At 38.2% G+C, this 144,179-nt stretch overlaps 4 protein-coding genes and 1 long non-coding RNA gene across 7 annotated transcripts; 1 reads left to right on the top strand and 4 right to left on the bottom strand.

Annotated features, from left to right (window-relative positions):
- Positions 1-14,141: 14,141 nt before the first annotated feature.
- Positions 14,142-40,112, bottom strand: slc6a2 (solute carrier family 6 member 2). 2 transcript variants are annotated; one of them, XM_063478869.1, is made up of 15 exons: positions 40,008-40,112; positions 39,104-39,581; positions 37,913-38,044; positions 35,520-35,748; positions 28,767-28,905; positions 28,445-28,579; positions 27,724-27,827; positions 24,850-24,974; positions 24,554-24,666; positions 22,086-22,214; positions 21,331-21,430; positions 19,893-19,993; positions 17,219-17,383; positions 16,235-16,306; positions 14,142-15,976 (listed from the first exon to the last, which is right to left on the bottom strand). In XM_063478869.1, exons 2-15 carry the CDS (start codon positions 39,399-39,401, stop codon positions 15,953-15,955), a joined length of 1,866 nt encoding a protein of 621 aa, XP_063334939.1. In that variant the 5' UTR covers positions 39,402-39,581; positions 40,008-40,112; the 3' UTR covers positions 14,142-15,952. The 2 variants fall into 2 exon arrangements, with proteins under 2 accessions (XP_063334939.1, XP_063334931.1); XM_063478861.1 differs by lacking the exon at positions 40,008-40,112 and adding an exon at positions 39,719-39,823.
- Positions 40,113-44,997: 4,885 nt separating this feature from the next.
- Positions 44,998-54,715, bottom strand: lpcat2 (lysophosphatidylcholine acyltransferase 2). The gene is made up of 14 exons (XM_063478882.1): positions 54,422-54,715; positions 53,904-54,046; positions 51,925-52,142; positions 51,306-51,418; positions 51,076-51,136; positions 50,605-50,663; positions 50,090-50,124; positions 49,807-49,861; positions 49,514-49,596; positions 48,990-49,115; positions 48,707-48,860; positions 47,603-47,701; positions 46,714-46,855; positions 44,998-46,538 (listed from the first exon to the last, which is right to left on the bottom strand). Exons 1-14 carry the CDS (start codon positions 54,530-54,532, stop codon positions 46,360-46,362), a joined length of 1,578 nt encoding a protein of 525 aa, XP_063334952.1. The 5' UTR covers positions 54,533-54,715; the 3' UTR covers positions 44,998-46,359.
- Positions 54,716-55,413: 698 nt separating this feature from the next.
- mmp2 (matrix metallopeptidase 2) lies at positions 55,414-69,338 on the bottom strand. The gene is made up of 13 exons (XM_063478893.1): positions 68,997-69,338; positions 68,578-68,804; positions 67,638-67,786; positions 66,852-66,980; positions 65,856-66,029; positions 64,935-65,108; positions 63,975-64,148; positions 63,672-63,827; positions 63,425-63,551; positions 59,765-59,898; positions 59,001-59,160; positions 57,938-58,047; positions 55,414-56,490 (listed from the first exon to the last, which is right to left on the bottom strand). The coding sequence occupies exons 1-13, from the start codon at positions 69,147-69,149 to the stop codon at positions 56,387-56,389; spliced, it is 1,971 nt and encodes a 656-aa protein (XP_063334963.1). The 5' UTR covers positions 69,150-69,338; the 3' UTR covers positions 55,414-56,386.
- LOC134631011 (uncharacterized) lies at positions 69,073-78,227 on the top strand. Its single transcript, XR_010094346.1, has 2 exons — positions 69,073-69,178; positions 71,852-78,227. It is a non-coding gene; the product is annotated as an uncharacterized LOC134631011 (long non-coding RNA).
- Positions 78,228-114,764: 36,537 nt separating this feature from the next.
- irx6a (iroquois homeobox 6a) lies at positions 114,765-119,983 on the bottom strand. Of its 2 annotated transcripts, none has more exons than XM_063478924.1 (7): positions 119,605-119,983; positions 118,235-118,460; positions 117,388-117,497; positions 116,859-117,154; positions 116,048-116,725; positions 115,702-115,813; positions 114,765-115,330 (listed from the first exon to the last, which is right to left on the bottom strand). In XM_063478924.1, the coding sequence occupies exons 1-6, from the start codon at positions 119,616-119,618 to the stop codon at positions 115,707-115,709; spliced, it is 1,431 nt and encodes a 476-aa protein (XP_063334994.1). In that variant the 5' UTR covers positions 119,619-119,983; the 3' UTR covers positions 114,765-115,330; positions 115,702-115,706. The 2 variants fall into 2 exon arrangements, with proteins under 2 accessions (XP_063334994.1, XP_063334984.1); XM_063478914.1 differs by having other exon boundaries at positions 118,235-118,510.
- Between the last annotated feature and the right edge of the window lie 24,196 nt (positions 119,984-144,179).

The raw sequence follows: 144,179 nt of genomic DNA on the forward strand, positions 1-144,179 counted from the left end.
TTTGGCTGCCATGATTAGCTTGACGTGGCTGCAGGGTCCTTCCACTTTGTCTCCAGCACTGAAAATCTGGATCTCCGGACAATGAATGTCATGAGGCCTGGCTGGGATTGTGACTAAATACTGGCATAATCTTCAAAGCACATATGCCTGTCTCCTAATTGACAGCAATTTGTGATGATTTCAGTCAGTTTGGCTCTGCAGAAGATCCTGCTCCTATGTGGAAATAAGATTGTAACAAAAAAAAACAAAATAACAAAAGTAAAGCATTTGGTTCAAAACTCACTGGGTTTAGAGGAGGAGAAGCCACCCATCGAATCACAGCTTGTTTTCTTTTCATATATTTATGAAAGGGGAAATGCCTACAACAACAACAACAACAATAATTATAGTGATAATAATAATATTGATAAGTACACGTAACTTTGTCAGGAACATCATGCATTTAGCTGCCTGCTGACCTGAGATCAATTACATACAATACAATATATTTAAAAATAGACTCAAAGCCTTTTGTACTCAAGCCTACACTAGGTGTTAGGTTTTTTATTGTTTTATTTTGCTGTTTTGTAATATTTTCATATAATATGATGCCATTAATTTAATATTATAATTGATTACATTGCCATTGCCTTAAGGCATTTTGTACAAACATGTGTTGTTATATTTTTATGTTTTGTGTTAAGCACATTGAGTTTTTTGTAATGAAATATGTAAAAGAAAATTGCCATTGTAATTGTCATATTAGACTTGCAACATGTATTATTCTTTTAAATTGTTAATATTCATTCTTGTTTAATACAACATTCTATTTTTTATGAATGACGAGGCCATATGGAGTCAAAAAGAGCATAACAATTGGTATGTTTTACAATGTGACTGCTTTTGATTGGTTACTACTGTATGAGTATGATGTGGGCTTTTTTTGTTGTTGTTGCTTTTTTTGTCTGTTCAGTGAAGTGAAAAATTCCCAACAGCACAATTCTGGGGGATTATTACTAAAAGAGCAAGTTTGTCTGTTATAAAAACAAAAATATAAAAAACAATCAACTATTTTTGTTGTTTTGGCTACAGCCACATTCATACATATACATATCTGTACAGCACTTTTATTCTGTTTGCCAGCAATCACAAGTTCAGCATTTTGCTTAATGACACTTTGACATACAGAGTGGAGGAGCAGGGGTCTAGATGTTCTAAATGAACATAACATTCTTGATAAATTTCAATCTGGCTTTCGTAAGGCTCATTCTACCGAAACTGCACTTCTCAGAGTGTCTAATGATATTTTGATGAATTATGATGCTGGAGAGTGCACTGTTTTGATGTTGCTGGACCTGACCTCTGCTTTTGACACTGTTGATCATCTTATTTTGTTAGATAGATTAAACCACTGGGTGGGTGTATCAGGTACCGCATTGGAATGGTTTAAATCCTATTTGTATAATCTTTCTCTGTGGCTACCTCTAAGTTCAGATCCTCCATCTGCTCTCTTGCCTATGGGGTGCCACAGGTCTCTGTCTTGGGACTGTTATTGTTTTTGTTGTATTTACTCCCTCATCTGCAACTTCTTAGCTCTTTCTCTGATATTTCATATCATTGTTATGCAGATGATATTCAGCTATATATCTCTTTTAGGCCACCTGATGTTTCTAAGCACCAAATCTTGCAGTCCTGCTTAGATTCCACTAGAGATTGGATGGCTGGTAATTATCTTCAACTAAATGCAGATAAAACGGAAGTCATTGTCTTTGCTCCTGAGAAATTTCTTCCCCTCGTGGTTAAAAATCTAGGCCCTCTTGCTTCTTATATTAGATCCTCCATTAGGAACCTTGGTGTTACATTTGATCCAGCTCTGATGCTGGACACACACGTTAAATCTTTGGTTCACTCTTGTTTTTACCATTTAAGAAATATTGCTAAGCTGAGTCCCATTGTGTCACGTTCCGAATTGGAAATGATTATTCATGCTTTTGTTTCATCTCGCTTAGATTATTGCAATTCCTTGTTTACTTGCTTAAGTAATGCCTCCATTGAACGACTGCAGGGTGTTCAAAATGCTGCTGCTAGGCTTCTGACAAAGCATCCCAAATACTCCCATGCCACTCCCCTGCTGATTCAACTGCATTGGCTCCCTGTCAAGCAGTGTTGGTCAAGTTACTTGAAAAAAGTAATCAGTAACTAATTACTGATTACCTCCCCAAAAAAGTAATCCCGTTACTTTACTGATTACTTATTTTCAAAAGTAATTAATTACTTAGTTACTTAATTACTTAGTTACTTTTTAAAAACACGATTTACAACCTGAATAGGTGATAAAGCAATAGATCTTTCAGCCCAATTCTACTTTTTCTGCATAATCCATCATACAAAATGTAATCAAATGGAAACGTCTCTTTTTAAAACTTGTTTTATTAGTTTTAATCTTTTAACTTTATGCATCAAGCAAAAACTTAATTTAAATGCAACATTCTCTGACTGGAAGAAATTTGTTTAACATTTAAACCTATTTTCTGCACATTCCAGCACATAAAATAAAATATTTTTTTGTGTTTACACTCACTCTTTCAAATAGATGCAAGTAAAACACAGCAGAAAATAAATAAAATCAAAGACTAGCGGTCCTGTTGCTCTATTTTCACCTGTATAGCAGGAGTGGGGTAGGCGGAGGTTTGCCCTGGTGCAGGTGTGCCGCAGCGGTCAGTGGAAGAATCCGCGAGTTTCTCTGTGAATTTCCCATTACGTGGTAGCGGACTCGGTGCTTGCTTGGAAGTTTAGGGATTTTTTTCGCTGTAAAAAGAAGTTTTCTTCCCACGCACAACGGACGCTAATGTTTTTGTCACTTTTTATGGAATCATAAGACCAGGGGTTGCTGGTTGTCCAGCATACAAGGTTAAAAACAAAAGGTGACAGAGCGTTTGTATCAGTGGCTCCCAGACTCTGGAACTCGCTCCCTTTGAGTTTGAGATCTGTGGACTCAGTCATGTCTTTTAAAAAGCAGTTAAAAATGTATCTGTTTAAACTTGCTTTTGGTTGATTTTGTTTTGTTTGAGATTTTATGTCTGTTTCTGCTTCTGTAAAGCACTTTGTGATTTTATCTTGAAAGGTGCTATATAAATAAAATTTTACTTACTTTACTATAAATGTAAATACACAGATTATATAACAAGGTGCAAACTACTGGTTACAAAACTGATCTGGCAGTGCTCCCCAGTGCCGGTGTATAATGATTCAAAGCATATTGCAAAAGCAAACCAGGAGTTTCTCAAGACAAAGAAACTGAATGTTCTTCATTTTCACCTGATCTCAACACAACAGAACATGCTTTCAGTTGTTAAATGCAAAACAGCTTGCAGAAAAACCCTCAAACAAGCATGGGAATCAATGACTGAAAATAATTTTCAAATGGAGTTTCAAATATTATAATCCTTTTATTTAAATTTATATTCGTTTGTACCTTTTGAGCCTCTGAAATGAGGCAGTATATATATAAATGTCTTTCATTCCAGAACAGTTATTGCAATGCTTTTTTGTACCACTTGAAGTAAAGTCTACACTTCAGTCACATCTTATTGTTTCATTTACAATTCATTATGGGGTGATACAACAAAAATTTGGAAAAACTGTGTCTCAATTACATGACACTAGTTCTATCTGAATATTGGTTTCAAGATTGCTGGAGTACCTGGAAAAGAGCTTCAGCCACATTCCTGATAGAGTGAGGACACAAAGCAAATAGGGGAAAGACCCAGTGTTCCCTTCCCCTGAGTCATGTACACATTTCAAACACATTTATATGTTCCAGGATATTTGTATTTCCCTTTATGTGCCACCTTGTTTCTTTGTAACTTCTGTGGATTGCATCTTCCACATGCCCTGGGTGAGACTATGAATGTGTCTGATGAGAAAACATCTCAGATAATTTAGCCTAATGTCTCATCTCACGTACACCTAATGCACATGCTTAGTCTTATCGCAAGGAAAGGGTGGCAAAGCAGGATACCACACACTGATATATTATAGACAGTGCCCAATCAAATTTGTAAAGGAGATTTTAGTGCCAGATAAAAGTTACTGCAAAAGTTTCATATAAGTAGAAATAAATGTACTTTTCACCTTTGTTTTAATAGCTTATTATTTTTGTTTAGCATACATTGCAAGGCATTTACATGATAATTCTGTTTAGTTTATATAGTTTATGTATCTTACGAAAGATTGGGGCTTAACGCTTAAATTTTTGTCCAGGACAGATACACACCCACACATACACCATAACACACACCATCCTCCCAGGAAATGTATTGCTGATGGGTATGATAACATGAGGACTATATTCCTTCTTTGATAGATTGCAGACTAGGAATCAACTAAAACAACATTTCAAATGACAGAATAAAGGAGACACAGTGAGGAGGAGAGATAAAATGGAGAACATAAAGAAGCAGAAAACAGAATGTAGAAGAGAGAGAAAGAAAACTGAAAAAGAGCCATGGACTGGAGATCTGGAGTGATAGAGACATTAAGCCAGGGTTAGGTAAAAACAAACATTCTGGTCTCAATCACGACAGGACGTTTTTGTTTGTCCTCTTCTTTTCTGCTTTGTCATTGTACACATCCTTTGCACGTCATCCAGTTTCTGAACTGCTTAACACTGTGTAATGATAAAGAACATTGGCCAGCAAAGGCTGCCAGAGCTTCTCAAGCTCCTTGTAGGTTTGGAATTCTTCTCCTTCTTCTTCTTCTTCTTTTTTCATGCACTTATTTTTACCAAATTACCCTTCCATCTATTTACACAGCATTCCTTTCCACGAATACACACTGTTACACTTTGTTCTGCTTCGAAAAGTTTAACTCTTGGCAAATTACATAACAATTTGCCACTCCATTAGATGCAACCTTCTCTAGGTAACTTACCCTGACTTTGCAACATTTAATTTTCCAGTAAGCATTAAGCCAGATATCAGTTTTTTGATAGCAACTGAGCTATTTTTGACTACTTAAGTAAAGTAAGACTTTTGGATAACCAAATCTACACCAGCTGGCTTAACAAGGTCCATTTCAAGTGTTAGGGAACCAGGATATACAAATGAGAAATAATCTAATGGAACAAGCTATACATAGACAAGGACTAAAAATTGATGGAATAGTACTGTGCTGACCAACCCAAACCAAGGAGAGAATTATGGAACACATGTGGGAATTATGAATGAGCAGAAAGCCAACATCTACCCTGACCAAGAAGCACCTGGTAGCATATTGCAATAACTTTAATAGAAGACAGCTACTATCGAAGCTGGAGATCCAGAGGCTACAGCATCGTGGGAACAATACTGAAAAGTATGGACATAATGACCCAACCCTGGTAGAAAAGAGCAATGTAACTGAACTAGATAATGCTCAGCCACCTCCAATCACAGATGCATCTACACTGAAAAAAAGGCCATGTTGGATTTATTTGATTCAATAGTGGACATTGGTTGCACACAAATGTTTTGCTTTGGCAGAAATTGAAACAACTGAGATAAATCAACACATCTTATTCATATTCAATAAACCTGTGCATTTTGTGCTGATAAAACGTGATTGAAACATGTTTAGATGAAGAAAGTTGAGCTCTTGGAATATTTTAATCCTTCACAATTTTGTTATTTTATTTCAACACTATTCAATAGCTTTTACCCCAGTACTACTTGGTCACTTAAATAATACATGTTGTCTTCATATTACATAATGTTCAACAAAGTCTAGAGTCTGGTTACCATAAAAATTGAATGGCTCTACAACAACTACCATCCTCCTATCTTTATCCTGGTTGCAGGGGGGACTGGGGTATAAACCTGAAGTGATAGGGTTACGAGGCAGGGTACACCCTGGACAGCTCACCAGTGTATCACATAGAGACAAACAACCATTTGCACCCACATTCACTGGGAATTTGGAATCACCAATTAACCTAAGCTAACTCTAATAACTATATGAATTTTAACTGTGGGAGGACACCAGAATACCCAGAGAGAAACCACTGCAAACTAGCCAGATTGTAGATTTGAACCCAGGACCTGCTTACTGGGAGGCAACAGCACAAACCGCCATGCCACCAATCCGGGCTCCAATGATGTTCCTGCAGTTTGAAATCTCATGTGATCATGTTAATTTCATGAGTCCAGCAACTAACCACTACATTGTATCATGTCATCTCAGCAAGAAAAACTTTTTTAATGTAACGATCACCCAATTTACTTCTTTCGGTATACCAAAAAAAGTAAAGGTGGCTGCTGACTTGACTGAGATGGATGCCTTCCTCAAACCACGATCCAAAGCGCACGAGACTGAAATCCTGTGCGCTGTCGTGGGATTTAACATTGCTATATTATTGACTTACTTCACTTGAACATGATATGAACAATTTAATCCACCCGCTCTGCATATTATGTCGTTTCTACACTATAGAGTTACACTTAACTTTAAAGCATGAGGCACTTGTGTTAAATACACGCAAGATGCTTACATAAATCCAAGAGCTGGCCAATCCCTTTTTTTCAGTGTACTGAGCTGATGATGGAGATTCTAGCCAAACTCCCTCAGCTCACTGACAAAGTCCCATCAGCGAAGATGCTTGCAAATGTGAACACTGCTCTGTGCACAATCCCCACAACACGTATCACTGAATTCAGTGAGTGCATATACAACACTACCACAGTAATACTAGAATCACTTGGGTATAATTTCAAGGATGCATGCAGAAGAAGGCCACCGCAGAGAAGAAGCCTAAACAACAAAATCAGGGAATCCTGGAAGGATGTTAGCTGGTTAATTAAGATACAGAAGAGCATGGCACTCATGTGTTACAAAGAACACCAGTCCATCAGTTACTTAAGTATTACTTAAGTTGCTTAAATACTTTCTTAAGTACTTTCTATCTCTATCTTACAGAGTGTTTTGTGGATTTACTAAGGTGCTGAAATATTAAGTATTGCAGAAATTTGCTGAAAACGTTAAGTTTTCAGTGTAGAGGTCATAGACCAATTCACATGCAGTTACTTACGTAACATACAAAATGTTGCAAAGATAAGTAAATGTAACTTTACCCGAAATGTGTCTGTTTAAGTTTATCACTTGCTTTAAGTGTTAATTTGGTTCCTTTAAAAAAAAAAAAAACATCTGGGGCTAGTCGAGTTTAGATTGGCATAAAATGCCAGTCACTGGTGTAAAAGTCCTTAGCAAATGTAAACTATATTGTACAAACATATTTACACACTCACATGCCTGAATGAATCCATTTGTGTACACTCCTGCCACATTTACATCCAACGTAAATATGCACACAAACAGAGCTGCACTGTTACCCCTTGAGGAGAACCTCATATTATGTTAAGTCACATGCGAAGGGTATATTGGAATCACTCTTTTTATTATTATTTACACCAGTTAATCTTTTCAAAGGCAAAATCATGAAAAACTCAAGTGGGAGAAACATTTTATGGGTCTTGCCCCACTTCTATGTTTCTGGCTCATATGTGAAATTAGATACGCCCAATTAAATTTCAAGACAAGACAAAAGAGCCTCTTGAAGCCATGTCCTAAACCCAGTCCAACCTAAGTCGAAGAATTTCATCTTGAGACATCATTTGGTTCAGTTTTAGATTTAAATCAATGTCATATGTGAGGAGTCTTTGCCAAAGATCTTGTTGATGTTAAATTGCAAAGCTTAGGTTTTCCATGTTTCCATGTTTTCTTTATTTAGCCATGATATTTTAGGCTTGAATGTGTTGATATACATTCATATCTGAACACATCTCAATCCCAATATTATTAACTGATGAGCATGTTTTTTATTCCTAGATGTACTTTTTCTGGCTGATTGACCATAGCCATCTAAAATTTGTTAAGGACAGTCTTAATTGATTTTGATGCTGCTTTATTGTGAAAATCATGAATTTACATCAAGTCGTGCTTCCAAATCACTGAATTCAGTGAAGCTGAAATATGAGATTTTTGCAACCACATTCCACATATCAGGACACAGGAGGTGATGTAACTTGTTTGTGCCAAATAGATGTGCCAGATGTCAAATAAGGTCCAGGCCTTAAGACCACCACATGGTTGCAGGAAATGCCTTGGCCTAATCTTTGCTGTTTGGATCATTAATAATTTTTGAGTTACTTCATCAATCTTGTAAAACGCCTTCTCTCTGGTCTTTTGTTCCTTGTTTGATTCACTTATATTTCTTTGTAAAGCGAATGCAGATACTTTGTGAAATACTCATAGCATCAGTGTGAAAGTAGTAAGAATATAAGCTGACATTTGAGCTCAGTATTACTGAGCTCAGACTTCAAACTCACTTTGCAGGTCTGAAAGATCTCATGTAAAATAAACTTGCTCAAATTGTTATTTCTAAGTGATAATATGTTTTCTGTATGTCTATAACATTAACGGGAATTTAGGAACAGTGATAGGAGTGCACATTGGTGAAAATTTAAGAACAAACAAAGAACAAATAATGGCTAAATTGCATGTAAATGTCATAAAATACAGACATAGAAATATACCGAATGGAAAGAATTGTTTCCTGTCCCATAGGTGCAGACCAGTGTACCTCAGTTTAAGTGATTTTCCAGCTTATGTTCAAAAGTTACTTCATGTGTAGACCAACGCTGTGCCTATTTTTAAACATGATCTCCCAGAAGGATTTATATCAGATTTTTATGGTCTGCATGTCTGGAAGTATGTGCACATGCTTGTCTGCTTGTGTACAGTATGTGTATGTTTCTTTGCTCTTGAGATTTTTTTTAATTAAAACAAGACATATACTTGGAAGAAAATTAATTTGTTGTTCTCAAGGTATACAGAAAGTATGGATGATTTTAAGAGCTACTTACCCCAAGGCAAAACAACCCAAAAACCAAATTTTAAGCTGAAAGCTATTTGTCTTCTATTTGATAACTGGTTTCTCACACAGCCGGAAGGCCACAGATCGGTATGAATTAACATTCTATTAGATAGAATATATATTCTATTGAACATGTACTCTTTTGTTGGTTTTAAATCTGGACTATCAGAAATGCTTACTGTACCAGGAGTTTTGAAAAGTAACTATATGTAACCATATCTTAAGTGGGAATCAGATTTTGATGTTTATTAGATTTATGTCTCCTTTTTCTTGGAAGACAGGAAACAGGCTCTACTCATTTTAATGGAAAATTTTGCTTCTAAGAATAATAAAAATGGATGGGCTTAAACTACAAAAGTGGAGGAGAGGGTCACATAAATTTTAGAGTTATCTCATTCTTTGGAAAGCAATTTCGATATAGTCCAGGGTTTTTTTTTTGTTTTTTTTTTTGGGTACAAAGCTGATGGGGGGGGGGGGGGGGGGGGGGGGGGGGGCAAGAAATAAACAGGAAATACATCATCCAGAGAAGTGTGCCCTTGGGAGGAGAGGAGTTTCCTGAGGTATGCTGTCCATTGTGCTATGCCCATGCTTGCTCTGTGATTTCTGAATCTCCAAGTCAGCTGTGTGGTTAAAGACTTCCAAGCACTTAAGTGACTATTATTGTCTGTCATTTTTGTTACAGACACAATATTACAAGTGTTGGACAGAACTAAAAAAAAAACAAAAAAGGTTTAAATTAATGTAATAATCAAATTTGGCACCCAGTAATGGAAAATACCTAATGGGGCATTCTTTTCATTAAAAAAAATAAACAAAACAAAATGAAAAAAAAAATGCCACATGCTAAAGAACCGGCAAAAGTCAAACAGTAAAAGATTATTTTTCTCACAGTTGGAGGTCATGATGGAAAAGTTCATTGCTCGGTGAGTTTCCTTTATATTTCCAAGAAAAACAAGGCATTTTTGCTGCACTAAGGAGAGGAACTGATGTCTGGCATTCTGTTTAACCTTCAACGTCCACAGTAACTGTTAACCTAAGACTTTATCCATCAACACAAATGAGGTTTTCTTCAAACTGTATGCATCAAATGTGTGTGAACAAAGAAGAACTCTTAACTTTAAATAAGTTTGTGTGTGATTGCCAAGCTAATGCAACACAAACAAGGGTTGACATTATTAACAATATCTGAAATCTGACATATTACTGTTTCTGTATTATTATTAATTTAATATTAGCACAGTGAAGCACACTTCTTAGCTGTAGAAAACAAAGGTTTTATAATCTGAACCGATGATCTTATAGTGTTTTTGTAGCAGCACAGTCAATGCTCTACTTGTGTCTCCTTTTTTGAGCTGTCTCCAGGAAACAGAACACTTTCCCTCCAACCAAAAAAGGATTTTACTGCTCAGTCATATGGATTATTTCAAGACAATTGGATTGTGAACATAGAACAAGTCCTCTGTTTAAAGAGCTGGATTAAAAAATGACCCTCCTTTGCTCAAATCCTATTAGTGCTGTACACAGCTGACAATTAAGAAGCAGTCTATGTTGGTCTGGCCTGACTTTTATTAGCTTAACAAATTTGATGAAAGTTTGTGGTTTTGACCTTTTTGCTGCATTAGGGTAGAACTAAAACTATTCAAGCCCAAAAAATGATCAACTATAAAATGTTAATCATTAAATTGTGTTATTCTGAAGCGGAAAACAGTATTTTCTTAGTCAGTGAAATTATGTAATTTCCATTTTGCAAGTATGTGTTCCATTAATCACTACAGTCAAACAAATCCAAAAATTGTATGCACAATATTTCTCAATACAGAAATGGAGAAATATTGTGCATTTTACAGTTTAAATTTATTTACCGCTGGACTGCTCAAAGAAAGCAATAATCCTTTTCTGTTTATTTAATCTTATCAAAAGCATGATCATTTAGGGCTATGTAATATTTCACCTTCTCAATGTGTTTGTGAAGTAATTTTTGTTAACAAAAACATTGCCATACTGTGGATGCCATTTATTGAATTATCACTGTTAGCCTAAGTATGCAAAAGTAAGCCTTTTGTTGTTGTTCTTGTTGGAGGAGGGAAAGGGGGTTGTTGTTTTTTTACTACACTACAACCCCAAATTCATTCATCTATTAAAAAAATCCTTTCCATTTTTTTCATATCATTGAAATAATAATAAGAAAACAAAACAGTGATCTTTTCTAGGTGACCCAGCCGAAGCAGCTTTTGCATAGTTTTGTTACTGAAAAGGCCTTTATAACATATAATCAGACAGCATGTCAAAGAAAAGCATTTTGACTTTAAAGATCCTTTAAATGAAATAAAATATTTTGCAACTCCATTTTAACCTTTTGATGGTCCTTTAATCTTTTTATTCTAGATGTTTAATGTCTCGTCTGGTTATGGAAATATAGAAATGTATCCCAGGGCATGTCAGTACGCTGTGCAGGCAACAGATGGGTTGCATTCAGACTTCATGCTAATGTAAGGTAAAACAGACTCTTGCAGTTCTTAGCCAGAGAGATCAGTGAAAGACTGCTTTTCAGCCTGATGTTAATGGTTATGAGTTCTAGCTTACGCACAGTGCTGTGTCGCTTGTTTAAAATAATACTAAAAGAAAAAAAACTTTCCAATTTTTACTTTTCTATGAGCACTTTTTACACAACTCATTTACACAATGAAGTTAAGCCTTTTAAAATCTCCATGTAGCTGATGATCTCCTGAAGAGCAATATATTCAAGCTAGTGAAAAGATGAATCACTGTTTGATGAATAACAGTCACTTCAAAATGGAGAGTGAGGTTAGTATCATCTTTTCTCTTGGTACCACACAAATCAAACCAAACAATATAAACAAACAAACAAACAAAAAAAAACTCACCATGGATATTATGTAATGGATATTAATTTGGGATCATAAATTGCCCTTTGAAGGGCAATTTAGCGCCAAATCACCGCAACAGTTGCTTCAAGGCAATTTATAGGTAAAGGTAAGGTAAAGACCCTGCAACAATACAAAGAAAACAGAGAAAATCTAATCCAGATGCCATCACTGTACCTGCTATAAACACAGCTAAGAACTATCCGTGGTGGTTATTTTGTCATATATTGAACTTAACACACTTAGCACTGTTTCTATTTGTTCTGCATTCACTTATCAATGTTGTTAATAGTTTGTAACAAGTTTTGTGTTTGTAAAATTTGCAATCGTTTGTTTGTTATACTTTGGTTCTTTGTGATTGGACTTGCACATGTAAGTAGTAGTTTCTTTATGTAATGAACTGCAATTACCTTTAGCTTTGCTGCAATATGTGAACCTTGCACCTCGAGACTAGGTCAGACTCTAGATTACCGCCTCTTGGCACATTGCTTACATTCTTTAAGAAAACGTGTTTTTATTCATTTTGTCTGCTTCATTTACATATAATGTTATGAAATGACTGATAGCATTCCTGTCAAGTCAGAGCTGATGTTGGATATTCATAAATGAATAACAAAAGTAACCACTCCATTTATTTAACCATTTATTTTATTTAATATTTATTTATTGTCTATATAATAATAACATTAGTTTTTCTTGGCATATTTCATGTTAGGAGATGTAAAACATTTTCCTTAAAGATTTATAAGCCTGAATGGATTCACATGAAAATATATACAATTCATCCATCCATCTGGCTATGAATCACTGTGACTGACTAAATCATGTAGACTCTCCTTACATCACCCTAACCTATCTCCCAGGTCCTTTTGGTTGATTCTAAATTGTTTGGAGACCTCATGTGATTTTAAAATAGTACTCCTTATAAGAAGACAAAAAAAAGGCGACTATTACCGTATCTGCCAATACATGCTGCCCCCCAAGCTCTATACAGCAATTAAGAGCTAAACAATATTAGAACCTTCTGTTTCACAGTGATTCTCATTATGTGCTACTGAGCCTATGAATTATCTTAGTGGTCTGCAAGATAATAGGGTAAGGGTGCTGGATGTCCTCCAGCCATGCTTTTACCTATGAATTGAAACTGGTCAAGTTAAGGAGTTCCTTAAAAGTAGGGTATCTTTATGTCTGTCTCCATTTCAACTTTGGAACAAGTGGGTGCCAGTCACAGGGTTAATGTATAGACAGAACCAATTATAGCTATGGACTCTATGGCGTTGCAGTCCAAACACACGAGTAAAGGTAAAGGTAACTGTGCCTTATTCATGTCTACAAATAAAAAAAATCAGCCCATGTATTTCTGGTAATTATGTTGTGCAGCTGATTGAAAGGGTATGTACTATTCAGTCCAGTTATGTGTGTGACACAATGGCCAAAGAGGTTTTTTTTTTACACCTTTAGTCCTATAACCTATTTTTTATGAATGTACCTCTGTGTACTATGTACTATTATTTATTTAGGTATTTTTAGTGACCTGAAAAAGATTACTGGCCTGATACCTCCTGTGCAGACACAATTAGACCAGTATCAGACTCATTAGAGCATCCTTATTCATACATGGTGTATGTTTGGTGGGCAATGAAATACTGAAAATAGTAGTTATGGAGGTGATGGCTTGCTTACTTTCCGGAATCTTTCTTAAGTTTTGGAAAATTTAGCATCAACTTTCCATTAAATTAAATAAGGTTAAATGTAGACCTTGTCATTTGCAGTATGATTGTGCTAGTATTGCAAACCCAAACCTCTAGAGTACTGTCGTACTGCTGGATGCACTATTATCCTTACACAGCTTTAAATACTGTGGTTGATTTTACTTAAACCACTCATAATCATCCTGGGCAGTGCTCAGGAAGCCTAGAAAGCGATGCCTGATCCATTCTAAAATAGTATTTAGAGGTATCTTTTTTCAATGAAACCACAGAGATAGCAGAAGGAAGTGTTCTTTTTAAACTCATCATGTGAAAAAAAAAAACTGGTGTGTATTGCAGATTATCACTGTAATTTACTAACTTTGCAGTATAGTTTCAGAGTTTCTTTTAGAGTAACTGATGAACATGAAAATGATACCACTTAAGGACACTGAACTTTAGTAAGCATTAACTAAAAAACAGTATTAGTAGCATGAGTATAAAGGCATAGTGAACCAGTATTAGAAGTCCTTATCCAACAGTAAAACTAACTGTGTTCATAATGTCTGTGACACACAGATGAAGTTAGCAATAGCTGAATGCTTAAAAACTAAAACAAAAGGAAATAAAGAAAGAAAAAGCAATGTTAAACTGTATAGAAGAAATTCTTTATTATCATTGTGTTGATACTTCAGAATTCTTCATAGACATTTGTCACTCACGATCAATAGGACATTGGTGTTGTACATAGCATTACCTTAAACGTAGTCCAGTAAAGCCAGGGTGGGTTTTTTTCACATTCATATGTGACAAAGTAGCCCAAGGTTACATGGAATATAATTTTTTTTCTTAGCTATACATCAAACACTATATTATGACTATGGACAGTTACGTTTAAAATACTTTACATTCACGGTTTGCTATAAACAAGTTGATAAATACAATATTAGATATAACAAAAGAATATATTCATATATTTCTATATCTTCTTATATATTCCACATATATTTGTTTTTTTCTTTGTGGCTTTATTCCTTTTAATAAGGGTTTTCTGTTATGATTCAAGGTTAGACTCCTTCAACTTCATCCCAATAAAAAAAACAAAACAAAAAAAAACAAAAAACAGGAGAAGATAAAAAATATCACTAAAATAAATTGTTGGCACTTCTATGATGATGAAAACAGGAACACTACAAGTCGTGTTTCAAATGAAAATATAAGTGTTGTAATCAAATCACATAATCATTAATATACAGCACAAGAAAGCAAGGCATTTGATTGTTGTATTCTGTGTAATGTGCGCTAACAGCATATGGCATCGTTTGCAACATAATCCCAACACAACTCTCACACACACACACTCTCTCTCTCACACACACACACACACACACACACATGCTCTCACTGTCCTTTCTCTCATTGTCTCCTTGAAGGAAAAGCCACAGAGATTCTTTAGAAGCACTAAACAGACAAAAAATGGAAGATAAAAGTCACAACACAAATACAAAGCTGTTTGTAACAGTTACGCCATTTGTTTTGGTGAATTTTTTCCCCTGCACCTTAAGTGAGCAGCCAGAGACTAACCAGGTTATAAATTAGCCATTCTTTGAGGCTAAGATTTAATTATAAGTTTTTCTTATGCTTCTCAAAGCGTAAGAGCTGAACGAAGCCTGCCACTGTTCTTTGAAGCTTTGGAGTAATACATGCATTATTCCCTTTACTATAACACAGTGTGACACAAAAGGATTGTTTCTTCTTGGTTTTTCATTTGATAAAGAGCTTGACCTTGATGCACTGTTGACTCCCAGCTCTTTGAAATTTGTGTCAAAGGATTAGGAGATTGCCATCCACAAAGCGGTTGGATTTTAGTGGGTTCCTGAGTCGACACAGTGTATTTTATTTCTTTGTCTGTGAACTGTAAGAAACATAGAGTGTCTTGCTTGATAAGGCACTGACATAGATAAGTCAATGTGCACACAGAATGGTAAGAATAAAGACTTTCTTCCAATAACAACGCAATAATAAAGAATCTTTAAAACAAGTTTAAAAGTTATAACATAAGTTATAACATTTTAGTCCACTGTTTAGTAGTATACAGGGAAATGGGATTGCTTCTGTTTTAGGTTTTATACCTTCCAAGAGATAACGCAAAGTGTACAAAATGAAAACTAAGGTTATAATTAATTAATTAAAATGGTGTATAAAAATCATGAGCAAATAACTGTAAATTTTTCCCACAGTGTGATCCTCCCTTGGTAGTGGAAGCTGTAAAATGATTTCCAAATGTTAGCAGGCATACTCTTGAATCAAAATGCTTGAAGCCACTGTTGACAACAAAGGCCTTGGGTGGTAAATGCAGAGAGAAGAGGGAGGCTGCTGAGAGAGGTTGGAGCCTACTGTTCTTCTTGTCTGTCTGACCACAGGTGGCACACAGGAACTTCAGACACCAGATGTGAGGATGGATGATAGTATTCTGGGTACTGTATTTGTCATCAGATGGCCAACCAGTGCCTGAGCTGTAACACAATAGATATACTCATCCATACTTTATTGCTTACTCACAAGTTTTATCAACATGCTGTTATATTTTGATATTGTTCAGTAAAATTACGTTACATTACATTTGTAAGTCCACCATACATTTTGTGTGCCTCTCATGCACACTTTGAGACACAGGCAACAGTCAATAGTTAATAGACACACCTGTGTTCAAATCCCAATTAATTACAGCCATTTAGCCAGTTCATATTTAAACAAAAAAATGTGAGCCTTACTCTGAACTGCCGGACTTTTCCTTCAGCAACCATGTGATGTTCATGTTCTGGAGTGATGCAGTAAGCTATCCTCTGCAAAACAAGTAATTACGATTAAAAGTATATTAAAGTATTATTTTATTATTATATTTCATTTCTGCATATCCCTATTGTGGTCAAATAGCCCAGTTAATATTTGAGCTCCACAAGGGAATGCATTCTCTTCTAGCATGAGAAATTAAGAAGTGTTTGAATGACTTCTTCTACAGAACTTGCAAAATACTTTATCATGAGGAAACTTCAGCCAAAAAAATGAATAGGCATTATAATAGTTTTCAGCACATGCCCTGAGAAACCTGAGAATAATATTTATCACTGAGGATCAATGGGAATTGCCAGAAGAATGAAGGAATTGTTACAATAGAGTGGAGTTAAGAAGAGTTTCTACTTTTTTACTTTTTTCACTTTAACCAACTTTTTTCACTTTATACTTCTAGTCACTCTTTGCACTAAAGGAAAAAAATAATTCTGAACGATGATCCTTCAAATCAAAAACAGGTTAATCTTAAGCACAAAATGATGTTTGCTTTGTGTGCGAGATTGAGGTCCATGGTGAAATATTGGACTAGCAAATGATCAGAAACAATGTTTTTTTTTCCAGTGACAGATGAGACCCATGAGAAAATATCCATCAAAGAATATAGATAAATTTGATTTTTGTTTTAAAATTTTTCTAACAAAGTGCTTCCTACAGTGAAAACGTCTTTTATATTTGCTTCTTTTCAATGATCAGCCTGCTGAAAACCTGAGTCAATATATGACTATTGAGATATGTCTTGATACACGCTTAATCATCCAGGTAAGGAAATTCAAGAAAGTTGAATCTGTTTATCTGGAAATTGTGTTTTCAGTGGGAGAGACAAACTGAAGAAGTCACTTGGATGAGACATGAAACTAATACAGTTACTTTTAAACCTTGTGTGCTGAACATATCTTGATACAAACCTCTCGGAATGTTCCTGATAGACTGAAGAACTTATACATCGCATAAGAAGGAACCATCAGCATGGAGGACAGTGCCACACCCCAGCCGATTTGATTGGCCCATTCAGGGAAGATGTAGTTATCATAGCTCAGGTCTGATGATGTCAGACTGGCTATTACCACAAACTGTTGAAAATAGAACAGAAAAGAGACAAAAAAGAGAATAATAGACACAATATAAAGGTAAGATCTATTTGGAGTGATAATGGTCTTAATGTCTGAAATAAAACATGCATAGAATTGTAAAATAGGCAACAAAGGCAAAAAAAAAAGAATAAAAGGAAGGAATGTAAACAGAAGAGTGAAATAAAAGCTCAGCCACCAATAGGGATGGGAATTGAGAATTGATCTGATCAGTTCTTCAAAATTGTTAAACTGCTTGCCTGTTGATTCCCCTTTTCATTTCCATTAGCACTTGCACTGCTACAATCAGCTGATTTCATTTCTTGTGCAGTGTAGAGTGTGGATATGATCATTACTTTTAAAAGGATGAGAGCACGATGGTAAAGTGAAAACTGCATCCAGGACAGAAACAACTGCATTATGTTGTTAACCTCAGCTTTTTGCAAACATCTGCACAGACACTTAGCTAATGCTAAGCTAGCCAAAAACCCAGACTGATGTTAAAGCTGAGTGCTCAATGCTGGCAGCCCAGCAGCCAGACCCAATATTTCAAAAGGTAACAAACAGATGAGCAATCAGGCTGCAGCCTCCACTTATACCTGTCCATGTTTCTAAAGTAGAATCACTGCAGCGATCACTTTAAAGTCTCTTTGTGACCATCTTTGCTTTGTGTTGTTGGGTTTGTGGTCATATCTCAATACTAAGATAAAGATCATATACTGTATGTGTCATTAGGATAGAGATTTGTGTTGGTGTATGGGACTATAGCCCATAGATTTATATTGTTAAATGGTAATTTAAGACAATGTGTTTCAGGTCATTTTACAGAGAAATGCAAAAGTAATGTAACAAGTAATATAGTGAATTACTTTCTCCTCAAATTAATTATGTAAAATACTCCATTACTTTTAAGAAATGTGTAATTTGTGTAATATGTGTAATAAATAACTTTTCTGAGTAACAACCCCAATACTGATTACAGTAAAAACAGTAAAGTTCTCCCACATGCACAAACATTTGACGACACAATAGGCAGTTAATTTGCATTAATGGAATGCCTTTGATATGTTGCCTAGCGATGGTGGTGACACCAACAGAGCCAATAAGAACCCAGTGAAAAACAAAAAGAAAATCAATAAGGAATTAAAGCAATAAGACATTGGTAATAGAATTGGAATCACTAAATCCTTATCAATTCTTATCCCTAACAATCAACACTCTTCTATGAAACCACATACCACAAAATATGTGCAGAATATGATTGAAAAATGATATTTATGAAACTAATTTAATCTGTTTAACTGCTTATGCTTCAATAAACTGTTCTCCCTCTCTATAAACTCTATCTCTCGTGTACTAATATATGAGAGGAAGGCATATGATTGATCCCAAATTCTTTCAGCATTCAGTGAGACAGTATTTTCCTAAGTCTTGTGAATGAATGAATGCATTCAGATTCTTTAATGAAGTTGGTTAATGCTTCTAATGGCCACAAGAGTTTGTTACCTTGTAAGACATTTTTGCCTGTAAATCTAAGTTATAGTCCAGAACAAATTATTACTTCACACAGAGAAACACATGGACACTTGTCAGTGTATTCACTGACTTAAAAAGTAAACACTGAATTCACTGCCATATCTCTGCCATATTACTTATTTCCTACCTTACTAACAAATTAAACTTTTTAGTTTTCAGGAAGGATATGTATTCTGTTGGTGTACAAAAGCATGTAACCGGGGCAATTCCCTGTATACGAAAAATGTATACATAAACAATGGTAACTTGTTATTTTCATTGCAATATGTAATTTTACTAATTCCTGCAAACCACCAGGAATATATATTAAAGGAAGCACATGGCTGTCTACACCCACTTTTGCATAACAGTGACTCGAGCAATGCGCTTCCTTTAATGCACGTGGAATAGCACACTGCTAAATCCACCTGCCAGTGAGGAACTCGCCAGGAGGCACGCTAAGGTTCAAACAATTCTCCCTTATCCCACCCTCCTTCTGTGCTTATGTGCATATGTGCTCTCTCTGGTGTAGTAAATGTTTTTGGGGTTTTTTAAGTTCTCTATTCTTTCTCTATTTTTTATTATTTCTCATGTTACATCTTGCATGAGCTAACCAGTACTGTATCACTCAGAAGGAAACTTAATATTGGAATGAACTGGACCTGCTGGATTATCGTAGGGTCTTTACCTAGCAATATAAAGCACCTTGAGGCAGCTATTGTTGTGCTTTGGTGCTATATAAATACAACTGAATTTAATTAAATTGAATTGAACTGGACCTCTATGAAGCTTTCAAACATTAAGAATGCAAGATATTCAAATAAATTAAATAAATAAATACATAAAGTAAATAATAATTCCAAGATATCCAGTCGCTGATTCTTGAAACATTTTAGTTATATCTGGCCTTGCTGAGTTTGTGTTTTGGTCTGAGCTCAGATACTATGCCTGTCCCAGAGTATCGGACTAAAATCTTTCTTGTTGTTGCCGCTCTCACCAACAGAAAAGCAGGGCTGACATATTTCCAGCACAGCCTCCAGTAGAGTCCTGGCTTGAAGCCCATCATTCGCTCAATATCTTCACTGAAGCGATCCACACCTGGGGCGAGCATAAAAAGTTAAACAGCAAAGGTTACTAATCAGTGTAGGCTTCAGCCAGCTCTTTGTGCCAAGCATGCAGTCTCACTGGACACAAGGAGAAAATGCAACATGGTTTACACCCTCATAGTCCACTATTATTTTTCATGAGTGACCTGAGATAATCTAAACCTGACATAACCCATCAAGCATCTTATTAATATCATTATTTCAAAGAAATGACCATGTTGTTATCAACATTTTTTCTGCCTCCTAAGAGATTTTTCTTATTTTAATCTATCTATTAGGGGTGCAACGATACTCGTATCGATATTGAACCGTTCGATACAGTGCTTTCGGTTCAGTACGCATATGTTTCGAACAATACAAAATTTTTATTTTATCAACTTTTCTTCTGACGATGCTGTCTGTGTTGAGAGCTCAGTGGATCTGCGTTCGACTTATCCGCCTAGGCTGCACTGTCGAGCGCAGATCCACTGAGCGCAGCGCAAGCTAGCGAGACAGAAGTTAAGCTCGTTGCAACATGGCAAATTGAACCTCCCCCACCCTAATTCAGATCTGGCCTTTGGAACTATTTTGGTCTTCATGTGAAGTATGACCCTGAAGGTAAGCGCGTCATGGACAAAAGTAAAACAGTATGTCGGATGTGCCACGCAATGCTCAATTACATTGGTGGGAACTAGTGCGTTAGCGCAGTTTGCTCGTTAACGTGTTGACGCCGTCCAGCCCCATGCACGGGGCGAACGTCATTTCAATGAGATTAAAGCTGACAGCTCTAGTGGGAACACAACGAATATGACTGCACATTTACTCCGACATCATCCTAGTGCAAAGACAAGTGGAAGCAGACAAAAACAACAAGCACGCATGCTACAAACTTTACCCGAGTCATTTAGACAGCCGTTAGCACATGATTCTCCTTATGGGGACCTGATATGTTTAATATGCTGCTGAGAATATACCCCAGAAGAAGCGTATAGTATAGCTTTTATTTTGGAAAGAGCCATTTCTCTGTAATAAACTCTCTTTTCCAAAGATGAGTTATTCCTCGATCAGATAGATTTATTTTTTTATTACTTTGTTGTTTCAGCAACATTAAATTTAAAAACTGTACTTTTGAGTTAAAATATATATTTATAATTTTAATAAATGACAAATTAAAAAGGCATGAACATTTTTTTGTATCAAAAAAATATCGAACCGTGACAACAAAGTATCGAACCGAACCGAACCGTGAATTTTGTGTATCGTTGCACCCCTAATAGATACATATACAGATATACAGATAAATAATTTAACAGAATATTAAATAATAAAGAATGCCATGGGCATACCTACCATAAAACCACGACACTCCAATGGCCTCGATCAACACACCAAAGAGTATTGAAGTCCCTGCTGCATGCCTATCTAACAAGGTCAGGACATACATTCCACCCTACAAAGCAGGAAAGAACCATCATTTAGTGTGTGTGCCATATATAACTGTTTTACTTTGAAGATAATGCAGCTGGTGAAATCAACCAACAAGTCTCTCTCAACGTAAATGAACTAATAGACGGCATACGCTAATTTTGTTCTAAAAGATTATTTAAAGTTGAGTTTGTGGAGTTAGCATCTCAAAGGATGATATTCACATTATGCACATTTGACGTAAGTAAATCTTTGATTTGGTCTGTTTTCTTTCTCAAGGATATGCCAAAAGAAAGGCATCATTCACTTTACTATTAATTTTACTGATCTGATAAAGGAAATAAACCATGTGATTCACTAACACAATTTCATCCTGTCTCCAAAGTTTATATTTCCACAGTCAGCATGAATTTTACCTTGCTGGTGATACCATGTGAATGAAAACTGAATATTGGCTTTAATTAAATTATGATTTGTTATCAGAGCTGGTCTTTTTCTTTGAAAGAGTTTGTTTCATGATGGCATAAAGTCATGAGACTGAGTCCTGAGTTTAAATGTCAGCTGTGTTTTACACAGCAAAAGTCGAAGCATATTACAAAAGTAAAATATTTAAAACAATATTTACTATTTAGATATTCATGAATAAGTAAATAAGCAGATAAACATCCAGTTTTACTTACGTTGGTTACGCAGAGCAGAGCAAACAGGAAGGTTCCAAAAGCTGTAGCGAAGGTGAAAAGCTTTCGGTTTCTTTTGAGAATCTTAAAGTCATCTGACAGGCCTGTGATGACTGCCTCCATGCCACCCATCTGGAAGGGGACACACAAAGAGACACAAGACACTCAGAACTGAATCTGAACCGTAAGTGAACTCCAATGGCAATCATACAACTGCAAATTTGCAATTTCAGTCAATACTGTGATGGCAGTGTTTTAGCTAAAAGAGGTGGCTTCAGAGGAGAAAAACCTTAGTGAAATGTCTACATACCACACAAAAGCATGGTGATGCATATGATATATTATAAAATAATTGGAAATCCTCAATCTGTACAATATTTTGTGAAATAATAATAACTGTGAAATAGTTATTACTCTGTCCTAAGATTAGAGTGGGATACAGGAATACAGATCATCTTTAAATATGTTAATAATATCCAAAATACAAACTTTAGGTATTTGGCATGACTGTCAGTCTAGATGACTTATGATATAAGAGCTTTTTCATGCAAAAATTCATTTGGTTATAGTGTAACAATATTTCTATTAATATTTATGTTTGTAGTTGTTAATTATCTGCTTATTTTATTCATTCATTTTATTATTATTATGTTTCTGTTCTTTTACTGGCATGTTGTTCGCTAATCATTTGATGACACCTGAAGCCACACATACACTATGCTAGTTTCCTTTTGTTTAAATGTACCAACATTTTTCATGTTTTGTGCCAATAATGAGTCTAATAAAATAAATAAGATTACCATTATACTGTTTAATATTTTTATTACACACCCCAATCTGTTCTACGTAATAAGTGATTGGATCGATTAGTTAATTTTTTATCTATCTATCTTATCTATCCTGCTGTTGTAGTTTAACTTGACAATGTTAACTGTCAAGTCGACAATACTGCCAAGCAACATACGACATGTCACACTGAAAGAGAATTGTGTACACATTAAGGTCAAACCATTGTGGACACTTTTGTGTACACAGTGCTAAAGGAACTTGGCCATATGTGACCTCTGAGTGTGGTGTGAGTGGAGCTCTATTGCTCCTCAATGTCTCTTTTTGCTGCATTTACAACTGTGCTTGGAGGTGTCTACTTTTGTTGCATCATGTGTGAACCACAGTAACACATTTTTCTCGGAGTGCATATTATTATTTACACTTTTTTCTCTCTTAATAAAATTATTTCTTGTTGTGCATACATAATAATGTATTTCAGCTATAACATTCACCACACAACTGCTGCCTTATTTTTGTCTTTGGGGTTTTATATATTTTTACAACTTGACATATTTATTTTCCACTTGCATAATGTGTGAGCAGTGTTGGGAAGGTTAATTTTAAAATGTATTCCACTACAGATTACAGAATACATGCCCCAAAATGTATTTTGTAACATATTCCGTTACGTTACTCAATGAGAGTAACGTATTCTGAATACCTTGGATTACTTAATATATTTTCAAGCTTTTTACAACTACATGAATGTACTATTGCTGTGTGATTTATTACTATTACTGAAGGTTACTCGCCATACCAATACCAACTAGATTTTTAAATCTTAATATAAAATGAGTAACAGTAGGGTGGACATTAGGTAAGACTGCACTTTTTGCAGCGATCGCGTATAGAAAACTATTCCGCGCATATATAAAGCAGGTCCGCGGCTCTGAACCGTAGTAAAGGGACCTCTGGCTAATACGTCGGGTTCGTGTCGGGCTCATAGCCGAAAACTAGCTTTACTTTGTTGTCTGGGTCAACTTTGCTAGCGAGAGACAGAGAGAGGCGTTGAAAGGCTGCTCCAAAGGAACTTATTGTTTCGGAGGAAAACACAAACACAGTGTACAGTCGAGTCTTAATAGCTTACTTACAACTGGACTACACTGCCCATGAGGCTACATTCTTTAGATTCTGATTGTAAAACACTCTGCCTATTGCCTTCATATTAAATAATTTTTTGAACAATAATTTTTACAAATATTTCTTCACGTCATTATGCGGGCCGCAAGTAGAGGTGACATGGGCTGCGAGATTGAGACACAGGCATTAGAGCCTCTTAATGTGTGTTTTGTTTGGGTTTCCACCAGCGTAGAATTATCAAAAATAGAGAGGGCATAGCCTAACATATGAAACAGGAAAAGACCGCCGTGTAATCCCTTTATTTCAGCAAAGTAACTGTATTCTGAATACCACCTTTTAAACGGTAACTGTAACGGAATACAGTTACTCATATTTTGTATTTTAAATACGTAACGCCGGTACATGTATTCCGTTACTCCCCAACACTGTGTGAGTAATTATATATTTATATATAAAATATAGAGATAATTGGAAAATAACTGTTTATAAATAAGCGGTCCACTTTCAGTTGTAAGGATATGAGTTTAGTTTAAGGAGCTACTGTAATAGTCTGTAGTACTTACTGCACTGTCAATGCCTAAAGTCAGCAACATGATGAAGAACACAATGGCCCAAAATGTTGAGCCCGGAAGTGTTGAAATTGCTTCAGGGTAGATTATAAACACCAGACCTGCACCTGTATATACAATGAACATTTCAGCATTTCTGTATGTATCTATACTCAGTATTAAGTACAGATGATCGAATACTGTATCATTCATTCCAAAGTTAAAAATCACATATAAAATGCATTACAGCAACACAGGTTAGTGAGTGATGTCAGTCTTACTAATGCTTTTACTGCTATGTGAAAACTTACCCTCTGTTGCCACATTTTCTACTTTCACCCCATGTTTTTTAGCCATATATCCGAGCACAGAGAAGATGGCAAACCCTGAGAAGAAACTGGTAACGCAGTTCACAGTGCTGGTCAAGAGAGCATCCCTAGATTAAGAAAGCACATGCAAAAATAAAAAGTTAACAAGGAACAGTTTTCTTTTTTTCTGTATACCTTCTATTTTTAAAAGTGCCAACTATCCGACCTTTTCGATCTTTATAGTACACAATAGTTCCAATGAGCTAGTATCATTCGTTCACATTCTATGGCATCAAACATTGTTAAATCACTGCTAATATAAGTGCTTCTCTTTTATGGTAATCTGCATCAAAGTTTGTACTGGGTCAAGAAGGCAAAGTTAAAATGAAGCCGAATGTTACTTGTTATTTTTCAAATGTTTCATGGATTGATTCACATATAATATCTAATGAGAAACCTTTGTCCCTTGCTTCTAGTAGGTGGTTGGAAAGGAGATTATGGTGCTTGGTCACTAACTTGCTGCTGTTAGACCAAAAGAACAAATCCAACTTGACCTTGACATCTTTATAGGTTTAGTGAGTGAATCATCTCAACAACAAAAAAATTCTTCCCCCTTACACCACCCCTTTCGAAATTTATTTTTAGTTTATAGGCTGTGAAAATTTTATTTTTATTCAATTATTTGTATTCATTTTACCTCTGTAAATGTATTTAATGTCAGGATCCTGGGTCTCTCGACGCAGCGTTTTGAGTTCCTTGTGCCTTTGTGATTTTGCATTATGATTAATGTTTAAGGTTCTTTTTGTTAATCTTAGTTTATTCCATAGTGTCCAGTGTTCTAGTTTAGGTTTCCTGTATTCCAGGGGTGTCGAACTCCAGGCCTCGTGGGCCGGTGTCCTGCAGGTTTTAGATATCACCCTGGGTCAACACACCTGAATCAAATGATTAGTTTATTACCAGGCCTCTGGAGAATGTCAAGACATGTTGAGGAGGCAATTTAGCCATTTAAATCAGCTGTGTTGGATCAAGGACGTATCTAAAACTAGCAGGACACTGGCCCTCGAGGCCTGGAGTTCGACACCTGTGCTGTATTCTCTGTTTAGTTCCCTGTGTATTCAATAGGTTCCCCTCGTGTACTTGCCCTCTGTGTCTCCCTCTGTGTATCTGTGTTTATATTGTGATGTTAGTTCTGGTGCCGTGTTCCCACTCCTTGTGTTCTGTTTCCTCATCCCATCATGTGCTCCTCCATGTTCTCTTTCTCACTCCAGGCTGTCTCTATGTACTTCCTGTTTTAATTTGAAGGTCTGTGTCTCATGTTAGTGTATTCTGCTTTGCTTCCTTGTCTTGTCAGCACTGATTTCTCCAAGCTTTGTTCCCCTCCTGTCTCCCATTGCCTGATATCTCCTGTGAGTATATAAGCCCTGTGTTTTCTCGTGCTTGTTGCTGGTTTGTTTGTGTTGTCTCCCTGAGTCTCCCTGTGTTCCTCTGCATGTCATCCTGTGAGTTTTGGCTTCAGTTTCATTTGTTAGGTTTTTCCAGTTTAGGTTATTTCTTAGTTCCTGTCCTCGACACCTCCACTTTTGTCTGTAGTATCTCTACTTATAAATAAAAGCTCACTCATCTCATCAAAGTCAGTGCCCGCATTTGGGTCCTCTCTTATCACAATCCCGGGGAAATCATTTACATCTGTCTCGTTAAACAGGTCGCTGTATGTGATCCCCTGCAATTTTCATTTAATAAGACGAATTAACACAGTCATTTTAGACACATAGTTTATTAATAGTTATACTGATTACACAAACATTAGATTTTAACTGGTGTGTTTTGATATTAGACTTCCTGTTATTTCAGTAATAGTTTCCTTATCATTTTAAGCTGTTTTTCTTTGTCATAATAACTTCCTTTTCCATTTGTTTATTGAAAATTATTAGGCTAAGTTTTAGTTAGCAGGACTTTTATTTCATTATTTAATTAACATTATTTTCACTATTTAGCTGGCGTTCTGTCTCTGTTGGTATTCAAACAAAACTCTTTCCAACTTTGCTTGTTCTTCCAGGCTGCTGCCTTTCAAATAGTTCAAATCTGCTCATTTGCCATTAAGGGCATAATGCAAATTCCACCTGCCAGCAGTCCACTCACATTTCTACATGGGACATGAGAGGAGGAAGGCAAAAGAGGCCTAGTTTGGGGTTTAGCAAACGTGAATAAATGAGAGAGGACAGGAAAGTAGGGTCCATAATGCATATATCAGAGTATAGTTAAAATTTAGCTTGGAGGCCTCTGTTATGAATATTAATTATTATCTACTTATTTGACAATATAAGCAGTTAATAATAATATTCACTTATTTAAGCTATTTTTAAGCAAGAGTTGTCTGCCTGTTGCACAAAGGAGACAACTTTCTCTCTTTCTCACTCTACACACACACACAGACACACACATCTATATGTATATATGTGTGTATATATATATAGAGAGAGATATATAGATATATAGATATATGTACAACTGTGATACCATAGGTCAAACTCAAAGTGTTTTGCCAACAACATTTCCCTGTAAGAGGACAACTGCAACCTAATTATGTGGAAAAGATTAGTCAAGTCTCCAACCAGATTTCCTACGTTTCCTGAGGAAAAGCAGCATTTAAACAGACCAGTGAACATACAGCCTTTGGCTATTATTTGGCAGCTCTTCCTGGCCTGTACTTTATCTGCTCTGCTAACACCTGTTCACTGGGGTAAGTTAGACAGATTAAGATCACCTCTGCAGCATAATCCAATTAAAAGCTGAAAAAACAGGGCAACTTAAAAGCAGCAGGATAAATTTTGCAGTGGGCTTATTTCAGATTATCACATATACAATTCAAACCCTTACCTGTAACAGTTGTTGTCAAATTTGTTGTAACTAGAAAATGCAATGAGCACACCAAATCCTGCACCCAGCGAGTAGAATATCTGTGTTGCAGCATCAGTCCACACCTATGCCAAAAGTAACAAGAAAATGTATCAATCCCTAAAGAGAGGGTTCCCACCTAAAATGCCGCACAGCCATAGGCTGACGTGAATACACTAACTTTCATTACTTCCCTGAATATCATCTTTGAAAAAACAAATCATTGTCTACCTGCACCTTTTTTTAATCAGCCAGGAACATCAGGCTCTATTTTATAAAACATTTCAGGTACATTATTTATGGATGTTGTGCAAATGTTTTGCAAAACATGAATATCAACCCTTACACACATACATGAGCTCAAACAGTGGAAGATTGTGTCTCAAGATTGTGTCTATAGAGCACATTCATTCATATACTGTACATTCATTCAGTCTGGGAGGCACTAATGAAATTTAGCATTTAACCCTAAGCATGACATACTCCACCCACTACATAACAGTAACTCAGAAAGGGGGCTGTGTAAATCGACTTAGACACTGACATGATTGTTTTTTCTTTTGCAGCAGATTAAGTAATGCACCTGAGAGTTTCATGACCTAACTCCTAACAACAACTCAATAACAACTCAGCATCTGAAAAAAGCACAAAAGTGTAAATCTGCATAGCACTGAAACAGGGAATTTCATACTCTGTCTCTGACCTCTAAAGTTTTTAGTCGCTTGAAGTCAATAGAGAGGTAAGCTTTGATGCCATCCATAGACCCATCTAAAGTTATGCCTCGGATCAGCAGCACAAAAAGGACCACATAGGGCATTGTAGCTGTAATGTACACCACCTGAGTAGGGAACAAACAACAAACGAAAAGGAAATCATATTTTCCTTTTTTTCAATGAACCGTTTTCTCAATGAAAACATGCAATACAATGAACTGTGGATATGAACATCATCCCACTTGGGTTGGATACACTTGATATAAAATGATTCAGAGAAAACGAAAACTGTTTGTTGATCCGTGGCTGTACCTTGCCGGAAGACTTGACACCTTTCCACAGGCTGAAGTACAGGATGAAGACTACCACAACCAGGCACAAAACCAACTGCCAGCGAGGCCAGCCCAGGTCCTCGATACCCCTACTTTCATGAAGATTCAACACACCTCGTCTGCAAAAGATGATAGATAGCACTATATCATGACACCAAGAGGGCTTTTCTTCCCCCTTTTCTTGCAGTGTATACTTCCATTCAAACAATTTATAGTATTTCACAAGCTATTTTTGAAGAATTACACAGCATTGTTGGTAAATAACAAAGCCATAAATCATATATCTATTAAAAATTATACAAAACACAAGTGCTATATATCAATATAAACTGTCATGTAGCACTGCTTTTAGCATAGGTTGTCACAGATAAGGCATCTTAAATTCATTTATGTATTTATTTTACACTGAAGCTACATCTTACCAGACATGCTTTTTGATGAATAAGCTCACTCATTTTCTACAACAGTTTAGATAGTCTTAAAAATAGTAAGTTAACAAGTGTCCTGGGTAAAAACAGCTTGTGGGACAAATGTGTCCCAACATTTCCAACTAGTAGCTGATGGTTTCCTTAGTTTGTCACTTAACATTGTTGGCTTGTAAATGTAAGGGGGCTTGATCTGTGACCCAGCATTTTGAGTTTATTTTGTATTTTTGATTCAGATTCATTTGTGTCAGCTGTGTTTCCCCAGGTGTTTCCACTTCCCTCATTACCCTTCTGTGTATTCAAGTCCTCTGTCTCCCTCTGTTCAGTGTTGTTTCGTTTGTTCGCCTTAGATCATGTCACATCAGGTCCCAGGATTATTTTATGCTTCTGTTCAGTTTAATGTTAATGTTTTCTTGTCATAGTTTTCATTGTTAAACCTAGTTTATCCCAGTTTAGGTTTTAGTTAAATTTTTTCTAAGATCTCTTTGCCTTGTTTTCTGTTTTGATATCAGCATTAAAAAACGGTTTGCTTTTTGTTATACTTTTTCTCTCCCGTGTCTGCTTTTGGGTCCACACCTCAAACGCATCGGCCTGCCCGGCTCTGACAGTAAATTTAAGGGATGAAAGTTGTTTTAAATTGGATGAAAAAGCATCTAGTTTCCAGGCTTTTGAAGTGAATTAACTGCTTTCCTTTGTCACCCAACTGCACACAAATGCTTTGAAACTGTCAATAAAGACCTATGGCATTGTTCTACTTTTATAAGGCTATTCCTCAAGCCAAATGCTACTGTAAGATTCAAGGTCTTGGTTCAAAGATTCAAGTGCAGTGTTATGACATAATGAAACAAAGAAAGACAAATGGTATCTCTTCCTTCCCTATCTACAGTAAATATTGTTTTCACCTGCTAGGCCATTCTTTGAATGTTTGCTCTAGAGTAATGGGAAGGAAGTTCACAGCTTCAAATGCTTAGAAAAACCTGTACACATATTGTATGGTGAAAAGTTCATCTTTCAGGTTACTTAATATGTCATCCTAAAATATTAGTATGTCTTCCAGCACATCAAAAAAATTACTTTTCTTTCATAACACATTTAGAAGCAATAAAAAAATGGCAAATTTAAGTTATAGAGGAGTTAAATGAGATAACAATGTCTTTATGAGTGCATTTTCTTCTGAATCTTTACAGTGACTTTTCTTGATTTTGGTCATATTAATCTTGGGTAAAGATTATAAGACTACACACTGGCCATACTGGTCATAGATGGATAAACTCATGAGATCCATATCTTTCTTTTATTGTTAACCAAATAGAAATCTTTACTTTTAAGTTTCAAAGTGCCACATAGTGTTGGATTGATTATGAATGTCTTCTCAGGAGCTTGGAAAGAAAGTGAATTTTTTAAAGATCTTTAGGTAAAGAAGTCCAGTCACTTTTTTCCAAGCTCCTTAGACTACCATAACCTGAATGAATGAGAACCAACACAGACATAATGAATATCTGTTTTTATACAGTTATTCGTTACTATTACTAAGAAATATCTACAGTTTGGCTGAAGAATACAGAAAATAGTATGATTTTCTCTTTAGATTAAGACAACAGATAAATGCAATGCTGGTTTTGCTGTTTTTAGGTGTGGTTGCAACATCTGGAATTTATTTAAAATAATAGTAATAATAACAATAATTTAAAAATCTTTAGATCTACTCAAAAGCAATGTGAAAGGAGGCAGTTGTTGGAATGCATGAAAAATGCTTTCCAAAGCATCAGTTTAAGACTCTGCATCCATGGGACCCCAAGAGATCAGCCTGTCCCAATGAGCGCTTGTGATGGGCAACAACCCAAAAACACGCCAGGTCATGATATTATAAATTGTTAGATGTTGCTCCAGAGCTGATAAGTACTGGGAGTTGGTTTGATTTTAATTGGATATCAATATCGTGCAGTAAAATATTTAAAAGCACTTTTGTTCCTTTCACATTTGCCCTAAGACTTTCCTCAAGAAAGATAAAATTTAATTGGCATGCAATGTTTTGGGCTGATAAGCAGTGGAACTGGATTTGGATCTGATATTCAGGTTGCTTACACAACAGCCCGACACAAGTATCCTCAAGGACATGCAAACTGAAGACTGTTCAGAGACAGACATTTGCTTATCTTTTTCAGATAATATATTCAAAGCTATATGGTCTTTGGGGAAGAAGATGCTCGTGTGAAGACATCAGTTTATTTGAGGAGAGGAGCTGAGAGTCTCTGCTCTGGCCTGTAGGCCTTGTCTTAGTGTTATGCTGTAATGCCCCAGAGCCTCCTTGCTCATCTGATAGCATTGATAAAGCACTGCCAGTACATGCGCACTATAACATAAATCCAGGTCCCTTTGGCCGAGTTACTCTAAACACATTTAGTCTAATCGTCACTCACTAAGCCAGTTCTTCTGCTATCCCAACACTCACTGTTACCATTACTCATCTCTGTATATTTGAAGCTAGCACACTACTTTACATTCAGCCTGGTTTTCAAGTTGTTTAAAAAATTTGAAAAAGCACATGTAAAACTAAGGATCAAAGTCCTGAGTGTCAAGTTACACCTCTATGTAATTTTAATCTGCTTTATTTAATAAATTACATGTGATTCTATCCTTGCTATTTTGGAACAATTATTTCAACAAATGTTAAATTCATGTGTGCGGCAGAAGCAAAGGCAGTTTCTTCAAGTGTCTGTGAAATTAGATATTTTTGTTCAAATGAGAGCTATTTATCAAGTCTAGTTATCCTTGACATGACATCAGATATGATTGCTTCAGGCTAGATCCGTAGAGAATAGATATTGTGTACGATAATGAAAGGAGTAAGCGTTGCTGACTTAAAAAAAATATTTCTAGTTGTAACTTTGGTTGATAAGCTCATCATTTATGTTAATAATATACTCTGACAGGAGTAAAACATAGAACATATCTTTTTACAGAATCTGTCTTTAATCAGGTCTAATGAATCATGTCTAATCATGTCTGATTACACTTGTCATCAGGGAGACTTAAAGATGGAGCTTAGTGTGTGCCCAAAGCTTTTGTACTAGGCCTGGGAACAACAAATCTAAGAAAAAAAAACTAAAGTGGATTAAGAAGAAAACTGGATTGTGTGAAGTAGTGTAGACACACAACATACAATGTATCATTGGATGCTGGCTCTTATTTTAAATCAACTGAAAGAATCCACTAATTTTTCAGCTCTGTTTCATTTTATTACTTTGGTTCACTTTTCACAGTTAGTATTATATAGCTAGCAAAAAAGTATAGAATCACATCTAATGTGTCAGATATTTGCTTCAGGAGTTGGTAGAGACTGAAAATAGGGGATAAAGAGAGCGACTCGTCATTGTGTTCCTCTTTCTGAAAAAGAAATCGTTGTTATAAGAGGAATCATACTGTAATATTACTGAAAGCTTAAAAACCAAATTACAGCTAAGACCAGATGGAAAAGAGTTTTATATTTCTTACAAGTTTGTTTTTTATAAACAAAGCCTAGTCATTACGTTATTTTATTAAGAAATTACAGAAATACTAATTTGGAATTGTGTAAGGAGAAACAGGAGAAAGTGTTTCCCAAAGCTGTTTAGCCATTTCAAAACTACTTTGAAGCAAACTAGTAGACTAAATATTAAGTGAAAGCCAGTGGTTTTTTGACATGTATGGCTTTAAGCAATGAGACAGCAAAGATACTATGTTTTATGGTAATTGAAATGATTCAATGATCTGGGTATTTAACGTTTGGGAGATTTCTTTGATCTGATACTGTAAAAGTTATCATATTAATCACAGAGGAATGCCCAGCAAATCTCTTTTTCCCAGGTCAGATTTTTTGGCAGAGATCATGTTTTTGGCTGTCCTTACGTGACTCCTGCAGCTGACGTCTTCCAAGCTAAACCCTGTTACATGATTTAAAATTTACTTTGATATCACCTATATAAATCCAGGTCATATTAAGCCATAGTGTATGTTTGCTGTATATGTAATGTAAAAGCTCTTCCTCTCAACTGACTTGATATAAAAGAAGTGGAAAAAGATTTTTTAAAAAAGGACATCATCAGGGACATCATACGAGACATCATTCAAAATAATACAAATCTATGAGGAAACTGCAATCCATGCAACAGAATTGGTTGTCTCACCTCTACCTATAAAGAGCCAATCAAAAGCCAAAAGGGGAAATTCTTGTTGATCGACTGACGCAATAGAGGTTCACCACATTTTCAGTTATGTAGTTACAGAAACCTAGCTCTATTTTTTAACATACTAAGAATGTATGCAAGTATACTTTCTTTTCTCCTTTTTTGCCTTAGTAACATAACATGAATCACATTGTCTTGGTTCAATACTCTCATAAGCCAGATAGGTTAATTGTGTCCGCAATCTGATTTGAGCCATTGACAAGATAGCTGTCAAATGGAAGGACTTGGTTCTAGAAGAATGCAGTGGAATAAAATTCCATTGAATTTTATTCAAAATTAACAACAGTTAGAAATCATTATTTTATGCTATAATAAAATTCCATCAAATGTTTGCAGGAAAGGTAACAGTGAGGTGACAAACCTCAAATGAGTTATTATTAAATACTTTTTAGGTCTTTGTCAGATATTTTAGTGTTACTCTGAGGGTACAAAGGCTGTATCAATAATCAGGCTTTTTTTTTTAATTTTAGTTGAAAATAACCAATAAACAAGCTGGTATAGGATCATTAGACCCTACATCAAAGAATAATCAACTGACAGCTACTTCCTAAAATATTTGTCATATCAGTTTAATTGGTTGACGATACTGTATGTGTACATGCTTTCTGTCTTCTGCCTATAATGTACTGCACTGAAATGCTGTATTTGGCACTTAGGTTGGTAAGCCACGTAAAGCACAACCCGTTTTTTGAAGGCATTATATTTTACAGTTTGTTTTACTGTTGAACTTTGATACACACTAAGTTCATGTTACAAACTAAGCTCAAAAGGTGAAGCAAGAGAACTGTTGACTCAGTTGGCCTTCCTCATGCTGTGCTTTGGCATTGCTCCTGTGTTCAAAGCTAGCTGTAAGCAGGAGGATTTATTGTCCCCTGCAGTGCGAGATCTGTCTTAAAGTACCCCATTGTTGTCTGTGAATGAAGTTCAATAATACATGAGGAATATATATTCTGAGATGTGGTTTTATGGAGCCTGTCTATGCTTTAAGTAATATTGCATCACTTCTTTGAGGATCTGACGTAATCCAAAAGGTTAGAGCCTGCATGTGAATACTGACCTCTTTGTGTTAAATAAAAAGCGTTTGATACCTAAAAACAAATCAAGTTTAAGGGTTCCTGAAGTTTGAAAGATAACTATAGATACTGATTAAATAAACATACATGCTCAGCCGAATGGGAGTGAAAACTCTAGAAAAGCTCATTGGCTGTGGTGCACGGTCAATGTATTCTGTGCGTCATGCTTAGCATGTGTCCCTTGTATTGTCCAAATCATTTCACAGACTTCCTCTGGACTGCACAGTCAGTCTTCACAGAAGCTAGGGAAGAACTGGCTGTCTTTGAAGTATAAACAGATGGAGCGTTTTCATTCACTTCAAAGAGTGCATTTCAACTTTTTATGTTTAAGCCTTTTACAGTGAAAACATTTATAGCTGGACAATTTTGAAGTCTTCTACTTCTGTTTCCATAACTGGTAGTTTCCCTCTATAAGTATTACTTGGGTTATTTTAGCCAGGTGTATATGTTATTCTAATGTTATTGTGAGAACAACTTTAAAACTAGAATGCTTCACTTCAGTATGTCATAGTTAAAATGTAAATCATTATACTGTATTCAGTTTACTGACTCAGGCTAATTGCATCTAATAAAGCAACAATACAAAAAAAAACAAATACTTGAGTTTTGAATGAACAAAACATTTAAACACTGTCTTATGAAGATAGTAAGTTCCTGTTTAAGCAGGCCAAAGCACTGTCATCAATTAAAATAAAAATACCATTTATATACAATACTGTGATGAAGATCACTACATTTTTCACATTTACTATTTACCGATTTACTATTTAATTTACACTATATACTCAATATATATTTAGCCTTCAGATTTTCATAACAGTTTTACTAAAAAACAGATGTAGACATGCTTCTGGTTTTTAATCTAATGATTTTGTCACTCATCAAAAAAGCTAGATGCTAGGATGTTCCTTTGCTTTGAATTTAAAAAGTCTGCCCATTTTCATTTTTGTCAAAATCCAGTACTCTAAATAGTTTATTGTCTGACAAATTAATTTCAGAAATCACTTACTCATAGTATTCTGCTGCCGGTGTATTCTTGTTCTTGGCATATGATGTGCTATTATCAGGAAGAGATCCATTGAATTCAGTGCAGTTCACACTATTCCAGCTGTTCCCACATTTGAGCCACGGCAGCTCAGTAGTCATGGAGGAGAACAGGTAGTGGAGTGACCAAGCAATGATGACATTGTAGTAGAAGCCAACATACAGGGCTATGAGAATCACAGTGTAGCCCACACCTAAGGAACATCGGGTTATTAATGAGAAAGAAATTATGGCTTACTCTCACAATATGGAATTCATGCAGTTGTCAAGTTCTTTTTAAAAAAACACTCCAATGTGGTATTACAATGTGTTTTTTTTTTCAAGATAATTTGTAAAAATAAGTGTATATAGCTGGTAGTATAATAAATAAACTATGGAAAATGAGGTGGAGTTCACCCATTACTCAAGAAAAAGCGATATAATCAACAAACAATGGGTAACACAGGCAAATAAGCACTAGAGGTTGCAGACATACCCCTGGGAACAAGTTTTTGTTTTATCGTTTCGCCATTGCCATGACCTGCACCTATATTTTTTCATTGGGACTGTAGTAAATAGTAAATACACAGATCTGAAAATTTACCAGTTTTTTGAAAACAGAAATACTGTCCACACACACACACACAAACACACACACACACACACACACACACACACACACACACACACACACACACACAAATATATCTACTATATTTTCATGGATTCTGGGTGGGTTATTTTGCCTACTCTGGAATGTAATGTCCTTACATGAAAAAGACAAGCCTATAAACCCATCACCCACTCATTCTACGCAGGAAAAAAAACAAATCCGCCTTAGCACAAAAGCCAACAAAAGCAGTGACTGGTGCTGTTTTAACAGTGGAGACAGAGGGACTTCTCTGGCGGTTTTTGAAGATACATATTGTAATACCTCCTTTGTTGTTAAACTTTTCAATTTTTATATTAACAGTTTTTGTACATTTTGTCAAATGAAGTTTAAACAGTTATTGGTTGCATAAGTCATTGTGATTAAAAAAAGATTAGGTTTCTTCTCAGTTGATTAGTTTTATTCTCCTACATATTTCATTGTCTAAGTCATCAGGTGCACACTAGTCTACTAATATTTAAAGTCTGCCAGGAGCACAAGTGTAAGTCATGTGTATGAGTATTGTAAAACAAAGTTCTAAAGCTTCTGACACTAGAGTTACAATAATATGCAAACTTGGAGTAGTCTGCTTGTATAAACATTATATGAAAACAACAACCTACCTCACTGAACAGTAAGATACATAATAACATGTGGCGCAGTAGCAACATGTTGCTACACTGAATTGTTGCTATGAAGATGCAGAAGATGATTTATTGATGCGGGTAATAGTGACGGACTTAGTCTAACAGTGGTTCTTTCACTGTTAGATTGCAAGGGAGAGTATACAAACTTTAGTACAAGGCCTATAATCTATGAAAATGCGTGGCCAAACAGTGTCCACTAGCTATTCAGACTATTTTGTTACTGTAGCATTCTATTGCATGCTGTAGATCTGTTTTGTTTTTAGGTAATAACTATCCGCGTGTTTTCTGCACTCCTGCTGATTTTTTTTAACTGTGTTGTAATACCATTGCAGAATTTTGCTTTTGCTTTGCAAAGAGCTGTTGAAATAAGCATCTGAAGATTTTGGCACATATTGGCAGTCAGTTGTCCTCATAAAGATAACAGTAGGGAATCAGTGCCAGTGAAAACATGGAGGGCAAGACTTTGGAAAAAAAAAATACAAGGAGAGAAAAACAATTCACTCTTATTCTGACAAAATATCTAAACATTCTGAGCGGCTACAGTTGGTTTACATAATATGAAAAGCACTTGTCATTTTGGTGGTGATAAATTAAAGGTTTTAAGCTAGCTGCAAACTCCAGTGAGGTCACTGTCCTTTTCTGTAAATCTAAAACAGACTGGGTTTTATTGGAGTTGTTTCAGTGTTCTTCTGTCGAATATGAGTGATTAAATTGTAATCATCTATTTTCCTTAGCGTACTGTTAACATTGGCCTAGTGTGGTTTTGTTTCACTCGTGGAAAGTTGACATTTGCAGAAGGCTGCAAGGTTGGAAGTACAATAGGCGAGGGATTAAAGAAAATACAGAGAGATGAAAGAGCCAATGTGACAGACACTAGTTTAAAGTGACACTATGCACCTCTGAGGGCGAAAGGACAAGAACAGATGGACAAAATTAAAGGGCAAGACACTGAACAGAAGCAAAAACAACATGACCAAAGCAGGTACACAGATTAGGAGATCAGTGAAGGGTGAAGTATATAGACATACATGGCTGTGCAGGTAACTGTAGAATGTCTCTGTGTTTGGGTGTGTCACAGTTCACCTTTAAAGACGGGGCATATTTTCCAAACCGTAGCTGCTCCTTCTCTGTTATACTGGCCTAAGGCAAGCTCCATGTAGAACAATGGCATCCCGGCAATGAACAGGAAAAGAATATAGGGAATCAAAAAGGCACCTGGAAGGAGAGAAATAATATCAATTAAATATTTTTCAAAAAAGAAACTAACAAGGGTGCCTGATAGTGAAATAAGTGCCAAACAAAACACAATATCCAAAAAGAAAAGGAGAAAGGAAGTGGTAGGGGGCCACAAACCATAACATACTTGTAAAAGCAGCACACTATAACATACAAGTGGGATGGCTCATGGCTATTTTCATGCTGTGCCTCAGTAGCACACCCACCAAAATGGAAACAACCTCTCACAATTGAATTGTTCTTGACATTGTCCATCACAACTGACACATTATTCACAGTAATGAATACATTTTGCTGAGGGCCTATATGATTGACAGGTCGGCCGTAGAGGTGACCACTGTGAACACAGACCACAACATGTTGATGTGAACGCATATGCAGACAAACATAGGACAGGGCGCACCTTCTAGTGAGCACTCTGTTGTCATTAGTGTTGAAAGTAAAACACCACTTTGTTTTAAATTCCTTTGTTTATTTAACCACACACTGTACTTTTTTTCTCTCACCGCTGTATAGCATCAATGCAGTGTTTGGTAGTTTTGTAAACAATCCATAGTCCATTAAAGTCCAGTTTACATACATTGGCTAAAGCTATTAAGTACATTTGAAAAAAGATATATTTTATGTTGATTATCTTGTCCCCAGAATTTATGAGGAGCCACAAGTCACTTTAATTTTTCGTCACTTTTCATTATTTATCTGACAGTTTCAAATCATGAATTTTATGTCTTGTCATCAGCTCATTAAGTTAATTAAAGGATATTTACTTTATTTGTTTAGGAAATAAACATAAATAATAAAAAACAGATTTACACACACTTTACACACACGTCTCATCATCATCATCATCAATAAAGGAACACCAGTACAGAAGAAAATCTACTAAGGGCACCTAGGATAATTTGTAGTTCATTTTCGCTGTCCGCTATCTTTGCCGTTACATTACGACTATTTAGTGACAGAATCAGTCTGGTAATTAAATAAATAAATAAGCATCTTTATATTCACTCTTATTAGAAACAGAGCCCACATACTCACCCCCTCCATTTTTGTAGCACAAGTAAGGAAATCTCCAGACATTAGCCAGGTCCACCGCGAAGCCAATAACCGACAGGAGAAAGTCTATTTTCTTGCCCCAAGTTTCTCTGTTGTCCTCGGAGGAGGATCCGGGTGGACCTACGCCACGACCATTGGTTGGAATGATCGAGGAATTTGTGTACTGGACGCCGTTCTGATCCTTCACTAGAATCAGTTCTACCTCTTTTTTCTCCACATTGCACTGTTTCATTGGGGCAACCGATGAGAGCTTGTGCTCTGGCATAACCTGGATATTCATCTTCTCTGCAGTGAGTACGAAGCACACGCTGGCGCGGCGCTCTCACGGCCCCCTGCGGGTTCTGGTGGAGTTAATGGTCTGGGTCGGTGCGCTTGAATAAGGACCGCTATCCCGCCGGCAAAAAGCGGATACGCAAGTGTTCTCCGCCGACACTACAGGTGGTACTCCCGTGTACATGGGCTGAAAAGGAGGGAAGAGAAAAACAGAGTTTAGAGAGATTTGGTGTTTGTGCGTAAAGTTTCAGTTACGCACAGCGGGAAACTTCTTAGAACTGCGAAGATGAAAAACCGACGTTATTTGTCCTGTAGGAAACAGACCTACTGAATCCGTGTTACTATTATTAGTAAACCATTAAGGAAAATGCCTGTGGAATCTGATGTAGTGAGGAATACGAGGCGACAAGTGAAGCATACTTCAGAGTAAAATCCTCTCTACGTCACAGCGCGCACTGAGCGCATTGTGCGCTGAACAATCTACTTAACAATTACCTAAAACATTAATCATAAGGATAATTTAAAAAAAAAAAAGATAAATGACTGAATGCCATTGTTGCTAACGCAATTTAAAGTCCTGCAAATAAAAGGCTTCCCCCCCCCCCCCCCATACTTGGTAAAGTTAAGGACACGACTCTATGACCCGATACTGTTGTTGTCCAGATGCTTCTGAGGGAAGACTGCCCATTCTGAAGGAACTTTAAGGCTCGCCTTCTCCAGCAGAGACGATATAAAATGCGAGCTTTTAAATCGCTTTCCCCTCTCCCTTCCACGTGATATTTCATAATTGAACGCTTTCTCTCCAGTTTGATGTCGACTTTTTTTTTCTTTTTCTTTTTTTTGGCTTGTCATAGCTCAAGTTTCCATAAATCTGCACGCCTACATCCGTCGTGGTAAGATTGTTCCACCTGGAACGAAACTTGTACGAACTTATACGAAGCATTGCTTTTTCTATAAATCAAGTATGTGAGAAAAACAAACACACAAAACGTACACAACACAAACTTGTTAGAATATGTTGATTTAGTTGATGTTTAAGTTTTCCGTGACAAGAATGGGGTAAAACGATAGCGCATGTATGTGCGTTTCTACTTGGTGTTTGGATTTAACGTTGTCCAAGAGACATACGATCACTTTACCTTCATGTTTTTATAGTACGTAAATTTCACATACACCAAAACTTTTTTTAATGTTTTAATTTGGACTTTATCTGTTTCTTCTCTGCACTAAACAGATTGAATTACAGTTTTCTAAGAAGCCATAAAAGCATTGTGTCCAATGTGTAATTCAATTCTAAAGCAGCTTTTGCCAGGGGCAATGATTTCTATTAGATATGGTTGATCAGTTCATCCCATTAAAGTCAATGAATGTCCTCTTTGCTCTCCAGTGCTTGTTTTAAAAAACCCTAACAGGGCTGGTTGGAGGCGTTTTTTTTGTAAAGATTGAATAACTGCAGTGATGGTAAGACAAAGGACCAGGTAACAAGGTAGGATAATGTGTTATTACTGCTGTTTTCTTCTGAATTACTTCTATTCTTTTGCACTTTATTTTGCAATGCCAGTTACATTTGAATATGGCATCTCTAGGTAAGAGTAAAATTGACCATAATCAGCTAAACTGCATGTACTGCGTTTTGTTATGGTGTACCTTCAACAAGTGTGTTCCTTCAAATTTTAAGTCATCTTAAATAGTATACAATAGCACATTTATTTTAAAGGTAATAGTCCTCATAGTTTTTTGCTGTGCAGGTGCATAATGCAGGTCAAATACTGGGAATGGGCAAATCAGTCTATAACCCTAATCATGCTGTATCCATGGAGTTTTTAAGTGCTCTTCTATCCTCCACTTTTCCCTCAGTCTTCTTTTTCTCTTAAGATTTGGGTTCTTCCTGATTGACCTTAGGCTTAAACTGTAATAAACGGAGAGGCAATCTCTCAGCTGCCACAGCATGACCCTCTAGAATTAACCTGAACATTTAGTTAGGGGCAAAGCAAAGACTTTTCCCTTCTAATGCCCTTTAAAACCACACAAACATTTCTTTCCATACAATGCCATATGCACCTATTCTACTTAATAGTTTCAGTCTTGGTAATGTTATAAATAGTTTCTTAATGACAAATATATAACTTTCTGTCTTACCTTGTAATTAAGTTCAAAACAGACACATATGACACAGCTTAAATGAGACTTTCAGGCTATTCTGTAAATCCATAGGCCACAATTTTAACATAAAGGACCTTTGCCCTTACACATAAAAACAAAAATGCATTTCTTACATGGTCATTCCACAGACTTAACTTACCAGGTCTTTACTACATGGCAATCAGTTCATGGTATTAGTACTGAGTGGGTTTGTTTTGTTTTGTTCTGCTCCCCCTTTAAAGCTCTCTGTTTTAAATCTCTCCAGGCCTCACTAAGGGAGGAGTGTCATTAAATTTTCCCCTCTAGGCTTTAGTAGTATCTGCAAAGATTTAACTACTTCAGCAATGTTAAGTCTTTTTCCCTTCTTGCTGTATACATTTGGTGAGTGAAACAGCAGTTTGAGTCAGATGTCTGGGGACAGAGAGCCATGTTCTGAGCAGCACACAGCACATCCTTAAAATATGTCTAAGACAATCCAAACTTGCAGACTAGTAAAGAGAGTTTCAGCCAACACGTACACACAAAAGAAAATCTGTAAGAATGCCATTGTCTCTAAAAAGTCCTTCATCAGTCCTCATCAGTATATCAAAAAGACTTTTATCTTTCAGTCGGTCACATCCTTTCAACCCTTCAGTTGTGGGTAGTAATCATTGGCCTGAAAGGGGAAGTCTAATAGCATGCTGATTGACATGATTACGGTTTGAAAAAAGGCTACAGCTGATCAGGAAGTCTTACATAAAATTTCAAATTATAGATTAGAATCAGACTGCACTAACATCTCCTCTAAGAGACACATTTCAATTTCCATCCTCCAACTTCTACTTTTCTATGATGTAATCATTACATAGTATTAAATACATATTGTGAAACTGTTGTAAACACTGTAACGCATGATCAAGTTTTGTTGGCAATAGGAATCAAGTAGGAAAAAGAGGAAGAAAATGAGTGCCTAGGCATTATTTGGGGTTTGTTTGGAAAATAGAAACACTTTCACACCTTTGTTGGCCAGTCTCACTGGCATATAAAAGACACATTTCTTTATCTCAACCTCATGCTGACCCATCCTCGACTATTACGCAGGAAAAGTTGTTGCCCTTCATTCACAGAACCATCTGGAAATCAGACAGAGATGTGAAACACCCTAAACACTGAGCAAGAAAACAAACTTTCACTGCAGATACTGGTGCAGATACTGGTGCAGATACTGGCGCTGGATAACTGATGTTTTATAAGGTTCCCCGAACCTTGCCCTCACCGAGACCTTCACTGTTTCTATAAACCACTACACAGGAAATGAGGCACAATCACTTTTCTGAGAGAATAATAGGAGAATGAAAATCAACAAGGTGTCATCTGGTGCGATAAGGAAATGTAACAATGAAGTTTGGAGGAACTCCCTGAAGAGCTGAAGGAGAAAGACTGCTAAGCTTAAGCTAGCAAAAGTCAAGGGTGGTCCAACATGTGAGCTGTGAAGGTGTGTACTAATGAGTGCACCGATCGCAGTAAAAATGTATTAAATCAAAATACCAGTGTCTAGAGAGGAAACCATCCAAAAGAATTAAATTAAACATTTACACTGAGCTACAGTTGAACCCAGCACCTGTATCACGTTCAGCTTTTCCAGCTGGCTTTAGTACAGCTGAACTGACAGCAGATTAAACAGTGGGTTCATCTTTACAGAGGGCCATAATGCTGCCAAACATTCATAGACTGTTTTTTTTTTTTGTAAACTATGCAGCACATCTCAAAGTGAAAGCCCATTATGCCATGCCAAATCAGTGGAAAAGATCTCCACTTTACAATTGATACAGCCAGGAAGAACAAAGCATTTGTAGTGGACCAGAGATCAAAGCCTTTATCATTTTTCCTACATGTTATCTTTTTAAGGCCTAATTTCAAGCTTGGGTGGGGTAAAAGAGTTAATACCTTTTACGTACTTTCATCCAAACATTTCCAGCATTTCAGCTTGCCAACCTCTTCTTGCCAGAACTTTTGTGCACTCCTCTGACCTGTAAGCTAACGTTAATACTGTGTTTTTGAAACCTTATGTCCATGTTCGTCACTCATAGGAAGGAGGGTCAGGCGACTAGGTATACACACACCCAGGTATCCTGTTTTTATAATCAGGAAAGTCGATTCTATAGGAACATGAAGTTACTTTGATTTCTTCCTCTTATGTAAGATTCCTAAAACATCCTTGCAATAACAAAGCTAGGGACTTTTCATGTTTGTTTTTTTTTAATTAATATTACATAAAAGCAGATAGTGAATTAGACTATTCTGTTGTGTTTCTGGAGTAACATTAGCAAAATGTGGATTTGGATATGGTGTGCATTTGTAGATGTTAAAACATAATATTTGGGATGTTGCTTGGACTAGAGTCTTTGCCTTGTATACTGAAAGTCAAAACTGTCAGCGCAACATAAAAATCATCCTTAAACCTTTTGAAATACACTAAATGGATTTCAGATGGATTTCAGTTTGCTGAGTGGAACTCCGCCAAGACTGATTCCTGGTTCTGATTTTGCCTGAGAAGGCAGCTCGGTTAAATTGAGGCCCAAAGTTGAGTCACATTAATTTAGGAGTGAGGCCTGTCGGGTTTGACCTTTCCTTCCAGCTTGGCACGGTGAGTCCCCCATCTGTATGAGGCCTGTGTCCAGCTCGCATCCACAAACAGAGGCTGATCACTCACTCAGGTCCTGAGGAGACCAAATCAGATTACCAACACATCTCTCCCACAATCTACTGCGACAGGATTGCCCTGCAGGCATGGCTGAAATGGATACAGCAATATACAAGAACCATCCAGAGGAAAGTGTGAGGATGGAGGGAGATGGGGCCAAAGAGAAGAGCAGAAGCTGGGGGTAGGGAGGGAGTCACACTGTTGTAAGCGCGGCGACAATGTGATTTAATTGATTCCATGCCACCTCATCAGTTTTGATTAAAATTAAATGAGCGTCTGTATGTTTGAAAAGGTTAAAACAAATTGAAGGTGGAAATCACAGCTGGTAATCACAGTTTGTGTAACAGCGGGCTTTTAATGAAGAGGCCGCTCTCCATCGCTCATTTCTGCCTTGTCTGTGCATATAAAGCAAGACTGTGCATTTTTGTGTTTCTGTAGATGTGAGAGCAAAGTAACCAAAATTGTATTAAGACTAAAGTTGCATTTAGTGGTTGTTCTCTGCTGAGATCAGGTGAGGAGGATCACACAGTTGTGCTAAAACGTAAGGTAAACGTAAAAGCAACAGTTTCACCAATCAGTTGACAGATCAATATGTACCAAATGATAAGTGATTATAATCTTCTTTTTTTGGGGGGAAATTGAAAATTCCACAAATTCTTAAATGATAAAAGTGGACACATAAAAACTAATGTAACACACAGCGCATATATAATAACACATTCTTTCAAGACATGCAAGGATTTTATTTTATTTGCATAAATATTTCTCTGATTCAAATAATTTTAACATTTAAATCCATAGCAAGTGTAATCAGAAAAAACCCCCTGAATCATACTATAGATATCCATAGCTTAAAAAAATCATCCATGTTGGCCAGTAATGAGGTAAATCTTACAAACATGCACAATAACATTTATCCAATTTTATCAGTACATGCCTGCCTTTAATTCCTCCCCTAGTTTAAACCTCATTGTCTAGCGCCAACTTTAAAGTAAGGTACAGTCAAAATAGACACAAGGTATTTTAACTCACATAGGCAAGTGAGTGAAGATAAAAGGCACACACAACAGAACTGTAATGGGTAACTACTGACACCTTGTGGTGATTTTGGAAAAACAGCAGTTCAGCTGTAGCCTGTTTATTGCACTTATGCCTTAATAGAAACAAAGTCTATGAAAGTCATTACAAGTTTCCTCTGTGATGAATAAAAAAAATGGCAAAGAGGATTGTGTTCTTGTTTTATTTTAAAAATAACATTTTGCAGTGTTAACAAAAAGCAAAACATAATTGCAATACAGCCCACTAAATAAATAACAATGCCTCTAGTTAATCGGGTCTGAAAGCATACCCCACTGGAATATGCTGTTGTGTAGAAGCACTGTTGCCTTTTTGCTCACAAATTGCCCTATTTTCAGTGGTTGATTTGCTTTAGTAAACTTAAAGCTGCACAGACGTGGTGCTGTCTCAGCAACAACAATCTTCAGTAGAAATGCAAATAGATACACATGCAAAGCAAACTTCTGGCTAATTATACAGCTGAGTTACAAGTTCTGTGTCCCTGAGCACTGAGGGTGGGAAAAGTGTAATGCACAGCATCTATGCTCACTGTAGACAAAATTTTAAAACAGAACATATCTGGGTTGCTTACTGTACTCTAATTATACTGTAACAAAGAAGCACAAGGACTCTTTGCTTACATTTAAAATTTGTGTTGATTTGGCAAGATTTCCCACTCGGTTAAAGAAAAATTACAAAGACAAAGGATAAGGTGCACAAGGCTGTGCCAAACAAAAACAGCAAAAACCACAGTGATGACTAAAGAATAGGTGTAAACCTTATTTAAAACAATGACCAGTTTTCAGACATATTGACCTGCTATGACACACCCCATCTGTGTTTCTTTTCATGGCAAAGCATACACAAAAATACACTGACAGAAAAAATTTGGGGGTAAGTTGCTTTTTAAATATCTATAAGGCACTAAAATCAAAAATGAAAGCTTTCTAAAACTATAAAAATGCAAGCGGTTCACCATATATGACCATTGCTGTTGCAGTGACTTGAATATGATGACAAGACTGCAACAGCCTTGTATTTATTTCTCTTTTCAGCCAAATAGAAGTCACAATTATGCTCTGTCTCAGTCATCTTTTTTGTCAGATGTGCTCTCCTCTGGTTTTTCCTCTGAACTGGGCTGACCAGCAAGTTCCAGATCACCTGGGTTTGCTTCTTGGATAGCTTGATATCTCTGAAGTTCCAGATAGGTGGTGAAGAGCTTGGCATATTCAGGATGGGTTGCAGCAAATTCTTGAAATTCATCTAAAGAATCAGAACAGAGAAAAACTACAGGGTGCTGTACACACAATAATAATGAACAATTTTTTGAACAATTTAACATTGTCTTGACAAAATATCACCGGGAATCAAATAAGAGGCCACAAGACATAACGGGAGCTTTGCATTAGGCTTTTCTCTTCAATTAGAATCTACTTACTGAAGGTAATGAAACCAGAGCCATCGGCATCAATCGCTTCAAAAAGTTTGGTCAAGTCTACATCTGACACACCCAAAGCAGAGCACAGCAGAGCAGTAAACTCGTCATGGGTGACTTTCTCATCTTCATCTGTGTCAAAAAGCTGCATGAAAGATAATAAAAAGTGAGAAATGAGTAACGACGTTCAAGAAAAAGGTTTCAAAATGATTCCAAATGATGAGAACGTAATCTTGGACGTTACTCGAAGCAGGAGAAAGTAAGTTTTGATTAGTAAGTTCAAATTGCATATGACTTTATGGCCAGCAAAATGTTCACAGCAGACACACATTGCTAGCCTGACATTATGCAAGCTTCTGTGAATTGTATGCTGCCTTTGTTCTTGCTATACTAAAGCTGCAGCTGTGCACAGACAGTAAGGGCTGGGCTGGTTGATTTTATCTTAACATTGGTCATTTTTTGCATTTAGCTTATTCCTTTTGCAAAGTGTATATGCTTTTTATATTTTGGGGTATATATTTCATATATAAACATCATATATATTCATATATAAACAGTTGCACTGTTTATACTTCTCACAATTTGTCACAGATTACAGTTTAAGCATCTCAGATATATCCTTCATAGCTACTAGTTTATCATGATAGAGTGATAAAACTACTATCAAAAGGAAATGCATGATGCAATAGAAGTAGCATATTAGGTGTGGAAAATAACAGAAATGTATAAATACCCTTGGAGGTCATTTGCCTTGCAAAAACCATAGTAGTGCTACCTTGGGCGAGTCAATAAAGGAGCTGTTGTTATATTTCTTGCTTCACTCCAAGAGATTTGCATAATATTCAGCCCCTAGTATGAACACATCAGTATGAGAAATGTATTTCTGTCTCACCTGGAAAGCCATTTTGAGAACATCCTCAGTGTTAGATGGCCTACACAGGATATTCACACCGATAACATATTCTCTGAAGTCTATAGTGCCATCTCCATTCTAGCCAGGGTCAAAGAGAGAGAGGTCAATAAGAACAGATGAGCTGTTAAATGTAAAGATTATTATGATGGACAGCATTTAATCATTTATGGTGCAAGCGCTTGTTGTCTGCTGTTATTTGGTAATATCTGGTAATAGTGATAATACTATTAGATTAAGTCTTTACTACTATAGTGATTTGATAACAAGTTTATGAACTGCATATGATACAAGGTAACATTCAGTTTTTAGTAAACACATGCTCTCTGACTCATGTTGAAAGTGATGAACACAGATAAGAGAACAGAAAGTATGAAACTCAATGGCTTTCCCCCTCCAACTGGTGCAGCACTGTGACACAGAAACGTATTGTATTTTCACTTCATTTCACATACGCTATTAGATGCTTTATTTCCTATTAAAGCCATTTTAATTTTCAGCGTTCTATAATTTCCTGACAAATCTTAACTGAGGACAAGACTCTGGTGATGGAAAAATAGTAACCATACATATTCAAAAAAAATCTTCTTTTTTTTTTTACTTATAGAGCTAGATAATAAAATAAATCTTTATGTTTTAATTCCATGTTTTGACTTAAGCTTCTAAGTTGTTTAACCTTTGAAGTCATTCCATCACTGTCCCCCAAGCTTTACTTTCATGGTATATCTTTGATATGCAGATGCAATATCATTAGTAATATTATTCTGTGTGCTGAATATTAAGAGCTTTATAAAAATAAATATAAAAGGTGTTATATTTTTTAAGGGTTTGGAAGCGAAGTTTTTCTAAAGTGCCTAAACTTACATAAATACTACAGCTATCAGTAAAATGAACTTCACTATTTTACTGATCATTCACATTCAAATGTGTCCATCTAATAAATGTCATTCGCTTGGCCAGGCCAAATACTGGCTGTTTTAAAACCTTGTGAAGTGGTGCCATGCCACAGTGATATTTAAAAAGGATAATGTTTAGTTGATTTCAACATATAATGTTTAACAAATATTTAACATACAAGTTTCTCACCCTGTCAAACAGTCTAAACAGATCCTCGAGGACTGGGCTGACAGGAAGCTTTAAGAAACTGGCAAATTCCTCAATAGTTATGCGTCCCCCCTTACAGGCGCTGGCCATGGTTGCAAAACCGTCAAGTTCCTTCCTTATATTGTCCCACTTCAGACTAGTTGAGCCAAACATAATGGTAACAGGTTATATCATAATCAACATTAACAACAATAAGAACCCTTTGAAGCTGCATTGGTCAGTACTAACTGCAATTTTTGGTAACGCTCATATTAAATGTTCTTACTTGAGTTTGCGACTAATTTTAGTGAACTCAACCAAGCCAGCCTCCATCGGAAGTGTGAGTTCACCAGCTGAGATCATTAGGCGGCAATCTTCATATGTGTGGTCTGTCACAGGAACGCCCAAAGCCCTAAAAATAGAAGGTTTGCAGACATTTAATCAACTCACTATAGTAGGCAAAGGAGGCACACAAAGATTATAGCAAAGCAATAGCCAGATTCACTATGCATGGATATAGACCTAAAGACAGTAAAAAATGCAAATTTAGTTTGACAAATTGCACTCACTCTCCAATACTGACCACTTGTTTATTTTCTTATCAGCTTAGTAGCCTTGCATGTGCATAACACTGTATTTATGACTTCTTTAAACATTTATACAGTACTTTTACTTTCTATAGCAAATTGTTCCACTTTGCATTTGAGCAATATGCAGTGCAATGTGGTTTTGCACAGAACCTCTTTACGAAAAGGCAACATAAATTGCTTTACATAATACATTATACACTTAAGACTAATGAACACTTACTCGGCCATAGTTTCTCGTACTCTGTTGGCAAACAGAGCGGGTCTTTTCTTCTCTTCCTCTGTGGGGATATGAGGTGGGAGGAACTGGGAAGCATGTAAACAGATGAGAAGTTTATGAGAACAGTCAAACAAAAAGTACACTTAAACCATAAAGAAAAAAAAAACTCCTGGTAGCCTTAGTTTAAAAGAGTTCTTTTGAGTACAGCATATATCCAAAACAACTAAAACTCTTTAAACGACTTCATGAGATAATATTATTATACAAACACTACGAGAAATCAGAAAATCTCTTACCTCAATTTCTACTGTTGTGTAGAGCTGGCACAGTGTCAAAAGCAGAAGTGTTTTCCTGCATAATATACAAATCAGAAAAACTGTTATACATTCTCATTCATTAGAACTACAGCGTTGTAAAAATAGGGCAGCCATATAATTGTGCAATAATTATGTTTATTTTCTGGGAAAAAGTGACAGTTTACAAATGCATGCAATTTATAAATATGCATATTTAGACATGCATACTTATAGACTGAGTGATGTATACTGGAAGAGGCAAAACTCTATAAAGCATACTCACGACTTGAATCCTTGCCATGTCCAAGTCACTGTATCCTACAGAGAAAAAAACAAGTATATTATTCATTCATTCCTGAATCGTTAACATTGGTATAAGACAGTTTGCACATAGGACTGTGTCATATTATATTATCCACTATAACACTGGTATAAATTTTAAAATCATTTACAAATATATAGGAATGTCATGCTTTTAGATTTCCTAGTGAACACAATGATGAGACAAGCCCACAATCCTCACGAAAGTCTGGAGGGAATTGAAGCTTTGAACTGCCAAGCCACAACCAAAAAAAGGTAAAAGATTTAGAAAGAAAGTCATTCTCCAATAAAATGAAACTATCATAAAAAAGTACGACTGTTCATTTGTTTGTGAGCAAATCTACAAATCCAACAGAGAATCCAATATATACACTATTCCTATAGTTTTGCACTACATCACTGAACAGATATTACTGGCTGTGTATATATATATACGTACGAAAAATGAAAATCTATTACTGTCACAACCCTACTTACCAGTTTGTTAGGATACCTCAGAAGCACAGGCTGCACAGGAACACCAGGAATGAAGGCACCTAAAAGTGGCGTGGGGAACAATAGGTATTTAAAAAAAAAAAAAAAAAAACACACAGCGTGTAGTTAAACATGAAGTGCATAGCTGTAAAACTATATGATTTTACTATGACTTCTCCATTCTCTCACCACATACAGAACCACTTTTATAGGCATCAGTTAACAAAAAGTTAAAACACAAACCACATCAAATATTGATTAAATGGAATAACGTACCATGAAGCACTCTCTGTTATGAAATCGATGTATTAAATGGATTTGATTTATGTTAAGAGAAAATACTAAATGTTCTATAATACAGTAGTAGATCTAAGTTTTGTATAGTAAAATGTTATCTTTTTTATTTGCATTTGACATGCTGATAGAAATTAAACTAATGATTACACTACACAAAATGTACATTTTATATCTTACCTTGTTTGAACGTGATAAGACATGAGCGATTTGTACATGTTCCTTCTGGAAATATAAGAACCTGAAAAAAAAGCATACTTGCAGAATGGTAAAATAATACCCCTCAAAACTGCAAAGATTGCTTTTAAAATAATCTGAGTCAACACTGAATGCAGTTTTGCTTCTTTGCAAACAAATAATAAATTCATATAAAAGTAATTTTTATTGAGAATGACTGTGCAGTGCCAGACCTGCGGCCACTGGCCTCCTGACTTGGCTCTCTTGTTAATCTCCTCGATTGTGTTCTTCCGGGAGTCTGGGTCTGTTCTAGATACCAGCACTGGCTGGAGACTCCGAAGGAACCCTAAAGAGAGAACAAAAGATTAATGGTAATGAACATACAAAAGAATATAGTAATCTTGATCATATTTTCCACTAATCTGGTGCACAGGCTTTGGTTATTTGCATTCGTTTCTAAGTGTTAAATAAGAGAGAGCGATACAAATCACATGTGACAGATATGAAATGAAACAAGTTACGTGTTGTTATTACTTTTAAAAAGATGGATGAAAAGGCTCATATTAATCAATGTCTTAGCTCGTATTTACTTCATAGAGTGCATTTGTAAATTTTACTTACAATAACAAGGATTTATGTCAATGACAACTCCAAAGTACTGGACTAATTGATACCCAGTACAGGCAGCAAGTAAGGTAATGACATTCCATTGCATATATATTACAAGCTCTCCCACATTTCATAGAGAGTGGGAAAGTGTGCATTCAGATGAAGGCAGATGGAAATGGACTATAACAAACACAGTTTGTCCCTACTTTCCTGTTTGAAACAAACATACAAAAAGTATCTTACTGCCAAAGATGGGTGTGGCGAGGTTCTCGACACGGGAAACAGTGGAGGGCAGGCCAGCTACAACGCAGACAATCCCATCAAAAAAGGTGGAGTGGGGGGCCACAGCCAGGATGGGTGCGTCATGGCTGCTGGCCTGCTTACCCTTGACCACCACTCGAAAACCCATGCTGAAGAAGTAAGCCCTCCCCAAGGCAGCCATCACTCTTTGACACAAAAATCTGGAGATAAAAAAAAAAAAATTAAATTGCTGAACTTTTGTGAATGGAAAAAAAATATGAATGGGAAGTGACTGTCTATTCTACACAACAGTGCAAGAATCTTTGCATGAGAAAATCCTAAATTATTTACATAAAAAGGGCTGGTATAATATTTTTAATGGGTTTATTTAGACCTTCTTTGTTAATCGGCTCAGTATATTGACTGATATGTTGTGGTAACAGGATGCGTTTCACAATTTCGTGCTTTTCTTTAACCTTAAAGCGCAAAGTATGTTACTGTTGCTGATTGCTTCCTCAAAAACTGTAGAAAGGAAGGAAGGGGTGTTGCTATGGAGTCAGAGATACAAAATGATGAATGACATTATGACCTTAGTTTCACATACTTAATATGAAACAAATTAAGAGAATACAAACATGAATATTTAAAGATACATTAATCAATCAGCTCTTACAGTAAAAAGTTTTAACGTATACTATCAGTCAAGTTATTATGGTTTCGTTTCACTTCCTTCATTATGCAGTGTGGGCTTATGCCCTGCTTTAAACTATCATTTCACACTTTCTGTGCTTCTGAGCGATTTGTCACAGGCTCTGAAAATAGTGTACAGCCTGTAAGCTGAAGGATGGTTCATCATTTTACTAATGCAAACAAACTAACAAGACGTGGTCCGTGGTTAAAAAACCTGTGGTTCGACAAAGCTGGGTGGCAATTTTCACTGGTATCTGCAATACAACTTAAATTCATTGATATAAAGCTTTGTAGTAACAGCCTAACTTTTGAAAACTTTTAACCACTCTGAAATTATTAGAGTCTGTCAAAAAAAAAAAAAGACAAGATACAAGATTACAAGATTTCAATAGTTTAAGCTTTTGTTTTTTTTTATTTTTTTCTGTCAGTGATCTGTGAAATGTATGAAAAATGTTGTAGTCTAAGATCACAAGAACTGTTTGCACTGTGAACAAATGTGAAGAAGCCAACACACACACACACAAGTAAAATATAGACTACAAAACTAATAATGTTATTTTCAGACTATATGTACAGACATACTGTTTAATACAAGATATAAACAGATATATAAAATTATTCCAATTATAATGTCTGTTATTACTTTTAGACATTAGAGGTGAGCAAAGTGGCTAAATTATCATTTTCAGTTCCCCTTAACCCCCCACCACCGACTAGTTCCTTTCTGAAGGAAACTGAGGTGAGGTATTGCTTGTGAAGAGGATATGATCTAGAAAAGCATGAGCCAACATGAACACAAGTAGCTGCTAATTCATTATTACAGGAACTATTTTTTTTTTAATTTTTTGCTTCTGTAAAGCATATGAGCGAAAACTGACTTTTTATACTTCTTCTCACCTCAGTACAATTCATTACTTTTGCAAAACTTAAAGCTCAATATGTTTATTGTTTGATAAATATGTTCAAAGCGTTTAGTAGTAGTAGTTCAATTCAATTTGATAGATGGTGATAAGATGGAGTGCAAGGTGAATGCGGTTGCTTAGCAAACAAAATGTCTGCAGTAAAAAAGGCAAATGGGTTACTGATGTCCCAGATTAGGGACATCAGTAGGCCAAACTCACTATTTCTGGGCAACCAAGTTTTAAAAAAATAAATAAGCAAAAGATCACTTGCAAGTAAACAAAACTGATGTCAAGAATAAGCTAAATATATTATTATTGTTTTTGCTTTAGGTGTGATAAAGTCAAGGCCAACTCTGAGAAAGACTGGATGTTACTGGTATCCATAGTTACCTTCTCCATCCTGTGCTTGGCTCCACAGCTCCTTTCAGAGGACGCTTGAAGGTGACAATGACAGACACTGGCCATAACACCATCAGAACCAGGGTTATAAAGACAGCTCGAAGAGGGACCAAGAAAATTCCCAACAAGACACACTGCAGGCAGAGGAGTACATTTATGCACATTAATTACAGGCCCAAACCTCCCTGGTGTTCAAGTCACTTGCTGCCTGGCTGAAAACTGACCTCCCACCTAGCAGAAATATGCACGAGCCTAGAAATCCACATTGCTGGAAAGCATTCTAGAAAGCTCCCAATGGCTCAGTCTGTTGTGTTGCATAGGAGGCTTTACAAGCTGATTGTCAAAGCCGTGTTGGAGAAGATTACAGGCCCTGGATACAGCAGCCTGGGTGCACTATGTCACACTATGAAACACTGTTACCAAACGAGCATTCTTCAAAATCCTGCCTTTGTGCAATCTCTTAAAAAAGCAGAAGAAGAAGAAAAAGAAAAAGAAGAAGAAATACTCACTTTAATTATAGCAGCTTTGCTTAGTTTGGTGTCTTGGACAAACGGGTTGATGACCGCTGGCAAAAGCAGAGATTGTTGCCTCGGCAAGGCACCTACTCGCTGCGGTGGCATCGTAGTCCAGTGAGCGAAATGACAGGCGGCCGATGTTCTAATTTGTAGCCCCGTGATGTTACCATCTCACTTCCTCAACAGAGAACCTGTTCTCATTTGTTGCTGAGCCAAACGGTATCAAGCGCGAGTTACGACGAGTACAAACCTCAAGCACGCGAGAGCAAAACCGGTAGCTTCAAGCTCCACCTCCGCTGTGCAGTGGGGGATCAAGACTGTTAAGTGAATGTTTGTACACTGTCACTACATTTGCAAGGTAATGACTTTAGACAGTACCCTTTCGATAGTATCTAAAATATAGTGGTATCCCATTTAGATGCCTATAAAAAAATTGGTTCAGATAGGAAAAGATTAAAATTGTCTCGTAGGCTGTGTGCTTTGATAAAATAACACTGGTTAGGACTCCCGGGGGAGTAAATGCTAAAGAAAGTTAGGACGATCGCGGTGTCACGAGCAAATAACTGATTTTATGCAAAGGCTATACATTTATCATAAATGTCCACAAGATGGCACAGTTTCATAACAAATTATAGTCTTTGCAGGGGTTTAGATAAAGTCCATATGCTCTATTCAATTAATTTTATATCTGATTATTTTAAAGTTAGCCCGCTTGTTACTTATAGAACCTTAAAATTTAAAGAAGTGCCAGCATTACTATATATCATAAAGATGAATTCTATGACAAAGCAACACTGGTGTAAGTTCATAACACAAGCATTATAGATCTACTTTTACCACTAATGTGTTGTATTCAGATCTTTAAGTTGCAAGAGTATGTATACAGTGCACTAATGCAGCTCAGGTATATGATCTCCCACTTCTCTTTTTTGGTACCTAGCGGATAAGGATCACATATCATGGCTAATCATTCACAATTTTGTAGATTCATTATATTGACCATCTTTATTGATGACAGTGCAAAAAGCATAAACAAACCATCACAAGGAAAAAACATGTAAAAAAGATAATTAAGCAATACTACTGCGGTACTCTTGTCATGGTTCCATTATGCATGAAACCTATACAGCCTCTAGAGGCAACCTGTGCCATTAATCTTTCTGTACCATTAGTGTAGGGAAATGTAACATGGAGTTGACACGGGAATAATTTGGTCTTCCTATTGTGCCACTCCCTTGTATAGTCCTAAACAAAGTGCTAACCAAATGAAGGATAATGTGTCTGGGAATACTACTTTTATACATCCAGAGGATAGTAAGTAGTCCGATCAGACATAGTTATACAGAATATAATGTATATAGGACTATATGCAAAAAGCGATCTCTAAAAGCACCATTTTCGGTCACATTGTGCAAATTCATTCTTTCAAATGTAGTGCACAACAATGAGAAAAGTAATTAAACAGATACAATTATAAAACTGCACTTATTACACTGAAATAATTCTAAGCCAACATGATTTCCTCATATGGTGTTAAACAAATCAAATTTGTATAAAAAGGCAATATTGACCAGCACAGTATAGCACTGCATTTAAAGCAGTGTGGACATACCTGATGTCTGACTTGGAAAAAAAATCTATAAAATAATAAAAAATGGGGTGCATATTGTAATAAATCTGCATAACAGCATAACAAATAAAATGTCAAAGTCACACAGAAATGTAGCAAATATCCAGCTGCATATGTTCAGCCTACGAAGAAGGTTCAGAGGTGGCGTTCTACAAATCTGGAGACCGGTTATACAGGCTGCAGGAAAGCGTGCAGAGTTGCCATGATAGAAAAATTACAACAGTGTGCACTGCAGCGACCTTAAGTTGTGTTCAATACTACAATAATGTCCTCATGAGGCTCAAGAGGTCACCATTACACAAGTTAGTTGTGAGACATTTTGGAAATGTTCAACATCCGAGCCAGTCCTTTGTGATTTCACCCAACTTCACAATCTTCAAGCTGCTGTCTTCTAGTTTGAAATAGTGGTTGCCTTTGAAGAAGTAGCTGTAGTCTGTGAAAGACAAGCAGAATACACATTGTGTTTAAAACATTTACTAAGCTGAGAATTTTCTTTATTAAATTTGCTCGAGTCAAACAAACTACCACGCAATAACAGTGAAATAAACAAGCTTCTGTAGAAGCGTACAAGAATTAAAATACCCAATCAGAAGCCAAAGTCAAGCCTCGCGTTCTCTGAATTATGCTAAGGAGGAAGTACACAGAGGCGCCTCTGTAGAGGGTGAAAGACCTTCTTTATATAATGTTTGTTCACGGTGTGGGGAAGGGGCTATGTGACACTTACAGCACTGTCTGTATGTTAGGAGAGAAGCAATGAAAAAATCCCTGGTTGCTTGCCATAGGCAAAAATTTGCTAACCACCTCTGACCTCAAGTATACATGGCTGACAGTGAGAATCTCAAAAGATATTTACTGGTGGTCTCACATTAAAAATTCACCATTTACTTCTCACAGTGGCTGCAATGCACTTTGCACCAGCAGTAAAAGTAAGTGTCAACTAACCTGTGATATTCACTCACAAAAAATGTAACAATTCTGTCATTGTAAAACCACTGATCACTCCCTGACTTCAGAAATACTCCCTATGGTCTATTTGCCTTCCTGACATTCTTTGTGTAGCCAACTCCTCTAAACACTTTTTTTTTTTTTTTTGCCTAGAAGGCGTCACTGTTTGCTCGATTCTGGTATATGAGGAGTTTTACTGACAAAGGCAGAGTGCCAGACTCACTGATAGAGCTGACTGGATTTTCCTGCAATTTTACCAGAAGGAATGCTGCTGTGCAGACAGTAATCACACACATAAAAACACTAGTGTCGTTATCAGAGCATAACAACAGTTGTGTGGCATATTCTTGGCATATTGGAGCCATGGCTCTAGAAGCGGTAGAGTCAGGAAGTTCCCCATTTGCACAGGACTCCAATATTTCAACAGCTATTGAAGGCTTTCTATATTATCTGGTACAAACATTCACGATTCCCAGAAAATAAGACCTTTTAACTTTGGGGAACCTGTGACTTTTCCTACCATAGTGAGGTTGATTCATATTTTCCAGTCAAATGTCTTGACATTCCTTTGGCATGGGCTGCTATGAAATGTGGCGCAATCAAACTTCTCCTCCTTAGTTTGAGCTGTTCTTTCTGTTTAGTACTAATTAAAATATGACAGTGTTCTAAAATGATATACCTACTAAACCTTATACTCATATATTGTTTTCAGTGGAAAGAACTACACTGCTCTGTAACTAACAAAGTTGCAGGTGTAGCTTTTTATCCTTTTCCCTAAATACTGCCATATCTTGAAAGCTTGAAATCAGTTTTGCTTGGAAAATAGAGTACAGCAATGGCACAATGGTATGAATCGTACAGCAAATTCATTCACATACTAATAACTGTTCCTGCCATATTTTGGTCAAATTTACTTGTTAAAAGTATTATTTTACCAATGCCATTAAGACTGAAGGCAGAGTCAATGCCATCTGGGATGCCATTCCAGGAATCCGCAATAAGTTTTGGGAAGCCAGAGTCCATTGTCTTGCTGGTCTCATCATATCTGTAAACACATAACAATGAAATCACATCTGAGGTTTTACATATGACATGTATTACATCAATGGCATTAATGTAGCACCAAAGAACTCTTTGCTGTGCCAAAAATATGTAGTGTATTGACATTTTTATCAGAGGATGCCTTCAGAGCTTCAGTAGCTAATCTGACCATAAATTTCATAAACTGTTGTTCCTTTCTTGCATCATTTAGAGAAGAGAATGAAAGTAAAAGAAGTAGAATAACAATCCAGACTGTTAACTAGGTCGCTCCCATACTCAAAGAATTTAAAAAGTTTTTTATAATGCACAGTCCTTTTATCAAAGTACAGTTTCTGCTTTGCTTTGCTCTCTGTTTTAGCCTGTTAAAAATTGGGTGTGTGCACATCAGCCAGATAATGACTAATATCATTGCTATTTAATAACATAGGACGTTAGTTAGGGCAAACTGTTCTGGCTGCATTGTTATTATGATTTACTCTCAGTTACTCAAGGTTTGTGGCTGTAAATGCACTAAAAAGTCAATTTACAATCGGACAGGGACTGTGGATATGGCCAGCATGCTGTACCTGTTTGTTTAGGTCAAAGAGCCTGCAGACCAGTGCAATATGCAGAATAGAAGTGAGATAGCCATGATTTCACTTTTTTTTTTTTTTTTTTTAAAGACCCTCTGTTGTTGAATGACATTCGTTGGTTTGCATCTTATAAAGTGCATCAGAAACACATGATGGCACTTTCCCAGATAAAACAGACAGTCCGCAGCACTACAGCTTCATATGTGCAAAAACTACAAGCTGTTGAGTTACTGTACTGTTTAGGTCACACCAAACACTAACTCAGTTCAGATATAGCACACAACTGCAACAGTTTATGACCTCAATTGCAAGAGCTAGGTCGAGTCACATAGGGCTTTTAATTACATTAAATGCAAATCTTTGCACAAACTTTAACTCTCCTTACCTCCAGAATTTGTCTCCAGCAAAGAAGTAAGTCTTCCTGTTCTTCCTAAAGTTGAAGGCAGCATCGATTTGCTGCAGGTCAGTGGGGAGGCCAAGGCTGGACAACCTTTTCGGGTAGCCTGTCTCCAACTGATCAGCTCTATAAATCCAAATTTCATTGCCTGGGAGAGAAGAGTAAGTTAAAAAGAGAATTCACTTTTAGGAATCATACAATATGTTATTCTAATGAAAATCACTAAACTTTTAAATCAACATTTTATCATTTATTCTTGTGTTGTCCTCGGGATTCCCATATACTTGTTTGCCATTCACCTAGGGGTCATTTTTGACCCGAGGACAACACAAGGGTTAACTCTATGAACCAATTTTGCAGTGAGATAATAAGTCGAACATTTACCAAACCATCTTAATGTCTTTAGAGTTGATGGATATATCATGTAAGTCTCATCAGTATTCAGGAAAGTTGTCATATTTGTAAAATGCTGTGAATATTTCATAAACCACTAATAAGTATGCTGGAAGAGTCCACACTGCACTTAAGAGTGTTTGGCCTACATTCTGGTGCCTCCTAAAGTTTCAGGTAATAGAAATGGCTGACCATTAGGGGAAATGCATCCAAGTGGTAAAATGGGGAAGACACATCTTCATTACTCATTAAAAGTAATGCATCTGTTTCCTTCATCACCTTATAAGTGCGGGGTTATGTCAATATTAAAACAGATCTAAATGTGCATTTTTCAAAGTCTCTTGCTTTCCTCAGAATACCTGCAAAGAAGACTGTTTTTTCCTCTGGATTTTCATAGGCAGCATCTATCTTGGCAGGCAGGTCGGGCCAGTAGGTGGCCACTAGCATTGGTCCATTGGGTTTGCTTCTAAAGTTGACTGACCTGAACAGGAACCTGCAGAAAGAGTGGGTGGATGAGCAATCATGAGTTAGACAGGCTAGGGAAGAAATAAGAGTGAAGAAGTAAGAGTGAAAGGAACAGAGGGGGCTGATGAGGAGGTGGGGAGAGAAAGAGAGAGAAAAAGCATGTGTGTCTGCGTGTATGTGTATAAGAGATCGGGGCTTTAGTGCAAGTGCTTCGCTGGCCGAGCCAGCCACAATGGTCTGATTCATGAGCATCTGGTTCTCGTTAGGACTAAGGCTGCAGACGCCAGCGGAACAAGACCCATCTTGCCCGGATTTCCAATACACAGCTGCGCAACAATAGCAGCTTACCATACTCTTTTCCACTGACCTATTTTTTAGACAGACAAAGATTTGCCAATAACAAAGATGAGTTGTCATAATGATAAAGTGAAGATGAGAATAAAACTTTACAAACAAGCATAAATAGAAGTGCGCATACATAACACTTGCCCAAAGTTACATTTGTCAGGATGAAAGATGAGACATATTCCAGTCTGAACTAACCATCTACGAATGTCATTATTTTATTTGTGTTCTTGCGGATCAGTTTGCTGTTCATGCACTAACAATATCCAGAGGGTTTTCAGTCTGTACCAGAGCTTTAATTTTATCCTTTCCTCCCTCTCTTTTCTTCCTGTATGCACTCAATAAAAGGAAAAACAAGATCTGCCTAGGGGTGGTAAGGGGAATACACGTACAGAAAATATTCAAGTGATTTTTCTAAAGCACTCCTGTTGTTTTAGATCTCTGAGTCTGTTTTATTCTTTTTTATTTACCTGTATTTTCATACAGGTAATTACTAATAATCCTAACATCTGAAGTAGATAATCCATTGATCTTGGGTTTGTTCTTAACAAAGTCCTGTTTGAACTGTGTAAAAATACAGGTTGATGATTATGACAATGCAACTGAGCTTTATGAGAAATATAAGTTTTTAACACATTGATTTAAATGGCTCAATGTACTGACCCATATTATAAGTTTGCCTAAAATGCATTGTGGAAAAGGCACTAAAATTGTATAACAGAGCAAAAAAAAAAAAAAAGAAGAAAGAAAGAATTTCACAACTGAAGAAAGAGTAACAATAGTATCTGTCAGGGAAGCTGGAAAAAGTACACCAAAGTATTTCTTTGAGAGTTATGATGGTAGAAACAAAAAGTTTGGTTTGTGGGGTTTAATGCTACATCCTCTCAGACATGGATTGTGGTGTACACAAAAAAGGAAAACATTCGACATTCACAAACCAGAAGAAAAAGAATAAAGTAGATGGAGAACAGATCTTTATCATTTTTGAGTCTAAATATGTTTAAAGAGCACCAAAAAAGTCAGAAAATAATGAAACATTCAAATGCAAAGTTCAGTCACAGGTATTTGGCAGTGTTTGTGAGGCCTATTGTATTTTTATACTGTCATTATCTTTAACTACTACCATTCAACAAAAGTGCTTCTATAAAACAGCAGTCTTCCTTAACAGTTTTTCACCAGCCTCTGCACAACAGTCACAACAATCTCCACTGGTTTTACGCTTCACAACAGACCTAACCAGCAGGTTGGCTAAACATTTTCTATAAGTCAGACTTTCTAAGTACCTTCTCCTTAAGCCTCGAGACAGACAGACCCACTTATATGCTGAGCTCAGGGAGTGCTGCAAGTATTACTCATTGCGTCACGTTAAGATTTGTCTCACAACATAAATATGCTGAGCTAACAGAATGAGAGATTCCACTTTTACAGTGGGAGAGTCAAGTGAGCTTAGCCTCAGAGCCCAGTGGGTACAGCTCTTTCTGTAAAGCTATAAAACTTGGCGTGTACCAGAGCTCTGCAGCATACAAGTCTGACATGCCCTTCAGGCAACTTATGAAGTTGGACCAACAGGCCTATACTAAAACTTTACTGATCCCAGATTTCAGTGAGATATACTGTTTGTTCACTACAGCAACTTCATAATACTCTGTCCTCATTTTCCCACCCTGATCTTCAACTTTGCTTGATTACATTTTCACATAGCAACCTAAAATTCATGTCATACTGAATTAAATGTGTTTGAAAACATCACACAACAGCTTAGATTAGTGCACAATGGTGCTAACAAAGCTGGCAAACAAGGCAAAACATGAGGAAAAAGTCTAAATATGCTATAGCTCAGCTAAATTTCAGTGTAACGTATGTATATGGAACTTTTAGCCACCTAAAACTGAACCAGTTTGCTCTGAATACCATCTCTCTGCAAAATGACAGTTTAATCATCTGTTACATTCCACCCAGGTAGGTGATGCTTAGCACTGCTGTCATCCTATCATTTAGACACAATGTCATTTCTTTTTTAAGATATTATTTTTCCATGGCTTTATTTAAACAACGGTGACCTGAGAGCCAAGGTATGTCGGAAACTTGTGCTTGCCTTTACATTAATGTGACTGTGTGCATTTTCAGACTTCAACAATGCTTAAAGTGAAAATAAAATTTTCACTTTAAAAACATTGTCCCAACAGTTAAATAAGATATATAATGTTTCAGATGGAAGAAAAAGATCATTTCAGCTGACTTGATGACCAACAACTGATCCAAAGTTTCATGGTTCACTGCACACTCTCTGCTAGAGCCACAGCAAGGTGAAAAATATTGTAACTCAGTGAAAAAAGCCAAGCTAACTGACTCTTGAGTATTTTGCTGATGCATCTACTCTTAGCTGATTTCCAAATGATTGTGACAGAATATGCAGCTCTTAACGTTGAAATTACAGTGTTTGTGTCAACAATGTCAACAGCTAACCCATCATTTGTTTGTCCTAACAGTTCCTTTTTGTAACATGCCACTGGGGTAAGCTCTTTGTAACAAACGTCAGCTGTTGCAATGAAACTGTTCATCTTTCTACGGGAAGTACCCTGACTCACAAAGACTGTTGACCGAACCACAGGACTTTATGCAACTTCTTTTCTACAGAGTCAGCCAGCAGACACATAGTAAACCTACATGACTTTGGATTCACTGGCGCCGGTGGAGAAGAGGAGTGTAGACTATGTTTATGAATGATGACTACTTTGGTTGTCACTGCGTGAGTAGAGGGATAGCTTGTTTTCAACTCTTACTAATTGTCATATCACAAAACAACAATATGCCCACAATCTTCAAGTGGCACAAGACTGTAAAAAGAGAAACCATAATTAACAAGAAACCTCATGTCAAACTGCTCATTGTTTGCAGTGATGTGATTGTGAAATCCAGTTGGTGCAGGCTGCTGTGTTTCAGTCACGCAAGACGATACAGCCTGAAGCAGGCAATTTCGTTTTCTTTATCGCTCTTCGCACAGATCACAGACAGGAAATTTAACAGGACTTTGGCAGTGCTTTCAGTGTTCACAAACTCAGCCTTTACATCACATTTAAGACTCAAAAGAGCAACTGGGAACATTACAGCTTGGATATCTAGAACACTTTGCCTGGGCTTCAGACTTTTCTTACATTGAAGTCTTTTAAAAAAAAAAGATACATCACGTTGCTAACTGAGATGATTACCTGTCTTTGAAGAAGAATGTTTCTCCTCTGATCTGTGCTACAGCATCAAAGACCACTGGCTCATTACAGATATCCATTGGAGTGACAGGACCCTGGGTTGGAGGCAAAGGCTTGTCTGTTGGCACACCTGTTGTCAGATTTACCACAGTATTTATTATTTAAAGGGGTCTGCAAATTATCCACTGACAACACAATCATTTTCCCAGGCACTTATTGGTATTAGACTATATGTGGCATTTTCTCTCACCATACAACTCCTGGATGCCTTTGATGTCATCATTGGAGAGCCTGAAGTCTTTAGTAAAAGTGTAAACAGGGGCCATCAGTGCACCGGGGTCCTGAGAGTGCTCCAAACCAAGAGCATGACCAAATTCATGGGCTGCTACCAGGAAAAGGCTGTAGCCTAGAAACAAGTTAGTTTAAACAAATATCTATTATCTTTCCACAGTAAAAAAAACAAAAACAAAAAAGAAAAAGATAGATTCAGTGTCTTCCAATCCACTGGCTCTTGGGAAAAATATCCCCAAATACCACTGGCAAATTCTTTTACCTTGATCAGGACAGAAACCCCATTTGCGGTCATCATCGTAACTCTTGGTGGTACCGCACCACATTTTGCCATCACTGCGTCCAGAGGTGGTGCAAGATTCATAAGTGTCTCCCAGGAAGGTGAAAGGGAAGACACAGGGGCTTCCATCTGCATTGCCTCCCACTGTTGACATTGCTGGTAACAGCAACAAAATGCAAAACAGTAAATGCAAAATATGCACTGAATTCAGTTGCTTAATTATCTTATAAATTCACTATGCAAAGTGATTTTTTTTTTCTTTCCGGAAAAGTTTGGGTTATTATGAAATGAGTGCAGATGATGTTCAGAAATAGCATGATGAAAGCAGCTGGCACAACACACATGACATCAATAACTAATCCATTAGGCACACAACCAAAATGCACCCATCCAAATTGATTTTCTTTCAAAGAGAGATCATTTTCAGTCTGGCAAGAGTGGTTTTGTGTTAAAAAGAAAGAAAGAAAAGAGTAAAACAAAAAAACAATATAATTTCTTATTCGGTACAAGTTCTCACACAGGACTCTGCAGCAAAGCTTCATCCCTAATCAAATAAAATCAGATGAAAGCACCAACAGTAGTACCTCTCCCTGTATGCCTTTCTCCCTACCCCAGTACCTCAACCCTAAAACAAGCCCCACTGACAGAATGGAAAATAGGCCCTGCTACTGCACATTAAAATACTTTTATAGCTATTCAGCCCACCACAAGCATAACCAAAAACCACAGCTGCAGAATTCCTGTAGCCCAACATATGGCAAGGCACTATGCACTGCTCATCAAAAAAAGCACTGCTAGTGAAATATTTATTTATTTAAGTGTTATTGCATAATGAAGACCGTGACCACTATGCACACCTAAGTGGACATCAACTTGATGTGATTATCTTTCATTTTGCTATATGTTATGTGAATAAGAGACAACACATGACACACCACTTACCAGTTTCAGGGCAAAAGCCATACGTTTTATCGCGGTCATAATCCTCAGTAGTGGCACACCAGCGGTAGCCATCATCTCTGCCCTGAGTGGTGCATCCATCATACTTTTCCCCCTGAAAGTTGAAGGGGAATTTACATGGGGCCCCTTCTGCATTTCCACCCAGGGTGAAAAGTACTGCAAATCACAAAACAAATGAAGTTACAGATGGCCTAATAAAATAAAAAAAAAAAACAGTATTTGTTTTTACATTCTTCTAACTAAAAAAAGAAATTCAATTTTAATACAAAACCTTTGATCACTAAGTAGTGATGTAACACAAGGGAACACAATAAACTTGAATTAACAAAATAGGTACATTGGAACTGTTTTTTTTTTACTTCAAAATAGAAAACAAAATAGAAAACTCCAGTGCAAACAGGCCTTACTCGTGTTTTTATCACATAAAATGACTTTGAACATGTGTATTTTGGCAGTTAGTTGTAATAGCATCTGATCATGTTAGTACCATGGACAGCAACATAACAGAGATAAACAAAATGTTTGACAAAGCCTCATGTTGTAAAGTGGGGCAGTAACTTGGAGAAGAAATGTTCCATAATTCACTCCAAATAAAACAAAATTTAAAAAAAAAGCATTTTCTTGGCCAACCTACTTTCTTCATGTTCAAAAACAACAGAACAGCTTTGAGTATAGCTATGATGTGATATTAAGTATTACTTTACCAGTACTGAAAGACTGAAAGACTAATTAAATGTTTTGTCTGGTTCAATAAGATCCAAGTAGGGCATATCACGCCTAAGGTCATGTGGGGCCACAAAAATCACAAGTTTCAAAAGCAAAATGTGCAAACAGACATCACAGCTGCATGTCAAACATATAGTATATGCTTTAACAAAAAAGGGACCCACTGGGTAAGCTTACATTCATGAGGGCAGAAGCCATATTTGCCCTCTTCATCAAAGTTGTAAGTGGTGGAACACCATAGGAAACCGTCATCACGACCCTGAGCTGTGCAGCTGTTGTACTCAGTGCCCATGAACAGAAAAGGGAATTTACAAAACTCGCCATCAGCATTGCCAAATTTCGCCTTCACCACTGTAAAACAAAGAATGCATACATAGATACATACTTATGTATAGAAAGGGGTGAAGATATATGAATATTTGCTCTATGGTGCTTGATTTCATATGATGCTTTCTCAATTCACTATAAAACTTTGTAGCATTAGTTTCACACATGTTTAGAAGGTAATTTTTGTAATAAGCAAGCTAACAAATAACATAACAAGCAAGCTAACATAACATAGCAAGCAAGCTAACATAACATAGCAAGCTTCAACTTCCTGGAAGTTAAAGCAAATATTGTTGTCTAGAATTTGGAAAGCAGTTTCAAAGTAGGCTTTGAAAAATGTCCAACCAAACTGTATAATGCAGGGTACAAATGATTTGTATGTAACAGTATGAACAACAAACACATATTGAGAAAATAAAAGTTCATCCAAGAGATCCTCATCTGTTCATCTGTTTAAGACTAGCACCAAGAGAAATGGAAAATAGGTTTATAGATTATTTCCACACAAATTAAATATCCAGACATAAGGATGTTAAAAAAGGGGAAGTACTTGGGAGTAAAACTATCTGGGTCAATGGATGCGAATACAAATGTGTGCAATAGAGATTTTTATTTTTTTTTAATTTAGCTTCCAGATGGCTGTAGTTTGATATGATGTCAGGTGCCAGAAAAAGATGCTTGGAAAAGAGCATCTGAAAGTTATATTAGTTTCTACACCTCACAAAGTTTTAAATTAACTTTACATAACAGTCTAAGCAAAAAATGAAATGAATGAAAAATAAATGAAGAAATCGACACTGGTGGTTTTGCTGCATGCACTTTTTGTAACTAGCATTCTTTCATTACCTTGCCCCTCTCCAAGTGTCCACTGCTCATCATCATCAAAGTGAGAGTCTCCACCAATTCCTGGGCCTGGAGCAAAGGCATGAGCCAGGAGGCCATCCTTGCCATCAAAGGGGTAACCATCTCCATGCTCTATTGATGACATCATTAACCAATCAAAACATGTATACTGACTGCTTAAGACATGATGTGACATTTGTCCATGTATTCAAAGATTTCTGTTTCTGAAGCAACAATTCCATGTCTTCTTCAGCGGCCGATTTTCGGTTGCATTCCCCTATAATTACTAGATTCTTTCTGAATATAGTCAGCTGTGACCAGACAGAATGTGGGTAAATATCAAGTGGTTATTTTAGCTGGAATGTTTGGAATGACCTGGGTTAATACCATAATCCCCACTGTCTTTAAAGAATTCCTACAATACAGGATGGTGGGGTGTAGAGTCACTTTGAAAAGAATGTTACTTTAAAATGATGTTTGTTTTTGCTCCTTCAGCATTAGTCCTGAACTCGGTGAGCTTCTGTTTAAATATTGACTTGTGCTAATTATTATAGGAACATTCTTAGAATTTTATCCTGCGGTACAATCTCTTTATTCTATTACAAAGATGTGGCAGATCCAATAAAAGGAGTATTTTGAGGGCTTACAATATGCGTATTACTATAAAACAAACTGATACATTTCTTTATTAACTGTGATTCTCGCAAACCCACCTGAGTACAGATGTACAATAGTTTTCAAATGACAATGGAATATCTATATAGTGTGATGTTTATACACATAGTATACCATTGCGGCCAAAATTAATCATGATGTCAGCTTCTCCATCCATGATGCGGGTAAAAGAGAGTGGCGTGACATCACTCCATACTTTGAAGGCCCTGAAGAAAGCATCATTTATGACTTCTTCATCCAGATCGGGAGTGTAACCCAGGATTCTACAAATTGAGTAGAACAAAAAAAAAACAAGCATGACTTGAATTGTCCAATCAGGACAATCTGTGAGTGTTGCAAATTCTCCTTTCTTTACTGAAGATCATGGAAAATAAAGAGGCCAATATGAGTAATCTGTAAAAGCGCCTCCTGAAACAATGTTCAGCCGCAAACCCATTTGTATGCCTGTCTACACAGTCCTTTTCCTGAAAACAGTCTAAGATCTCATAGTTGTTATTGTCTTTGGCTTCCAGTCTTTCTTATAAACACACAGACGGAGAGGCTGGAATGATCAGAACATGCAAAACCGCTGATATAAATAAACTACATCCACATCATAGTAAACCTCAAACAGAATGAAAACAAAGGACCTGACACATACTGTGTAGGAATGCTGGAGTTAGCGAGACATAAAGATGCAAGCACTTCAAGACTGTGTGGATGGGGGTAGTGTGGAATGGAGGTTGTGGAGAGGGTGGGGTCGGTTTTAGAGGGTCAGACAGGGGCAAATATGTCTCAGTACAACAACTTTGATTTATGGGCAATTGTTAAAGCAACAGATTTTTAAAATAGTGCTGTGCAGTAAATGGTTTTCTAAAGTGCAGCATGCCAAGTAACTCAAAAACTATTAGATCACACCCAGTGGTAATGTCATAACCATTTTGCAGGCCAAGCTGATTAAAACCTCCGCAATTGTTTGAGAACTAATTTGGAGTCACAGTGGACTGGCACTCACTCCCATTATAACATAATCCATAGCCTCTCTAATCATGTGTGTTATTGTTAATTCTCTGACCTGTAGGTGACGTCCTTGTTCTGCCATTTGGGTTTTCTGTGGAAGAAGTTATAATTGGCCACATCTGGGACACCGCAGCGGGGCTTTTTCATGATCTCTACAGTTTTGGCATCAATCTCTCCAGTTTCTTGCAGAGAAAAAAACTTTTGCATTTTCTTCAGGGTATCCTTGAGCACCATAAGATTACATCTGTCTTGTGGGCATCCATAAAACTTGTTTAGATAATGCTAAAGTTTGGATAAAAACATAAAATAATAGGTTAGCGTTCTTAGGGTATCTTTATATAAAATTAGAGCAATAAGAAATAAACAATGTGAAAACTACTCCTGTTCATTTCTGGTACTCCAGGGTAAAAACAGTTCATTGCTGCCTGACCTACTTAGACATATCCTGAGGAAGGAAAAAAAAAAGAAACTTACCAAAGCAACTTCTTTGTCTGTTCTGGGGGTATCGTCTCCGGGAAACCTGATAATAGGAGAAGGACGAGCATTTACTGTTTGGAACGCGATGAACTGAAGCAAAAACAATTTGAGAAGACTCCGACGACAACTGAATATCGTCGGAAAGCCCATTTTCTCGGGTTAACGGTATATCTTGTGCGGTAAGTGCCGTTCGCTCTGAGTTGCAGTCCTTTCAGCCCGTCAGCTTGTGTTGCTTCTGCTCCTCAGCAGGATTTTTTTTCTCCTTAACGGGACATCCTGCACCTCGGGTCTGCGAACTTTCTTAGTTCTGCTTGCACATGCACTTTTCCCCCGACGCCTTCTGCGCAGTCTCCAGGTTGGGAAAGAAATGGGGACGAACCAGCAAATCAAATGCCGAATGATTCATCGACTACAGTTCTTAGTCACTCGCTTTTACCAGAAAACGTCTACAAATAAATAAAAAAGTTCTTTTTTTATTGTTTCTTTTATCTTTTTTTAAAGAGTAGGATAATCATCTAGAGGCGAAATTAACCAATTTTGGGCACTCGCCCAAGCTGACCAATTAAACCAATGAAGACCTTCTGCTTTTTAAGTGTGTATTTCTTAAATTAATATGTGCAGATTCCAAGATAAACTACAACCTGTATGCCAAGAGGTTTCAGCATATTGTTTGACTTTTTTGTTTGTTTGGGAATGAGCTTTATGATTTTTCTTTCCAAACTTAAAATCACCTATTTGTTTACTAAAGTAAGTTCTGCCAAACAATTCAGCCAATAACTTTATAATTGGTAGAAGTGGGCGACTTTTTTGGTACTTTTTTGCACTGTTCACTGCTGTCTGAGAGCACCACCACACCTCCCTTCTAACTTTCTGACTTCCAGCGACCGATTTTCTATCCCTATTCATGAATTTCGAAATAATCATTCGCGATGCGGTGGGTAGGGGGAGAGGGAGGAAATCATTATACTGGATTAATTTGGAATTCACTGACGCAAAGCTGCTGAGCGTCACCACACAATATATTACCTTGCCAGGAGAGAAAAACAGCGACACCCAGTTGCAGAAAGGCCAGAAGTTATTCAAAGTGGTAGATTGACATCTACTGGTAGGATGCGAAACTGGTCTCAATATTTGGAAGTGAACCATATGTATTCTACCCATGAAAACTAATAAGGATGAGAGTGTATGTGTGCCGGGGGGGATTCGCTAATGCTGACTTATCCCAGTATACATGTTATAGAAAATAAATACACGGTAAAAAAAAACAATAAATAAATAAATACACTGCTGCTTACCATGAGTTGACTTCAAACCTCATGAGACATTTTACTTAACGACAGCAATCTGCAGATGAAAGATATATATAATAGCAGGCCTTGTGTATATATACATTGGCGTAACTTTGTGCTGAAATAAATCTGGGTAAATTCCCAGATGATTAAACATTATACCATTTTGCTGGTAATACCTGATTTTATTGGGGGGATTATATTTGTTGGGTCTGATTATTGGGGGGGGGGGGGGTCATAACCCCCCTAAACCCCCTGGAAACTACACCCCTGTATATATATATATATATATATATATATATATATATATATATATATATATATATATATATATATATATATATATACTATTCTCGGACTGTGCCTGGTCATGACATTTATAATATCATCTATATATATATATATATAGAGAGAGAGAGAGAGAGAGAGAGAGAAAGATAAATAAAGGTTTACAAAATATTTCTTGTGCAGTGGAAAATGTATCCTTTAGAATGTTTCTTATGTAGTTTGGTGTATAACACTTCGCTTCCCAAAGCCAACAGTTATAGACTATAATGTACACTAAGTGAACTAACCTACTTTAACTATTGAATAGTTACAGTGGTGATTGGTGCCCTCTAGTGGTTCACATATAACAAGTACCTGGTCTGTTTTGTGGCCCTTGGAGCCAGTGTTCTTTCCTGATTTGTAATCTACAGCACAGATTTAGGATTTACTCTAACTCTCTTTGACATCTCTTTGTTTCCGCTCTCATACTGGATTACTCTGAACAGCATATGAGAGCAGACTCTTTAATAGAGAGAGCTGAAGGACTTTTTTTGCAAAGAGATCTGACAGATGGATAGCTCACAAACAGGATTTTGTGGTATATCTAGCAAAGCAATTTCCCTTCCCTTTAGCCAGAGTACAGTTAATTTTTCATAGCCAGGGCTGCTGTTGGTGGTTGCAGAGTGAATTTAACATCCATTTGCCAACAATATCCAGGACCTGTCACTTTGGAGCATGAGCTTTATTTCATGCACTGATACATGCTGCCATCTCCTCTAACTGACACACTGGCAGTGATCTCTCGCAGAGCTGGGGAACAGAATGGCTACCTATTAAATGTACATGGGCCTGCCTCTCCAAATAGAAAATGCTGTTATGTGAAAAGTTGAGCCACAGCTACAGTAATTGAATGCCTTTGTGCATATGAATGCAATTTTGTCGGCAAAAGTGGCATAAAGAGATGGAGATGATAAGGTTTGATTTGCATGTAAATTGTTTTTCTCTCTCCCTCATTCTCTGCTGGATGCTTAAGCCTTTTCTAGATTTAAGCACCGCACATGTGTGTTTTGATGAAATGCAGTTGTTTTTATTTAAAGTGGGTATCTTGTTGCAGTTGATTGCAAGTGCATCTGTCCCATTTGTATTTGTTTGTGGCTGAGACAACTGATTTAACCATAATCACATTGGTAGGGCTTGCTTTACACTAACACAGATGATTTGTACTTCATTGTTTATATATATGTGTGTGTCATTATATGTCATATATGTGTGTGTGTGTGTTTTCTCTCTTTCTAGCAATCTAATGCAAAACTGCAATATGCTTGTGCTGGTCCTACACCATACAAACTCATGCAATTAATTATGAGGATGAGCAGCCTTCTCCAACGTGCCAGTGAGGCCTCCTCTTGCTTCTGGGAATGGGACACTCTGGACATGAAGGCCAGTCAAATCATGGCTCTCCAGCTGGCTTTGGATCTTCAGCCCCACTGATTGACCCCCGTCCAGCTGAACAGACCGCAGACCTGGATGTCACCCTGGTCCTCTGGCTCTTGCAAGGACCCAGACAGATTCTCTGATGGGTCATCAAACCAAACTGCCTGTATGGCTGGCTAGCACCAAGGTCATGAATGACAAATATCACAGTCCCACTGCTCTCCTCTCACTCTAACTCAGAGCCACTCAAAGTGTTTGAGCGAGTTGTAATCTTTGGTACTTTTTGGTCCGGACTTGAATGCACGGTGTGTAGTTAATAATGACACTGAGTGGTTTAGAATCAGTCCATTGGCATTGTTTGTTTTATGTGTTTTGCAGGGGTAATTAAGAAATGGTTGCTGAGTAAATGAAAACAGCAGTAGCCCTGTCAATAAATCTGTTTCAAGATAACTTAATTTGGCTAAGCGCTGTGTTACAGAATACTGCGACACATATCACTTGGTTTGAAACATTCTGATGATGAATTATTGAGCATAAATCCATTATCTTGAACATATTTTATTTATGAAAGCACCAAGACACTGGAGGACTTTAACACTGCGGGGTAATTATTGTTCCACATTGTGTCACCGCTCTTCTCTCAGATGCAACTGCCAGCGCAAACTGCAATGAATCAAAGAATTGCGACTTTTGATTGGCATTTTGTGTGTGCACAAGGCCCAAAGCGACATTAGCTGAATTGCTTTATTTAATGCTTTCTCCCTCATTCTGTCTCTCTTTTAGCACGCCTTGTAAACACTGATGCAATAATGCATTCCATTATACAGCGGAGAGGAGATGAGTGTCTCGCGTGGCTCTTCTCCATCTCAATAATAGGTCAACAGCTGTATTTAAAAAATTAATCACATTCTTGGCAGTTGCAAAGGTTAGCCGCAACGCTCTGAGATGCAATATTGGAAGCTCAGATCAGCAGCAAATCTCTGCGGAGATGAGGAAGAGTTGCCTTTGATGAGTACAGCATGTAAATGATTTGTGTGTGTTTATGGGACACGGGGCTGGCCCTGCCTCACTCCAAGACAGCAGCATCTGCACCACTGTGTGGCAGAAACTGGCTACAGCAGATGGAAACAAGCAAGTGAAGAGATGGCTGACCGTGCCACAACATTTCACAATTTGTTCTCTCTTTTGCAGCAGAAAAGCTATCTCTCTAGCTGTCTCTGTAGCTTAATATCTATATGTTAACAAGTACATATAAAATATGTCTATCTATAGTATATATAAAAGTTTAGGTTATAAGTTTCAAATAACAAACCTTAGACCAACTAAACAGCTTGTTGCTAATCCAGTTTCTTGGGCTTGACCTTGATCCAGTGTGAGTTTTTAAGAAATTCAAATATTGATGCCTCGCCTACATCAAAGACAAATTACTCTCAAAGATATCGTGAGGTACAAGGACATGCATATGAAATATAAATGTCTACCTTGGATTGCTTTTAGTTATTCTAAAATATTCACCGTGGTATTTTGGAGCGCCGTGCCGATTGCTTGTTGTGCGCAGGCTGACATTTGGGGATGAATTTTTCAGTAAGGATCTGATTTGGCCGTCACAGTAAATGGATAGCCTTGAAAAGTCAGGAACATTGCTACCTGGATTGTTGGATGAAAATGAAATAGTGCATGATGCAAGTAACTGAAAGGAATGTTGAAATGCTGCCATCTGTCTGGTGCTCTTGACAGTTCTGAGAGCTGTGCGGCACATTAGCTATTATGTAGTTTGCAAATGTCAGCTTTGGAAGCTTCTGCCTCTCTTAACATATAAATTAGTAAACGCTTTAGACAATTATAACTTTACTACGGGATTCCCGCCTCCAGAAACCATTTACCTGTAAATATTTCTGCCTATAATTTGAGTTCATAGATGAACACCACTTTTTATGCAAATGGTGATTTTTTTCTTTCCCTTGGAGTATAATTAGGAATGGAAAAAAACAATCCTATGTTAAGTAATTGTCCATTAGAACAAAATGAAAATAGTGTTTCCAAAACAACATTGCCCCTTTGGGAAATCAATTACTTGCTTTAACTCATTAAAGAAAGAATGCCACGAGGCCTGGCAACATCTTTCCTGGTTTCTGAGCATCTTTTTGGTGTATTGAATTGTTACACTGCGTCATTAATTGCCCAACAAGAACAGATTCGGTTTAATATTTTGTTTTATTGGGGAAATTTGACAGGAAAGTTGACAGGCCTTTATTTCAAGAAAGTGCAGTATGCTCTGGTAAGCAGCTTTAATCTAATTAGATGGCACACACAAAAACAGACTGTGTGAATTTAATTTGATGTGTATCTTGCAGCATGCTTCAACAACTGGACTTAATTTAACTTTTTTTTTTTTTTGCTTTTTGTTTCTCCAAATTCAGTCATCAGTCACATGTAAAGCCGAAATAAATCCAAACAGTTAACTCACCAAACCTGCTTCCTGGAAGATAAGCGTAATTCCTTTAAAGCTTAATGGGTCATACATTATTATTGTTTTGCTGTACCATCGCAAATTCCAGGCAAAACTGAATTTCCTTTTCTGTGTCAATAACAAACCCAATGTCACCTCTGAAGTCAGGGGGGTGCGTGATTTGATTAAGGTTTTTTTGTGCTTTTCCAGTTTGACCTCTCTCACCTTGTTAGGAAGAAAAGGTTGAAGTACTCTTTTCCCCTCTGGCAAGTACAAAAAAAGCTGAGTATCCTGTATGAACACAGTTTAACAAACACAGCTTTTTTTAAATGTATGATTTTAAAAAGGGTTTTAGGTGTGTGCACTTTTGACAGATATTTGTAGATGTAGATGGTCAATACGTTCATTTTTAAAAGGCAAAAGATGTTGAAAGCCTGAGAGTTTTCTGTTATAAGGTGAGTCAGTTTCTGATGTTATCCTTGACATAATTTGGATTTATTATGAGTATTGCAAAAGGCCTTTGCTTTTCTATCCTGACATTAAGATTCCATATCTATCAACAGGGATGGCTTGTTTTACCATAAGGCCAGAGTGTAGCATGTATTGCATGAAAACAGCTTTGTTCTGAGATGTAGCTGTAGACTTGGGTGGATGTATGAGTCAGTGTTCCACCCGTGGAAGTCCTGCCTCCTTCTATTGCTGCTACCTGTGATCTGAGTCACTTTTAGGACTGCAACCCACAGCCCCCCTGTGTTTTAACTACTGGATAGCATGCAAAGCACCATGTTTGTAGGATATTGAAAAAGACCTTTGACAGGAAGTGGAGCCCCACTGACCATTGGGGATCTGTGACCGTGGTTCTCTAAACTGGCATATCAGATTTCTGTCTACATCCTCTTAAACAACAAACTCAGCAGTGTAATAACTAAATCTCAACAGGCAGTTTATTTATTTATTTTTTAACAACAACAACAAATTAGCAGCAGAAATCCAGTAATTCCTCAGTATATCCTGAGTGCATTGTGTTTGCAGCAATGAAATGTAAGTACAAATTAATCAGTGCAAACCAGAAAGATGGCTTGCAATCAATTTATATAATACTCCCACATAAAAGATTTTTATTACAGGAAATCTTGGTAGGAATATTTGGCCTATAAAGAAATTAACTTTGTCTCTATGCTAAGTATGCCAATGCATCAAGCCATTATCTCTGTGATAGATGAATCTTATTTGATATTACACAAGACAAATGTATTCATATGGCATATTTTTCTAATTTTTCCTGTCTGACCATCTGTGTGTGTTACATCTTACCGAGATTAATCTGTTGATCCTAGTGTGATAGAGGGCAGGTGGTTTTTTTTTTCTTTCTTCTTTTTTTCCCTAATGCCAATAGTAAGTAAGAGCTGATATATATATAAAAAACATAATCCACAACATTATATATTACACATTATATTTCTGATATTTGCAATTTCTTAGAGACAGTAATGTTCACATCTGGGCATAGTGAGACCTTATTTCACTTCTCTGTATTTCATTTGTTCATGTGAATATGAGCACTGAGACTACGCAAAAATGGATAGACTGTGACCAGAAAGTTGATATGTCAATATCAGTGCAATATGAATTAGTACTTTCTGTCCATGGATCAGTATACTACAGTTTTCCTTGATTCCTTTGATGCAATTCTGACATTAATGTCATTCTAATCACTCAGTAGTCAGAATACTCAAAACAGTTAAGATATTTTTCCTAACAAAAGCTCCTAAAAAGATTTTGTGCAAAAGTCTTTATTCACATGTGTCAAAACACTCAAAGTCAGTCAATCACTTGAACTCTGAACCAATGAATAAAAACCTTTTAACCACGGTTTTAAGACTTTGACACCAATTGGTTATAAGCTTTTATCAAAACCTTTCTGATTTGGAAAGAGAACTGAAAAATGTAGGCCTGAAAGATTATTTGAAACATTACAAAATTGCTGGAATCGAGAAAAGGCCAATGATACATGTGAAACTGCTGCACAAAATAGACAAAGCCACCCCGCTGAGGGATCGCTCCTGTCAGCTAAGAACAGGAAACCGAGGCCACAATTCATACAGAAAAGCAAAATGATACATGTGTAACTATGTGATACTATCTCCTTTTTCTTTCAGCTGCTCCCTTTAGGTGTCGCTACAGCGCATCAGCCTCCATCTCACCCTATCCCTAACTCTTCTGTCACACCAACACTCTTCATGTCTTCCATCACTACGTCTGTGAACTTTTTCTGTAGTCTTGCTCTTTTCCCCCTGGCAGCTCCATCTTCAACATCCTTTGTACAACATCCCTCCTCTGCACATATCCAAACCATCTCAGCCTTGTCTCTCTAACTTTGTCTTCAAACTGCTCAACCTGAGCTGTCACTTTGATATGATTTCTAATGTTTTTCTAATTTCTGATGCTATCCCTCCTGGTCACTCTTAGTGAAAATCTAAGCAGCTTTAGTTCCGTCTTCTCCAGCTTGGCCTTTTGTCTTTTTGTAAATGCCACTGTCTCCAGAGCATAAATTACAGCAGGTTTTACTGCTTTCACTCTTCCTGCTATCCTTGTATTGCAAATGACCCCTGGTACTATCAAAAAATGGAGAACAAAAAATATATATAACCTCAGAGCATAGCATAGACTCCTGTATAGTACAGCACACTTACAACATGGTACAGTATATGATTATGTGTAATTAGCAGTGCCATGACATGTACCTGCGATACAAGGCTGGGAGTATGTGTTTCTATTTCTTTCAGCTGAACTTTTCTATTTGCTTTCAAATAAATGACCATTTCACTGCTGCCACAGAGCATGTGTGACTGACCTTACTATTTCATACCTACTTGATAACAGTTTTAAATGATTTAACTGAAAACACGTATGCAGTGTTGGACAATGAAAAGAGCTAATGTGAATGGGGAAATGTGCTCTTAACTACATTAAGAGTGGTGAGAACGATGCTCCTGATGTGAGAACTGCATCAAAGCAACTGAGAAAAACTGTAAATTAGTTAAGTGTAATGACTGAAAGCAGAAAGATGAGTAAGTTAGATGGAAGTTTAAGGCAACTTCTAGATTTATAGGCAAAGATGCTAATTTCACTTACCCTCTATTTTCAACTCATATGCTTTTGACCAAACTAGCTTGAAGTCAGGCAATGATTTACACCTAGCTCACCATTCAGCTTGTTACAGCCACTGTCTTACATGTGCCCTCCTAAATTCACTTATGTAGAACACTTGTCTTTCCCAAGGCGTTAGACAGGACGAGCGGATACACACACAGATTGCAAACTAGTGTTAATGATCGGCCTGTCAGGGAGAATCTGTATTACTTAATCTTGCGGTCCTGCTGTACATGATCAAAGCAATGCAAATGCAATGCTGTATTGATTTCTACAGCATCCCTATTCTCATGCTTATATCACTCCTTTTACTGCTACTCAGTTTCCATTCACATCTCTAATCCCTGGACTGCTGTCATTAAAACGACCTGGAACACCAAAGATGGACTTTTCCATGTTTCTGATTTCTTGTTATTATTGAAGGCAGTTTGTTATCCTAATGTTTTTTTTTAAATGCAAGTGATGATATTTGTTTTTTTTTTCTTTTTAATTCTGGAAGAATGATGAGCTAACAATCTCTATAATATATAACATTTGTGCGTAATCAGATTTTTTTCTTTTAAATCTGTATATCTCATTGCAGATTTGAAAGATGTCAATTGAAGATCAGGGGATTAAAGAGGATGCAGAGCTGTAGCAGATGGTTTTTCTATGATGTGTCCTATATGCCAGTCCCATCACAATATCCATTTACATATCTAATTTATCATAAGAAAGAAAGAAAGAATATGCAATTAAAGTCAAATAATGCTAATGATGCAGTTTTGGTCAAGAAAATTTAATTTGGTTACATTTCACTGTTACTACTGCTTGACAGCACTGAAACCAATTTAAGGTCCTATTCTTGATATGTGATCAGCCTGTGTAAACTCTCTGTCACAGTGAGACATGGTGATTAAGACAGCCGGTGGGAAATGAAAATGAATTCCTTCAGCTCTGGAGAGGCATTGTATGGAATTTTCACAGGTCACCCTCCAGGCACCTTGTGTTTGCAAAGTAATTCATCCAACACATTATACCACTAATGATATATATCAAGAATTATGAATTGGGATGTTTCCTCATACTAGACTTTGAATGATATTTAGGTAAAAGACCAAAGGATAATTTTCCCTTTTAAAATTTCCCACATGCTGCTGTTGTATACTTGAAATTCAGTCTTTGCTTTGCATGACATAGAGAGGTATAGTGCAGACTTCTTATAAAACATGGTGCACTTAAACAGCTGTTTTTTATGTGCTCTTTGAGTTTTTTGTTTACATATTGCAATTTACAATCTTTTAAAAACTGGTTTAAATATTTCTAATAAGATTCAAATATTAAATCCTTCTAAAACCAACAAAAAAACCCATCAATATTACCATAAATATGACTATCATTAGTCTGATATGGTAAAGTTGTTTGCAGAAGGACGCTTGCTTGCCTCTCAAGCAGATATGCAGCAACACTGCAGTTCATTTCTAATCATGTGTATAGCTTTTTGGCCACCAAGTCACAAATCACTCGATAGATAGAGCCCTGCTGTGGCTGAAAGTACTGCACAGACAACAAATCAAAAATATTTAAACTTGCCAGAAAACCAAAACAGCCAAATAACTTAAATCACTTTAGCAGTTATGGGGTTGGGTAACAATTGATCGCTATTAGGAACTCCTCCATATGTTTTCCAACTAAATACTAATTTAAAAAATGACAGATGTGTGTAAACAAAACTAAAACTTGCAAACAACAGAAAAATTTAGGTTGCACAGCATTTACCATTTATGTCTTAAAGTCAGGTTTATTTCATCCTCTTTACTGCTGGTGGGGAAATTAGATTAATTCTTTTGAAAAGAGAACGACTTTATTTTATCAGAGGTTTCAAACAAAACAGAAGAGAATAATGCAGCACAAGGTATTATGGAATATTGTTCTTTATTGGACCTGTGTGACTAGAGGCCTGGAATTTTCAGAACAGTTATCTACTCTACTAACACTCAAACAGTGGCTGTACTATAGTGTGTGGATGGCACCCTTCAGTTTTCTAATTGATGACCACTGGGTACAGTCTGACGGAAACAGTGTGCTGGAAAATACACAAGAGGAAACTACTGCCAAGACAGATTTTCTATCAAATTGCTCTTTGAACTTCAAGCTTGAGAGATGCTGACAAACTTAGACTCGGCAAGGCAGCGTAGCACAGCGCCCCTCACCTTCCTTCCTCTATCCAATCTCTAAGACCTTGTGGAATACACAAAGTCAACACTGGAATCTAACGAAAGGAAATATCCTGCTGTTTTTCCTCACAAATGTGTGCAATCTCTGGCACACTGTGATTCAGTCTTAACACTAAATGGAAACAGTGTTGTTTCTTTTCTTTCACGCCACCATCTAGCAGCGAAACAGCATGTCAGACCACTTTCCTCTGGATAATTTCAGACATGAGAGGCCCATTTCAGCCCTCTGTTTTGCCCCTTTTGCCTGTGCAGCCTGGCCTTCATTAGGCCACCTTATTGGTTGCACATGGTCAAAGTGGACTGTGTGTTATCCACATGCAAGAGGTGCTGAGGAAATTGCTGAGTCTTCCGTCACGAGACAGGTCCTGAAGGTGATTTCCTTGGCTTGCTTTGTACGCGTGGCTTGGCGTCAGACCGGTGGCGTGGGGAATAATGGGGCTTAGATTGAGCAGGATCTTAAGCCTGGCAGGTCCACATGCCGAACAGAAAACCGATATCTACATTGGGCCAGAAATGTAACCCCAAGGGATCTCTGATGCCATCCTATGGGAGATTAGCTTTGCCTTGTAGGCTTCCTTTCTTAATTCACTAAACTAATAATGTTCTCACACAGAGAGAGAGAAGAAAAAAAAACAAGATTACAGTCTGAGACACTGGCTACTGTAAAGATTACATGTGGCGGGGTAATTCACACTTACAGGAATGCAGAGTTTTGGCTTTCACCTTGAAATAGGAGCTAAAAAAGTAGAAATAGGACAAAACTTTTTAAATTTTAGTCACTGTTTCCAATGTTGTTTAAGATTTCATAAAATAATAGATATGTTTACTGGAATATCACCTTTTTGAGTAAAAGAAATAAAATTGTATAGTGGTTTGGCACTTAATTGTCATGTAAATCCAATGCAGTAACCATCTCTGGTATGATAAGTAACCAATGTTACCAAAGTGTCCATGTAGTGCAAAGTTAGTGGAAAGAATGCACAATAGGTCAGATGTAGATTAGTATGGTTTACATGTTACTGACTGACCTTCTGGTTTACAGTAGTAGTTGCACTGACAGTACAGTTTTCGCTGCTCTTCTCTGCAAAACTAAAGGTGCTTAATGTACTCAGCTGTTCACCTTAGTGTTAAGATTATTTTTTCCCCATTATGTATGCTGATCACATTAACACTTGAAAAAAGCCATACCACAATGTTTGTTTTGTTTTTTTTTTTTTGTTTTTTTTTTGTTTTTTTTTTGGGGGGGGGGGGGGGGGGGGGTTATATCGTATTTTACTATAATGCACATAACAAGGTATCTCAAGGCACAGATTTAACTGCACATGTACACAGGCTATATTATTATATATTTAGATGTCTTTCTGCGTGTGTGCTCTTGTGCCCTGGGTAAAGATGAAAACTTTTTTTGGACTTGTAACCCCACTTCCCCTGCCGGTAATCACCCTGGAGCCCTGTAATCCCTGGCGCATGCAGATGCCGCCAGGGGAATATTACTGTTCATAATATTAATCTTCTCTCAAATTCCTTTCTGTTACCAAGATGAGGGGCCTCATGCACCATGTTCTTACGGGTATTAAGTGTGCTACAAGAGATTCATCGAGAGGTAGATTTTGACTCGTCAGGGATCAAGCCCAGCCTGAGGTCGTATTGCTGCTTTAAGGAACACCCACGAGCACGCAAAACCCATCTCCATATTCTCATAAACAGCCTGACATGAAAGACGCTGTGCCACAGCAGGGACTCAAATCCACACCCAACCTACATGAATCATGTCAGCCTGATCCAGAGCAGGGTTAAAGCCTCTTTAAGGTGCTGGGTCCCTGGGTGTGATACCTGACTTAGCAGCAGGTAAACCCCCGTGCCACAGAGCTGAGGAGAGTTCATTGTTTCCATCAGCTGATCAAAGGCATGGCAATGCACCGCCACCGCACACTTCTAAAACCACAGGAACAGAAATGAATAGGAAGCTGCCAGATGGATTTGAACCACTTTCCCATTCAGCTGCTGTTCATCATCCTGTACCTGGAATTTGGCATTGTAACATTTGTTGTACATAGCTTAGCACCAGGGTGGATTTGTGGCTTTTCAAATTGCCTCAGCACAACAATGTAATCATACTAAGCCTGAGGGAATTTATTATTTAAAAAAATGCAAGGCTAATGACGACAATTACTTTAATTACAGAGTTGCTGTCTTTGAAGTATGCATACAGATAATATTTAGCTAGTATGAGCTATTAGGCACTCTGATGACCCTTTTCCCAAATGATTAATTTGCTTCCCTCATTTCTATGCTGATGATGTGCATCATCACATGATGATATAGTTTTAAGAAGCACACAGGAGTTGAGAAGCCAGTCTTGCATATGAAAGCTTCATAGTGCACTTTGTGTTGATTAGTGAATGCTTCTCTTTAAACTCTCCCTGTGATGTCTGAGCAGGTGTGGAATTGGATGCAGCCCACTGTGTCACCGGGAGTATTTATGCAATCAAGAAGCAAGCAGGCAGAGGTGCGGTGGTGCCAGTGGCGTGTGAAATCTGCAGGCAAGATTGACACTTGGATGACGGATACCTGTAAAATACATTCACGCCTCGGAGAAGGGAGGATTATTTGTCTAGAGTTCTACAAAACACTCAGTGACACTACTGAGGATTCCATCCTCCCCCTACAGTATAAGACAAGAAACTGTCTGAAGCTAGAATGAGTTAAAATGAAGAGAAAGGCTTCCACCATGCCATTGAGATCTTTTTGATGTCTGCGAAATGCACATTCAATTGTAAAGGCAGCGCTGCATGTAAAACTGTTTGCTCAGTTCCCTGAGCAGAACAGCCAAACTGAAAACTTGTAATGGAAAGTCATTCTCTTGAAACACTGAGCCTTTGCATGCCAGGTGTTTATGCACTGCCTTTACAGGAGATTGGATGGAAATCTACATTATTTCTACATTAGGTATCTTGATGGCTATCCTGTAGAGAAGAGAAAAGAAAGATGGAGGACTTTGTAATGCAGCATATTGATCAGTGTTCGCTGTGTTTCTGTATCGTACTCCTGTCAGTGTTGTTGGGTGTTATGACCCTCAGCTTCCCTCTACAGGATAATTAGTCGCCATAAACTGTTCTAAGGTCACCTTGCGATGGTGCTGGCTATCCCTGTGGAGGTGACACTGTCAGGGTGTTACCTGGCAAATGCAGACTCGTATCTTAACCTTGACCAAAGAAAATGTATTTTCTAGTATTTAAAGATTTCCAATGAGGCCTGAGGCTATAAGGCCTCTGGGATTTTACAGTCCAACCCCCCTGCTTATAGTGCTGCCTGCCCTGTTAACTATCAGTATAAATGCAGACCACCAGCCATGCATTAAGTGCATAATTATTCCATTTCCAAGATAAATCTGGTGTATAGTGTCATATCCATCACTGCTGTCACATCGTACATGGAGAGTAGGGCACTAAATGAAAGTCTTTTTTGCTCATATGCACTTCTATATAGTCATCAATTTTGAGCAGTCTATTCATTGTTTGGTGTGACAGACATGAGGTAATAATGAATGATCAAGCTATGCCCCTCAAACAAGAACAGCCACTATAAGTATCCACAGGCACTAAGCAAAAAAAAGGGGGTTGAGGGGTGTCATTCCACAACACAAACAGAGCTAGATAGGCAATGCGCTTCCACATTAGCTCTTATTTTTTTCAAGGTTGCTGTTCTGGCAATGAGGACAATGTCAGAAATTTGTAGCGATCAATATTTGTGAGTATGTCTGATCAAGAGAAGGACCAATATACAAGTGTTAACAAAGGGCCTAGGCCATTGCAACGTGGGTTTACAGCTTGTATACACTCGGATATGATGCGAAAACAGTGGTTCAGTCTTCAGATGGGTGCTCAAAGAAGAGCTCTGATCCTTGTCCCTGCCTTGTTTCACACTAAATAACATTGCTTGTTCACTCAGGACAGACATGGAAAAGAGATTTAGGGCTTGACCATGGATTGATGTTTTTTTTCCGTTTATTATGTGTCATCGCGTTTAACATGGGATTAGACATGTAACTGCTGAAATAAAGCTGAAGGAAGGATTCAACACTGATTGGAAGCAAAGAAGGTTATGTGATGTACATAACAAGAATATTTGGGCAATATTGGGGTTATTTTGAAATGCTTAGTTGATAACAGCAATCCAAAAGCCACTGAAATCACATTACTTTTCACTGGGAGCTTTGATGTGGACATACTCTGTACAGTCTGGCATTCAAGGGTGGAGAATGAAAAGAATCACTGTTGCTTACAATATATAAAAAATGCAAAGAAAATAAACTGCTAGCCTTTATAAATATGCTTTTAAGATATCTGGAATTTCAGTATAACCCGCTATGATTTAACAACAGCTGAACACATCATCATATCTGATATAACAAATGTGAAACAACCTTTGGTTAGTGGGTATTAGTCTTTCTCAAAATGCGTATTTGAAGTATCCAACATAGCTGAGGGGGTGTATGTACCATGTATTATGGATATTAGTTTAGAATAATGTTGGCTGCCCTACAGAATTTCACAATAGATAGTCCAAATGCTATTTCTGGTTTCCCCAAAGATATGTCAAGTGTTACATGCCTGACTGCCCATGTTGCATTTTCGGTAATTGATTCTTTTCAGTGATTTTAAAATTCTGTGGCGCCTGCTGGCATTGCATGTTTAAAAGGGGTGCAGGCATGTCACGCATGACTTCCTTCCACAGATATGCTGCTTTCTTGCAATTCAATCCAGCCTTTCTCCACCTACATACTCGTTCTCACCTTTTGAAATATGGAAGGGTTTTTTTGGTTTTGTTTTTGTTTGTTTGTCCTACAGTTAGAAAAGTCCTTTGTAATATATTTTAAATATTAAAAACAAATATTTGATAATAAAATTATGAATAAAAAAAATCACTGGAGATAAAGAATGACTGCATTCTGACTCTGTATGCAGCTCCAGACACACTGACTGCACTCACTTCATTGTTATATCTATGTAGCTCTTGTCAGTATATTAAACTGAAAAGTAGATTTTTCAAGATTATATCGTTTATTTTAGTTTCACGTGATTTTATACTTTAGCTTGTCTTGATTCAATTCAATTTTACATATGGACAGGCAGTTACAAAATGCATACATACAAATCTAATCTGTGGACTGCATAAAACAAACAGAGTGTTTCAAATGTATAACAAAGCAGAAAGAACATATAGTCTTTTGCTATAGCAATCATGAAATACTTGAAAAAAGGTTCCAAATATGTTTTAATGTGCAATAATTTATGTGTGTTTATTTTTGTTTCCAGTGGTTCTGCCAGTATACCCTAATCCACATTACACTTTATTCAGATGTGGTCTGTGATTTTTAGATAAACCCATTGCAGACCAAATATTGGAATAATATACACATAATAATATACCAACAAAAAAAAAAGACACATCAAATGTGGTACAGCCCCGCTATACACAGCCTGTATCTGTAGTGCGTTGGTAAACAACAGAAAAGTTATTTTAGAAATGAAGCAATTAAGCACATCCAAAATGAACACAACCCCCTTGTAAATCAGCACATGGCAATGTCATTTGCATGTCTTTGAATAACTAATCTCTGAGGGGAGTTCCCTCAGATGGAATTCTCAATGCCATGCGCTCTTTGTTTTAAACAAAGCAAACAAACAAACAAAAGCGTCCTGGGTCCAGAGTTACTTCAACTGCCCTCCCATTCGCCATCCCACCTCTCTCTCTCTTCCTATCTCCTTATCTCTGTTTCTGTCCTATCCTCTCTGTGTTGCCAGATGACCAACCATAAAGGAAAAAAAGCAACCAAAAACAAACTTTGTGAATTATAGTTCAAAAAAGAAGAAAGAAGCATTTTAAGCTGAGGCAGACTTCTCTTTTTTGGGATGGGGTGAGGGGTGCTTAATGAGACTCGCCATCTATCATGGTCACAGCATTTCTATTCATCCAGCTGATTGGGGACATGACAAATGAATGTGGGAATAAACGGAGTGTCAGGCTGTGGAGGGAGATGGATGTTCCCTCAGTAGGGAGGAGCGGGACAAGTACAGTTAACACTGGCAAGTGGCCAAAGCTTCTGGGCTCTATGTCCCTCCACTCATCACCCCAGGGGCAATAATCAGGAATTTCCTTCTTCTGGTCCTTCTGTCACCCTTCCTTTCCCTATTTATTAGTAAATGAACACCATGTCACACTGACACCTTCATACTTACCACCACATGTCTCAAATATCCAACCTCACCTTCTTGACCTGAAGTATCTTGATGTCAGTCAAATTAAAATCTGAATGCAGTCAAACATGCATAAAGGCTTATTTTAAGAGATTTCTTTTTACAGCTTTCGTGGTGCGATGGTGCAATGTAGCAAGAATGTACAACGAATGTTAGGAGTTGTACTAGTTGTTGTCTGGATGTAATTATAAAACGGACACAGTGAACATAAGCCGAGCCCTAACAGTGAATTGATTAAAGACAGTTTAGCACAATGCTGTGTTTTATTCTGCCCCACTGTGCTCTCGGCAGGAGCTGGAGGGGCACTGTGCCCATTGATGTGTAAAGCAGAATGAGCAGTGCAAAGGGTTGTTGAGTTCACACTGAATTAGACACCATTAGAAAGTGTTTGACTGACATACAGTAAGCCCCTGCGTCTTCAGACATTATTAGCAAATTCACTTTGATCCTATTATACTGCAGACAATTGTTATTCTAGAAATGAAGAAAAAATAATAACGTTATAAAGATTAATGCACCTCTACACCTCATTCTTCCATTAACCCATTTTTGCATAGACCCGGCTCTCATATAAATTTGAATTGGTTTTTCAGTGATTGGAGTGCCTCATCTCACTGGCTAAACAAAGAATTTCCACCGGATCCATTGAGATGAAGTTAGATTATGCATTACTGTGATATCCAATTTAATAACTCTGATTTCCTTTTATTGTTTTTTCTGTTTGCATTGTATTCCTTTAAGTGACTTAACCAGACTGGATGACGGGCTGGCTCAGACAGGAGCTGTGCAGCTTTGCCTACCAAAGACATACACATAGTTCACAGCATTGACTGAGAGCATTAATAAATGCTGGCTCTCTTCAGTGAGGGTAACAAAAAGTTGAATTCATGGTTAAGCTGACTTAGACGAACAGAATAAATGTGATTAAATTAATTACAGAGATGATCACTATCTGTCTTGGCGCAAATGGATTCAACAATTCTGAAGATTATAGTCAGTTTACTTTCTGTTAATCATATTTAATACCATTCCATCTCAGAGCTGTCACTCCGTATTGCCTTTTTTCTGCATTGTGAAAAATAGAGAGTTTAAATATATATAAAAGTATTTTGCAATACACACTGTATGTATGCATGCTTGTTGTTTTTTTTTTTTTTTTAAATGACAAGTGGGTAATCTTTGCACATGAAGATCTCACAGCTCCACTTTTCTCAAAGCAAACATGTCAATTGTGTCATTTCGAATTTGAAGAATTATAGTGATTGAGCTGCATAAACAACCTGCAGAGGAAGTTAGATTCACTGTCACATCCAGACACTTTAGTTTGGGAAACAAAGAGAGTGGAAAAAGGGATTGTGATCGCAGCTCCGTGGCATATTGGAACAAAAGCCCAACCTGAATGATTTATCTTTTCCCCCTCTTTGAAGCAGAGAAATGCTGTCTCCCCACTGCCTCTGTTTGAGTTGCACTGGTGGAGTACCTGGGGAGGGCAGCACTATGCAAGACAGTAGTCTGTGAAGCTCTTGTCCCCATATTTAGTCTATGCACAGAAAGTACATCCAAAAGGGAAAGGGAGTACAGCAGTTTTGGCCTGAGGCTATCTTGTGTTGGGCTCCCTGAGCGTGAACAAAGTGCGTGAGACATTTTCGAAACACAGATGCATTTTGTTACAGAAGAAAAGAATAGATGAGAAGTAATGGCAAGTCATGAAAATTAAAAAAAGGAGAGCTCTGATACATACCGTGTTACAGCAAGCTCCCAAGGTGATTACACTCTATTGGAAAAAAAACAACACGATGCTCGTTTTGGCTTGCCAGCATTAAAGCCAAAAGGCAGCATTGAATAAGGCCATTTGATATAAATCTGTCAGTTGACACCCCCTCTGGTACCTTACAATGCATGATGTAAGTAAAGGGTTCTTGAGTACTTAGATTCCACCCTTGTAATCCTGCCTGTATCCACATCTAAAGTTTGTATTTATTTATTTTTGTAAAAAAAATAATGTTACCTAATTATTATTATTATAATTATTATTGTTATTATTCTTTTTTTTATTTTACAAGGGATATGATATTCTGAAGACATCTGTTATGTTATTAATTTCACATAAATCTTAAGCTTCTCTGTGCTTGAAATGAGGCTTCATTCAAGCTGAATTAATGAAACATGATTGTAAGTCCCTCACGTAGAAGAGGCTGTCATACAATATTGAGCTGCTTATAATCACTGTGTAATCTCACTGTCTGCCAAGGGAGGGCGGCGCAAAATCCTGCCATAAAACAATATCTTGAGGAGATCAGAAGCCTTTTTTTGTATCTGGCAGTGGAGGCAAGGGGTTTGCAGTGAAGGAGAAAAGATGACTCACTTGTCCTTAGCTGAGAAAAACTGTCGCTTTATGGCAAAACCACTTTGCTATACACTTTTCTAAATGTTTAGATCACACTTCTGCATGGTGTCTTAAATTTATGCAATACTGTAAGCATTTGTGCACCTGCAACTGAGTGTTCTTGGCAATGCAAAGAAAGGATCTCCCACGTCATGCATGAAACAGACATAAAGATGGCCACTTAGACTGACGGCACAAGTAAATCTCATGCTAGCCGGTGCATGCCACAAATCATATTTACCATGAGAAAAAGCAGTGGTAGGTTCTTGCTTTTTTGCTGTGTTAGTGTCTACATCTCGGTCAGAACCCTTTTCCTGCTTTAAGGGTGTTACTTTGTCTGTGTCACACGTTATCGCTCAAGTACAGGCGTTTGGGGAAGAATGCTTTACTGATGATTTCAGGTGTTTTGGTGTTTCTAACGTCAGGTGTGAGGAGAGTAACAGCCATAGCACTCTATCAGACAGACAGCCCCTGTTGCCAGGGGTCATCAAGCAAGTCACACTGGATGACTGGTCTTTCACTGGGACATTTTTGTCACATCATGTAGTGTTTGTCACACTTCTGCTACAGTGCCATTGCACTACTTGGCAAGAAGAACTTGTTACACACCTGCCCTGCAACAGACAAGCTTCCAAAATAGAGTCATTTTGTAAATCGTTTTGCTGTGCCAAAACCAAACATGGCGTTCATACTGAGTTAATACCCAGTGACGTATAATGTACTTCATCAAGTACATCAGTCGAGGGAATGCTGGGCTTTATCTGCAAGCTCAATCTAACACCGCTGCTCCAAACCAGCCTAATTATTTTATATGCAAAGCAACACAAGAGGAGTGAGTGACACAAAAACACAGTTGAAATTGGGATAGACCTCATCATTGTTTGGCTGCGCCCACGACTTAATTAAAATTCGCAAGGAGCCTGGCTCCTTTGTTCCCTCTGTATTGCAGCATTGTTCATCAGGAGTGAGCAGGAGTACAAATAATCGAGTGCAAACACTTCCTCCGGTGAAGCTAGCCCTTTCTCTAGAGGTTTACCCTACTTTACTTTTCAAACTGACAGAAATGGGTTGTCTCAAATCTGCCATGGCATCACTTCATTAAAGAAGTAGCCTGATTTAAAACAAACAAACAATACACCCGCCCGCCTCAGCCCCTAAAATCAGGCACATGCACACTTGCCACCCCAACCATCCAAAACGTGTCACATCCCAAGCAATCTGTAATTTTGGACTCTAGGGGTTAATTGCCTGCCATGGCATCAAAGGAGAGTTTTGATGTGCTTTTTGAGGCCTGTCTTTAGCCAAGCTAGGGAGTAGAAGTGAGAGAGGAGGGAAAAGAGGAAGGGATGTGGTGAGAGCAGAAGGAGAGGAGGGCACATGAGATTTCACTCGCGGCATAGCAGCGCAGGCGTCTCCTCAGGTAATCCTGCCTCTCAAAGGCATTATTGAATTTTCTTGTTTTTCTTCTTCTCTTTGTCAAGGCAGGGAGGAGAGAATGTGTGCACAGGGAGAAATGGGGAGGGGGGTTAAACAGAGTGAGCCTGACTTCTGAAGGGTCTGCAGCGGGTGCTTGATTCTCATTCACCTCTGCAGATCCACGTCAAAACACAGCCAGACCTTTTAAGGCGCCTGGCTTTGAAGTGAGAGGAGAGCCTCAAATCCACGCTCACCGCCACATATGCCCAGTCTGAAAAATTAGCAGCCATGTGCCTCCCCCTGCCCCTTTGAAGTTTGGTGGACCGCTCTTCTATCCATGTTCTAACAGAGAAATCAGAAGGTATGCAGCCTGACTCCCAGATTAAGGATAATGATCGTGCTGGATGGTAGCACAGGCAAAGTGCCTCGTCTCAGGCTTTTGTTCAGTCAGACCATGAAACCCTCTACCTTGTTAACACTGTTTACCTAACTCTTCAGAAAAGCTGTGCAAAGTTGAAACAACTAGTAAAACAATCAGTTGTGACAAAACCCTTTTGTGATCTGCTTGACAAGGATTTAAAGAGGTGCAAGTGAATCAAACCATCAGCTGTGCACAACTAAGAAGTTCACCAATTTTCTCTTCTTTATTAATAAAGCCTGTAAGGAACGGATCTTGCCTGATAGCCAGATGTTATTTATAACCAGTAAACAAGAATTAGCCATGACTAACCCGACTGATATAAAGTTACTTCAAATTGAATCAAACGTGCTGCACAAGGCCAGCATAAAAGGGCAGAGTATTTGCCCTGAGGGACAGTAGTGTAAAAAAAGAGCAAGGGTGTAAAGAGACTGGAGAAAGCTCCTGTAAGCCCTTTGAAAAAAAAGATGTAACACAAAAAAGGATTTAAGGCAGTTCTACACATAAATCATAGTCCCCAAAACAGAATTTCTAGATGTTGCTTCATCGCGGTTAACCTACTTTGTAAAACGTAATTATAAAAACAATATGCATTCTCTTTACATAATGCAGACCTTCTCTTGTTGCAAGGAGACCCTTCAAGAGAGCAGTATTAACCACACAATGTGCTGAACCTGCTTATCCTATTGTAATCTGACCTGATTGGAAGGGTTTGATTAAAAGTGAAGGGGGCCACACGCCTCCTAATCCCCGCTGAGCAACGCTGCATGACCCTGTCTAACCTCCTCAATTGCCATAAGGCTCCCTCCTGTCAAGACAGCTCAATGCACAGTACCAGACGGTGGAGTATGCTGTGAAGGAGTTTAGGGCCACTAATCCCCAAGCTTGTCTTGTCCCTTTCCCCTCTTGGGCTCATCCATGAGACTTTCTCTCCTCACGAGAAGATTTGCGCGATTACTGCTATTTTGGTTCTGGAAAGTGAAATAGCCCACCGGGGCTGTGTAAACACTACGGCTTAGTGCTAACCATCATAAGAGAGGCTTCGAGAACAGTCCCTATACTTCTAAGGCAAGCATATGGGAATAGGCTGTGCTAAAACCTTGCTTAGTGACACATCTTGTTGTCAGAGGGTTTGTCTAAACAGGTATCACAGCTGTAAGCTGTCGTATCATTGCACATCATCAGCATCCTCTGAACTTACTGTCATCGCATCATCCACCCTGTTCGTGAGGAAGCGTCGGTATCAGGGTTTTTAGAGAGAAACATCATTTTCGTGTCAGTCACAGACGAATAACATCTGGGTTTTACTGCAACTGTGTGTGTTCAAACAAATGTGCTTTTAGGTAAAACCCTATCCTCAAAGGCATTTTAAGGTGCCTCGATTGCAGTGAGCATCCAAAGTCATTCCTAAAACCTCTGCAACTCGTCTCAGTTTGGCATCTGACTGTAGTGATTGAAATTTTCAGGTAAAGATGTTTTTGTGTGTATACAAGCTGAGGGGATCAGCTTGCTGTCAGTGTCATTCACACAGGGTTTACTGTAGGTGAGCTGAAAAAAAAATTATGTGCAAGTATATATGGTATTACTTGGTGTGTGTGTGTGTGTGTGTGTGTGTGTGCGTGTGTGTGTGTGTGTGTGTTTGGAGGTAGCATAGAGGTGCTGGTTTTCTGTAGGCAGCTTCCCACATGGCTCTGATCAGAGACTGTTGTGAAGTGGCTGGCTGCTGGGTAGATCTGGTTCATGTGTCAAAAAGAGAAGGGAAGAAAGATTAATGGCCTCTCTTAAATGAAGGCCTTCTTCCAGTTGCTTCAGTCCTGCCTATCAGGGGGAAGACTGCTAACTGACAGGTGATTGTTTGGGACAGGTAGAGTGATTTTTTTAAGGGCGCTCCACCGATTGGTTTGGTGTGTCCAATGCAGGGGTCACATCGTGATAGAGTGGCAAGGACGGCAACCTGCCGTTGGTTGGCCTCTTTCAACAGCTCCCTCATTCATTGCCATCTCAAGAGGCCAGCTGCAGATGAAAAAAGCTTGGTAGATGGGTCTGTGGATCTCAACACTCAGTAGCTCTCTTTGTCAAATGAGAATATGAAAAAAAGTTCTTTTTTAATTGAAGAAAACATTTTTTTTAACAAAGCTAGTTTTGAAAAATCTGAAAAATATTAAGAAAATACTTTTTTCTTACATTTGAAGATATATACATCCATGATGTATACACTCTAAACTTCCTGATAGGTCACACTAGAAACATAAACTATTACCTTATTTAGGGGTGTAATAGCGCATCTTATGTAGGCCACTGTAATCTTGTCAAATTTACTTATTTGTAAGCTTATTTCTTTTTTCTTTTTTAAATCCTGTTCTCAGGAGAGTGCTTATTAGGAGGTAAAATGTGAAAGTTTTCCAGGTTTGGGAGTGCTCCTTTGGCAAATAAATGAAAAAATAAATAATGCCGTTTAAAGCTAAATTAATGTATTATTTTGTGCCTGCCCATGCCTCTTGGGTGTATAAGGAGGCAACAATGGAAAAAAAAAACAAGCATTGCCAGACACCTAAATGAATATTCAGTGTGTTTTAGTTAGATTTAATTAGAGAAAGCTACTCTGGGACATTTTCTTTTTCATTGCTTTTGGTGTCAGGTAGACATGTCCGACTTTCATAGGAATATGTGAGATTCACATGGATTGTTTTACTCAAAAACCCCCAAATAGTCATATTACCTTACAAATTGGTACTGAATTAAGCACTCAAGTAGTCTTTTGTGCTGCTCGATCCAAGCACAACCGGTCTCCATTAAGGTTGTTTAGTGTCACATCAACTATCTTCCTCTCCCTGATGGGCTTACTTTTTTTTAAAGTCTTTTAGCCTGTCATCACCATAGTTATAGACCTTTATTGCAGAAACATGTTGACAAATGGTCCTTTGTGAACTTTGATATTAGCAACATTTATTCAGTAACAAAGCAGTTACTTGAGCTGGCTCTCTGGGCTTGCTTTCTATTCAGACTAGTGATCAGTTGTCTGGAAGCCAATGGCCCCTGGGCTGCTAGCCCACCCATGACGGGAGCTCCTTCAAGGAACTTATTTATAATTGCAGCTGAGAAAAGGTTTCCTAAAAGCATTTTTCGCTTTAATGAAGTTTACTGGCATCGGTAGGCTGGTGGCTTGCCAAAAGGTTTTAGTATTCTTTAGTAACGTGTTAATATGATTTGTCTTGGCAACAAGCAAAAAAGTGAAATTGGCACATAGAGTAGCCATGAGCCAGAATCCCAATGCCAAATTTGTCATCCATGTTTTTACTTTGAGGTGGGGTTGGAGGAAAAAATGTAATTAAGGCCATTGTTGCAGTTCTCTGTGGGGGAGCATTTGCTTTGGCTAAGCCTTGTAATAATAAATGATATCCTCTTTGGCCTGGTTTACTCTCTGTCCTTGCTGTCAAAATTGGATTTGTTCCCCACACACCTGCATGATGCAAAATAATCTTTGACCTGAATTGTCGTCACCTGCATTTGCTGCTCAGAGCAATGCTTTTCCCGTTCATTTAGCCCATTTACTTAAAAGCCTGCCATCTCATAAGTGACCGTGCTAACACGATGATCACAAAAAATGACCGCCCTGCCTGCAGAGAGGCTGAGCGATCCCATCAGCATTGAGTTACCTGGCTGCCTCCCACTCACTGTACCTGTTGAAAAAGACATTACTTCAGCTGTATACTGAGGCTGAGGAGGGTGGGATGATCCCTGAGGATTCGGTCGATGGTGTGAAGGCTCCTCCAGGCCTGAGTGCTCTCTCTCAGTGCGTGTCTTGCCTGACCTGGCCAGTTGGGCCCAACACAGACCAGGCTTTCATGACGCCCAGCCCTGCTGCTCGAGCTCCTAATAAAGCTAACATTTGATCCCCTTGAATTTCTAAATCGTTCTCCTTTCGAATCCCTTTTAACTCTGCCTGTGTTTTTCCACTTTGTTCTGAATGGAGAGTCAGGTTTCCACTCTGATGCACTGTTTTGTGAACTGTGTATCGCCATATATGTGCTTAGTACTTTGTCAACAAGAATTATAGTTCAGAGGTTGAATCATTTTAAATTGTTGCTGTAAAGATGATATTCTTTCAAGCTGGTTATGAACTTAATGGGGGACTAAATGTATATTTGTTTGTGAGAGACAGCAAGATGAAACATAGGCATGCATCGCATGCAAAAAATCTGCCTTCTATTTTTAGTTAAGTTAAAAGACTGCATCCATATTCATATTCCTAATACACAGAATAAAATGATTATTCTATTATAACTCTTATATGCTGTAATATGAATATTCACTCACCATCTGCAATATTATTGCATAGAAGAATGCATGCCATGTTATAGGTAAATATCTAATTGGACATATACAATCAGAGAGGTTTACTTGTCTAAAATTTGAAATGTTAAAAATTACAAAAGGGTGAAAACAGATATATGGACTTCATCAGCCAATAAAATTATAAGGTTACTTTCAAAACCTAATTATTTTCTGATGTAATGGGGAAAGTAAACCTATAAATTTTCCCGGCTGCTTCAGGGCAGGGTCTTCTCCCTACAATCCCTCTTTAACTCCTAAAGATGGTGTTTAGGGAAATTACACCCCAGGCAGCAGGCGTTCCCAGGCTTTGTTAATTGAGAGCCCCTCATTGCTGCCGTGTGCAAGGTTTCTACTGTGAACTTTATTTTAGTAATTATTGCTTTAAATATTCAACTTAACGCTAAATTATTGTAACAGCAGTCTGTAATCAAGCAGACTGAAATAAATAGTATCAACCCAGTGTTTTAAATTATAGCTCTTAGATTTAGTAGAGTTTAACTTAGATTAGGTTCAAACATTCACACCTTGGTGCCACAGAACCTGAGTATAATGTTCATGTTGCTACTACTCAAATATCCACTGATCTGTCACTATAGTGCAAAGAATATGTGGAGACATTTAGATGACAAGATTTGACTGGATATTGATATTTTGTTATACCATGTCCTTTTGTATTATGTATTGCATCATCAGAGTATGTCAGATGATAGTTTTACTAATTTACTGCACACCACAATATCTTCTCTTTGTATCATAATGAATGATACAGCATCAAAATCTCCCAAGAAGAATAACAGCAAGATGTGTTTATGATGCAGTAACAAAGCATCAGTGATTGTGAGGGATAAAAGGAGGATGTGTAGACAGGTGGTGATGTTAGGGTGGTGGGATGGAGTGGAATAAAGGGTTGTGGTGAATCAATATGTTACAAAAAAACTTAAAAATGAAATGATTGTGGGTAAACAGCAAAACTGATTTGCATCTGTCCACAGTAGTTGTCAACCTAACCATGTTTTCCACCTAAAAATGACTCGACTGTATTGTGTTGTATGATGATAGATATAGTGCATGTATGGGTATAGAACATGGTTGTCTGTATCACATCAAATCATATTATATACATCAACATAATGGGAATAATGGAAAAAACACAGTGGAAAAAACTAATTTTGCTTCTTAAAACGCAGTTCAAAATGTGTTTTAATGGCAGAAAAGGGAACTTGGATTTAGATAAAGTGCAAATCAACTAATTCAAATAACTGATGCTTGAGTGAATCTAGCACTCAAAATCAACTTATTTACAATGGATGTTAGTATTTTAAAAGAGTAAAATTATTGGCCTCCCATTGTGTTTTCTGCATGGTCCTTTCTTCTTCTTTTTTTTACATTTTCTGCAGCTTTTACTCTGCTGTCCAAACGTCAGGGGAGCATTAACTTGGGCCCTGCTCACTCAGATCACAGAGAAAGTATTTCCTGACATGTGTTGGTGCCCTGGCCTGTAGCAGCGCCTGGCTTTGTGTGTGTGCCCATGGCACTCATCAGAACAGGGGGAAATGAAAGAGCTCTTATGCTGGTGCCAGTCACAGATGCCCTGCACCACCACCCGCCCACGTCACCGCCTGCTCTGTCTGCATTCCCCTCTGACACTGGCCGGACTGGGCCCTGTGCAGACCTGCAGGTGGCCCCATTAGCAGGGAAAGTATGTCAGTGGAACTGCCCAGAGAGTGTGAATGGAGCCGGCTGTTCCCAGATTCTGGCTTCTTCAGAAAACTGATAGGAAGTAGGGCCTGAAGGTGTATTGCAAAAAACATAGACATATCAGATTCTACAATTGGTTAATTATTGCAGGAACTTTGAGGTAGGTTATAAAAAATCACCAGCACAAGCTTTTTACACAGATATGAAAATGTGATGTCACAAGTGCCACACCGAGGAAAATATTGTGTATTTTAATTTGTACTTTTTTGGTCAGTTTTTTGTCAAATGGAGTGCATGTTGTAGTAAGTAAGGGAGGAAGAGGGCCCATGGGAAAGGGCCTCCTGTGTATGCACTGTGCAGCAAACCATCCAGACTCCAGCCTAGCCAGATTCAGGCCCAGCCTCACAGCTATCTGTTCCACAAGCTGAGATCAAAGTGTTGTTGCTGGCAAATACACCCGGGCTCCGGCACAGCCTCACTCCAGCAGCTGCTGAGCAGGAACAGCCCCAGCATGCCTTGTTGAAGTTGGGGAAAGGAGCTGAAAGATTCATGGGCTGGATGTGTCATTAACTCACTGCATGATTGATGTACCACATGACTAATAATGTCACAACTCAAAAGGAGACAAGAAAAAGGCAAATATTTTCAAACACACTTTCTTGTACATTTTCACTCTGCCAGACAAACTGCAATTGAGCCCTCTGCCCGTCACTCTTCTGCAACTCTTTCTTTTCTTGAGAGCTCTCGATTACTTGTTTGGCACTAGGGAAGGGAGAGGGTGATGAAATTATTGACATAATTTTAGATCCCAGTGTGGCTGTGTGGGTGGCCTCATAGCTACTGTAGCATTTCGAAATTAGAATGTATATAATTATCCATCAGTCTTTGGTAGAAACATGTTCTGTCCAGGATCTAGACTCTAGCCTTTCAAAGCATATAGAAAAAAAATCTTTAAAATGTTATAGATATTGAACGCAATTCTAGAGTAAACAAAGAAACACTTCATCTGTTCAGGTTTTAAAGACAATCACAAACCATTGACAGTCAGCAACTTTAGTGTAAAAGGGCATAATTGCCTTTCAAAAACTGTGTGTGACATTTCATGCTGCTGGCTGGTACATTCTGTCCAGTTGATCTAATTTATTTCCCTTTTCAATAAAGGGCCTCCTGAGGCAAGGAGGTGCACAGAGACAGACATGTGAGCCTTTGGCCGTCTGTGAGTGTCTGCTCATTAATTAGGCCAGGGAATTCCACCGGCCCATGTTCTTAGGGGGAGCAAAAGGTACCAGATGGACTGTGGGAGGGGTGTTAAGATAAGAAAAACAAAATGGACAGAAAAGGGGAGAGGTAGGCAAGCCTGAGTAAGAGAAACAATACACATCCACACCCACACACAAACAATTACTACCATGTCATTATTGTCATCCCCAACCTCCCCCAGACTTGCACCATTCTGACTCCTGAAGCATTTGGACCATATGACCTAAAATAATTACGAATTAAATGCGGTAAAGTGTTATCAAACAACTATCGAACCGAATTTGTGCTCCCTTTTAGGGAAAAAAAGGGTATAATCTGCCATAAAGCCAGCTAGGCTGTGTTTGACCCATAAATACCCTGTTTGCATTTTGCCACAGTAAATCCTCCACCCTCTCCTTGTAAAAGCCAAGTCAAAGAAGCTTAAGAAAAGATAGAGTAATGAATTTGTCGCTCATGAATACAGTTAATGTTGTTTTTTCACGTTTCATATGTTACTTGATTTGATTTTCTGTTGTTGTTATTTCAGCACTTAATCTTTTGAGATTGGTACTCTCCAGGGAGAGTGCATCTCATCCAGCCTGATAGACAATGAAATCACCCCTAGACTTGTCTCTTTGAGCAAATAAAAATATGTTTACTATTTTGCTATGTGAGATTTTAACCCTTCTAGTTGTTTTTGAAAACATATGAACGTCCAAAAGACAAAACAGAATTCACTATCTAAGAATAATATTTTGAAACTTGAATGAAAAGCTACTCAACAATTTACTAAACCTCTGTTTCATTAAAAAAAAACAAAAAAACAAAAAAAAAAACAAACACATTACGTAGATGAGCGAGCTCAATAGCTGGGGATCCAGGGAGATCCAGAGCAATAGTGAGCAAGCCCAAAAAAGTTGATGCTGTTCAGATGAACAGCATCAACTTTTGGGGATTTCCTTACCCGGATGACTGAGCATGCATCAAGACAATAGTGAGCAATACTGACATAATGAGCTGACCGTATTAGACGTGAGCAGTGTAACTGAACTACATGATGCCCAGCCACCTGCAACAACAGGTCCCTCTACTCAGCTGAGGATAAAGATTGCAGCCAGACTCAAGATAGTCACACAACTGGAGTTCGCTGATAATCAGACCACTACCACTAAAATCCTCAGTATCACTGAAACCAACGAGCCCATAAATGACACTGCCACTGTAATCTTAGATACACATATAAAAAAAAACTGTTGGCTAACAGGTGCAAAACAATGTCAGAGAGAGAGAGACGAGTCCTGGGTGGATAAGAAGTACAACATAATGTCCATAATTGAGGCTCTAGAAACTACAAAACAAAGGCTCACAGTATTAGGCTTAAGTGATATACCAGAGAAATGGAGGCGAAGAGAACTAATGGCCTGTTCTCCGATGGCCCATACATAGTGTACTCTCAGATGCTAGGGAACAATAGTACGAGAGCACTGGGCAATACTCGGAAAACATCTGGGAGAAAGAGGTGTTGCACAACACCAACACCAAGTGCCTGGTGGACCCAAAAGCAGATTACAGAAACCTCCTAGAACAAGAACCCGTTAACATCACAAAGGCAGACATCATAATAACATAAGTCTCAAGAATGAAGAGCTGGACAGCACTAGCACCTGATATAATCCATGCTTACAGGCTAAAGAAGCTAACAGTACCTGCTAACAGCAGGGACTCATGTGGACTGGCTAACATAGGAGAAAATAATTCTGATCATGAGGGATCTCCACAAGGGTATGACATCATCTTACTACTGGCCAATTATCTTCCTCTCAGAAATACAGAAGCTTGTCTTAGCAAACATAATAACCTACCAACCAGCCTGATTAGGCACATGTGTAAACAAATGACAGCAGTTCAAATTGCAACTGAAAATAATGGCAGATGGTGGAAGCACTAGTTTTTGGTTGACAGAGCAGTATACTGAGACTCTGAGACCAGTCAGATAAACCTGGGCACCACCTGAATTGACTATAAGTACGCCTGCGACTCAGCACTTGAGTATTTGGCACTATACAAAGCTAATAGTATACGAATAACATTCATCAGGAACTCAGTGGGACTATGATGGACAACACTAGGGACCAACTCCATGTCACAATCAATTACAGTCTATGCTGTTCTGCATAGACCTCAAGCCACAAGCCAGCTATCACTAGGAGCTGATGCGTATATATTTCAGGAGTGTATTGACCATCATTCTCCTCCTGTACATCAAGGATAACATCAAGCAGTATGCCAGAAGTGAGCAAGATAATGAGTTACTGATCCACATCAACAGAATTTGTGATGTAGACAAATAAGTGTAGACAAATGGTTACAAAGGAAGGAAGGTCAGAAGCAAGATAGCTGGCATACAGGATAGCTAGTAGTGTCTGGTGTCCTAGTATCTGAGTATCCAAGAGGAAAATGTAAACCATGATGACGATGGAAGGCCCTTGGACAGCCAAGGAAAATACCTCGAGAAGGTAAGCCAGCTGATGAGAAGATAGTTCAGCATTAGGAATAAAATCTGAGCTATCAATACATACATTCTACCGGTCATTGGATACCCAGCTAGCCACAGGAGGTGATAGATCCCATTGCTGTCAAGACATGAAAACTCCTCACAGTTCATGGAGGTCTCCACCCAAAGTCCAACACCCTGAAGCAACTGAAAGACGCAGGGCAAGAATTAGTGAGTCAGGAAGAAATACAGAACATCCATGAATACATCAGGAAGATTGCACTTGAGATGAGCTGCTCCAAGAGTGCCTGAAGCAGACAAAGATAGTCGGTGATGAGGAACAGGTTAAGGAACTATCACAAAAGACCAAGTCCCTGCAAAGGGTGTACCACTGACAGATAGATGAAATGACTGACATCAATGCATTCTACCAATGGCTAGAAAAGGTTGGCTTTATTGCCTTTATGTATCTTTTTATAGAGAAATGGGTTGTTATGAAAATGTGGAGGACCAAAATATTCAAATTTGAAAAATGGAGAGGCTGAGGATGATGGCTGAGAGTCAACAGAAGACACAGAGAGAGCCAGGAAAAAAAACTGCAGATAGATAAGAATCACACTGAGCACATGGAGGAGAGTTGTGATAGATAGATAAAGAGGGGGAGTGAGAAAGGGAAAAAGCTTCTTGATTGCTGATCTCAGGCAGTTTGACTGGTCGCTGACAGCATGCTCCTGCTCCGACCATACGGCCTGTCTCCTTAGCTAACAGCCCAGCTGCACAGGGAATGTCCCCGGGCCTGACATTTTGACACAGGCGCCACGTTGACAAATAGCTGGAGTTTTCACCTCCTGCTACACTGTCTGCTTACTAGCTGTATGAAGTGGCGAGGGGGGGTCTAACAGATCTGCTGTCAGGCCAAAGCTGCTGATCAAGTTCTCTTTGGGTGGCAGACTCCTACAAAGAGTGAGGGTTGGGGTGGCATTAGCCATCGACACAGCATTTGAGACGGTTTTAGGGGTTCGTTGCACATTGGTAACTGCAGTTATTTAGCAACATGCCCCACTATTCCAGCTTGGTGTGGCAAGGAAATGGTGTAATTACAGCACAGTGTGGCATTCTAGGTCTTGTGCCCACCCCTAAGATGAGGTAAGGTTATGAAATGAAATTCTGTATGTGAAGTAGCTTCTGCTCCAATGAAGAATTTTCAGTTAGGTTTTCATTTAGGGGTGGCTGTAGCTCAGGAGGTAGAGCAGGTCATCGACTAATTGGAAGATTGGTGGTTTGCTCTCTAGCTGCTCCACTTTGCATGCCAAATGTCCTTGGGCAAGATACTAACCCCAAGTTGCTCTCCAATGCATCCATCGGAGAATGAATGTGTGAGAATGTGAGATAGAAAACACTTACGCAGAAAAAGCATAAATAAAAGTGCATGTGTGAATGAGGCAAGTTGTATAGAGTGCTCAGGGAGAGTGGAAAATCACTATATAAGAACCAGTCTATTAACCATTTTCTTATCGCTCAAACAGTTTTAGTTTAGTTACAGAAAAGACGTTAAGGTGGTGTATGTAATAGTTAAGTCAGTTACGTTAACTTTTGTTCTCTGTATGGACATATATCGCACACTTCCTGACAAGTGGTCAGAAAGGGTGTTGAGTTAAATGTTCTTGAATGCACATGAAGCTGCTTAGAGCTCTAACTTTGAATGCATTTTACACATTATTGGATAGGAAATGTACAGGTGTGCGTGAGTGCTTCTGCTTCCATGTATCTGTGAGCGAGTGTATGAACAAGCCGGCCAGGGTGACTGTGTTGTACCTTGGTACCATTGGGGCTTTAAGTGCTCGGGCTGTATTGATTAATCCCCTCGCCTGTATAACCTCCAGCTCACTTTGAGGTGTCCCCAGTGTGCCTGTGCTCTCAGCAGAGCACACGCTGTGATTAATGCCCATCTCCTGAGTCTACCCGCTACAGAGCACTGTGTCAGGCCAGATTTGTCAGCTCACAACTATAGATTTGTCTATGCCTCCTCCTCAGCTTTAGAGCCACTAGTGCCCTGTAGTGTAAATCTGTCCCCTCTCTCCCCTCTCACTCTGCACTCTTCCCTAGGGTGAGAAGATGGCAGATGCATTAAACAATTCACTTAATAGATAAGCTACAATATGTTTGACTTTCTTTTCTCATTTCTCTCCTCTTTCCCCCACGTCCTTCCTCTTTCTCTCCCCTCGTATCTCCCGCTGCTGAAATGGAATTGGATCAAAGAAGGAAAGAAGGGGGTTGGGAGGAGGGAGGGGTCCTCATTGGGTTTTGTTGAAATATTTATAGGTCAGGGTTGACTGGTTAAATTGAATATCTATGCTGATCTCACTTGCCTGTTTAACTTGCGCCTAGGCAAATATGTTTCCTAGGTGATAACCTTTTATGTACCAGTCTGACTTCATTGAAATGCATAGAGATAAAAATGTGTCACACTTCACAGTCAAGCCAGGCAGCCACTGGTGCTCGATTATTCAAATGATAATTGACCCACACCTGTAGCTTGCTTATATTCAGTAGTCAATCACTCCATCCGCTGTTAAGATATGGAGAAAATACGTTCTGTCATTTACATTACAAACCACTGTTGAATGTCAAGTACCCCAGGCGAGTCATTTGTGTGGAGAAGAATGCGAAAAATATATGGCCAATTATGATTTCCAATCTTTTTAATAATTTAAATGCTGTTGATGTGTGAATTACTGGCAGCATAGCTCTCAATTCTGTGCCCTGTTTATTTCCAGCGGTATTATTTTCTCCCTAACAAATGACTTGATGTTAATCTTCATATATAATTTTCATTTGTTTGATATAATGGCTTCTAGTGGCTTGCTGTCAAAGGCTGATAAATTGACAAGCAGTATCATAGCACTAGAATCAACAATGCAGAAATGTTTGTTACCCAAGACAGGGGCGTTTTACTACCATAGGGTGGTCATAGTAATGAATGAATGCATATTCATGTATGCACACATGTATGCGAATATATTCAGTCATCTGATACTTTGGAAGCTTTGATCCTCATTGTGCAGAACATCATACCTGTGCAGGGTATTTCCTTCAAACCGCTGCTGGCTTGCTTGTCAGTTTCTTCTCACCATTACTCTCTGTCTGATCTTTGCGAGCATGAGCAATGTGTCTTTATGTTGTCAGGTTCTTCTAGGAAAACACATGATATGGCTACAATTTGCATAAATTTCCAAATGGAAGATGTGAAAGCATGCTCGGCAACTGTGCCTGTTTGTTTAAAGTCTGCCAAAGCTCTATAATTAGCAGTGTTTAATTATGGAAATGGCTGCTGAGGAGAATTTCAAACACACTTCTTCCCTGGATCATTAGTCACAGGGGCAAAAAAATGAAATGCTTTCAGCAATGAAGGGTTCATATTTCAAGCTTATAGCTGCTAAAAGGGTGTACTCAGAAAATCAATTTTATGAAAGTCCGTTCAGCACTAAAGGGAGTTCCATGCAACTAAGCAATTTTGAAATAATGTCGGTGGGGGCCTGATTCATGGACGGTAACAGGACTTTGCTCTCCTTGCCTGGGACATTATCCTCTAAGCTAAGGTCAGAGGTCAACCTCTGGTTTAAATCAACCTCTGTTTAGCATAACTCGATTCTTAAAGGGCTTCTGGCAACTCTACACTGAATAGATAAGTAGTCTTCTGCAGGCAGAGAGCATGTGGTGTGACAGATCAAAGCTTCTGAAAGCTGTCTGAAGACTTAAGAGCAAAGGGGGAACGTTCAGGTAAACTACGGCACCAAACCTAACCTTGACCCCATGAAGTGCTAGTTATAGTGTACCACAACAATGATGTCTTAATCTTGGCCACAACCTCACACGTTGACAGTAAACATTCTATTTGTGTATCTCCTAGGACACAAGCAACCTCCATGCTATAAATCCAGTCCCTGTTGCTTCTTTGATTACTCCCTCCCCCACATCAAGCTGGGTGTCATACGCTGCTAGAAAGGATATGGACAACACATGCGGGAGACTATTGGAGATGAATGAAAACATCAAGTCTAGGAAAACCACATCACCGCACACATACTCTGTGGGAGGCCCTTTTGCTAATAGCTTGTTGTGGGGCCTTGTGCCTTTTGGTGTGTGTCCCATGCTCTTCAGTGGTGGTGGCAACGGCAGCAGTGGGGACATTTTGGTGGGTCGTTTAAGTTGGGAGGTCACATATAAAATCGGCTACAGCTGCACTGGGACCGCTGGTCCAGCCTCCTCACAGGGGATTCCCATTAGGCAGATTGATTGTTTCCTCTCCTCTCCTCCTTTGATTCATGTCTTCCATCTGAGCTCTAATGAGCCATCGGCCGTATGGCACCACTCAGGGCATCTGTGCATCGGCCCCTTGCTATACTGTACATTGCTAATGGGAAACACATACTGCACTGTTAATACACACACAAGAACAGTACTGAACACAGTCACACCTGGGATATATATATATTGTCCAGCTTTCTACTATGTTAATTTATATTCCATCTCTCACATAAGGATTTTCTTTGATATAAAAATTGAGAAATTTGATTACTCTTAAGCTGCAGTAAAGACAAATAAACATCTTAGTGTCATCGTACCTACTGACCTCACAGAAGAAAGAAGATTTTCGATAAATGCAAATGCACATGCAGCACATGCATGTTATTTATTCTACCACAGAAGAGAAGGGACAGCTTTACAGCCCTCCACCACAACTGTTATTTGCAGCCTCAACCATCCATATATTCTCCATCATCCAGTTTTATGGTACACACAGAATGATAATTATAATAACAATAATAACTACCCATATAAAATATGTTTACTGCACTTGGTGGTGTGAATGTGTTCTATTCTGTACTAGATACACTATGTTGACCAGTCTAGAGTTAAAGTAAGCGCTGGTTTTCCTCAAATGAAAGTCAGCCTGCATCTGATATTGATTCACATCCATGTTTTGGAACATTTTATTCAGGATAATTTTATACCTTGGGAATTTGGGGGTGTAAAGTCTCCGTAGCGAATCGTTCAGCGTGTCTGAAGACGCCGTAAAATTGTTTTTTAAAGCTAGAGTCCTTCTACTTTCATAGTGCAACTGAAGGTTACACTCTGTCTCTTGGCGTGGCGCTTTCGCACATCAAAATGAGCTTGGAAATGTGTATGTCTTCATCTGCTTCCTTATCAAAACATTTTCTATTTGCTAAAAGGAAGCGTAAAATGCAGTTTTGCTTTTCTCCTACCGCAGTGGTGGTGTCAAAGATTTTAACTCACAGATGTATACGGACACATTTCTTCTGAAAACATAGCAGCATACTCCAAAATTTGCGAGAGAAAGAAAAGTGATAAACTGATCATTGACTGAAGCAGGCAAGAGAGCAGAGCAGTGTTTAAGCTTGGATGAACTGCAGATGAACTGAGTGAGTTAAAGCAGAGTCATAAACACATGGTGCTCTGTGTTATTGATTGGGGAGAATAAATGGATGTTTGCTAAACATATTAGATCAGAGAAGACGTGGCTCCCACACTGATCAGGATGATCTGCAGGGTGGCCCAGCCTCTTGTCATTTTCTGTTTGTTTAACTGTGTGAGTGCTCGAATGAACTTTTAATGTGTACGCATGTTAGTCTTAACCTGTGCACGTGTATTTAACAGCGCATCTAGACTTGGCCCTCGAGCAGTCTGCATCTGGTCTGTGATCTCGCTCTCTCCCTCTCGCTCTGTCACATACCCCTGCACACATCTACGTACACAGAAACACATTCCTACCTCACTTAATTTTTGCCAAAACACTTCAAGTTGCCGTCACACTGTATGTGGTGGGAACTGTCTCTAGAGGTCACTGCAGTTCCATGGGTGACAGATGCAGCAGGGCCCAGCAACAACATCCTGTTTAACAGAGTGACTTTAGTCACCACCCCTGAACTAAAAGGGAGAAGAAACAGCTGAAAGAAACCAGAGAATATCACCAGGAGTTTTACACTGTCAAGTAGCTCACACAGACTGACATAAACCTATGAAATAAAAGTTGCTTGCTTGTCACAAAAATCTGAAGCTGCAAATCCAAATCAAAGCAAAGTTTGCACATCTATGTAATAGCATTGATTTTCCACTGACACACGCGGCGTGTTTGCAGCTTATATGTTGTGCTGGACAAGGTAAGAAATGTATACAAATCATTTCACTTTTGCCAAACGTTCACAGGCACTATCTATTGCTTAACTCGCAGCCATGGGCAGCTGTAGCATGCACAGTGAAATAGGTTATCAAAGTTGGATTTTCAGAATTCTGTTTTCAGCAGCGCTTTCTTGGTAACAGTTGAAATGGGTATGGTGCCAGGCGCCCCTCTTGCACTAATTCTATTACACTGGGTTATTTTTAAAAGTTCTTTTTCTAAACATTTACTGTCAGTAATACACTGGAAGCTGCTGTTCCATATGCTTTGTTTGTATTGTGGTTGTGGTCGCAGTGGGGCTGACCCCGCCTGCTTCCAGTGAGCTAGTGGCAGCTTCGTAGTCCACTATGCCAAGTTTAAAATTAGCAACATATTTAGCATGTACTCTACTGGCATCCAGTGTTTTTTCAGAGGGTCTCTTTGGAAGACCACAACCAGGCCCAATATAGAAACCTAACTGGAAGACAGTGGTAAAAAATAAAGGCAAAATCCAGAGCAGATGCTGACAACATCTACAGTGATCAGCCTAAGAAAGCTAAAGCACTAACGCAGGACCACCAAGACAAACTCAGCTTTAGCAATGCCTCCCTCTTGCTGGCAAATGGGAACATATGTTGCTTCACGGCCACAACCTCAAGCCCAAACTATTAGCATGAACTAAACGACAAAACCATGCTCCTGTTAATGGTATAATCACAGGGGGAAGTGATTTATGGCTTTCATTTTTAAGGATCCCTCTCCCCATAACTCCTAATATGGAGGAAAATATCTGTTTTCACTATGGGAGCCCTCCCATATTGCCTTATAGGCTGTTAAAGCATGGAAAAGAACATATTGGTGTCATAAATCTAGGTTTCAAACTAGACAGCACAGAACATTGTATGATGTCATGTGAGGACAATAGTGAAAAAAGTTAAACCATAGGATTACAGCCTCGACTGGCTTGGATATGAACTCGGGGAGTTTGAGGTAATCTCTATTAATAGTACTTCATCAGCATATCTGCTCTTGGATTCTTTTGCCATACATCATATCCCAAGCTGCTTCCAAGTTATATACAGAAACATATTTTGAAAACTGAATAGTACCTGTCTTAATGTTTAAGTAAAATTATGTTAGCGTTTTAGAGGTTTTGGGAACATTTATCTGTAATTTCTATTTTAAACAAAAAAAAATTTCCTACTTCAGTGTGTGAATTGTTTGGGGTTTTTTGTTGTTTTTTAACAAAACAAAATTTAAAAACGCATACAACAAAATGCAGTATTTTAAATAGTTATCCAAATCAGACATTAGCAAAAATGATAACGTCTGATTTATGTTAGCATGATATATCAGTGACAACCTCTGGCTCACCTTTGCTGTGTTTTCCTCATCTCTTCTTGAAAACAGACAGTCAGAGGGCTGGTAATTCACTCTACTGTAGTTTGGCCTCTGACCAGTAGAGGGAGGTCATTGATTTATTTCTGCCATGTTACAGCAGGAATTTGCATTTGCCTCCTCTGGGTTCTTGATTATGAGTGATTCTAAAGAAATGTGTCAGTTATTATTTTTAGACAACCACATAATGCAAGCACAGTGGGTCCTCTGAAGGATCATTTATTCTGGAGTAGATAAGCATGTTGCAGCAGCCACATTCCTAAGGAACGGGTCACCAACTCTGATTAAAAGTGACTTCACATAAGCCCATAAATATTTGTCAAGTCTACCTTTGAAACGCAGGCGAGCTGTGGCTTCTCTGCTCGTTTGCCACATGAAAGTGCAAATGGAAACACTTTAGGGTTCTGAGCTACATCAGTCATAGCTGGAATAAGATGGCCAATAAAAAGGGCATAATTATGATGCTCCATCATTTGACACAGCTCGAGGGTTTGGCTTGTTTACCTGCTTGCTATAAGCGAGAGAATTCCTGCTGTGAATAATGGAACTCGTGCTTTTATGATCATACTGTGTTTAAGAGTGAACTTTGAAAATGTGTGGTCTGAGTGGCACCTTCTTCCCCTCCCCTTTTCTTTTACTCTTTTTCTTTTCACTCTGCCTTCAGCTGTTTATCTTTCTGCATGCTGAGCATTTTCCAATAGCCCCTTTGATGCCTCTTATTGCTCCAGTGTATGAAACCACGTCACGACCGGCATGCCACAGCAGCAACAATGCCTTGTTTTGAACCACTGCACTCACTTCTTGTGTGACGTTTTACAGTCTACTCATTGATGACTCTTGATGACAGTCCATTCACTTTGTTTTATGATAAATAAAAACATTTTTTTCACATTTCATATAGCACATATTTATAGGGCATAATTTGATTTATAGCCTATATGGCTCTGTCTAGTGTCATAAATTGCTTTTTTTTTATCAGAAGCCTTCTTGTAGGTATTCAGCATGGCTTTCTGTCATTTTTATCCACTTTGCATGCATAGCTTTTTGAGGTCAGCATTGTCACAGTAATGATACATTCTGTAATCATGGAGATACTTTTCTTGGAAATGCCTCTGCATTCCTTCGTGTGTCTGCTTGATATATGAGCGCTATGAGTAACAGTAAGCAGAGCCGATGTAGACATCAAGCAGGTGTGGAGACTCCATTAGCTAGGAACCATTTGACTTGCACACCAGTGTCTAATCCTACACAGGAGCTTCACACAGAGAGGCAGGCCCCCAAGCAGAGCCCAGTGGAGAAGTGTGCTGTCGACACCATACTGTTACACAGCCCCGCTGTGAGTTTTCCTCCTGCCCGCATGATGCCAATGAAACTAATGTAGTGGAAATACTCTGTGTTCAGGTGGAGGAAGCTGTCCATTATAGGTGCTACTGCTACTCATTGTACTGAATATCTCTGAAAAAGAAAAAGAAAAAAGTGTCAATTGCTGTAAGAGAGACAAGCTGCTGGCTTTACATGCTGGACTTCATCTGTCAGTTCTACAGTGGTGTTGGCACAGGCTGAACTCAGGAAATTGGAGACATAAATTGAAGAAAATTGATAGTGCTGCTGCTTTGCAGAATACTGTTGCTGAACACTGTTTTGGTCTGCAGTCCAAATGAACACCTCTGCAGTCTGTCACCTACACAGCGCAGCAAAAAAAAAACATATTGTGACTTTCTACAGCGTATCCTGCTTTATCGTAAAAAAAAGTTTGACAAGGTGTGTAGTTTGTGTTCATGTAATGAAAACTTGAAAACATGTCTCTGTATAGGTTGTTCTAGAATTGTTTTTTTAAAGAAACAAAACAGATTTTTATTATAGTGAAATCTCATCTAAAAGACTTATTACTTCTGGCACCAGGAGTGTAATTTAAAACTTTTTTTTTCTCACTGTGTTACTATAACTTTATGTATATTTGACCCTAGCTTCACAATAGGTTAAAGGTTACAGTTACTTTACTTTTTGCACAGGTAGAGCAACTAACAAAACACTTTCACTATCTAAACACTATCTAAAAGGTAGAAAAAACATTACAGTCAAATACAAAGACAACACCATATACACAAGCTAATAAATTCTCATTGTCTCTTCATGTTAGTTGTCAGAGATCACTCACCTAATTTAATGTTGAATAACTTAATGTCAAATTTTTATTCATTCATTGTTTGCTGTCATGTTTCTGTCTAGCTAGTAAAATTAAGTTTAATATTTAGCATATTAGGCCATCCAAAAGCTGGGGAAATCTTTTTTTTTATCCATTTGGTCATAAACTTTAAGCCCTTCTGCAAGTGATACTGAGCAGTTTGTCACATCGTGTCTGCTGGAAAATGATGCATGAAGGAGCTAATTAGATTCACTCAAAATCAAACATAAATATGTACCTTAAAAGTGTGACTGTTATGATTTTTCTTTACCTTTTTTATAGGAGATCAAAGCTCAGATAGGCTATTGCAGAAAGATGTTATGGGGTATAATTTAAACCTAGAGTGATGAAGACTCCATGAGCATCTGTCAGCCTAGCAAAGGATGCCTAAATATTCTTTCATGTACTTCAAAGAAATGTACACGTTATATTGTGATTCATATCTAAAATTAGTGTTAAATTTACTGCTATTACATGATTTTTATAGACTTTTGAATTAGGGACCTTGTTTAAAAGTCAACAGCAGGCACTAAAGGCCAACAGATGCCAAACATAAAGAGGAAGAAAAACAGAAGGAGAGCATGAGATTAAAAAAATGAGATGTGGAGGATTATTAAAGGGCATTAAAATGGCACAGAAGATTATTCTAATGTTGGTGATGCTGACCTAAGGTCAGAAAAAGAAAACTGCCAGGCCAGCAGACAAACATAAAACAACAATGAAGATAACAGGAACAAGGACACACAGGTTTTGCATTCTATAGGTGCAATACACATGCATACACACTAAAGCACTTCCTCTACCAGAATTTAATAAAGTTGATTTCATTTTTTTTCCACCTCATGGTATCTGACTTGGCTTCTTAGCTCATATTATTCCCTCAGTACCACTTGCACTCTTTCCTGTATTACTAGTGGATCATGGGTATTAGACTGACCTTGCCCATTGGTTTAGCAGTGTAACCGACACCAAGGGAGAATCACTAGACAAGCAGGAGAAGCCATGAAAGCAAAGATGTAAAGCTTTGTTACTGTGAGACTCTTACCTTCATGGTGTAGTATCACTTGAGCTGGGGGGGGGGGGGGGCAACCTCACTATTCCACACTATTCAATTAAGCAGTAACAGATTGTCAGTGAATTGAGATAAGAGATGAAACAGAAACTTTTGCCTCTCATCGGCTTTCCCACACTCAACAACCCAGAGTAGACTTGAAGACCCCACTTTGGAAAAGTGAAATGAGGTCTACAAAAGAATCACGGCCCTGGGAAATGGCAGCACTAATATCACTTTGTGCCATGCTCCATATCTAGTCTGGTACATTGGGATCCTGTTGGGAACACTTTTGAAAAGGGAAAAGAGAGCTGAAGCAGATCACATTGCCTCAAGTATGGCACTGATGATGCAACAGAGGCCTGGATTTCTTTCTTTTTTCTTTTTTTTTTCTGTTTTTGGATGTGAAGCACAGGTCAACCACAGGGTACCGAAAGAATCAGGGGTCGCAATGCAACATCTACCCAAACTGCACAAAGCCAGCTTTTCATCCCCTCACTGGCCATTCCACCAAGTCTTTAATTGTCTTTGACAAAGCTCATTAGCAGAGACCTTGTAGCGACATCGGCAATCTGAAATTCCATGGAGGGAGACATGCACAGAAACAATGTCCCACACACATTTCATTGCGCCTTTTGACGAAATGTAATGAAGTGTGTATATTGTCCCCCTCATCTGAACTCTGAGCCATTGCTACAAAGACTTTGTTTTATGAGCCCTAGCTGCCCAGCGTGGGACACATCAAATGGCACCTCCATGCTGGCTCTTTTGTCAGACTAGAGGGCAAATTATTGTTTGTAATGTTGTTGTAGTTGTTGTTATGGCTCCTATTTATACAAAGAGGCCATTGATATAGTGTCAAAATAATTCATGCTCTCTTACATCGCATGCAGACCCATGTTCATTAGTAGTGCCCTGAATGTAAAGTGCACATGTGATGGATGTTCCTGACGGTGCTTTGTCAGAAATTAACCCACATTGACCTATAGCTTAATTTGCAGAGCATACAACAGTCATTGTTAAAATGCTCTCAGGTTTTTATGGGCTTTGCTGAGAGACAAAAATAATAAAATAAAATAAAAAGTAAATTAAATAGTTATTAAAATTAGTTATGTTTTTCTGGTTTGCTCAAAATGGGAATTTTACATGTCACTGTCAATACTGGGGTGAAATGGATTATCGCTAGGCTGGAGCAGACTTTACCTTAAAAATGCTTGTTCTTCTCCTTTTTCTCCACATACTAACTTACCGACTTCACACAACACTTGCCCATTTATGTGAGTCATCTAGCCTGCTGACTTGAAAAGAGCATAGGACGCGAGCAGAAACTTGGCACAGAAAAGACCAATGTGAGGCTGGGGTAGGGTGGGATTATTAAGGTCAGTGTAAAAACTTGTGGAAGTGTTTGATAGCAAAAGCCAAATGATTATAATAAAGCACTCTGACAAGTATGGTCACAGATTGATATTTTCAAACCTATTTAAGGGTTCATATTTAGCTTAGCTTGTTTTTCTATTTTGCATATTTGTGCCTCTTTCACAGATTATCTAAAATCTGTTTTGGATTATGCAAACATGCTCTCATAGCCACATACCATTTCGCCCCTCCCAGATGAAAAATGTAATTTACCAGGAGGAGCGTGTGTATTAGGGAGATTTAGATGTGCATATATCCCACCTAAAGAACTTATTATTCTGTATCACTGTAGTTTGCCACAGATTTCATGTCTCGCCTCAGATTAATAGATGTCAGACAAACAAAAAGAAAATCTTGTCGGTCCCCTCCCCCTTGCAACAAAAACAAAAATATGATAAATGCCTATTTATTCATCCTTACTGCCAGTGTGGTTCGTTGTTATTATTATTATTAGTATTAATAATCATAGTAATTAGCTCCCTCTTCACGCACACACAGATACAAGTAGACCTACCCCAACCATTACCATGTAATAGATGTCAATAGCAGTAATGAAGTTTCTGTCATCCAGATCAGCTTCCATTTACAGCTGGCTGATGTATGCCTTGACTGCCTCGCCTCTGTGCAGCTGCTTTCACCATATGTAAAACTCTGTGTATAGGACAGACTAATTGACCTGTTAGCTGCTTCAGGCATATGCTGCTATATAAACCCATAATGGCCATTATCTAACTCCCCACCAGGTAGATTGCCATGCTACTAATCCAACCACACATGTATCATTGCCTTCAGTAGAATAAGGCCACTTTCCTTTACGGCCTATGGTTTAATTAAAAGTGATTGTAAACATTTGATGTCATACCCTACATTCTGAATGTAAATGCAATCCATCATGAGCATCGTCCTGTTACTGTTACTGTTGAGAAGTTGTTAGCAGCTTGACACGTCTTGTATTACAGCTGTCAGCCTAAAGAAATGATCTATACATGCAACTTGGCTCAAAAAACTTTACATAAAGTTTACACTGAAATTCATATACCTCCTATGGGATGCATTTGTAATCTATTATATGTGACCATCAATAGAAAGTATGTGATGTTCAGTTTTTAAGGATGTCAGTGGTTAGTTTCATACTTCCCCTTTATTTCTCTTTTTTGGTGGGTCAGCTGTAGTAGTCTCAGATCTTTAAGGAGCTTTGTCTGTATTTAAAATCTTCTAGAAATATTAAAGTCTATAGAAATATATTTGCTTTTGGCTTTCACTTCAGCCAAATCATTTATTGGCTGTCAGATTAGCACAGAGCAGGGAAATTGAACTGGAAAAAAAAAACTTTAAATAGGCCTAAGTTATTATTCTTGACCTTCCTCATCCTCATCATGTAGACTTTCCTGGATTTACAGACAGCTACGCCATTGGCCAAGGACAAATGGGGTGACCACAGCGCCTATGAACTGAGCCCGAATTGCCTTAATACGGAAAAGACTTTTATTACAAGCATAATCCGACAAGTACTACCTCAAATGACGGGACTGTAGGCTATTTGGTCTACAGGTATTATTTCGCTGGTGGTATAGAATTAAATTCAGTCATATCTAAATCTCTTCCTGCTCATGTAATAACGATTTTCAGGAATTAAGACAGGAGATTAACTCAGAAACAAAACAAAATAAAACTTCTTTCACTTCCCTGAAGGAAATTGCAACGTAATATTACAGATAAACGCGTTTCGCAAATTTGAAACAACTATATGAATCATTTAAAATGCGCTTTCTCCTTAATTTCAGACTATTCTAGAGTGGTCTCCATAGAAAAAACACGTTTTCGAATTGTTACGCTGAATATTTCTTAACATTGTTCAGAAGAGTAATGCGCAAAATAAATACGCACAGCACCTTACGTCTTTTACTACAGAAGTATTTGATTTTAAAAGTTTGAAACAGGAAGATAAAAAAAAAAAACTTTTTTCGGACCGTCAACGCGGATCATACACTACAGTGATCATCTTAATACCGCTGTCTGTACAAGAGGCAGAAGAGTTAAGCCATAACGAGACGGTCTATAGGCAAAACATCCAAATCAAAGGGACTTTGAGGGACCATGTGAATCTCTCTGCCGGGTTTGATCCTACAAATGACCTTTTAATTAACACAATGGTAAGTTAGTGCAGAGGCTCGCTACACAAGGGACAAAGCAGCATTCATTCTATGTTCCTCCCTCGTTGCTTAGCCTGAACAGTAACAAAGTGTTTGATGCCACTTCTGATTAGATGCTGACAATAGAGAGATGATGTCCCCTTTCTTCCACAACTTGTGGATTTCACTCACGTCCTCCTCTGAATTATGACCTTCCATCAGCGCAGCGGCTTTATACATCGAGTCAAGATGATAAACTTTGATCAAACCCGCACACGCAAATGTTTTTTAATTGCCTGATTGGATGTTAAGCTGTATAAATAATCACGGCACAGAAAACGAAAGCTCTTGGGAAAAAATGTATTGTTAGAAAAGATGTCATGAATGGCAAACACAGGAGAAGCTCACATTTTAACACAGGGACAAAACATATTTCCAAGTCCACAGCGGATCCAGTCGTTCATAGCCAGCTTTGAGTCCGACAAGCTTTTCTCTTTTTACATCTGGCAAAATGACACGAAGCCACAAAAAACTGAAAAACGTGTAACAAAATATTCAAAAGAGATACAAAGTCAACCAATAAACACGTTAAATAATTAACCAACAGACGACATAACAAAATAATAAATACGTAAAGAAATAAATAAGTTTGCTACACTACACGATTGCCATACACAAATTCGGCCGTTTTTTTATTCGGCCAGTCTCACACATTTGCATCTAGATTTTTTGCATAAAGTCTTTAACACCATAAAAACAATGTTGTGCAAAATGATAGCCACGTCCACAGTTTGACAGCTCACACTGCAGCAGCGCCAGGTAGTTCCCATGTGTCATACTGAGGCCGCTAGTTGGCCGGTGTGTCATTTAGTGCATAATAAATGTCCCAATAGTTACTGTGGTATATTTCCAGCGATCTAGAAGGAAGAACAGCAGGGATTGAAATAAACGCACAAAATAGAAAGAAAAAAACTTTATGGTATGAAACATTTCCAAAAAGAAGTTGAGCATAAGAAGAACTGAAATACTTTTGACTGAGTTTATGAATGATATTTGACACTATGCACATTATTATCCCCTCATGCCAATCTGCAAATCTGATAGAAAAAATAAAATAAAAATAAGCAACATATAAACAAAAAGAGAAAGAGTAAGTGCATTCTGTCAGCATATTTGTTTATCTGTGAGTGTTTGATGTTTTTCCTTGCCTCTTGTCTTTGTGTGTGAAAAGCTGTATGTGTGTGTCATGACTTCACTGATTTTTTTCCACTTCAGTGCAGACTCTCACCTGCTTCACCTCTTCATCACTGGTCTGAATGCAGTGACCTTGTCACCCTGCACGGTCCCACAGGTTTCACTGAGGTCAGATGACTGTGTCTCTGCTTTGCCACTGGAGAATCCTGCACACCCAAGTGAAAACAAATCTAAGAAGCTTACTTCAAGCACAAGTTGGCAGAAAGTCCCTCACCACTTTGTAACTCATAAATTGTGTTTGTGAACACAAAAATGGAAAATGGATTGTGTACATTAATGTGTTCAAAACAGTATGCTTGTGGCTCATTATGAAAAGACAAACATCAATGTCTGTTATATTATCTGTTATGTGAAACTCAGCAGGTAAAAGATAGACATACCTTCAATGGTGGAGTACTGACATGTATCTGGGAGTGCAGCATAGGATGAACAGTGAAGTTGGAGGTTCTTGGGACCATAGCTGCTAGTGCCATAGACCTTTGAGTGCAAGGACGAGCCCTCTGAAAAGGGGCTCTCAACATTGGTGACACTGCTAGATTCATGAAGGCCTCTAATGCCTGCACATTGTCCAGTGGGAGCCCCGATAAGTCTGGTGCTCTGTAGCTGGCAGTCCCCGGTTGAGTTGCCTGTCCTCAGCTCAGAGCCATGCTGCTGAGGGCTCAGAATGACCCCCGAAGCTGCCGTCCGAGCCAGAGACCAAATCCGTGGCTTATCTGAAGCTTCATAGTGCGACAGGGACACAGTTCCTGCGGCTGGGCTGGTTGAGGAGGGTGCTTTGGACACTACAGGATCCAGGAAGTCAGCCGGGAGAGGAGGAAGGGTGGTGACATTTTTGATGGCACAAGGGAAAGAGTGAAAGCTGTTAGTTAAACTCAGGTGTAGTTCGGAGCTGCAGTCTCTTTTTTGAGGTGCTCCAGATCCTGCCATGGTCCTCTGTAGGTCATGCTCATCCGATGCCACCTTTTCACAGTCACTGTCCAGCTTGTCACAGTCATCGTCATCCATATCCTCCAGATCACTCAGATGTAAATCCTTTTCATCCTTGCAATCATTAGAATCTACATGAAAGAACAGATTTTATTTTCGTAATATGCTTTTTGTCATGGAAAAATAAGAAATACATTCAATTAAATAATTTTTAAACTTTGAAAACCATTTTTACCAACAAAAAAAAAAAATGCAAATCATTACCTTTGGTAACACCGTCTTGCTCACTCTTGTTAAGGTCATCCTTCCTGTCATCATTCGCCTTATTCTTTGGTGACCAGGTCATCTTGTTTTCCTTTTTAAGCCTTCTCCTGGCATTGGCGAACCAGGTGGATACTTGAGTGAGTGTCATTTTGGTGATGATGGCCAACATGATCTTCTCCCCCTTGGTGGGGTAGGGGTTTTTGCGGTGCTCATACAACCATGTTTTCAGAGTGCTGGTGGTTTCACGTGTAGCGTTCTTTCTTCTGGCTGTGCCATTAAAATCTACTGTCCCGTACCTGGAAACACACACACATACACACACACACATTCAGCCAGGGAAAGAGTCACCATTAGTGCAGATGGTAAATTATATAGTAGACTACTAATTCAGGTATCCTATATTGTTACTCTCTGTTGTTTGAAATGTATACAGTTTCACCAGATCCAGGTTCCACTATAGAGTTAGACTCAGACCTCAGATCCAAATGTGTCACCATTGAATGGTTGTTTTTAATGACGTAAAACTTACCTGTCGTATTGATACTGTCCCAGTGAGTGATCATAAGGATAGTACGCAGCAGTTTGAGTAATGCCAGAGTGTAAAGTGCCTGTGCTGTCCTTAATGTCATACTGTGGATTCTGTAAAAGAGAAGGCGGTTGTTATACATTATAAACATTCTGAAAGTTTAGCATTCTGAAGATATTTGAAAGTTATTTCATGTATAAAGTATCTTAGTTCCATGCTAATAAATAACAAGCAAATGATTCAAACTATGAGTTATTAGAGGCAGAAAAGATTTCCCATACGTGGCATCGTTTGTCACATATGTATTTTCATTGTGTTTGAAGTATGATGTGATGTCCAAAAACATGTGTTGTTAACATTTTTAATAATATTAGTTCAATATTGTTTTAGACATAATGCAAAATACTTAAATAGACAGTCAACTTTAATTAATTTTGTTTTTTAAAATATAGACGGAAATAGAAAGAAAAGTTTCAGCTGCACTGCAACAACTCAAACTTCTACGTTTTTTTTAAAGTAAACAATTTGCTCTAGAAGAATCTGATGCCCCCCACCCCCCAAATTACAGAAACGAGTGGCAATATTTTAAAACAAAACACAAAAAGGGGGTTTAACTTTAAATTAACAGTAAATTTGGTTCAAATCAGTCGTTTTTGACTCTTTTACTCGTTCACCTGTCTCTTTTTCCTCGTTCTTTTGTTGCTTTGAAGGGGAAGTGCGATAAGAGCTGCCGTTGGATTAAAAGGCTTATCGAGACGGATATGTTTGCAGTGTGAGATAAATTGATAAACCTAGCTGATCGATCAGCCTGAGACCCCCCCTCCCCCTTTTGCGCATCAAATGAGCCCACCAGAGTGGAGTAGATAGCGGATGGGTCGGTGCTGTAGGGGAAGTAGTTGGCGTAGTTCTGGCTGGCTGCGGCCGCTGCGGCGTAGGGAGAGCTGTACATCCCCAGCGCTGCGTTCAGCTCCGTCCGGCTGCTTGCCAAGAGCCGGTTCTCGTAGGACGGGCAGCAAAAGGAGGCAGCGGCGGCGGCAGCGGCAGTCTGGGAGCTGCCTGTCCCGTCAGAGACCGACCTGGAAATCGAATCGCAGCAAGTCGTACTGGGGTTTGCCGACACGAAAAACTGCATGAAGAGAATTGTGGATAGACATGGTCACTGGCTGTTTCATCTCTCATGTGGATGTCTGTGAGAACTCTGAAGTGACTGGGCTATGCTCTGCAAAAATCTTAGCCTTAGTCTAGTTGCTTTAGTGTCTTAAAATGTTAAAGCAACCGGTAAATGTGAGCTGATTTCGTTTGCTGCTCTTGAATGATCACGATTCAGGTGTCATTGCCTTTACTTGTGACCTGCCTTAATTCAAGGTAAGTCACTTTTCAGAGAATCCGTGAAATGATAGAAAGTAGGTCGCAGGCAAAAATAAAACGATAAGATATAAAATGTCATTGTCTTCTTTTTTTTCTCCCCAAAATTTAATAACAGTTTTAATTCACTACTTTAAACTGCATACGAATGTAAAGGACATAAATAGTTGTTTTCGGATATGAAGATGAACAAGAAAAAGTGACCTGCTTCATTTTATCACCGAATTTAAAAAAAATCGTTTCCGTATAAATAAACAAAATGCAATTGCCAGCAAAGTCCCAATTTCAATGTTAATGCAACGATCTGACGTTTACATTCTGCCAAAAGTCAAAATGTTGTCCTCGGAGAAGTTGTCTGTTAACTTTTTCAGGAGAGTAACTTCTGTCTCCTCATCGACCTGAACTCCTTCGAACTTGTCATTTGGAGCAATAAGAATTTATTAAAAAGGTAAATAAAGCGCTTTAATAAAGATTTAAGCCTTTGAAAATACTCCAATCGTACATGTCAAAACAACTCCATCAGAAAGTTTGCTTATGTGTACAGCATGCTTAACAGCCCAATTACACCTCGTAGTGTGCGATAGGTGACATTCATCTCTATTGTCATCAGAAAAACACGTGAGTTCATTCATAATTCAGTGTAATTGGACACGGGTGTGTGTATATCGATATTTGGTTCAACAACAAAAGCTCCACGCGAAAATAGCTGTCAATACTGTCAAAGCAGTCACTCTTTCGTTTATGTTTCTCAAAAAAGTAAAAGCCTTCTTATTGGTGAAATAAAGGAAAAATATGAATTTAGTCTTGTTTCTGTATACACTATATTTAGGGTAAATGAAAAGCAAAGTGTCTTACCTGTGAAGTTGCATTGTAGGGATATCCAAATTGCGAGAAAGACATAGCTGCTTCTTTTGTTACCATCAGGAATATTCTTCACCCTTGATCGATTGCAACCAATTCTACTTCAAATCCACCGTCTTACACACATTTCCACGCACGGCCTTTCGCTCAATAATAGATGACTTCACTCATAGGAGGGAGACTTTAGGCTGACACCAGCTGCAGATTGTTTTATATGAATGAATAATCCCCCCAAGGACCCAATAAGAAATGAAATTAAGCGTCATTAAGTGCAAAAAAAATTGTTGTTGTGTTAGCTGAAGGAGGCTTAAAGGATAACGTAAGTCTTCCAAGATATGGACTCTGCTTGTGCTATTATTTGTGGCTCTATAGTTCTTTAGCATTCATCCATGCAAGGGTATCAGCGTGACGTCACTGTAATCCCGGAACGGCAGGGTACCAAGGATAGAATAATGTCTTTGCCAATCACGTCCAACACAGGGTTTTCTTAAGGTGCACTGTACACAGCCTTGTTCCGCTTTTGTAATAGAATTCTTTACCGATTTTCTGAGGTAAAGTCTCGGAAAATTGCACCACTGTTCATTATTATTGAATTGTAACAATGCAATATGGAAACCCTTTGTGAAGTTAAATAAACAAGAAAAGAGAGAGAGAGAGAAGCACTGGGGATGTTTAGGGTGTCTTGTGAGATATTTCATTACTTTTTCACTTTATCTAGACAAATAGAAATAACACATGTTGCCTAAACTAGAAAAGTCTGCACTATTGTCTGCTTAGATAAAACTGATACCTAAAACGGTTTGTATTATTTACAGTGTATCACAGCTATAGATGGCTGGACCTCTAATACTTTTTTTAATCTCGACCTTTGTTCGCTTCTGGCTCTTTGGCCAGAGGTCCATCCCAGAGTTAATGACGATGATGTTTCTATCTTTCTCTATTAGAGAGAGGGGCAGTCCCAGTAGGAACGGTTAGAGGGGTTTTTGGCAGGTCAATAGACCAGTGATTGATGCGCGCCTGGAGACCTACGTGACCATTACGCGTAATGCGTAATTGTATCAATTAACAAATGGATACATGCCCTTGTTTAACCAACGAGGAACAGAGTGAAAATATGCCTTAGAGGTGAAATCCGAAGAGCTATGCTAGAAAAAAAGACATTGGAAGCCGTGCTCCCCAGTCTAATTAAATATCCGTGCATGGGGGCGACGAGAATTGCATTTTAATTGAATGATGCTCACTTGAAAGATGGGTAAGGAATGATGCTGCCTCACAGTGAATGAAACTAGAAATAATTTTAAGCCTTATTAGATTAGGAGCTCAGCCATTACCAGTTGTCTCACTCTCTCCCATAAACATAAACAAGCTTTACCCTCTTTTCGTGTGTTGAGATGTTACCGGTAGGTAAGAGATCTGTTTATTTCTCTTCTACACTCGCCACTTTTGCGTTGGCAGTGACAGAGGTGATCGGTCTAACTGAGTCATATGATCTGCCCATTTCTGCTTGTCTAGAGAAGTGTAAGTTTCCCGCTGTCACGACTGATACCTTGAGCCAAATTTTCCAGTGCCTTTAATTTCCCTGGCTGATGAATGGCTTTGACTCCCCAGGAGACGCATCTGCGATTACGGGCTTTCTCTCCAAGGGGCGCTAAAGAGCCACGTGCTGGAAATTAAGATCTCCCGTTAGAGATTCTTCATAGAGATAAAATGGTCGGAGTTGTCACGGTCCAGGCTTTGAGAAATGCCGTTTTAAACACCCACGGTCAACAGTAAGTCTTAGAAACGATGCCTTTTGTCCACACAAGTGCCTGTTTCTTCTGAAAGGCCACTAAGCTACAGCAAAAACTTATTGGATAACAAACCATAGTCCGCTATTATTTCCCCTGTTAAAATCATATTTTACAAAATTTTATTTTATAATTATTTACATCAAATTCAGCATCATCTCACAGGGTCACTTGTGTTCATTTTTTTTCTCTTGAGTCAAAATTCACAGAAAAGGGAACAGAACGAGCAATTTAAAAAAAAACAAAAAACAAATACATATACAAAAAAGCCTAGAGAACTTCACAATATCATAACACCATTTCCATTACGTTCTTGACATAAACACAAAGAAGATAAACTGTAGAGGAAGAAGAAAAAGGAAATGGCCATTATGACAGTGTAAAACACTGTCATTATTTTTGATGAAACAGTGAGGTATGAATCAGATGAGTGAGGAATGCTTATAGATCCAGACAACCTGCTTTTACAGAGATATGTAAAACAGCCATATTTTCAGCTTTTTGACAGTAGAATTTTCAGATGTTTTGAAATGTTTTATTAAATGTTAGAAGGTTAGATTAGGTTAGGTTTTCCCAACTTCTACAGGCAGCCAAAAAGTTGTTGCTACTCCACCACCATCATTTTTATGTATTTATTTTTAATCAGTCATCATCAGGGATAGAGGAAGCAATTAAAAAAGGATACAAGTTACTCTGTAGTAGAGCACAAGCCAGTGCAATCATACTTGCAGATTCTTGTTTATATTCCTTACTCTAACCATATTTATATATATATTTTTATCATGATCAGAAAACTACAGCGCTAAAAGAATACTTAAGCCTTATGTTTGTCTGAAACCCCCCCTCCTGAATACCAGGTTTTATTTGTAGATAGTTTTAACTGGACACTTATAAGGATTTGACTAACAGATGTTATCAATTTGTAAAATGTATAATTTTTACCTCACTACTGACGAATATCACAATGTATATAAGGAGAATGCACAATTTTAGCCTGTACAACCATTAAAGAAGAATGAGCACACAAGAGAATGTGCACAAGTTAAATGTAATTGCATGCCAGTGGTCATTGCGTTTCTACAAGGGCATGCATGATGGCCTTAGTGCATATGGACAGACTCATGCATAATGCATGCCCAGTAGTCAGTGTAGATCTCATTGAATAAAGCCAAAATGAATGCTAATTGCAATGGCAGACTGGCCACAGTGCCCTTCCTTCTAAATTGTGTGACAACCAAATGTTGGGCCATTTCTTTATACTCTTCTGTCTGGATTACCTAGCAGTCACATGGTAACAAGAGTTTTTTTAGCAGTTAAAATGCTGTTATAGTAACAGTGTTTCTGTCATTTATCATCTGTCATTTCTTAGATTTCATTCTTTTTTCCATAGATATAGTTTAAGGTGAAGTGTGTTATCTCTCTCATCAGTACTAAACCTATAGTAGGGATACAATAGCAACTTCTTACATCAAAAACCCGTTTTTCTTCAGCTTCTTTGTAAGATGTCTATAAGTCCTGTCCCCTGTTCTTGTCCACAAGCACTGGGTTTAATTCAGACCCAGAATGATGGTGTTAAAATTAACATAATCTATTCTGGAGTACAGTCGTGAGGGACAAGAAACAACAGAACCAATACTCCCAATATAGTACAGAATAAATAAAAAGCTTACCGGGTTTATGCATCATGCAGGTATAGATGTTTTTATCAACAAAACAACAACAACAACAAAAACAAAGTCACTTCTTGAAACAGTCTGGCAGTCGCAATTTGTAGACATACCATTTGACCTGACTGGTCATATAATAGAACATTTAACTACTAGCAGACAAAGGCATTCACGCTCATTCACTCACGTTATTTAACAATAAGCAAGCCCAAAGCTCCATTATATCTTGTTCTGACAGATCCAAGTGGTTACTAATGAGACTGAGTAATGCACGCATTCTCCATTAGAAGCATCACCGACTGGAAAAAAAAAAAAAGAAAAAAACTCTAAAGGTTAAGTCAACACTCAATAGCTCCCAGCCCTCTTCTCCTACTTAATACATTTCCTATGCTGACTTAATGAACCACACAAAGCCTTTCTGGTTTTTCATCAGATGAGGAGGAGAAGGATGGAGGAGGGGTTGGGGGCTGTAGTGGTGGAGGTAGAGGGGTGTATGAAATGGTAATAAGGGCAGACAGACAGAGAGATGGAGGAAGAACCCTGAGTTAAGCAGAGGATGAAGCAGCACCTACCTGGAGGTGTGTGATCTCATTAAAGCCAAATTGGTATATGCCAATAAATCCAAGGCACTTGTGATCTGGAATTATTGCATACACACACATATAGTGCATACACACAAATGTACCCCATGAAAACCATTATTAATATTGCTAAATTACCCAAATGGATGGAAAAGTAATAAATATTGTAATGAGAAATAATAGACCCATGGAGGATATGGTCACAGCAGTGGTCGGTTAACACTAAAACAAACATCTCCAGGGTTGACGAGTAATTACAGTGTGCACAGGGAGTCATTAAAGCTTCATCAAACAGAGAAAGAACGGCATAGGGTGAGTGTAACATCATGACAATTGTCTCAATAAATCAATCTGGTCTAGAGAAGAAAAGGATAATTGCATGTGATGACAGTACAACGTTGATTACTGTATAAGTAGTGCCACTCACTGTGGTATGGTACAGTCTGATTGGTACCTTGGGTTTAAAAACAATATATATTTTGAAAGACTATAATTACACATATAGTTGTTTGGGGGTTTTTTTTAGAATTTAAATCTGTACATGAATGGACAAGCATAATTTGTGTTGCATTTGTACCACTGCCACGCTGATCGCTTGTATTCAGATGTTTAAGTCAAACAAAACCTCTGAAATTTTTTGTTGGGAGCCCTGTGTCTCAGAGGCCCCTGAGGCTCACGGGATGCAATATGTGAGTGAGTGAGAGAGAAGGAGTGTGTGGATATGCAGGCATGTGTGTTGTTTGTGTGTGCTGGCTGGCAGAGTCCCCTTGAGGCTCTACTGTAAAGCTATCATCAGTGGTGGTGTCAGGGATTTGTTGCTTGTCACTGAGTGAGAGAGGGAGTCCTGGCAGTAACTCTGGGAAATAACTGCTTATGGAGAGAGAGCCTTGTTACACAGTTTGTGTGAGTGTAGATATGTGCAAGAGAGAGAGAGAGAGAGAGAGATAGGCAGAGAGCGAGGGAGAGAGAAGGACAGAGAATAAGTGGGAAATATTTGTATCTATTTTCTCCACATGGTATCAGGAGGTCTATGTTTGAGTATACAAGCAGGCTGTAGGTCAGTCATATGGTGTATGTTTCCTCGTGTCAGCTTTTATGTGGAGGCCTTAGGCTCTTTGTCCATGTGAACTCTTGTTTGCAAGTGTTGTGTATCCATGTTGCTGCATGCTATGGCAACAATACGACATCTGTGCTTTCTTGTGTATTAACTTTGAAATTTGAAAATAGACATGATCAAAAATGTCACTTCAGCCACTGATAATATGGAGTATTTTTATGCTAACACCTTGCTATCATGCCCATTGTCGTGTATGTGTGGTCTTCGTTGAGATGGGTGCTGACTTCTAACCGAACATTCCCTCAAGGCAGAGGGCCAGCAGCAGCAAAGTGCTGCTGTCGGGTAAATACATGTATCTTCAAAAAAAGAAGAAAAGGAAAGAAAAAGAAACTCTTCAGGAATGATGAATGGAGGGCTCATTTTCTCATTGACAATCGTGTATTTCTAAAATCGCATGTTGGCGTATGACCAGGAATCAAGGGCCCAAGGGCCATGAAATTCACTCAACTCATAAATGATCATGTCAGCGTTCAAATGTAGGAAGAAAAGGGAAGACAGGGTAAACTGCTGTTACATGGTTTCCATCTGACTGCAGCTGCTAAATCCACAGCAGCATTGTGGCCTATTGCTAGGGCCCACGGAGACTGAAAGACAGTTCCTATTACTGTCAGTCCAATTACAGGCCGCAGTACAGCCACTGCTGTCAGCGCTGGACCAGTCATGGTATGTACTGGCATCTTTTCTCTCATGTATGGCCATACATCCTCAGCAGGGAATCTTGTCAAAATTGATTTCAACATTATTGTATTATCTTGTTGTTGAAGTAGCCCAGCACATATAAATCATGGTCTGCGTTAGGATGCATTCAATGGAAACAATTAAAATTTGTGAAAAAAATATTACGATACAATAGCAAAATGGCTGCAATATATTCATTATGGTTTTATCTGTTCGTGCCGTAATCCATCACATATATACATATACAGACCTAGAAGTGGGGGAAGTGATGAAACGTGGTATAAATATTGAAACACTCCTCAGTACAGAAGACAGAGCTCTTCGTTGAGTGTGTCTGCTGAGCTAGTGTTGCACCACATGGAGACTAAAAAGGCCCAGCCCCATCTGGTCCTGGTTCAGTCTGGTTTACTGCAAAATGGTGCCAATACAAATAGCTGAGCTTGATGTTTGTTTGCATAAATTGTTTTGAAAGGCTTCACCAAGAGTTTTTTGGGTGGATTACGGGAGGGGAAGTTGGGGAGCCAGCCATGGTGAAATAATCCTCACTGAGCTGACAGTTAGATTTGCTCTTCTTTAAGAATAAAAAATAAATAAATAAAGATTGTTTTGGATTTTTCTTTTCTGTTCCTGGCAGTGAGTTAGGGCTGTGAACTTTTCAGTGGCTGTGCGTGCATAAAACGTGGGTGTATGGTGATGGAGAATGCTGAGCTGCTCTCTTTTCTCTTGTAACATAGCAGTGTCAATTTTGATAACATCAGTGTTGCATTTAACACATGCTCGTAGTTCAGCTGGAAGTTCAGAAGCCCAGTGGAATGTAGGCAAATGTCTCTCTTCCTATAAACCTTACATATCCTCTTTGACTTTACTCCCATAGGTCAATGAAACACCAATAGAAGGGTTAAAGCCAAAGAGCAAAGCTGTGTAGTGAGGTGAATTAGTCTTGTATTACAGTGTACAGATAAACACTGATTGATATATGTGTGTGTGTGTGTGTGTGTGTGTGTGTGTGTGTGTGTGTGTGTGTGTGTGTGTGTGTGTGTGTGTGTGTTTGTTTTGATTGCCCCGCTTGCCAAAGAGACATAGTAATCAGCTGGTTACCATAATCGAGTAGCCTTTGCTTTTGCTAGAGGTATATGAAAATCTGCCTGATTGATTTCATGCCCAGGTAAGTGTGCCAAGTCAGCACTAACTGGTACCAGATTGATTTTTGTGTGGGTTGCATGGATGCCCAAGTCACAACAAGAGCTAAGGTGGCAATCACAGTTTTACCAATGAAAGTTCAGTTGTTTGAGCCCTCTCTTCTTAAATTGCTGCTTAGTCAGTGGTTGACTCCCAACTAAATCCAGATGCAGCTAAAATAATTTTTTTTTCCTGTAGCATTTGTCTTTGTCTTCAGCCACAGTGTGTCAGGCCGCAGAGCTAATGATGTGTATTATTGCATTTGTGGACAAAAATCTGAAATCTTTTGAATGTGGTCTTGACAAACAGTGTTTCAGAAACTCCCAGTGTGATGCAGTATAAATACAAAAACTTCTACAAGAACAATATAAGAAGTTCTACCCATAACTGAGGATGTTTTTTTTCCTTGGTGAATTTATTGCATCTGAAAGTTACACAAAATATTCCATGTTTCAATCTTAAGGTTATAAGAAAGCAGAGAAAATCAAATCCTGTTTATATTTAGTGGAAAACATAAGTTCACACAACCAAAATCCAGTATCATCCAGTATGATGTTATGCTTTTTGCCTCCTACAGTTTCAGCCTCATCAGTTGGATTTGCATTCTCATGTGGTTATTCCGATTTGTTTTCTGTCCCAATTTAAGCTCTGTGAGCAGAAGAAAGGAAAGAGAATGGGGCACCCCCAGCTTGACTCCATTCAACTTAAAGCAGATGTTACATGCTTGCCAACATCAAACGAGTCTTTTAACTGTGGAGAAGATGAAATCATATACCTTTCATTAGCCTTTTCGCTTGGTCAAGTAAAATAGTTTGTACATGGTTGCTGAATCTACCCTGACCTTGGCCTCATTGCAAATGCGTCATCAGATTACAGCAAACAAGGGGGAAAAAACAGCTATTCATGTTTCTATTTTAAGATGTTAAGGCTAATTTCTGATTTGCTGAATTGTCAAGCTTACTTTGGAGAAGGCAAGAAGATTGGATCAGATCTCCACAGACCCCTCTTTCCTGGATGAACTTGAACATGTCTTAGTAGGAGCCAGTATCCTTGAAATACAACTTGGCTCCTTTTTATATCCTCTTACCCTGCTCAGTTCAAGATGTTTTACATTTTGAAGTTGGGATGTCCACATTGTAGACATGCTTTCTACTTATTTCAAGGATATTTATTCTGCGGACGATAAGGAGTAAAATATGGAAAAGAAAGTGGTGCAGGAGGCAAAGGTGGGGCGACAAGGCATTCCTTTTAAATATATGGTGAATGAGGGTCCTTCAACAAGTGTTGTGTTTACATTGCTTGTGGGAAAACAAGTCAGCTCCGGCTGTGTCTAAGAGGGCTGTAACACAGCTCTTTGGTAGGGAGCGCAGCTTAAATTCCAAGCAGCAGCAGCAGCAAGCACAGTAATGTCACCCCAAGGTGTTGAGAGTAAATATACAGTGCTACCTCTAGGCTAAATGGGGAAAGAACACAGAGAGATTGAAGTGTACATCAGTGACAAAGTAGAGCAACAGCTTTACCTAGCAGCAGCAAAAATGAGAATAAATAATTTGTAATATTATTTTGTCATTGTGCTGAACTGAAGAAAAAGGAACTTGAGCCAGGGTTGTCTAGCTGGGGGTCAGCTGGGTTCTTTAGCACTTTTCAATCATTTGGTGGTGAAACAAAAAATGTTCTGTTAACACCGTGGATGTACTGAATGAAGAAAATAATATCTAACATTGTGTTATGTATCAAAAATAATTTTCAACTACACAGTATTATACACATTTTAAAGAAATGATTAAATCCTTTGGTTGAAACACAGGGCAATGTCTTTCATCAGGTCTTAACTTGGGCAAGTTACAAGTATTTTGTCAGAAGACGGCCAACACACATTTTGCATTGAAACCTTTAAATTCTTATGCTATTTTAATTGGTTTCTCATAATAATCTGTTTCCTCATAATGAGATAATAAGAATGGCAATGGCATTATAACTATACCTTTACTCTGGTTTGTAAAATGCAAACGCACTGGAGCTGATAACAGCACAGATTTTATACCTGGTTTTGCAGAAGCAGCTATGTGAGCTGAGAATGTTAAAGGGGTCATTGTCATATTGTAGCATGAAACTACCCACTTTACAATATGCCACAGTGCCATTTGTGTTTCAAGCATGAGCCTTTTTATTGGCTCAAATTGGTGATGTTATTTTCATTAACACTTTTTTATCTGTAGTGACTATGTGTACATACCTGCAGTATGTACACTGTGTGGCTGTAGTACGTGCTTGACCTTTGCCAGTAGGACAGAAAATGCAGTGGAAGAGTGATACCACTGTGCGGTCTCTCTAATCTGCTCACTTAGCCCTGGCTTTGGGGCTCACTTCGCTCCACTTCATCTGAAGCTTTCACATCACTAACGGTATTTTCACATACTGCAGCTTGTCTGCATTGCCTTTTTTTCATTCTCCTTCTTTCTCTCAATCACTCTTACTTTTGTCTTCTTTTTTCTTATTGGATCTTTAAGTCCTTGACTTTACTTCAACTATCTTGTCTAAGTGCAATCTTGGTAGGCGGTGTGGCAACCACTGTTATACTGTATATAACATTCTCATTCTCTCTTCCACTATCGTGTTTCTGTACTTAGTTTTAAAGTAGCATACACACAGGGGCACTACAGCAGTCCAGATGAAGTGCAAACCTTGACTCACAAAGAGGGGATATACGGAGTACAGTATACTTGGTCTCTCTCTCTGCTTACCTTTATGCCCATCTTTGTCAGCACTAATGTAATCCAGTTGATGGTAGACATATAGACTATCCATGAATCCTCAAAAGGCTAAAGTACTGCCTTTCAGTTATTGTACTCATCACTAGATGAATACAAAGAGTAATACATAGAAGACAGAACAGCATCAGTGAGAACAATATTAAGTTTGTTATGTTCATTCTGAAGTAGTTTTGAAGTTTAATGGGTCTTTAAAGCATAATGGCAAGGACAATAAATAATATGCCATTTAATTATTAACAGCTCCTTAACTCACCATTTGTGAATGCAAGAGTAATGTCTACTTATGTTGTAAGATATATGAGATTATGTGTATTTTTCCCTTATTATTTTCCAGTATTGTTGGAAGCTTGATATTAAACTTTCGTGGATTTTGTCCTGTGAGTTGACTAGATCACACTTACAGATAAATAGACAACATGTGGAACTTTTATCATTATGGAGGGACTTCCACAAATGCTCATCAGATAATTATATAAAAATAAATAGATATGGTGATAAATAATATCACTAATTGCCCACATTTTCTATTTATACATTGAAACCAACAATTAAAATGGAGAGTTTTCTTCAGCATCTAAATCTAAATATTCTGTTGGGCTTTCCATTTAATAATATCAACAAAGTAACATGGAAAAATTTAGCAGGGTAAACTACAATACAATACAGGGTGTTGGTCCTACCGTATCTAAAAAAAACACAGTAATTTGCTGTATTTCTCTCATACTCATCCTTGCCTCTGTCGTCTTCCTTCCAGCCCCATCCAGACTTTCCTCTTTTCTTTCTCCATCGCACCTTCTCAAGCTGTCGACACGCTGGTTCGGAGGGTTTCCTTCAGGAAGGAGAGGTCCATGTTCCAACCACAGCCTGATAGAGGGAGCCCGATAACCCCTGAGACAAGTACTATACTGCCAGCTGACATGAAGCAGATGTCCTCCTGACCCCTTTCTCTTTGGGAACAGGAGACCAAATGAAAATACAGGGGGTACTTGAATATCAGCAGCGCTATTGTGAGGGTGTGAACTTATTGGTGCACAAATTATGAGAATAACATAGAGTAAAGATGACTGAATCCATGAGTAATCAGAAAAACAAAAAAATATTGTTACATGAGTAAACGTGTTCCAAAGTGTTCCTTATGAAGAGTGGGCAGTTTAGACAAATTCAGCATCCCTGACTGTTAATGTCACATGCAGTTTTTGTGTCATACAGAGACCTTAGGAAATTATGTAATGTACATCCCCAAGCTGGTCACACACATACAGGCCCACACATGCACACTGGTCACCCACTTGGAGTGAAAGTTGGAGCTGAGCATGCACAGAGACCTTAGAGTGCTGTGACCTCATTACTATTCAGAACCAACGGTGAGAAGACAAGTAGTGCTGCTTTCCCAGTACAGCTCACCCCCCGTCCTAGTAAATTATGTGCACGAAAGTGTGGGTGTATAGGGTGGGCAGCAGCTTCCCCTGAACTCCACTCCTTGCCACTACTACACAGACACACACACATACTCACTTCCTCCTGGGAGATATGGGGGCCTCTGCTTTCTGTCAGGGTGTCTTCAGCTGCAGATCCCTGGGGCCTCTCACTTGGTGGGAATCTGGTCTTCTCACTCCACAGCCAACCTCCCCCTCCTCCTCCCTACAGATGAGAAGAAAAACAAGACCTGAGGAAAGCACTGCAGCTCATCCTCTCCTATCGTCCCCTGTATTTTCTTTGCTATCTCAATACTTTGCCCTCGTCCCCTTCACTTCTTCTCTTTTGTCTGTGATCGATAACGTTAATTGGCTCACCGAGTCAGTGGTACATTGATTGTGGTCACTAATAAAAGGGCTATTGATTGGCACTTTGTTTAACACTGGCCCATGCAATGAGAGCTGCCCTCTAATGTTATCCTGACAGCAACCTTTTCCTGTTTGCCAGTCTTTTAATGTAATAAATTATGTCACTCAATTAAGGAGACTTTTTTTTCTCTCACATTTTTTTTGTGCCCTAACAGTATGAGGACAGTTTGTGGCTCCTGAAAAGCAGAGAGACAACGCACCTAAGAGCTTGAGCAACAACTTGCCATCATGGGTATTAAACTTTGTGCTTTGTAATATAAAAGCCACAGATGGTTAACATACTCCTATACCGCTGATACCTGAATTTCATTCTTGTATAACAAGTACATAATAGAGTGAATTGTTGTAAAGCTGGATTTTTTTACATTGCACTTTGTTTATTCAACAGCCGAGAGACATTAAAACAAAATTATGTATTGTGGTTTTAGAGATAGTTTTGTATCATTTTCTGTTATTATTGGAAAAACAATGCATACCAGAAGAACGTCTGTTTTGTATGCGCAGTACATTTTTGTACAGAAGGCATACTTGCACTGAATAAATGGTGGAAGTTAGGTATACCGCAAGAAAATCAGAGCAGGACTTTGGCCAAATTACAAATTAGCTCTTTTTATACAGTAGAACTAGTATTTACTGAAGGAGTTAAATAAACAAGATAAAACAGAACTGTAAGAAATAGTAACATACAAAAATGCAGAGTTGTCTAAAGTTTGAGGCCACATTTAAAATCTGTCCTATTTTTGGAAATATTTGGACAAAGATCAATAAAACTTACAACACGCAAGATTAAGAAGAAATATTTCTGATAAATTTTGGATGATACTTTATAGCCATGCAGGCAAATTAAAAAAAGCTGTGACATTATGTAAACTTTTTTCTCCAAAAGAGTAGTTGAATACTCTGAAGCAGCATTCAGATGGCATTTTTATCTACTAAACAAACGCTGACTCAAGTAATTGAAAAGAAAGAAACACCACACCATAACAATATACATCAAAATTCAAATTCAGAACAGACACAGATTTGGCTAACTACGGTATAAACTCTAGTTATTCACATCATAGTGGCATGAAAAAAAATCTCTATATAAGAAGATTCATAAAGGCAGCGAAGGACACCACAGTGTATCAAACTCACAGTGAAACTATAATGACATCTACACCAAATCTACTCCACCTGCCCCAAAAAGAAGAAGCACTCCATTCTGCAAACACTTTCTAAACCCTTTATTCTATATCTTTGTGGAGGCATATTTATAGTGCGGAAGTCCAGCATGACAGTGAGCCAACATATAGCCAAACACTACCTTTAGATATTTCATTAATTTTTCTACTTGCCAAAATTTACTGCATATTGTGTATAATTCGTAGTACATTAACTGACTGAAATGTTGCAACCAAGAAGAACATTGTTCTACATTTGCTTATCCAGATCCTTTAGAATTTTACAAGGTGATTTTCACCTTAAACTTTTAGGAGACATGCTCTCCTCCTGTTGGGACATGCAGATTGACAGGAAACAACCTACACAATATTCTCAACATGAACTCAATATCCAGTTTTATTGCAATTAGCTGCATGTGGTTCTTTACAGAGCCTGAGAGCGTTAGTGAGTCAAAGGCAGGTCTCCTGAGTAAGAAGATGAAAACTGGAAATGGGGTGTAAGTACCTCCATGAGAGATTTAATTATCGCCATTAAATATTCAGTGATCAATAGAATTTGTTTTAGCCGATCAATAGGTTGCAAGGCCTGAGAAGGACAATGTGCATAAGTTACTATTTGCATTTCAAAGCAGCCTGTGTCACATGGCCCCATTGGAAATCCATACCATTTTGTTAGGCAGTATTTCATATTTAGCTGCTTTATCCCCTTATCACTGACTGCTATTGATTCCCTTCCCTTTATTTACTGCCTGCAAACTGCCTTAGGTTTAAAATGTCAAAATGTTTTTAGGGAATCTGATATACCTCCATCAACCTTCCTCATCTCATATCTAGCTCTGTATTTCGCTCCCCCTCCGTCTCTCTTTTTAATTCCCCTGCTGCTCTTTCCTCTCTCTTCCTACTTCGCTCTCACTACTCCTCAGTAGAGTTGAAAATTAAACCTTGTCATCTTCCCACCCACTGTACAGATCTCTGCTCATTCGGGTGTGAATCTGCACATTATTCAAATAAATATCTCAGAAGTGTCAGGGGAATACTCTGAGCCACTTCAAAGACTCTCCCCCACCCCCCAGCTCTTTCAATGTTGCTTGTTCCCGCTGGAGTCCTATTTTGTTTACCTGAACTGGCTTTAATGGCTTGTTTTTCCCAGTGCCTATCAGTAGTTCAAGAGCAACATTTAGCCAAGTTCAAGTGCATGCATGTTCAGAACTCGCCTAAGCTTTGATTGTTCTGCAACACTGAGCGTCATGTAATTTATTTTTGGCCCCAAACATTGTTATTCATTGACTTCCTTGCACTGTTTCACCTGTTTTTTTCTCCTTTTTTAAATTCTATGTTTCCCCTTTCTTTGCTTTGTGCCTCTTACTGCAGAGGAAAACAACAGTTTGCTCGGCTTTTCTTCTCCCCAACCAGGTAGTTTCATCTGGTGGGGTATTGTTTAAAATTGTCTAGAAGGCACAAGGTATGACAATACAGGCTGTAAAGAATTAAATAGAGTTCACTGGAGGCCAAGCATACAAAAGCCCCTCGCAGGATGATGCCTTAAACGGCTTTGTTAAAATATACTGACTTCTATCTATTACTAGCTATAAAACACTGGTTAAAATATAGTTTTTTGTTGTTGCACTACATAGGTCATTATTTCTATCTATGAGCAGGCCTATCTATCACAGCAACCCTCAACCAGGAGACCGCAGAGGTCAGGGAGTTAACCTTCAGAGACCTGAGGGCAGCATGAAGCACCATCAGTGCCATCAGGATACATGGCCTCAGCACTGCTGCGCAGCTGGGGGAAGGAAAATCTGGATGAAGTGAATGGATGTGTATGTGCGCAAGTATTTGCTTCACATCTGTAGGTGCCTCTGTGCATCTGTCTTGCTTGTGTAAATAACAGGGTCATGAATGATGGTAAAGTTGCTTGTAATAACCTCAAAGGCAAAAAGAGACATATGCTGATTGCAGTATAATGTATGAGTATGTAAAAAAAACTTTTCACTGATATGAGCTGTCACCATGTGATTTATAATCTTTTGGAATTGCTTCAAATATTCTTAAAACATAAAAGACATATGGATATGAATATAAAAACACATATCTTGAAATATTATAAGTTTCCCAGTGAAATCCCTTCATTTTTAGATGTCTGCAGGACTAAAACCAAACGTTTGATCGATATTTTACAGCAGAAATTCAGCTTTAGCTTATCATTTGTTGAGAAACCACCATGAAAATGATAGGTAAAATGATTTACCAGGTATAGGTAAATGATAGCATACCATAAAAATGCTGAACTTTATTCACTATAGTTATTCACACAGGGGGCAATTATGCAACCTGATTTTTCTATCTTTTGTTGTTGATGTTGTTGTTGTTACTGAAATTATGGGAAAAATTACGCAGAGGACTAATGCTTTCTTCCACTGAGTTTAGGCCCTGCAGTCAAAGGTTCCTGTTGGGGTAACACTTCAGCGCATGTGCGACACTTGGCATTTGCGTGGGAGGAGTGAAAAGTGGCGGTGACAGCAACAGTAGGTCGCAAATTTATTCGTCATAAAACATCCCCCTGTTTTAAAATTTACATCCACTGCTATTAATGGAGCTATTTACAATGGTGCCTCACCAATAAAACTCAGCTAATTGCTGGCTACAGTGCCAGGTGTTTGAACCAAGCTTGCTAGCTTTAGCATTAGGTAGACCTCAGCAGACTGTAGGTGCTGAACAGGGAGAAAAAGGGAGTTTGCTTTGTTTGTTTTTAGTCTTCGTAATCTATTTATCCACTCTTATCGGTTCTCTTTTTGGTTTAGGTATCTTATTCCATCTCTTGAAATTTTACTGATCTGGACAATCACTCCTCCAAAATGCAGGCCTTCAATTTGATTATACATGCTGAAAGACATCACTCACCACTGGCCCGGAGACTTCAGCTTGTATGTTTAAATTGCTCCCAGCAGAATCCTTAATCCGGGCGGAAATCAATACGGCTTTTACTGTCACATTGGAGGGGCGGGGACCATGTATTGATGTTCAGATGTCATTTCGAGGGTGGTGGATTTGATGTTTCAGTCCTCTCCTCAGCGTGGAGATGGCATGATAGATCAACTGATGGTGTCTAGCTTTCTCCAGGGTTTTACTGGAGCTCGGAGTTTGGAGTGAAATGTGCAGTTAAATCAAAACGTGCTGAGATTACAAAGAAAACCAGAGCAAAAGGTTTACAGAAAGATTCAATTGATTTTTTGAACGGTTTGAATTAAAATCTGATATCTTAATTGGGTTATTGTAACTGCAAGCCCCTCGCCTTAGCAGGATAGAGACTGCTGTCTTAATAGACTGGTTCTGCGCAATTATGTTTTCTTTCTATAGTGTTTCTTTAAAAATATTTTGAAATTATGGATATGTTTGGAGAATGTTTGACATTTTAGATGTCAGGTGATGGGCAATTCTTAATTTGGACTTTCAGGCACCCATTTCTTATTGATACTACCTATGTATACCAAATGTTTCCAGTGACATACTTAAAATGTATTGCCACAAATATTCAGTGGTAATCAGTACACACTTTGTCTCAAGTGTGTGTATAGAGATACATTGTCTAAACTTTAAGTTCGTAACAGTCTGTATGTTATCATTGCCGCGTAACGAATGGAATGAAGAAGGAGATCCCATGGACCATTGTGCTGGAAACAGATGCTGACTGTAGTTTGGTCAAATTCAAAAACTCTGAACTTTTAATCTAGGTTATCAAAACCTCATTCTCTGTCATTCCTCCACAGCAGATTCTGATCAGAGTTGCCAAAAAAAAGTATGACATAAAACATGTGTTTGAAACAATCACTGTCACTTCACAAGTGACATTGAGGCTATTTTTGCTTCATTATCAGCAGATTCAGCCTTTTATTATTTTGAACAGTTTAATGCATTACTGCTTAACCAAGTGTTGAAACACAGACGTCTTGCTTCCATTAAATCTGTTATCCAAATTATTTACTTTGTGAGTAACCAGTATTGATTATTTTTTCTTACCCTTCTGTACCTGCTTCATCAAACACACTAGATAATGAGATTGCTCTTTTGTTTTTTTTTCACACCACATCAGCTCCCCCTTAGTCTTTCTCTTGCATTCATATTTATAGATTTATCTTTTCCCCTAACTGTCAGTCTCCATCGCTCTCTGTCCCTATCCCACGGTTTCCCTCCAAGGAGTCTTGCCTCCTCTCTGACAGCTTGTGGGCCCTAGAGTCACATTTCAGGCCTGGCTGCTACTTAAAGGCCCATAATCTGCTTGGCGAATGGCTACAGTGTGGCGGCCTGAACGGAAGCAAATTATTCGCTTTAAGGACTCCTGCTGCTGTGGGACCCGGGGCTAGTGGCTGGTGCCGTTAACGTTAACACACACACACACACAGTGTGTAAGCCATCATTATTTATTTAGCCCGTTAAGTGTTTAAAGTGGAAAGGGTCCGTCGGGACGTAGCATGGTTGATGAAATTATTCCACATATATATGGTTAAACCCTTCAGGGAGAGAGAAACATAGAAACATCGGGAGATGGAAAATGAAGACTTCCCTCCATTTCAGACGCAAGGTCAGATCATAGGAGTGTTCAGGGCTGACATGGTGATATTACAGAACTCGCAACATGGGAGGAATTCCCTGTGATCTATGAACAGTGTAGGTTTCCTGAGACTGTATATGTCTATCAAACATAAATAATAACAATAATAATAATTTGATAGACTGTAACCAATTGGCAGTTACACATTTAGGCTTTACAACTGATTTTCATTCTTTAGAAAAGTCTCCTCCAAAGATAAATATCAGTGTCTTCCAATATTTGCTATGTCACAGTGAGCTCCGATTGATCTTAAAGCATGTGTGTTGTGTGTGTGCTGTGTGTCTTCATCCAGGCACATATGCTTGATCACTGTAATTGACAGAGGGGACATCATATTTGTTTTCTCTATGTATTTGTGGAATAAGGAGTCCCAACATAAATAAGTAATCATTGCATGGTGGCCCTCCATGCATGTTGGGCCAGTAGCACTTGCCCTCCAGTAATGACACCATTAGGTTACAGGACTGAAGTAAGCAGTTGAGAGTTTACCTCTGGGAATCTATTCTCTGTTTCCATCCTGCCGTACCTAATCGTGACATTTACTGGAGGGTTTACACCTCTATTTGCAGCACTGGTGTAACAGCAGCAACAGAAATGCAACTTTTTCCTTTTTTTCTTTGCTCGCTGCAGTAATCGCAGAACAAATGGAAGAAACACAGTTTTGTACAGTGATAAACATGCCATACAATTAACCGATGCCAATGCTTATTGACCCCCCCAACCCCCTCCAGACAATTGAAAGCTGCTAATACAGTGAAAATTTTGGTAAATGTTGGGAAAATGAGCATTTTTCATAATAATAAAGATAACACTCTGTAAGAACAACCACTTAAATATTATTAACTACAGTGATGGAAAGTAGAGACAGATACGGGGATGAAGGGGAGGGGTTGGTGGTTGAACAGATTGAATGGCTAATGAAATGGGTACCTCCAGGCCTGAATAAATTCTCTGGTCTGGCGATCCCCCAGGATGCTGGCCTCCTAGGGAGATTAATGACCACTGGGCCATAGTATAATGAAGTAGTTTGCCTTGGCAATGTGCTTGTGAATTCATCACAGTGTCCACAAGTGGGCTGGCCAAGCACAACATCTTTATAAATCCCCCTCACTCTTCTCTCCCGCTGGTGCTGATTTATGGTTCCACCACCCCCAAATGGTTTGCCCCCTCTCACCAGACCCCGCCCTGGCTGACCATCACTATCCTACCGAAATCCAGGTCACTGCACTGATGGGGAAGAAATGGGAGGCTAATCAGATAATGGGAGGTGAAAATGGGCAAGAGTGAGTTGGAATCTCCAATTTCTCAAGCTCTGCCCGTCTCAGCTTTTCATTCTCTTTCACCTGCACACACATCTTGTAAAAGTTGATCCTTTCTATTTTTGATGTCTCTAAAGATACTAGTTTACATCATATTTTACTGGTAGTGCATGTAAGCTTAGGATTGTCTGTATCCTGTGAAGTGATTTAAACATTTTTAGGTCATTTTAGAATTATTCCTTTTGTATTCGGTAACCTACATTGATAGTGCATGCATTTAATAATAATAATAATATTAATAATATTAATAATTATTATTAATATGCAATCTTTATTTCTTTATACTGGGTTTCATTTTGTCAGAATATAATGAGAAGCTGGTCATTTGTGCAAGAAAAAATGTGGACAAAAAGTTGATAACAGAGAGACATGGTCAGTTGCTGGCAGTGATGCTGTTGCTGTTCAAGAAGGTTTTGTGGGTTGGAAGGTGGCGCTTGATAATGTCTATATCACTGCATTAGTCTCTGCCCCTGATTGGAATGATGGTCTCAGTGATTAAAAAGTGTTATTATTTTGGGAATATTGGGAATATGTACAAAACAGTTGGCAACAATTTCCATAGGTTTCTTGACCTTTCAGTTTGAATTCTTTGAACTTTGTTTTATAACTGAAATTAGAAATGAAAAGCATGTTTTTATTTTATTTATTTATTTACTTTTTTTTGTAGGCTATCTTCATGTGGACGCCCTTGCTTGATCCAGTTATTTAGACCTTAGTACTGCAGAAGCTTCATAGTTCCTTTCCAACTGATATGACAGTATAAATCATGGGGCAGAAGTCCTTCTACATTAGCTTCTGTTATGTTAAATGAAGCAAATGACTTTACTCCTGCATTCTTTTTGAAGGCCACCAGATGGCGATAGTTATGGTTGCAGAAAACCTTCAGTGTTATAGAAGTCTATGGGAAAATTGTTTTCAGCTTTGAACTCTGTAAACATTTTACTGATTAATTCATGAGCTCAGTCACCCATTTTGGGTCATCCTGAAAAAAACTTAAAATCAAGATTTGCAAAATCTATTTCGTAAATGTGCTGTACCATGTTTTAAAATGGAGGATTACCTGTGGTAAGAAATTGTACTAGTTGATCTGTTGTATGAAACTGCTCATTAGCTAACAACTTATCAGTCTCAAGTGCAGTTTCACAGTCGGAGCCACACCTTACATCTGATTTTTATGCAAGCAGGATGGCAAGTGTGAAATGCTCATGTTGAAGTTTCAAGCAGGACTTCTGAAGCAAACAGGTGATGTCACTGTTACTAAATATCCATCCTTTACATTTTTTTTAGTGCTAGTGGCAGGGGGCTGCATCTATGACCCAAAGGTTTACTGGTGTTGGACATTAATGAAATAGAATGAGGTATTTGGTTTTCTCCACCTACATTACTGATCAAATTTTAATACAACTTGCAACCATTGATCATTATGTGGTCGTCACCCAACTTTCTTTTGTACTTTACACATTTTTATGAATTGTCATGAGTCGGATGTGCTACTGTATCATTTATGTTCTGGTTCCAAATGTGGAAATATTAGCTCATAACAGTTTATGTGCCTGACATCCCTTTCTCTCACAGCAGTGAGCGTCACGCTTCAGTTCACCTCATTGTTGCCAAGTTAGTGACTGTGTCACAAGATTGAGCATTTCTAGCAAGAAAAGAAAAAAACCCATGAACCTCATTTGAAGGGTCTTGTCTTTTCACCTGTACCATTCAGAAAGGCAACTTCTATGTAGACCAAGGCTAAGAGCTGTAAAGTCAGAGACCTTGTTTTCCTTCCCTTCCATTCTCTTTAAGTGATAAATTAACAAATTCTATTCTCCAACTCACCTGCAGGAGCCAATGTTCCTATTTTCTTTTGTACATGTTTCTTGTAGATGAATGTAATACATTTTATGTTCATGTTTTAATTTGCACAAAATTAACACAAAAGGAATGAAATTAGGATTTAAATTGGAGTTTGCATGTTCTCCCCGTGTTTGCGTAGGTTCTCTCTCAGTACTCTGGCTTCCTCCCACAGTCCAATGACATGCAGTTAGTAAGGTTAGGTTAATTGGTGATTCTTAATTGCCCATAGGTGTGACTGTGAGAGCAGATGGTTGTCTGTCTCTCTGACGACCCTGATAGCCCTGTGGCAGATCAGCCTGTCCAGGGTCTACCCTACCTGTAACCTAAGGTAGTTGGGATAGCCCCCCTTGCGGCCCTGATAAGGATATGTGGGAGATGATTGCAGTTCTGTGAAGGAGGCAGCTATGCAGCAGTGCAAGTTACTGATAAAGTAAATGACAACAACTGGAAGATTTACTCTTGTCCTAATAATGGAAGCTTAAAAATGAGGCATATATTAAAACTTTATATAACCACACTCTCATTGTAGCATGTGATGAATGCTGTGTACACCTAATTGTTAATAAATGTTGGATATCTCCAGTGAGTAGCTCAGCCTTTAATGCATTCTCACCAAAAGACAGGCCTGTGCCCCCTATTGCTGAGACATTGCCAGTCTGTTAATGGGTGAGGACTGATGAGCCCCAGTGTTGCACAACTCTGCTCGTCTCTTAAACCCTGTCTATTTGATAACCGGTGCTCCATATGGAATAGTGGCAAAGAGATTAAAGAAGAACAATAAAGCACATTCAGGGATATTTAGATTAAAATGCATTTAATTGGATTCTCGCATAACACAGTTGAGATGCATACTCCTAGAGCTGTTCTTTCTGCATGTGCCCTGTACTAAAGCTAAACGATATTGCTGTCATGGTGTTTGTAGCATAACCTGTTAAAGATTATTAATGAGTGCAATAAATCCAAATAGTATAATAGGAAGTTATGAAAAAGGGAATGTCAGACTTAAGTCTAATGAGTATTTAGTTTGTTTACCAGGAAGAATTGTCACCCTGTGCCATGTGTGCTTAGTAATTGTCAAAGGATTTACATCTCCCTTCTTTCTTCGAAAAGCTTATCTTAATCTACACTGTCTTATTTTTCTTGGAAAGAGATGGGTGAGTCAAGTGATTGTACAGTTGACACCATCTTGTGTGTGTGTGTGTGTGTGTGTGTGTGTGTGTGTGTGTGTATGTATATATCTGTATGTATATGTAGTAAATTAATATTGGCTTAAATTCGTAATTAGCTGAAAAGGTCAAAGACTTCAGTAGCCATCTGAAGGTTATTCTCCATTTACTTTTTTGCTTTATTTCTCCTTTCTTTTACCTTTTCTCTTTGAGTAGACAACCTTTTAATCAGATTTTGACCTTGGTGCCAAGAAGTTGTTAACTGTGCATGTGTGCCTTGTAGAAGATCAGTGATTCAAAGCTAGGATGATTCCTTTTGACTGTCTGTCTTAAAAAAACAAAACAAAACCCAGATTTGTGTTTGTGAGTACTTGAGATTGTGTGCTCATGTTTGTTGAGGATTGGAACTGTAATTTCTTTTTGAGGGTTACAACCCTGGACCTCTATCCTACACCTGCCTCATCTGTCCTGCATGAGACAGCTTTGTGTAGTCTCTTGGGAGCTTCGATGTAGCAGAGTTGCCTTCTATTACCCATATGTGTTAGTCTTTGTGTGGAAAATAAGACCTTTTGCTTGTGTGTGTGTGTGTGTGTGTGTGTGTGTGTGTGTGTATGTGCGTGTTAACATAGGCATGTGTGTGTCTGTGCTAGTATTGATCCCCCCCTCCTTTCTTATAATGAAGTGGAACTACAGCTCCATTATGAGCTGCTCTGCCATTGGCTGGAGGTAATATGAAATTAGCTAGCGTGCCGTGAGCCTGTCAGTATTGATTTCACTACCCAGATTACTTGTTACAAAAGAATAGAGCTGTCTGTGGCATAATTGAACAAGTTAACTCCTTGTCTCATAAAATATAGGCCTGTATTGATTGTTACAGGGGAGGGCTCTGTGATATGTAGAGAGAAAGTAAGTTGTATGGGTGTTAACTGTGAAGAGGTGCTGATGCTTTCTTTTCTTTTCTTTCCGCCAGTGTCACCATGACACGTGGATCAAGGGATTTCTTGCTGAGTTGCAAGATGGCAAACAGCAAATGAGTTGTGTTTCATCGGCTTCACATTACAACACACATTTCTCTTTTCCTCCCTCTGTCATTTTTCATTTCATTTACCCCAAGATTTGCCCGAGTCTGTTTTTCAATTTATTAAAATGTGTAAAAGGTGCCAGAGCTTGACATTGTCGGAGCAAATTTACATTGCGTTTTCGTGAGTGACCTCTTTGTATGTAGAGCAGCCAATGCTTGAGTTGTGATGAGGAATGGTGATGATGGCCTCTATCTTTTTTTTTTTTTTTTAATCTTTCTTTTCTTTTCTTTTTTGGTCTGCTGATGAAGTGGAGCATGCTAGCCCTGTCTAATCACACTTGGCAGAATTGTGCCATGGAAAGTAAGGTGTTTAACAAGCATCCTGGTCCATTAATTAAGGCCCTTCTTAAGAAAAACTGGGAGAAAGTGTGTTTAATAATTTACATGAGTTAAAGTCAGCTAGAACATAATTTGTCAGCATAGAGCAGGGAAGATAGTGTGCTTCTCTTAGCAGTATACATGGGGGAGGCCAACCAGATGGATACATCAAATCTTTTATGCACACACACACTACTCCATAACTGCAGTGTAATGAGCCTTTAGCCTGTTAACCCTAGCCACCTACCCAGCCAGCAAGGTTTTTTATGAAGCCTCTGTTTAGGGCATAGTCTACACGCTTATCTTGGGTAATTAGAAAATAGGACCCAGTCAACAATAAAAATGGATAGTTTATTCTAATTGTCTAATGAAAGTAAGGTATGGCCCAAAAGAGGAGGTGATGAATTATTTTGTGTGTGAATGATGCTGTTGTTCCTAAAACAGGCGTGGAAGGTACAGGGTCTGCCCCCCCCAACAGGGTGAGGGGTTAATGAAATGCTCTTCCACGTGCTGATTTCCTGCACTCCACTGCTGAGTGATAAGTAGCTAACCAACGAAGCCTGTAATTACAATCTTACAGAAACCAGCCTGATCTGTATATAAATCTCACCATCCAATTACAAGATGTAATAATTCTGCACTCAGGCTGGTAATGAGGTCTAATACTAGTGCATGTGATAATCCCCTCTGGATGCGGGCTTGATCAGATGTTGGCTTTGTAATTAGACTGGCAGAAAATCATTATTTCGTGTTCAGAAAAAAAATGAGGTTGGTGGGAAGTTAATTTTCTTCCCATTCTCTGAAGCGTAGACAAGAATTTAATGATTTAATCATGATTGTTAGCTATTTTGCAATCAATTTGTAATGATTGTGTCGCAACAGAGGCTTTCAGGGAGAGGGGCCTGAAAAGATTGAAGGTGTCATTGATATGGCATGCCTCTGTCAATAGATCTATACACTGTAGCGCTGATACCGTGGAGGAATGAATGCATAATTATACGTGTGCATGTAAATGGATGTCTGCATGCTTGTATTTTAGTTTTTTACGTTGTTTGCACATTTGTATGTATGTGAAGGCCAACCTTATCGATCCAGTAACAGCTAGCCAAAAGTGTTTGATAAGCCTGTTCTAAAGATCATTACTCTTTTGTTTTAAAGTAACCTGTAGATTTGGCCACAAAAATAACTTTTTATTTACTTAACATAGTTTTTGGTTTAGCAGATTAAACTTTTTGAATAAACAGAAGGCCATTGTGAATAGATGAGGGATCAGAAAGTCGATTGGAGCTCATATAGTGACACAAACATTTTTTTTTTTATAAATAGCTATACCAAAGGATTATGTCCCTTTTTCATATTTTCTCTGAATGAAAACGATGTTTGTGAAGAGAAAAGTTATCAGTGTTGAGAATTAACATATTGAGATAAACTTGTATTT

The sequence above is a fragment of the Pelmatolapia mariae genome, linkage group LG1, assembly GCF_036321145.2.
Source record: "Pelmatolapia mariae isolate MD_Pm_ZW linkage group LG1, Pm_UMD_F_2, whole genome shotgun sequence".
Classification (NCBI taxonomy): domain Eukaryota; kingdom Metazoa; phylum Chordata; class Actinopteri; order Cichliformes; family Cichlidae; genus Pelmatolapia; species Pelmatolapia mariae.

Excerpts from the sequence above, each read along its gene's own strand:
- slc6a2 (XM_063478869.1), bottom strand. The coding sequence starts at position 39,401 with ATGAATATCCAGGTTATGCCAGAGCACAAGCTCTCATCGGTTGCCCCA. Across the intron at positions 22,215-24,553 it reads CTTTAGGCATTGACAGTGCA|ATGGGTGGCATGGAGGCAGT; the intron begins GTAAGTACTACA and ends GTCCCCTTCCAG. Across the intron at positions 17,384-19,892 it reads TCAGCCCTGCTTTTCTGTTG|TTTGTGGTAATAGCCAGTCT; the intron begins GTGAGAGCGGCA and ends TATTTTCAACAG.
- lpcat2 (XM_063478882.1), bottom strand. The coding sequence starts at position 54,532 with ATGCCACCGCAGCGAGTAGGTGCCTTGCCGAGGCAACAATCTCTGCTT. Across the intron at positions 48,861-48,989 it reads AAAATTAGTCGCAAACTCAA|TCTGAAGTGGGACAATATAA; the intron begins GTAAGAACATTT and ends TGGCTCAACTAG. Across the intron at positions 46,856-47,602 it reads TTCTCAAAATGGCTTTCCAG|CTTTTTGACACAGATGAAGA; the intron begins GTGAGACAGAAA and ends TCTTTCATGCAG.
- mmp2 (XM_063478893.1), bottom strand. The coding sequence starts at position 69,149 with ATGGGCTTTCCGACGATATTCAGTTGTCGTCGGAGTCTTCTCAAATTG. Across the intron at positions 66,030-66,851 it reads GACACTTGGAGAGGGGCAAG|TGGTGAAGGCGAAATTTGGC; the intron begins GTAATGAAAGAA and ends TTTGTTTTACAG. Across the intron at positions 63,828-63,974 it reads GGGTTTCTGTCCTGATCAAG|GCTACAGCCTTTTCCTGGTA; the intron begins GTAAAAGAATTT and ends ACTTGTTTCTAG.
- irx6a (XM_063478914.1), bottom strand. The coding sequence starts at position 119,670 with ATGGTAACAAAAGAAGCAGCTATGTCTTTCTCGCAATTTGGATATCCC. Across the intron at positions 118,511-119,604 it reads CCTACAATGCAACTTCACAG|TTTTTCGTGTCGGCAAACCC; the intron begins GTAAGACACTTT and ends CTCTTCATGCAG. Across the intron at positions 116,726-116,858 it reads GCAAGACGGTGTTACCAAAG|ATTCTAATGATTGCAAGGAT; the intron begins GTAATGATTTGC and ends TCTTTCATGTAG.